Source organism: Sarcophilus harrisii, chromosome 2, assembly GCF_902635505.1.
Source record: "Sarcophilus harrisii chromosome 2, mSarHar1.11, whole genome shotgun sequence".
In the NCBI taxonomy this organism is placed as follows: Eukaryota; Metazoa; Chordata; class Mammalia; order Dasyuromorphia; family Dasyuridae; genus Sarcophilus; species Sarcophilus harrisii.
The window spans coordinates 494,912,985-495,034,880 of record NC_045427.1 but is presented as its reverse complement, the minus strand read 5'-3'; the positions used below and the strand labels follow the sequence as shown (position 1 = coordinate 495,034,880).

Genomic DNA, 121,896 nt, shown 5'->3' with positions numbered 1-121,896 from the left:
CTGGAAAACTTCCTGTGTTGGCAGTTCCCATGGAAAAAGCTTTCCCTTAAATGAAATTTACACTCTGCATTTCCCATGTTTGCTCCCAGTTTTGCTCTGTGAGGCCAAATAACAATTGAATTCACTTCTACAATGCATCCTCCCAAATTTTGTCTTCCCCAAGCTAAAATCCTTACTGATTCTGGTATGGAATAGCTTCAAATTACCTCATCATCCTGTTACTTGACTCTAGGAAACACTAGCTTTCAGTATCCTTCCTAAAATGCCATGCCCAGATGTGAAAACAGTATTCCTAAAGTGGCCTCATCAGAGGGCATATCATGACACTTCTGCTTTTTTTATGTGTCATGTTTCCTTCATTCACATCATTGGACTGGGATCCTGGCACCCCACTATTTTTTAACTGAATGACCCTAGGCCAGTCACCTTTACTTTTGAGGCCCTAGTTTCCTTATCTGTAAAATGAGTTGAATACTTTCCTTACCTACTTCATGGAATTGTAGGAAAGTGCCAGCAAGATATTTATGTGAAAGTCTTTTTGTGCAGTAGCTGGAAAGAGCTAGTTACAGTAAGGTGTTATTACTCAAAATAATAAAACGATATTTTTGAAAAACATTTTATAATTCAGATTTTTAAATTGCATTTCTCCCCCCTCTCACTGAATCAGGGAGGCACTCTGTAATCCTTTGCCTTTCGTGGTCTGGGAAATGTTCTTGTAACGTGCTTCGGTACTATCTGTACTCAGCTGTATAAAAGGGAAAGGGCCCTTTGTCTTTTATTTCTCCCCACCCACTCCCCAACGCTTTCCCCACCCTCCACTGAATAGCTGCTCAATTAAGTGTTGTTGAATGCTTGCTCACTAGCATCTCCACCAGAGGGCGGATGGGAGCAAGCTAGGACCGGCCATTCTTCCATTTAAAGATTGGTGGCTCCCCCCCAGCTCTCCGCCTAGCTATTGCACCGACTTACTGGGCAAGTGCAGATCTTTGTGGTTTGCAGCAACCTGAGGAGTTTCTATGGTGGAAGTAACACCAGTGCAGCTGTTTACCTGCCTTAATTCAGACCCAGCCCTGGCTCAAAGAAGAAGTACATTTTCTTCTAGTTATCTATGGCCGTATTCTAGACCAATCTCACTGTCTTCATTAATTTATTGAGGCTTAACTGCGCATGTTACTGTATAAACTGTGAGGGAGTATCTTGTCTTTCAGGTGCAGCTGCTATGTCACGGAATGGCTACAAAGTATGAAAATGCCTGTTCCTTTCCTCTGCTCAGATAATGTGTTTCTAAATCTTTAATCATGCCATTTTTAACTGTGCAAATTCTAGAACAGGACACAGGACTGCAGTGGGACAAGGGTGGAAGAGAGTAACCTGCAGTTAAGTTATTTATGAAGCCCACATGTTTGTGATTTTCTTAATTTCTTTTTATCGCCCCCTGAGGCAATTGGGTTTAAGTGACTTGCCCAGGATGACACAGGCTAGGAGGTGTTAAGTGTCTGAGGCCAAATTTGAACTCTGTTTTCCTGACTTTAGGGCTGGTGCTCTATCCACTGCATCACCTACTTGCCCCTTGTGATTTTTTAATAGTAAACAGCTATGGTAGTTGAAGTTTTTGCACTGGAATGCTATATTTCTCTTCCCACTCCCTCGTTTTTATTCTTGATGGTTTTCTATTAATTTTGAACTTTGCTCTTTCAAGTAAGTGGTCTGTGATACAGCTGATTCAGGAACATTTCCTCCCAAAGTAATGAGGTGTTCCCTGTATGTTAAAATGTAATTAATTTCATTTTTGTTGTCTTTTTTTGACATTTCTATTACTCCCCAAATCATCTTGAAGTATTCATATATATAAATATGTGACTTCTATACATTCAACAAACTTTTTGCATTTCTTATTCTTGAAACATTTTCTAACATTTTTTTCCTACCATTGTGCAATGCTCATGCTTGCATTGAAATCAATAAGTATGAAAGTACACGTTAATTTAATTGGGAGGTTCTTTTGGTAGTTTTGTAAGTATGCAAAATGTGGAACACCATGCTCTTAGAAGAACTGAAGTTGAGGATCACTCAAAGGACAATGTAAAAGTCAGTGAGTGGATGTGAGAAGGCTGCAATTTGTTATAAAGAATCGTCCAGGAGAGGCAGGGTAAAGGATGCCATCAGAGAAGTGTAGAAAATGTATGATAAAAAAGTTGAGCTTGTCATAGAGTGACTACAAAATGAAGGTGCTGGAAAATATGGTCCTGAGGTCCCTTCCAGCTGTAGCTTTCTGACAAAAAGGAGTAACAGATGGTCAGCTATTGTGTTTCACTGGAATTTTTACAATGTCAAAAGAACAAAAACCAGTTCTCCGTACATTGAGTGGACTCCTATATCAGAAGGCCACAGATTTACAAAGGATAGGCCAGAATATATGTGCTTTCATTTATAATACTGGACATTGATAAAATCAGAGAGCCATTGGATTATTGGGAGTGGGATTGTGTTCACTTTAAAAAACAACTATATATTGTATTGTTGACTTGGTTTCAGCATGACTCATAGAGCTTTTTGTTTTATTAATTCAGCCAGTGAGCTCTTATCTGATTCAGGACTATTCTTTTCACCACATCCTTCCTGTCCCAAATTCTCCCCTGAAAGGTTCTCTGCGAATTCCATTTTATTAATCGGATCTGGTCATATTATCTGGGTAGAAATCACCAATGACACCCACCTCAGCATCATCTGTAAATTTACTAAACTTATTTCCAGGAAGTTAATGGATGAAGATGCTAGAGATATTTATGCAAGAGAGAAGAGACGGGACATATAAACAAGAAGAGGTCACTCGAATCATAGATTTAGAGCTTGAGGGTACCTTGTTGGTTATCTTGTCCAACTCCCTTGCTTCAAATAGTCAAGAAAAGTGAAACCCAGAGAGGCTATGATTATATATGGGGAGTGTTGGAACTGTGATTTGAATTCAGGTCTTATGACTCCAAATCTTTCACTTTTTTCATTGACTCTAGGATTTCTCCATAGCACATGGAAGAGGACTGATTCATTGCAAGGGAAACCAAGACTTTGTTGAGTGTGAGGTTCTGAACACTTTTTTCTGTCTTGTGGTAGAGAATAATTTGAGATTGGTAAATTGGAGAAAGGTAGGACATCGGGTAAGAAGGTTGATAAAAGAGGAAGAAATCCTAGGAATATATATAGCTAGGAAATATTAAATGTTTGAGGCAGGATTTGAACTCAGGTCTTCCTGACTCAAGGGCTGGTGCTCTACCCACTGTGCCATCTAGCTGCCCCTGCTTTATGTTGCTAGTTGTCGAAGCCAAGAATTTAAAGTTAATAGCCCCAAGTTTGGGCTGACTGTGGATTCTACTTTGGAGATTTGGGAACCCCTCATTTTACTGAGATACCCAGAGAACTTAAGGAACTTATTTAAGGTCACACAGATAGCAAATAGCAGAGTAGGGATTCAAATTCCAAATCCAGCTCTCTTGCTGTATACCTTCTATGTTGGGAGAATGAAGATTGTACATTTCCCCCTCACCTCCTTCCTACTTGGGTTCCTCAATAGTAGTATGGAACACTACAAGTATATTGGTAGCAGTAGAAGTGATTCATGCAACCAGATAAGAACTTTTTGCAGGTGGGATTAGGAAAGATTTCAATGGGGATAGATTGAGGAGTTGGGGGGAGGATGAGCAAAGAACTGGTCCAGCAATGTTGAAAATAGTGAATACTACCTATGAGTATTGATAGTTAATGAAAGTTCTACAAATGTTATGCAAAATAAGTGATAATTATTGTTGAAACAACAGCCTAGAAAATAGATTTAATGGCCTATGGCCTGTTTTGTGGCTTCTGTAAAAGGTGTTAATCTAATCAAAGCTGCTTTTAGTTTTTGCAACTTTCTGTCTGTAGTTCCCCTGTTGAAAGGAGGTAGCTAGTACACCCTCTCTTATTCTATGTATATATCTTGCCCCCCATCCCTATCTTTGCAGATTGTTTAAAGATCACATTTTTCGTATTCTCCCCTCCAGTGCCTCTAACTCAGCCAATACCTCCCGGGGCAGGTCTTGATTGACTTGCTCCCTCAGGTAGCTTCGTATTTCCTGGACCTCCTGTTGCCAGAACTCTTTAGGCAATGAAAATAGCTCAGAGAAGTCCACAGACCCCAAGCCACTCAGATTCAGTGCCCCTTCCTTTGGCACTAGCCCCACTGGTGTTGTTTGGGCACTCTCCTCGCCCTCCAGCCTACGGCAGATCCAGTCCAGCACCCGAGAATTCTCCCCAAAGCCTGGCCATAAGAATCGACCTGCTGCATCCCGCCGGAACCAGTTGACATGGAAGATCCGGGGAAGCTGAACTCCCGGCCTCCCCTCCATGCTCAGCCAGTGCTCCAAATAACGCCCAAAGTTGTAGCCAAAGAAGGGCCGCATGGCAAATGGATCGTGCATAATGATCTTCCCTGGGAAAGTGGAATAGAGTCTTTGCTTGGAAGAGGAAAGGGTTGGGAGAGTTATGTAATAGATAAGATACTGGGATTCCCTCAGTGCATGATGAAGGAGCAGAATGGAGACAGCTTTCTTTTAGGGTCATTGGCTTGATGTGAAGTTAGATAGGGTCAGGGAATAAGAAGAGGCTTAAGGAAGCCTAAGGAATGGTTAGTGATTAGGGTCTGCCTAAAGAATCAAAGCCAGGAAGGGGGGGGGGGATGAATAGTGATGGGCAATGGGATTTACCTTTGTGTTCAGCTGCAGCAGTGGACTCAGAGCGCATGGCACTGCCCACAAAGACACCATGGCGCCAATTGAATGCTTCATATACTAGGGGTACTCCTGGGAAGCCAATTAAGCAGAATTTTAGACAGCCCTTTTCCCACCTTCAACTGATCCCCTCTGCCTATCATGTTCCTTCCAGTGCTCTATGGATCGACTGGGACCCCCATCTTCCTCTTAGTCTCTGAAGTAGGGGAGATGGGAAATCTGAAGAAGGGCTCCTTCCTTCAGTTGAAAGCTCAATTCCTATATAGAAGGAGGGAAAAGGCTCCCAGTGTAGAACTAGATCACTGACCCAGAAGGTAGGTAATTCAAACGTTGAGCCTGCACAGACCATACCTTTGGGTCGTCGTCCTCCAAAGATGATGGCATCTATGGGTACACCTTCAGAGGCCTCCCATGCAGGGTCTATGATGGGGCACTGGCGGGCCGGGGCACAGAATCGTGAGTTGGGATGTGCACAGGGCTCCTTGTCACCTGACACAGAAACAGACACTTTTACTTTGAATCCAACCCTGCAGGTACCTGGCTGTTTGTCCACGACTCTTTGGGTAGTCTTCCTGCAACTCAGGACAGGGTGATGGGTGCTTTCTCCAACTCTGGAGTTAGTCATACCCCAGAAAGAGTGTGTTGAGCTTTCTCCTTTGGTGCTTGGATTTACTGTTTGCATGATAAGGAAATGTGAGAGTACCTAGGATCCATCGAGGATTTGAGGTTTGTGATGTGACAGCTCCCCTTATAAACAAACTACTTGGATTAGAGTAAGCTGGTGTGTCATTAGGAGATTTTTTTGATCTTCTCTTCTCAGACCTGATTGGAGTATAAAAGTCAGTGCTGTGCTTAGCTTGTCGAATATACAATATGCAGATTATTATGCAGACAATATGCAGCACTTAGGCACACCTCAGAAAAATGTGTAGGGACTAAAGGTGGGGAGATGCTCCAATGGAAAACCAGCTAAGTGTAGAAATACTGTTTTTTTTTAACCTGAGAGTTACAGGTCAGATTTCTGGGCTAGGAGACACCTGATTAACATTATCTCCTCTGATTCTGACTGCTCATCCAGGGAGCAGGTGACCTGCCATTCTACCCTCTTTCATCCTCTCCTCTGTCAGTACCCTGTGATAGAATATATATTTGGCAACTGGCATTTGCCACAAGACTTCTTAGTTATATTGCTAGATCCAAATATGATGAAAGGTTTGGGAAACTGACCTATAGGGAAAGATTTAATTTTCTGGGTTTCCTCTACTGAATGGGAAGGATTGGGAGTGTGGTATGGAACTTAATGATGGTCTTTAAGAAGATGAAGGGTGATTACATAGAGGAGGGTGGCTGTGATAATGGACCCTTAAAGTATGAATACAGTCTGTAGAAACCACAAAGAGACCACCCTTTCATTATGTTCCTCTCTGCTCTGACCCCCACAAGAGTTGGTACTTATTAACTTCAGAGAGACAGAAACAGTTGAGGGAGGAGGCAGAAGAAGGACCCAAAGATGATAAAAGGATTGCAAAACTAGTTTATGGGGTAATACTGAGATTACTTAGCCTGAGGAAAAAGGTGAGGGGAGGTAGAGTAAGCTTAATAACAGTATTTATACAATGAAGCATGGTGCCAGGGTTAGGCTGCAGAAAGGAAGGACTGAGCACTAAGTAAGATGAATATTCCTTTCTTCCACAAGGAGACTTCAAGGAATAAGAAAAAAAAAGTTCTTGCTGGGTTGTAAGCACTGTTGGGGAGGGTCAGAATCTAGGTGTTTTAGAGGAAAAGGCTTTTGTGATACTGCGTTTTGGAGGAGGTTGGAATTCCAGGGATCTAGTGGGGGCAGGTAAGTGGTGCAGTGGAGTGCCCAGACCTGGAATCAGGAAAAGTATCTGTGTGACCCTGGGCAAGTCACTTAACCTTGTTTGCCTTATTTCCTCATCTGTAAAATGAGCTGTAGGAAGAAATGGCCAACCACTTCAGTATCTTTGCCAAGAAAAGATGGGATCACAGAATCAAGTAAGACCGAAATAACTAAAGAATGAACAACAAAGTAGAGTCTGAGGCAGGGGAAACATTTCCCTCCATTCACCATACTCTGAACCTTTGCCGTTTAACTGGGTCCTCTTTACTTACCAGGTTTCCAGGTCTTGCCCAACCAGGAAGTGACAGTGACCCCAGGGGGGAGGTTCTGATCAATGCCTTCCCAGTATACGCCACCATCACTAGTCTCTGCTACGTTGGTGAAGAGGGTATTGCTTTGGATTGTGGCCATAGCATTGGGATTTGTCATTGCCGATGTTCCAGGTGCCACACCAAAAAAGCCGTTTTCAGGGTTGATAGCTCGAAGGCGGCCTGAGGGAGAAGGGAGTCAGGAGAGTAGGTAGGAGAGTGGGAAGAGAAAAGGTGGAAGATGAGGCAAGACAAGTAGCTTCAGAACTCTATACCCTGCTGCCCTTCTTGGCCCAAAGCCAATGGTAACTGCAGGAGAAATGGCTCCTGAACAAAGAACAATTGCTCCTGGGCAACGCTGGGCACCTTGCTGTATGTAGGGCAGGGGTGATCCCTACCAGGATAGGAGGGAGGGCTGTTCTAGTTCTACAACAGCCAAGGAATGGCTAACTGGATGAATAGGAAAGAAAGCCTGTGTGTGTGTGTGTGCGTGATTGTGTATCTGTGTGAGTGTGTGTGTATGTGTGAGTGTGTGTATATCTGTGTGTGTGTTTGTGTATCTGTGTGAGTGTGTGTGTGAGAGAGAGAGAGTGTGTGTGTGTGTGTGTGTATGTGTGTGTAAGGTTCCTCACCATCACTGTCAAACTTCATCCAGGCAATGTCATCACCTACACATTCCACTTTCCAACCAGGCAGAGTAGGCCGCATCATAGCAAGATTAGTCTTGCCACAGGCGCTGGGGAAAGCAGCTGATATGTAGCGTTTCTTCCCAGCGGGGTTGGTGATACCCAGGATCTGAAGGAGAACAGGGGAAATATTCATATGCACACTGCTAACGTTATGGAAGTTCTGCAGAAGCAAGAAAGGGCTCTGTGTGTAGCAGTCTGTAGAACTAGAAGTGGTCCCTTATGAGTTAAAAGGGAAGAAGAGGGTCTGTTGATTAAATAGCTGCCCCTCCCTGCCACCTGGATTCTGGACAGGCAGGGAAACCTGGTCTGGGGACAGCCAAGAGCCCAGGGATCCTCCAACAAAGCAGTGTGAGCAATGGGAAGAGGGGTGGGGTAGCTTTAGTTGGGATGGGATGGGTACTTTTTTTGCCCACCCTCAGCAGCCAGTCCTCCTTGTCCCTGGGCCCTCCCTCACCAGCATGTGCTCAGCCAGCCAGCCCTCATCTCTGGCCAGGCGAGAAGCGATGCGAAGGGCGAAGCACTTCTTGCCCAGCAGGGAATTGCCGCCATAGCCACTGCCGAAAGAGATGATCTCCCGCTTGTCAGGTACATGGCCAATCAGGGTTTTCTCAGGGTTGCACGGCCACTGGTTCACCAGCTCCCCTGAGGACAATTGTTTATGGAGGCATTTGGCAAGGACATACAACTTCAAGGGGTTTGGGGAGAGGTCTTCCTTGAGGGGCATTCTCTCTTGGGCAGAGGAGGGAAGCTTAAGGGGGAGGTTCTCAAGAGGGTGGGCATTTGGGGACAATTTCAATTTCTTCTTTCAGTAGATAGTGTCTTAGGGTCTTCTTTCAGGATGGGAGTTGGGGTCAATTCTAGGGCTTGATTCTCACCTTCCAGGGGCAAAGGTCGGCCCACCGAGTGCAGACATTTGACAAACTCCTTATCCCCTAGGGCCTGAAGCACAGGCTTCCCAAGTCGGGTCATGATTCGCATGCTGGCTACCACATAGGGGGAATCAGTCAGTTGAATACCCACACGAGATAGGGGGGACCCCACGGGGCCCATGCTGAATGGAAGTACATACATAGTGCGGCCTGAGGAAGAAAAGCCAGGTCAGAAATCCTCTCTTCAACCTTTCCCATCTCCTGATTCATGTCTATGTCCCTTGCCCAGAGTTACCCCGCATGCAGCCAGGAAACCTCTCATCTAGAGCTTTCTGAAACTGGGCTGGTGACATCCAATTGCCCAGCTGTCCATGGACTCCATCAGCTGGGATGGGCACTGTGTCCTTCTGAGACTCTGTCACAATCACCGTCTTGCTTTCTACTCGGGCCACATCCTTGGGATCAGTTCGAGCCAGCCAACTGAGAAGGGGGTACCAGGAAAACAGTGGTCACTCAAGCCTGAGAATGCATCCCTTTCCTCTTCCTCCCATTTACTCAGGGTCTACAGTGTATGTCACAGACCCTGTTTTTCCTCTTCCCATAGGATTTTAATCACTCAGACCAGAGGTCCTCAGCCTTTTTTCTGTGTGCTAGACTCCTCTGGCAATCTGGTGAAGCCTATGGACCCATTCTCAATCTAATCTTTTTAAATGTATAAGATATACAGAATTACAAAAGAAACTTCTCCAACCAAGTTCTCAAAGCCCCTGAAATCTATCAGATTTATCCAAATCTGACTCCAAATTAAGGTTAGACTATGTTCCCAGGACTGACTGCTTTTATCCTAAGCAAAAAGTATGCAGGTTTGGTAATCTAAAATTCAAAGATGTTGATCTCCATCTTCTCCATTTCAACATAAAAAATGAAGATATTCTTCCAGCCCATGATAGTTTTCCTTCCAGGATTCCTCCCCTGTTATTCTCATTGGGTTGGTTCAGCTAAGACAGACCTGTATAAGTCCTTGGCTTGTCTCAGCACCTCAGATGTTTAGCCTCTGGGTCTATCCCTTACCAGCACTCACCAGTTGTCATACTTGGAGAGCTTTCGAACAAGGCCTTCACGTTCCAGCAGGGCCAGTATGGAATCATTCTCTGTCTCACTGCCATCGCAGATGTGGATGCCTTCTGGTTGGCACAGACGGGCACTTCGTTCCACAAAGTCCCTCACCTTAGCTGGAAGCTGACCCAAATCTCCACTGGTTATCCGAAATGCATGGTTGCCACGGCTTGGAGCATAGCCCCAGGGGCACAATCCATGCCAACCCAGCCTAGGAGAGAAGGAAAGGAGAGTGATGGCCACGGTGGACATTTGGTAGGAGATGGGGGGCAGGAACAAGCACATGAGAGTGCATTATATGAAAGAACACTGGGAAATGAATGTGGACCACTCATAGCATTTACACTCTTTCTGTTATTATTTGCTTGCATGTTTGTTTTTCTTCCCACGTTATTTTTAGCTTCTTTCTAAATCTGATTTTTCTTGTGTAGCAAGACAACTATATAAATATGTATACATATATTGTATTTAACATATACTTTAACATAGTTAACATGAATGGGACTACCTGCCATTTAGGGGAAGGTGTGAAGGGAAGCAGGGGGAAAGTTGGAACAGAAGTTTTTGCAAGGCTCAGTGTTGAAAAACTACCCATGCATATGTTTTGTCAATAAAAAAGCTATAATAAAAAATTAAAAATTAAAAAGTCAGAAGCTAGAATAGAAAATTAAAAAGTGAAACAAGTTTTGAAATAATAAAAGAGCATTGTTCTGAGAAAAGAAATGAGAGTGCACTGTAGCTTATCTGTACACGTTAGACTGCCAATAATGTATTTGTGATACCCAGAGGATGATTTGGAATGAGGGTAGGCTGTATGGGAGCTGTGTGCTACATGTAATGAAAGTAGCCCTGGATTTTCACCTTCATCATAAAGCAAAAGACTAGGTTTGAGTTTTTATTCTGCTCCTGAGTTTGTGGTAATGTGATTTTGAACCTTTAGCTATAAAATAGAGATGCTACTTGAACCACCTATCGGTAAGATTGTTGTAAGAATCAAATCTGATGAGAGAAAATGTGTCATAATGGACAGCCACTGGAGTCAGGAAGACCTTTGAAACATTGGTCATGTGACTCTGAGCAAGTCTTTAATCTCTCCTTGCCCAGGTAACTCTCAGACTGTAAGTTGGAGAGTAGCTGCCCATCCATACTGATTAAGAAAAGTTCCTACAAAGTTTTACAAACATGAATGTTGAAAATTATCTTTATGTGTATTTGAAAAAACAAAATACTATTAAAAATGCAAAAAACCCCACCAAATTGACCAGGGTTCATTGGTGCTGAATATTCTTTTTTGCATAATTAAGAATGATTCCTTGAAGCAGTAAGCTTTAGTCCTATAACACTCCCCAAATGTTAAATCTATATAAACTGCTTCAGGACTTTTAAGGTAATAAGTTTAAAATGTTGAAATAAGCTGGATGAGATTTAAATTTTATTTTCTAATTTAAAAGAAAAGATAGAGAAGACCTTTTTTTCCCTACTGTTTTGTTAATTTTTACTTTGAATTCAATTTTTTCCGTAGTGCTTTCATTTTTGATAATGATTTGTAAAAATTATGAGTTATTAAGAGTCTGTGTGCCTCTACCTTTGTTTTAAAATAGTAGATTTTTTAAAAAGTTTCTTAACCCGGTAAAATTACAAGTTCTCTCCCCCCCCACATCAAAAAAATTAAATAACATGATTCATAAAAGTATTGTGAAACATCTGAAATACTATGTAAATCTATTCTTACTACCATATTGTGTGCTCCTTGAGATCAGGGGACTGGTATATTGTTTCATCTTCATATCCCCAACATGTAACAAATCCATTTTTAATGGAATTAGAAACATATAGAGATAATCAATCTGGATAATAAGGAAGTTATGTGCAAATATCATGTGAAAATAGTCATGTGATTATCTGAGTATATTTGCTGTTGGGGACCTTTGGTTGTATGAGAATATTTAAGAGCATGTCCCCTTCTTTCCAATCACTAAGTTAAATAGACCCTCATTACTTCTTGTCTAAGAGCCTTCTCACAGGTCTCTCTAACTCCAGTTTCTCTCCTCTTTGATTCCAGTCCATATTACAACTAGCTGCCAAAACATTATTCCTAAGACATAGGTCTGACCACATCATTCCTCTCCCTATTCAGAAATCTCTAGAACTTCCCTCTTGGCTTAGGTCTGGACCTGGGCCTGGACTTCCAATTTCACTGGTACAGAGAATCCCTGTAAAGAATTCTTTTTACCCATGAAGGGCTGCACCTTCTCTGAAATTTATATATAGTCCCAGAGATGAGACAATGAGAGGGTTAAGTGACTATCCCAGAGCCACACAGCCAGTTTTTGTCTTCCTGGCACTTAAGCTGGAGCCACAGCCAACATTAGAAAAAAACAAACTCTTTAAATTGGCATTATTACCGTCCCCATAAGGTTCCAACCTATGATTCTAGCTTTATTTCACATCATTCTCCATGTTGAAGCCACAGGGGATTACTAGCTGTTATGTGCAATTGACTGGCCATCTCCAGACATTTCCACACTTCCCCTTGGATTTGCCCAAATAGTCCTACATACTGGGAATATACAGCTTACTTGTCTCTACCTTTTAGGGTCCTTCTCTTCCTTCTCAATGTCTCCAGATGAAAAGGAATCTCTTTTTCCTCACTTTTTCCTGGATCACTTTTTCTTAATCTTCTTTCCCCATTACACTTTACCTCATATTTATCTATTCCTTATCATCACAGCACACTGAGGGAGGAGACTGTAACTTTTATCTTTATATTTCATAGTACATATAAAAGTGCCTTGAATGTAATCGTGTGTGTTTAATATGTATTTGTTGAAAAAATGAGTCATATCTGGTCCGTGATATATAAATGTCAACTATTTTTATTATTTTTTATTATTACTATTATTATTAGCACAATCATAGAATATCAGAAGTTTAAGGATCACTTAATCTAACTTTTTTTACTTTAAAATGAAGACAATGAGGCCAGAAATTGATGGGGGTCACATAACTATTTTAGTGTCAGATTTGGAGTCCTTTATAAATGTCTCATTTTATCTTCATAGTTTGGGAGATAAGTACTTTTATTATCCCCATTTTATAAATGAGGAAACTGAATCAGACAGAAGTTAAGTGAATTACCTAGGCTCACACAGCTACCTTCTGAGGCTGAATTTAAATTTAGATGATTCAGTGGATAAAGTGCAAGGCCTGAAGTCAGAAAAATCTGAATTCATATCCAATCTCAGATACTTCCTAGCTGTGTGACCCTGGGTATATCACTAAATCCTGTTTGCCTCAGTTTCCTCACCAGGAAAATGAGCCAGAGAAGGAAATGGCAAACCACTCAGTACTTTTGCCAAAAAAATCCTAAATGGGGGCAGGATGAGTTGGATACACCTGAAATAGCAACAATATTTCCTGATTCCAAATCCAGCACTTTATCCACTACCTCACCTAACTGCTTTTCAGCATCTCATTAGGCCAGGCTGCTTGACATGTCACTAGCCAGAATGGTATTTAAGATTCCATTCTTATATTGGTAATTACCTAACATTAATGAATTTGTTTCTTTCTAAATATTATATATATTTTTCATGTTATATTTATTCTGCTTTCAAAGCTAAATTGTAACTTCTGCTAGTAGAGATAGAATTCTCAGTTCCTGTAGAATAGTATTTCTAGAATGGCACTCAGAAACTCAATAAACTACTTCTGACAAGCTGGGGGCTTCTGAAAGCTGTTTTTACAACAGGAAGATGATATTGGCCATTCCAGTCACTGCTACTAGCTTTAACAAAGGGGAAAGAAATTCTGCCATCTGGCAGACCTGAACTATTTACAAGGAGGACTGGGGGGAGAGGGTGTCTCAGCCCTATGTTGACAGACACCACCTCTTTTGCCCTGACCCTGTCCTTCCATATTCTGAGGGATTGGGGGGGAGGGAAAAAGGGGTGGCTTTGATTGGTCTGACCCAGGGAGGGGCAACTAAGAGAGAGCAAAGACCAAGAGAATGGAGCTATGACCCAGACCTAGAAAGGAGTCACCTAGCAGAACTTCCAAACACACATAACTGGCTTATATGAATCCACTTCCTCCCCCTTATCTGTCTGGAAGAGGGACCCTTTTACAGGGCTTCTGCAAATGACACCTGGAATGACCATTTGGAGACAACTAACAAACAGATTCTAGGAAAGCATCTGGCTTCCTGGTCCCCCTCCCCCTCCTCTCTGAAAAGGGTTTCAGAGGTAAGAGCAGGTTGGGGTGAGGAGGTAGGTTGGCCAGTGCTGCCAAAACTGCATCAAACCTAGAGAAACACAGTAATAAAGTAAGGAGACTCTAGGCTTCTGCTACCTTCTTTGAAAGGCGTCTTTTTTTTTTTTTTTTTCTGGATAGAAGTCTGGGAGGTAGCCTAAATACTGCTAATATCAATTGAATTAAAAACTTTCTTGTGGGTTGTGGCTTTATCTTAGAAAGTTTATGATGAAGCTCCCCTACTCTTCCCCCCCCCCCCAAACTTCCTTAAGAGGATTCTTTTCTCTTTACTCACAGGCGCTGGCTGAGGCAGTGTGTGAAGAGAGAAGGGACTAGGATAGGTCTTCCTGGGATAGGGACCAGGGACAGGCTAGTAGAGAGTAGGGTGTTGGCATCTGGGTCGAGGGAGACAGGGTGGATGAACAAGAGAGATTTACTTGGGCTAAGGGGAGGAAGCAGGCCCTAGAAATGCAACGGTCTTTGTTCCCCTCCCCCGCGTCACCCTTGCTTTCCGTGCCCTACTCCCAGAGGTCCCTACGTTGTGCCGGGCTCCTTGCCAGGCTCCGTTCCCAGGGAATCCGGAGAAATAGATGTTTACCTCCTACTTCCTTCAAAGGAGCCCTGCTCCTCACCTCCACATGGATTCTTTCTTACTACCTTCCTCTTTCACCCCCCAGAGCTCCCACTATTGGTCCTTCTCCCTTGCTGTCCCTCATAACTTGCCTCATAACTTCCAAGCTTATAAAAGAATTAAACCCAAGTAGGCGAGAAGAGCAGAGGCAAACACGTGAAGAGCGTGGGGAGAAAGGGAAGGAAGTTAGAACAGTCCGCGCTCCCCGAGAGGGAAGAAAAAGCCAGCATGTCAGGCAGGACAAGGAGGAGAAAGGAAGTTCATTGAATGGGACGCGGTGATCAGCAAGAAGGTAGACTGACCAAAGGGTAGAAAGAGGAGAGACAAGTTGGTTCGGGGACCCCAGAGACACGGATGCACAAATAGTTCGGGATAAAGGATGGGGGAGCTGAAGGCGCAGTGAGATGCCCGGGAGACAAAATGGGGGTGGGAGAGTGGCAGGGCACAGGCTCAAGTCCCAGTGCAGCCGCAGGGAAGAAGAGGGGGAAGAGGTAAACTGGGGAGAGGGAGGTGGCGGCCCCTGGTTAAGTTTCACTCACCGCAGACAGGGGCGATACAGAGAGGCCATGGGACCTGACCGGAGCCCGCGCAGAACACTAGGCCGGGGCTGCTGGGGGGCGGGGGGCCCGAGCCCAGGAGCAAAGTTGAAGGGGGGCGGGGGGCACGGGGGAAGCGACCGACGGCTGTCAGCGGTGGCGGGAGCCAGGACTAGGGCGGGAGCTGCTTAAGAAGGAGACAGGGAAGGCGGAGCTGGGGACGGAACCTGGGAGGGACAGCGGGAACCATTCTACCCCGTTACCTGGCTGGCACCCAGCTTCATCCCCCTAGGTCCACCCCATCCCCACCCCCAGTAGCGCCCTTCTGGCCGGGGCGTCCCCATCTCTCCAGGTCTCGGATCTTTCCCATTGGATGGTCGATTCCAGCTCCGGTTCCTCTGCCTGGACCCACCCCTTGACTCCAAACCCCGCCTCTCTCGGCATGATGTAATTCGGGGGACCTCTTGCTCTGGGTAGACAGCTACCGAAGATCTATGAGATTGGTGGAAAAGTCTTCAAAAATGAGCGTCCTGATCCCCAGGAAGACTTCCGGTGCTCAGAGAAAACGTCTCCTCAAAGATTCAGAGCTGAAAGCAACTCTGAGGATGATTTTATCCAACCCTTTATTTTGCATGGATGAAACTGAGGCACGGAGCAGTTTGGTAACTGGCCCACCATCATATAGGTTTTCCTTATTTGGTTCCCGGCCAGGAATCCGGCCTCGGTCCTCTGACTTCAAATTCACTGGTTTCTGCTATACAACGCTGAGGTGGTTGGGGTACAGCACCAAATAATAAGATTTATGTAGGCACCAAATGTTGGGGTTCAGTCATATGAAGAATTCACAATGGCCTTTCTTTTTGGCAAAAGGTAGGCTTATTTATGAGAAGACATTAAAGACAAGAGGAAGAGATACAATTGACGCCAAAAATGGTAAATATGAAATAGTGTTGGGAGAATAATAGGGTTACAAAGAAAAGTGGTTTTTAACAATTAACAATGGAAAAGACAAGTTCCTTAGTGGAACTCACAATTAACCAGGAGAAAAGGAATAATATTTCATGAGGTGGGATTATACCCTTTACTGGAAGGCTAAATCCATAGAGGTTTAGCACCCTAAAAGAGTTAGTTAGCTATAAGAAGGTGAAGGACACCCTGAGGCATAGGGGAGGGGAATGAGAAAGATATCACATGAGGCAGAAGGCTATAGCCTGCTTATCCAAAGGAGTTGAGCAAGGATGGCATGGGCCATATTGATTGTCTGTTCTTGGTTCTCTAAAAGGCCCAAAAAGATGTCACTGTTAGGTTGAGTTACTGTGAGTCAGACTGTGGCTGATCAAACCAATACAAGCTTAGGATACTCTACCATAGCTCAGAACAAATAGTCCCTATGAACATTTGGGATAAGCAGGCTCTAATTTTTGCACATCTCCAGTTTCCTCTGGGCTAATTCAATTCTGTTTTGCACATGGAGTATAGCATCTTTTTTGAGTGCATGCTGTGCTGGGCGGTCCTGTGTTGGTGTCTCCCCTGTCATACAATTGATTCCAAAGTTCTCAGGAGATAAATTGAGAATGTCTTTGTATCGCTTTTTCTGACCACCATGTGATCTCTTGCCCTGCGTGTCTTCATAAAATCATTTTTTGGGCAAGTCTACATTTGGGATTGGGATAATGTGGCCAGCCCAATGGAGTTGTGCTCTCTGCAGTAGAGTTGGAATGCTTGGCAGTTTAGTTCCAGAAAGGACCTCAGTGTCTGGTGTCTCATCTTGTCAGGTGATCTTCAGAGTCTTCCTAAGACAATATAAATGGAAGCGATTTAGTTTCTTGGCCTGGTGCTGGTACATTGTCCAGGTTTCAGAGGCATACAACAATGAGGTTAGCACAACGGCTCTGTAGACTTTGGTAGTCAGCCTAATACCTCTCCTTTCCCACACTTTCCTTTGGAGCCTTCCAAACACCGAGTTAACTCTAGCAATGCATGTGCAATCCCATTATCAACGTGGAGTCCTGGAAAGTATACTGCCAAGGCAAGAAAGCGAACCTCTCCACTGCATTTGCTGTTGCTGATGGTACCACATATGGATGGTACAATGCTGGCTGATGGAGGACCTATGTTTTCTTAATAGGCCAGAATTAGCATAAACAGCAGAGAATTGACTAATACTTTGTTGCATCTCAGCTTTGGAGGCTGCATTGAGTGCACAATTGCCTGGAAACAAAAAATCATTCACATGTAACACTTACTCTACTTTAATTTTGGCTTTTTCAGGTTGAAGAATTTACCATCAGTGCAGCAGCTGCCTTTGATTCCCTGTTCGTCCACATTGAAGGCATTTGATAACATGGCTGAAAACATCGTCCTAAAAAGCATGGGAGCAAGCACACAGACTCGTTTCACTCCATTGGTGACTGGGAAAACTCAAGAGCATTGCCTATTGTCCAGAACCCGGCAAGCATGCCATCAATGAAATTGATGTACTATACTGATGAACTTCTCTGGACGACTGAATTTTGGCTTAATTTTCCATAATTCTTTGTGACTGAAAGTATCAAAGGCCTTGGTCAAATTTACAAATGTTGTATACAAATCTCTGTGCTGTTGGAATTTTTCTTGGAGTTGTTGGACAGTAAACACCATAGGGATTTTCTTTGGTCCCTTCTGAAGCCACACTGATTCTCAGATAGATGACCTTTTTCTGGGTGTAGGGTCAGCCTACTAAAAAGGATTCTGGCAATGATCTTGCTAGCAATGACTAAGAGACAGGACAGTTTATAGGGGAAATTTAACCTCAGGGATTTGACATGACTTGGATTTCTGACAGAACATAGCAAGGTGGGGTCACTCACGATTTCCACAGAAGGGGGGACTATAAAGTTGAACTGATCTCCATCAGTGGCTTTCCCCTGCTTGTCTCAGATGGTAATTTTATCAATATTTCAATCTTTCTCTGCCATCCCCACCTTGTTACTCAGGATCTCATCACCACATTCTTTTCCTCAGGAGACCTGATTCCTTGAGCATCTGACTGTTGAGATTTTTAGAGTCCTAGTGCTTACTTCCATTCTCTTCCCAATCTGATTACCTACCTTTACAGGATTATTATACATTACATTTTTCACCCAGCTCTACATTCCAGGCAAAAATGACCCATTTGCTAATCTTCCTTCTATCTTCTGTGTCTCTGTCTTTGTACAGGCGTGGGAAGCCTTTTCCCCTCATGGATTTTTAGGGATTCTAGCTGCCTTTTAAAGCTTTGCTTAAGTGACAACTCTTGAGAACTTCTCTGATCTCCTCAGTTGCAAATTATCTCCTCCTAAGAAATAATTTTGAACATACTTGGTAAATGCTCTCTCCTGGGATCTTATCCTTCTCTCCTTGGTTTTTCTCATTTTTACTTGACTTGCTCCTTTCTGCCTTTACTGTTTATCATTCATCACCCATATCATGGCCCCATATTGTGGGTATCCCCCAAAGTTCTGACCTGGGTCCCCTCTTATTTTTCTCTTTACATACTCTCACTTGGTGACCATATCAATCTTCTTAGATTTTATTATCATCTTTATGCTAGTGAACCCCACATCTATACATTCAGCCTTTGTCTCTCTCCTCAGTTCTAGACCCACATCATTAACTGTCTCTTGAGTATTTCAAACTGGATATCCTAAGGGCACCTCAAATTTAACATGTCTAAGAGAGAGCTCATTATCTTTTTTTTCAACCAATTTGCATTTATTGAGAACATGATATATGCCAGGCTAAGTGTTGAAGATCCAAAGATTAAAACATTAAATATTTACTGTCCTCAAGGAGCTTACCATTTAGTGGGGAAACAATACGCAAACATATTAACTACATAGGAAATTCATTGGAAAAACCAGGAAGATCATTGGAACTGGGGAGATTAGAAAGTATCTTTTGTAGGAAGTAACATAATCTGATCTTGGAAAAAGCCTGGGATTCAAAAGGCCACTAGTGATGGTAGAACATCTTGGCCTGTGATCAGGCTTTGAAGTCGGGCTGGAATGTACTTTGTCATAGGCAGCAATTAAACTAACTTGGTCTAGATGGTAGAGTCTGGATCTTAGGTCTTGTTCCTCCAACTAGAACTCATTATCTTTCTCCCAAAATTCAATCTTCTTCCAAATTTCCCTAATTATTTTAAGGATACTACTATCCTTTTAGTTGCCTACATTTGCATCTATAGTGTCTTTCTTGAATCCTCACAAGTATTCACCAATTATATAGAATTGTTAGCAAATCTTTTCATTTCCTCCTTCATAAAATCTCTCATATTTGTTCCATTTTGTTTGCTACCTATTCACATAGTTCCTACTCTGGTTCAGACATTTATTATCTATTCCCTGGGTGGTGGTGGTTGTTGAGTCATTTAAGTGTGTCCTATTCTTTGTGACCCCATTTGGGATTTTCTTTTTGAAGATACTAGAGCAATTTGCCATTTCCTTTTACAGCTCATTTTACAGATGAGGAAACTGAGGCAATATAGTTAAGGATTGGCTAGGGTCACATAGCTAAGAAATGTCTGAGGCCAGATTTGAACTTAGGAAAATGAGTCTTCCTGACTCCACATCTGGCACTCTGTGCACTATCATGCCAATCAGCTGTCCTTTGGCTGGATTGTAGTCCCCTAATTAACTTCTCTGCCTCAAGTCTCCATTCCAATTCACACAGCTGCCAAAGTGATTTTCTTAAACAGAAGTCTGATAGCATCACTTTCCTGCTCAATAGATGTGAGTCCCTATTATCTCTTGAATTAAAAACAAACTCTTTGACATTTCTCCTACTGGACACCAATCTACTTTTCTATCCTTATTAGACATCACTGCTTTTAGTTGAACTGCCCTTGTTGTTTCTTATACACATTAATCCATTTACAATAACTAGGTTTTTTGCACTGGCTAGTCCAGCCTGTAATTCATTCCTTCTCTTCTATCTCTTAGAATCCTTAGTTTCATACTACTCACCTCAAAAGTCATCTTCTACATGAGACATTTTCTTATCTCTCTAGCTGCTGCTAGCACCTTCCCTCCCTTAAATTTTCTTTTTCATGTTGAGTGTGTGTGTGTGTGTGTGTGTGTGTGTGTATTGTCTGATAGAATGTTAGTACCTTGAAGACAGTGCTTATTTCATTTTTATTTTGGGGTATATATGAGTGTTCCTATACATATTTATATATACAAATTCACACTTCTCTAGACACATCTTGTTTTTCCCAGTAGAATGTAAGTTCCTTTGAATGTATCACAATGCCTGGCACTTAGTAAGCATTCAATAAATGCTTATTGAATTGAATTGCAGTGGAAAGAGCATTGGACTTAGCTTCAGGAGAAGCTAGATTAGAATCCTGACTCTTTACTAGCTTTTTAGAAAAAGACATTTGAACTTTTTGAACCTCAGTTTCATTTTCTGTAAATTTAGGGTAGTAATATCTATATTCTTTCACTCATAAAGTTGTTGTGAGGATTAAATCATGTATATAAAATAATTTATATACCTTAAAGCAGCAAAAAAGTCACATTATTATTATCACACTAATATCCAGCATTCGCCAGTAATTTCCAAAAAATAATTATTATGGCATTTTCTGTTATATCCAAAGAAGAATCAAAATCTGAAGCAACAAACTTCTATGTGATCCAAAGCATAATGAGTGAAAATGCTGTGTGATAATAAAGGAATTTTTCTTTTAACAATTATTTTTCTAATTATGTTTTTGTTTGTTGTCTTTACCATCTCCTCCTTTGAAAAGAAAAAAAAAGGAAACAAAACCCTTGTAACAAATATTCATAGTTAAAAAATCCACCAAATTTGTGAATTAGCCATATCAAAAATACATTTCTTGTATTTCTAAATACAATTAAAATGTATTTCTAGTTAACAGGAGGTAGGTACCATGTTTTATTATTAGTCCTTTGGAATCTTGGTTTGTCATTAAATCATAATAATTAAAGTTGTTTTATAATATTTTTGTTATTAAACACATTGTTCTTCTAATTCTACTTGTTTCACTCTATATTAGTTTATACTGGTCTTTCCATGTTTCTTTGAAATTGCCCTTTTGTAATTTTTTTTAATAATAGTTTTCCATTATATTTATATCCCATAATTTATTTGGCTATTCCCCAGTGGAAGGTCACTCCCTTAGTTTACAGTTGTTTGTCATCACAAAAAGAGATTCTGTAAACATTTTTGCATATATAGATATTTTTCTTCTTTCTTTCATCTTCTCTGGGGGTATGGATCTAATAGTAATGTTTCTGAGTCACAGTATGCATAAAGTGGTAACTCTGGGGGCATAGTTCCAACTTGTTTTTCAGAATGGCTAGATCACTGCTCCACCAACAGGACATTAATAAACTGTTTTCCCCAAGTTTCTCCAACATTTGTCATTTCCTCCTTTTGCCAACTTTGCCAGTCTAATGGGTTTGAAGTAGAACCTCAGACAATTTTTATCTGCATCTTTCTAATTATTAGTGATTTGTATTTTTCATAAGGTTTTTGATAGTTTGGATTTCTTGCTTTGAAGACTGCCTGTTCATATCCTTTGACATTTTATCAACAGGGGAAGTAAACATGGAATGTCAATACAGAAATCCTTTGAATACATAGGTATATTCTCTTCAGGATTTATAAAAGGAGATGAATAAGAATCACACAGAATGAGGAGGTAGAAATGAGCTGAGATTTGTATAAGTGAACAAATTAAATGACTTATGAGTGGATTGTCTTTAATCAGGATAACAGAGTAACAAATCAGCCGCGTAGGGGATGTTCCACTAGGAGACTCCCAGGAAATAATAATCTTGCTAGTTTTAGGAGAAAAGTGGGAGATGGGGGTCACATTAGATAATCAAGTCCTGGTCCAGAAATGTAGGCTGCTCTGGATAGTCTGAGCAAGGGAAACCCACTCAGTCTGCTTAATTTACCCTTTGTGATCTAATTAACTACAAATCTCAAGGAACAAGATGAGGACATTAATATCTGAGATCCAGCTCTAGCTAGATTCCTTTTACAAGATAAGATCTCGAGGGTAGGGGCTTAAACTATGGTTCAGCTTAGTCTAATTGAGAGCAAATATTTTTACCTCCTTGACTTTAATACACACACACACACACACACACACACACACACACACACACACACACACATATTTTTTGGCTAAGCAATCAGGGTCACACAGTTAGTAATTAAAGTCTTGAATTCAGGGCCAATGCTTAGCACTTAGCAGCCCCTGAGAATAACTATCTTAAGAGGAGGAATGCAAGAACATTATTAGAATTCTGACATTACTAGGATTGTTAAGAAAAATAACAGATAATAGATAATTTAATATTAACAAGATTTCTGTGAGTGAACTCACAGATTCATTGAAGTATAACTTCAGACATAGTTCATGTGGCTTAACTTCTCTCAATTCTGACTATCCATAAACGTCAGTCACGTTCCCTGCGTACACTGGGTGAAGTTCAGGCAGAATGGGGAATTACCTTCTAGTTCTACCGGTTTCTCTGAGCTTTGCCTCTCACTATTCTCCCTCCCCCCTTAAAAATATCTTATTTTAATATTATTTTTTCCCATCACAATCTCTTCCTTCCCCTTCACTCTGACCATAAAACAGAACACTTCCTTATAACAAACATGTTGAGTAACGAAAAAAAGGAATCAAAACACTGAGTCCCTCATTTTTTAGACTCCACCTCTTCTGGCTCTGTTCATCAGCTGCTACTCAGGACTCAAAGTACATTAGTCAGAAGGAAAATGGCCACCAGAGGGCAGGATGCTGTTGGACTAAAGAGCCCTCATCCTCTATCTCAGAGTCTCAGATCTCTGGACGATATTAGGACCAGCCAGCAAGAAGTTTGGAGTTTAGGAGCCTCTGTCTCACTATAGACCTAGGGTGAATGTCCAGAGGTTGGTCTCAGGCTCAGTTTGACTTCAAAATCTGGAACTTGGGACTGAAGAGCCAAGAATGAGAACCCCTATGTTGAAATCCTGGCTCTGAATCTCCTTCAAATTTCATAGACAGGGCTGTAATTACTTAGCATTTCAAGGCCCTCTACAACCTAGTCTCCCTATCTTTTTAGCTTTATTTCATGTTAAATGGAATGCAAAACATTTTTAAAAAACTTAATGTTTTATATAAATCAAAGTATTATTACTTGCAAATTATTATTCATAAATCAAAGTATTGTTATAGGGGGACTAGAATAGCACAGAGATTGAAATCTGGAAGACTCATCTTTCTGAGTTCAAACCTGTCCTTAGACAGGTGTGACCTTGGGCAAGTCACTGAACTCTGTCTGCCTCATTTTCCTCATCTGTAAAATGAGCCGGAAAAGGAAATGGCAAACCACTCCAATATCTTTGCCAAGAAAACCTCCAATGGCATCACAAAGAGTTGGACACGACTGAAAAATAACTGATCAACAATGATTATTATCCTCATATTTATGGTCTATGGTAATGATATTACTTCCTTCCATGGATTCTACATGGCAGCCACCATTTACTAGAATCTCAAACTTAATATGTCTAATATATAACTCATTATTACCCCCTTCCTCCAAACATACTCCTTTTCTAAATTTCTCTCATCTTGTTGAGGGTATCACCATTTTTCTTGTCACTCAGAGGGGTAACCTTGATTCTCTGTTTTCTCTCCCAGCCTATAACCAACTTGCTGACAAGTCTTTTAGATTCTACTTTTACAATATCTTTCGTTTCCATCCTCTTCCCTCCATGCACACAGCCTCTGTCCTTCACTTTAATATATGTCCTTATCACCTATCAGGGAGATTATTGTAATAGCCTTTTAATTCATCTCCTTCTTTCCAATCTCTTCCTTCTCCAGCCCATCCTCCACACAGCTGCTAAAATAATCTTTCTGAAGCACGAGTCACAAGTCTTCCCTGCCCCCCAAATCTTTTGCAACTCCAGGATAAAATATAAACTCAATCTGACATCTAAGATCTTCCATGATCTTCCTCCAATTTACCTTTCCAGAGATTTTTTTTTTTACGTTCCCAACATGCATGTATTATATGTTCTAGAAAAATAGGTTTACTTTTTAAGTTCCTAAACATGACTTTCAATCTCTTGACTCCCTGACCTCCCCACAGGCTTTGATCTCAGGCCTGGAATACTCTTTCTCCTCAAGTGTCTCTCAGGTGCCATTTATTAGAAATTTTTCTTAATATCGTGAGTTGTTCTTGTGTGCTCCCTCCTTACAATCCTCTGTATTTCTTTTTCTGTGAATATGTTTTATACCTACAGTAAAATATAAAGCTCTTGTAGGCAGGGAAAAAATGATCTTTATGTCCCTAGTGCTTATCATGGTGCCTTGCCTAAGACATCTAATTTTTCATTTTTTGGATTGTTTTGAATTGTCTCACTGCTACCTATCTCTCTGGCCCAGAAGTCTAACCTACTTTCCTAGGGTCATAGAATTTTAGGGTTGGAAAGAATCTTAGAGGTTTAGAGTCTAACTCCCTCTTTTTTCAGGTGAAAAATATGAGGGTCTCTTCTTTTTGTAGGGTTGAGGAAGGCAATTGGAGTTAAGTGGCTTGCCTGGGGTCACAAAGCTAGTAAATATCTGAGGTAAAATTTGAACTCAGGTCCTCTTGAGTATTAAAGGCAATACTGAGTTGATCTTAAGGCTCACCTAAAGAAGCTCTACTTGTAGCTTTGGTGAGAGAAATTTGTAGAAGGAGTAGAATTAAGGAAAGTAAGCACCTGAAGAGAAGGACAAAAGGAGGAGAAGATAGTTGACAATGTATATAAGAAAAGGTGAGTAAAACAAGTTGATAAAATAAATTGGTGAAACAATGAATAGGTTAGTTCTTTTTTAAAGCACAGAGACTTTTCTTTATTCTTTTTTTCAGCTCTAAATTCTTTCCTTTTTTTCCCTCATTTACCCATTTATCAAGAAGGCAAGAAAAACAAAACCCATTAAAATATGTAGTCATACAAAACAAAATTCCCCATTAGCCAGAAAAGCAGTAAGGAAGCAAGGAGGAAAAAGCAAAAAAGAGAAAAAAATATGCTTCAATATGCATTCTGAGTCCATCTGTTCTCTATCTAGAGGTAAATAGCATGTTTCATTATATTGTTGTTAATTTGTTTTTCATTTGTCTCATTTAAAAAAATTTTTTTTTACTGAAGCTGTTTTTTTCAAAATATATGCAAGGATAATTTTTACCACTGACCCTTGTAAAATCTTGTGTTCTAATCCCCCCTTCTCGTCTCATTCTTCATGACCCCATTTGTAGTTTTCTTGGTAAAGATATTGGAATAGTTTGCTATTTCTTTCTTCAGCTCATGATGAGGATGAGGAAACTGAGGTAAAGAACAATAAGTCTTTGTGAGTAAATGTTTGAGATTGTATTTGAACTCAGGAAGATTAGTCTTTTTTTACTTCAGGCCTTAGCACTTTATCTACTGTGCCACTCAATTTTGAGTCCTTTGGAATTACAGTGGATCAATGTGTTGATCAGAGTTACTAAATCTTTCAAAGATTATTTTTACAATATTATGATTACTGTGTAGATTGTTCTCATAGTTCTGCGCAATTCACTTTGCATCAGTTCATACAGGTTTTTCTGAAACCATCCCATTTATCCTTTGTTACAGCACAATAGTATTCTGATACAGTCATATAGCATAGCTTGTCCAGCCATTCTACAGATGATGGGGATCTCCTCAGTTTCCAGTTTTTCACTACCATGAAAGAGCTGCCACAAATGTTTTTGGACATATGGGTTTTTTTCCTATTTCTTTGATCTCTTTGGGATATTGATGCAGTTGTAGTATTTCTGGGTCAAAGAGTAAGTACTGTTTAATAGCTTTTTTGGGCATAGTTCCAAATTGCAAAATGATTGAATTATAGAGCTCTACCAAAAGTGCATTAATGCATCTGTTTTCCCATAATTTCTCCAGCATTCATCATTTTCCTTTTGTATCATTTTAGCTAATCTAATGTGTATGAGGTAGCACCTCAAGGCTGTTTTAATTTACATTTTTCTAATTATTAGTGATTTAAAGGAGGTTTTTTATGTGGTTATTTTCCTCCAAAAATTTGAAAAGAGAAAGGATGTGGGTTTTGACTATGACGTTGTTAGTGAGACAAAGGAAAGGAAATATTATGGTTGTCAAGTTATTAAGAGATAATAAAAAACTACCTTAACAAACTGCTTAAAAGTTGGTAAGAGTAGTTTCAGTGAGTTCTGAGAAAGGGAATCAAGAATGAAAAGACTGCTTTGCTGCAGTGAGGATCCACTTGAGGTTTTATGATACAATTTTATTGTGTGCACAATCAACACACTTGTGAAACATCTTCAGCTTTTTTTCAGTGGTTTGTGAGTAGGAACTGAGCAGGTGAATGGTGGGAATTAGCAAGACTGAGGTTTGGCAAGAAAATATAAGCAATAAGGCAAAGGGTCAAGATTCAAGGGCAGAAGCCAGTGTAAAGTCCAAATGGTTAATCATTGGGTGGAACCTGGAGAGGAAGGAAAGTGAATTCAGGGCAAGGGTAAGGACCAGAGAAAATACTTAAGATGGAGCCTATGAAGATCAAGAACAGGTATAGGAGGATGAAACATGGGGAGAAAATTATGTTCAAGTAGGCTTGTGTGAAAGTTTCTAACGAGGGAAAATTATGATGAATCTAGTGTGTGCCTATCTGTACGTGTGCCCGAAGTAGACTAAAGAAGTTGCTCAGTCATCTCCAACTCTTCATAAGGCCATTTGAGGTTTTCTTGGCAAAGGTAGTGGAGCAGTTTGTCATTTTCTTCTCCAGCTCATTTTACAGATGAGAAACTGAGGCAAACAGGGATAAGTGATTGTCCCAGGGTCCCACAGCTAATATCTGAGACCAGATATGAACTTAGGAAAATGAGTTTTCTTGACTCCAGATTCAGAAATCTATCTATTGCATCACTTAGCTGCCTAGACTGAAAGGAGTAGATTGTGATAATTAAGGAATAAGAGAGCTTGAGAGAGCTGTTGCATAGATATAAAAGTTCCCTAATAAAAAGGTAACAATTGGGGAGTAGAGGAAGATGGTGAGCCTTCTTTGAGGGAGAAGGGGAAATGACCTGGAGGCCATAGCAGAGTTTTGATTGGATGCATTTTGATTCATTGTACTTCCAAAAAAGAAAAGTTGCTGTGTGAAGAAGAAGGCAAAAGGAAGAGTCTGGATGTGATGGGAAGGGGCTGGAAGTGGGGAGAAGTATTTAGATTTCCCTTTCAGGAGCACTCTATGTAAAGGAAGGATTACTGGGAACGGAATGTGAAGTTGTTAGAGGGGAAACATGTTCCTAAAAAAAAGGAAGTGGATCAAAAGAATCTGGTTTGGTAGAAGTCACATTTGTCCTTTGTCACAAGGTTAGAAAGTCAGTCAAGGTTTTCTTTCTTTTTTTTCCTTCCATGAAGTCAGGGTTAAATAACTTGCCTAGGGTCACAGATGAGTTTGAGGGCTACCCCTTATCCTCCTCCTGGCTTAACCTGTCTGCTGAGAAGATTTTACCAGGGTATGGCCACCGTGGGAGCTGGATGACAGATAGACACCAAAAATGGAGCCCTGAAAAAGGCTCTGCAAACCCTCATACTAGAGCTGCTAGTCCTCCCTCAACACCTCTTCTAGAAAGTAGTAAAGTAAGTAAAAGAGCTATGTAGCTATCCACAAGTTAATAGGAGGTAACATTCAAGAAAAGAGCCTGTAGTAAAATTTACAGCCTCAGATGTCTCTATATCAATGCTCAAGAATTACTAGAATACTAGAATAACTAGAGGACCACTTTAGGCTTCCATGCCAGAGGAAAAACTTCCTCCCAATTACAGCTCCCCCCCACCAATGCAAGAAGTTGCCTTGGGAGACAATTGCTGATCTTTGTCATGGCTATCTTCAAGGAGGGGCTTGTTATATGATAGTGGAGATGCCTTATGACATCGAATGCATTTGAGAGTTGCTGAAATTCTAGTTCTAAAATTCTGATTCTGGGCTTCCGTGACTTGGTCAAGATTCTACAGTTAGTTAATGGCAGAAGCAGGATTAGACCTCAAGTCTAGATCATTATCACTTTGTAGTCTCTATTTTCCACACTGGTAATATAATTCCTGTGCTCTTCTGCCTAGCCTGGATAATTACCTCATTCTTTTTTTTTTTCCCTCTGCCCCTATCTCTCTATCTCACTCTCCTTTCTTCTCCTATTACCTTAACTCCTGTCTTTGTTTCATTCAATCTCCTCTTTCTCTGTCTCTTTTAATTTAGATTCCTTTGTGTTCATAGTAGACTCATATCCATTCTGATTTGGCACTACTTAGCTCCCTTAAACATTTTATATCTTTTTTTTTCTTTGTCTCATTATCCCCAGACTTGACCTTAATATCCTTTTCTCCCACTTCTCTTTCTGGTTCTTAGAGTAGTAAGGTTCAATCAATAAGTCAGTGAGTTACTGACAACTGTGCATTCGGTTGTTGGAACACCACTTTTATAACTTTCCTATCTCATGTTCCTGCTCCCCCAATCACGTCTCCTTTCTGCATCTTCAGCTCCATTTCCTTTCCCCAAGCCTGGTTCACCTCATACTTACCCCATACGCTCCTTTCCCTTGTTAAAGGTAACAGGTATGAAACCCTGAGCTGTTCAATCCTTCTGAGCTTATTTAGTATGGCTCCTTCAGTCCATTAGCAGCTTATCACTTCCCCCATCAACCTTCTACATCCCCTTTCATACTCCACAGTAAACAACAGGATCAGGGGCGACCTGACAGATGCTTGGTGTTAGAGCAATGTCTCGCTAGGCCAGGAAAATGGATTTGATTGATTAGAGAGCTTTCTTTTACTCTGAATTGTGCTCCTGGATCTTGGTATTGAGTATGCCCAATAAAGAGGTATCCACAAGTATGTTTTCTGTTTCCTGATTCCATGCCTCATGTAGAATGTTTATTTAAGGTCTTCACAGCAGAGGAAAAACAGAAATGGATTTGCAATCAGAAGATCTGGATTAAAATTTTGACTTTGTCCCTTACTCTCTATAATTTTGGGAAGTTAAATGGTATAATGAGTGGTTAGAGTATAGGGCATGGATAGAAGAAGACTCATCTTCCTGAGTTCAAATTTGGCCTCAGAATATTTATTAGCTGTATGACTCTGGGCAAATAATTTAATCCTGTTTGCCTATTTCCTCATCTCTAAAATGACTTGGAAGGAAATGGCGAATCACTCTAGTATCTTTGTGAACAATCCCCCAAATGGGGTCAAGAAGAGTCAGACATGACTGAAACAAATGAACAATAACAACCTATGGGATTGTATTAATCATCTTACTCTCTCAGCCTTCATTTTCTCATCTGTAAAACAAGGGGGTGAACTAAATGACCTCTGTCCCTTCCAGGTCTAAATCAATGACCTACAGTGTATAGAGACATGTCCTTGGGCTCCATGATTTGTAGTTAATTGGCTCATTCATGTTTTTGATCCTAGCAACCTCAGTGATCATGTGTGCCTAGCACGGTATCTTAAAGATTTAAATATTTGTTGAATTTGAGTTTGAATTCACCTGTATATTCTGAATGATACCATTAGAATTAGAGATAGAGAGAAGCAGTTAAAGAGAGTGATGGAAACGGGCTGAAAGAAAAAGAAGAATTAGGAAAAGCAACACAAGTTATAGGCAAACACAAAACTGGGCCCTATACAGCAGAAATCAAAGTGAAGGGACATAATCTCTTTTTTCCCCTCACCAAAAACATGTGTTGGATGGTATACAAAGTACCTATGCCTACAGGCTTCCAATGCTCAATATGTCTTAGGTTGTAGGCTGATGAACCCCAGGCACTATGTGGAGCCCAGACATTTCTCTGGGATTAGAAATAGAGTAGTATACATTACTGGTCTGGGGGTGGGGTGGAACTGGGGGTGGCAGGGAAAAGGTATCCAGGGGTCATTTGGTTGTAGTAAGAAAACATTAAGCCTGGTATTTCGAATTAGCACAGATTCATTTAAACAGTGCCTGACAAGTTTAAACAATTCCCTGGCTAATTCCTGGTGCCCCCTTGCCAATCTTTTACTTTGGGATGATAGCCCTAAGAGGTGTTATAGGATTAGTCAAAGAATGTAGGTCACCTCCCCCTTCCTCCAATCCTATCTAGCCTCTGGATAGGAAAGGAGGAATGTGACCATCTGGGAATGAGGAGAGGGGAATAAATAGGTAGATAGATAAAGAAGAGAAAAGGTGACAAGGAAACAGAAGTTCCAATTTTTCATCTTGATGGATGGTAGATCTCTAGGTCCCTTAGATAACCAAAAGGACTTCTCTATTTTATATACTGCCTCAAAATAAACAGGCTTTTTCACCTGCAGCCAGGTCATGAGGGGGCACTGAACACAGAGGAGACAGATTCTTCCTTTTCCTTCATAGAAGGCAGTGGTTACTTTTCTGATACGCTTTAAGGATTTGCTGTAAGAACTATCTTCACTGTTTAGCTATAGATGGATCAGTCAATTAAAAGGAAGAAAGATGAGAATTCCTGAAAACAGGAAGCAAAGCCAATGAGCTTGGTGGGTGCTGGTCAGGCAAAATTTGTCCTAAACTAAGTTACTGAGGTTAGAGCAGGTGTGTGTGTGTTTGTCGGACGAGAGAGGACGGCAGGATCCAGAAAGTTGGAAAAAATCATGAAAAAAGAGAGAAAAAGAAGAGGAAGAGAGAGTGCTGGGCTAAACTTTCTTGTTTTAAGGATTCTAGCAGCCCCCAGTACCTGGGGAATTAATTGGGTGATAGTAAAGGGAAGGTGAAAATTCTAGTGTTAGAGAGCTAGGGACTTGCTGGCTAGATGTGAGGGACTTTATCGTGGGGAAGGATGATACCCCCTAAAAACCTTCTCTAGATGACAGTTCACTCTTCATCCTCTCAGACTAGGGGGATATGCAAATGACTGTTGTGCATCATTGGTTGGAAGTAGGCGAGGAGGGGATGACCTCACTAGGCTGATTCTTTAAGAGCACTCACTCAACCAAGTTCTGCGTCCACAGCCCATCTATGCTGAACACTTGTGTCGCCAATTTTTGTTCAATGGGGCCATTTGTCTCTAGGAAAGTGGTGACTGCCTATCTATAACCTTGACTGCACATTCTCCAACAATTCCCAAAGTAAGTGTTTTCTGGGGCTGATTTAGACATGCCCCCTTTCCCTGTTTTGATCCTTTTCTGGACTTTTCTTCTTTCCTTCCTTTCTTTCCTCTTCCTTCTTGCCTCTAAATCTTCTTCTCTTCCTCTTTATTTCATTTCTGGGGCTATTCCTTAAGTCTACTTTGCATCTATCTCAGTGTTTCCCAGAGAAGATTGTCTGAAGGGCTCAAGAAATGGTCTGTGATCCACCTGTAAGGAGGTGGACAAGGAGAGTGAGAGACCTTACTTTTCTCCTCCTACTTCCTTTTTTTATTTCTCCCAACAACTCAGGTTTTTAGCATTTGGTGAAACTGAGCTGTGGAAAGGAGCTACTTAAGCCTGGAGCAGTAAGATAGAGCCAGACTAAGCACTAGATTCTAATCAATCCCTAGATATGAGGTTCTGTGCCATCTGCCTTTTCTGGAGCATGTGGGAGAACAGTGGATATCCTAGAAAAGGGCCAGTTAAAACAATTCAGCCCAAACATCATAAAATCGTAGCATTTTAGGACTGGAAAGATCTTTAGAATTTCTTTTGACTTCATTTTGCAAATGAGGAAATCGGGGAATGAAATGTTTTGGAGGAAGGATTCATTTGGCAATCCATACTATCTGGGCAAGTTGTGGAGTCCCCCTCAAAAGGCTAAATGAAATGAAAGGTCCATAATGAGCCATGATCTTCTCTAGAACTGGAACAGTTTTCTTCTTGGATGACTCCTTCATTCAGAAAGTTTCTCAACTCAAAGTTGAGACATTTTCTTGATTGTAAAACATACGTACAGTCACCATCTCCAACCTAAGTGTGGCATGTACATATATATGCATACATATATATTAAGAGCAAATTAAACTTTATTTGACTTTGAGAATTGGATGAGAATTTCAGAATATCTCGGGATAACTAAAAACTCTAGCATGTCACAAACTCAGGGCTGTGCACTGCTGCCATAGGAAAAAATTTGTTTCTTCCTAAAGTTGGTCCTTTAAGAGCCCAGGAGCAGGAGGAGAGCTGGTTATGAGCTGAAACTCTAGCCTTGTCCTCTTCTTTTTGGACCCTGCTGGAATATGTATTCCATCAGCATATGTTTCTTTTCTCTCTCTTTTTTTTAAAACCTGCACATGATTCTAACCTCTAAGCTGCTTGGGAGATTGGGCTGAGAATCATCAACTTAAAAAAAAAAGTTTCATTGATGACTTCTGTTTCTTACATCATAAGAGTTCTTCCAAATATCACTCCCTCTTATTTTCCCTCTCCCAGACAGCCCTCCCCCTATAACAAATAGTAATTTTAGAGGGGAAGAAAAAACATCTGATCAATATATTGGAAAAAAAATCCAAAAATGTGTACAGTGTAACACTTGTGGATCTTTTACTTCTGTGAAAGATGAGTAGGTTTCTTTCCTATATCTTAATTCTAGTACTGCTTGACCTTTATAATTTAAAAAAAATTTATATTTTGAAGTGTGGCTTTTCTTTCCATTTATATTGTTGTAGAATGAATTTTAAAACTAGAAAGAATTTTAGGAATTATTTAGATCAATACTCTCAGGAAACTAAGGCTTGGAAAAGTTGAGGATCTTGCCTAATTTGTCAAAAAGCTTATTGGTGACAGCGGTAGGACTAGAATCCAGCCTCTCAGGCTTCTTTCTACTCTGGTAATAAGCCTCAGGCCGACAGTCTTCAGGCCTCCTCCTTGACCCTCCTTGTTTCACCTCACCTCACCTTGTCTCCTCTTTTCCAGGTGGATCCTTCTCACCTGCCTTCAGGAATGGCACTGCCCCCTAGTCCCTTGGCTATGGAGTATGTCAATGATTTTGATCTGATGAAGTTTGAGGTAAAAAGGGAGCCCCCCGAGGGCCGATCTGGGCCTCCCGCAGCCTCACTGGGCTCAACCCCCTACAGTTCAGTGCCACCTTCACCCACCTTCAGTGATCCAGGTGTGGTGGGAACCACTGAGGGGGTCAGGCAGGGTCTGGAAGAGCTATTCTGGCTGGCTGCACTGCAACAACAACTGGGTACTGGGGAGGGACTGGGGTTGAGTCCTGATGAGGCTGTGGAGTTTCTGCAGGGACAGGGACCAGTCCCTGCTGAGGGACCTCTCTCCCACTACCCAGGAAGTACAGAAGAGATGGGTGGCCTGAATCCCCAGGTGAGATGGGACAGGATGTCGGTGACAGGGTGGGTGGGTCATTGCTGAGGTAAGAAAAAGGAGAGTAGGGCAGAAAGAGGAGAAAGTGGAGGTTGAATGGAGAGAGTGAAAAAGATTGAGTAAAGGCAAGGGAGAGAAGGGAAGAAAAGGGAACTAAACTAAAAAAAGAGAGAGAGCTTTCTGTCTCTCAAGGTATACAGAAAGGGAGAAAATGAATATTCTAGATTAAGGGTGGGGTAGAGAGAGGATTGAGGAATTAGGAATGAGAAGGGGCTCAAAGGTGAGCAATAGAATTAAGGGGAGGAGGGGAAGGGGAGGGAGGGAGTATCTGGAAAGAAAAATATATCCAAGAGATGGGGAAAAAACAAAGATTCATGTGTGGAGGCTAGAAGGTAATGGCTGGTGGAGGAGGCACGAGGTTGACCTAAGACTTTGCTTCCCTCCTCCCTACCCCTTTCCCAATCTTCTCTAGAAGGATTGGGGCTCATCCTATTAGTTATAGACACAAATGGGGGTGTCAAAGAGATTAAGATGTAATCTAAATCCTTCAGGGGTCATCAGAAGGTAGTTCTTTTTCCATGGACAGTGTGGAGGATCTAAATTGATCTGGTCCTTCTCCCACATTTCCATAGGATTATGACTTTAAGGGAGGATGGGGATTGGAGAGGGTGTGGGGTGCGTAGGTGGGTGTTGTCCCGGTTGCTAAGGGTAAGAAATATGGGACGGACTCAGTTCTCGGGAAGACTACCTAGGTAGGACTGGGGAGGGAAAGAGGGACTGGGCAGAGGTGAATGGAATTTGGGAGTATACGGGTGCAAGAAGGGTTGGGATGGAATTAGGGGACAGGTCCCCCTACTGTGTGTGGAGAGGGATTAAAGACGTGTCCAGTATGGGTCGGGGGGAGGGCTGGGTTGGATTGGTGGCTTCTGCTCCATAGCTTCGGGAGCGGTTTATGATAGTATAGCACACGGGATTATAGTGAAGAGCAGAGAACTTGTCCTTGGAGAGGCGGGGCGGACCCAGGAGCCTGACTCCTCTTCTTTCCCTCTCCAGCTCCAGGGGCTGGCAGAGCGGTTTTCGGATGCTGCCTTGGTGTCCATGTCGGTGCGTGAGCTAAACCGGCAGCTGCGGGGCTGCGGGCGGGATGAGGCTCTGCGGCTCAAGCAGAGACGCCGCACCCTGAAGAACCGCGGCTACGCCCAGGCCTGCCGCTCCAAGCGGCTGCAGCAGAGGCGCGGGCTGGAGGCGGAGCGGGCTCGCCTGGCCGCCCAGCTGGACGCCTTGCGAGCGGAGTTAGTGCGCCTGGCCCGGGAGCGTGACCTCTACAAAGCCCGCTGTGACAAGATGTCAGTCGGCGCCTCTGGCTCCGGTGCTAGCCTTGGCCTTGGCCCGGACCGATCCCCACGCCAGGGGGACCACAGTCAATTCTTCCTCTGAAGTCGGTCCCTTCCGGGACCACACACTGGAAAAGCGCACGAGGCTCCATGGCCTGAGTGGTTTCCTTACCCTAACAATCTGGTACCTCCCCTGGCCAGACGAGAACCCCTAGATGCATCACATAAGAGGAGGCTTCGGCTCGTTTTTGTTTGATTCAGAAAGTTTTCTTTAGAGGTCTTCCATTTAGGATTTCTGATCTCTCCCAAAAGAGAAGTGGGGGAACTGCAAGGATGAGTCTCCATCCTATTCCCTGGGAGGAATCCCAGATTCCTCCTCCCTTACTTTCCCCCTCTCCAGTTTCTAGACCATACATATAGACGGGATCCTAGAACACGGAATCCTTGGGTCTGCACGGACAAGAGGCAAAACTGATGGACTTCTTGGAAGAGAGCATAGGATAGGATTTCTAAGCATCAACACTGTATGTAGCATGTGACAGAGAGGGTATGCTCCTTCATTTGGGAGATATTTAGGGATCTTCTCTTTCCTCCACCTCATTTATCTGGGGTTCCGTTTTGCTTCTGATTTCTGGAATTTTTTAGATCAAGTCTGAGGGACTATAGCTTAGCTGTCACTTTAAAAAATTTCCCAACTAGAACACTAGATTGAATGGTTTCTCTCCCAGGAACCTCCCATACAAAGTTCAACAAAAATCCTTATGGGAAATGCTCCCCTCTCCACCTCTTGAACCAGGCAAACACCAGAGAGGCTCAGGAGATCAAGAGGTTGGGATCAGACAATTTTCCTAGCTCAAAAGATGGGCCAAGAGAAATTTACAGAGGGCAGTTCCCTCACCTCTAGCATTCTGACTCAGAACTCAGAAAGTAAGTTGGGCAGATCTGACCTTTAAATATACTTAGGTGAGTAAGGGAGGGCTTACATTAGTGAGGGGCTCTTGGAAATTTTGAGAATGTACTTTCCAGAGTCCCTCTTTTAGATCCCAACCTATCATGTGACTCAAACATCCTCAGGTAACCCTGCTTGCATCCTCCAGCATTTTTTAGACGAAACTCCTTTGGGGTTAGGGAGGAATGGGAAATAAATTTAAAATGAAGGTTGGGATGAGGATTTTTAATACTGTTGATCAAAAGCCAATACAATGAAAGATATTTCTATTCTTTGCACCTGCATCGAGTCTACCTTCTGTTTGTGTTGGGGAATAGGTCATGTGGTATATGTGGTGTGTGTGTGTGTGTGTGTGTGTGTGTGTGTTATTTGTGTTGAGGAATTGGAGAGACGCTAGGATGATCCCCACTCTCAGGTCCATGTAGTAGATCTCAGTTTCCGCTTAGGAACAACCCTTGTCTGTTCAAGGGCAGGAGAGGCATTTGGTCCAATCTGACCACCAGATGTGACAATGATCTGAATCACATCAGAGTCTGAGCATCCCTAGCAAGGCTATAGTTTTGGGCACTGGAATGGAGTGGGGACTTATATTTGTCTTTATTTTGGATGTTTTTTTAAGTGTCCCAGGAGCCTGGATCACTACTATAAGATTCAGAAAAAATGAGGAATATGAGAGGACAGAATGGATCAGTGCATACCCCAGAGAGCTTGTTACCTCACCAGTGTTTGCTTTAGGGACAGAACAGGGAGAGGCAAGAAGAGGCTCACATATGTCTCTTTTCCTTTCTCCCCCTCTCCATCTGTCCCTTTCTCTATCCCTGTGCTTTCCTCCCTCATACCCCTTCCTCTCTTTGTTTCTCTCCCCTTATATTTCTCTTTCTATGGCTTTCTCTATCTTTGTCTCCCCGTGTTTTTCTCTTGCAAGTTCATCTGTATTGCTTTCCCCCCTGCTTTCTCAGCCACATCTGTTGCACTCCATCTTTTCTAGCTAATGTATATTCAGAAGGGCTAATTACTTCCAGCTCTACTCTCAGCCATAGTATGGAGACTGTATTCTGATATTGAGGGGCGAAGATTTCTCCCACTCCTCCCTGCTTCTGTTTCTTCCTTCTTTTTTGTTTTGTCACCTTATCTCTGGGGTCATATGGTCTTGAGCTGAGAACAGAATCAAGGTCTACTCCCACCCTACTCTCTCTTAACACTGTCTGAAGCATCCCACTGGACACACACACCTATACCTAGATAATGACATCTATAACTTTTTTCCAAGAAGAGCTACATATAGCTCTTGTTTCCTGTACACCTTTGTGAAGGACAGACACAAAAAGACTTCCTTGTGCAACTCATACATACAAAGGCAAGTTCATCCATGCACATATCCCTATTTAATGACTCAAAATAAACTGATATGGAGACACATCTACGTCCGCTTGGACACAGTATAGAAACTAGACTTTGGATGTCATTTCACTGCTATTTTCATTTTAAGACACTTTAGTTCTCCTTTGTAAGCTTTCCCTAAGCCCCCTCCTCCTTTCTCTTTCCCTACTACCCTGCTCCACAGCTGTGTGGGGGCTGGGGATTTTGTCCCTGGGGAAGCTCAGCTGGGTTTCCCCCCTGGAGATAGCTCAGTGAAGAGATCAACCAACCCCTCTGACAGCCTCTCATTACCCTTTCTCTCCTAAAGTTAACCTCCATAGTTAACACTCCTCCTCTCCAACACTGCCTGCTCCCCCCACCCCACAATGAATACTTAGGACTAGGAGTCAAGAGCAAAGTGAGAGGTAGTAATTTCTCCACAGGTATAGGGTTGGAATAAGAATTGGAAAAGAATTAATTTAGGGACTAGAGATATAAGGAGGCCCTGAATAGAGCCCACAAGGCTAAGAATATATATATGTTCCTCTCTGATCTTGAGGGATTTTGATCTCTTTTGACTTGTAAATTGCTTCTCTCTTATCCATTCCTGCCCCGCTTCTTACCCTAACATTCTCTCCTCCAGCTTCTAGAAGATGAAGTAGTAAGGAGAGACAGAATGACTAATAATGGGTCACTTTATTAACAGAGACTTGGGAAACTGGGGGACACTCAAAAAAGGACTGAGAAGCAATAAAGTAGAGAATTAAAGGATAGAGACCTGAATCTGAGTGGGGTACAGAGCCCCACATCTCACTTGCAGGTCTCCTCGGGCACAGCTGATCCAAAAGGCAGAGGCACTGGTCACTCTAGTCACAGGGGACAGAACAGGCACCTGGAAGGAAACAGGGACAATCACAAACCTCCTTCCTTTTCTAGCCTGCATAGTACATTCTTGGCCCTGCCTTCCACCCAAGGTCTGATTATTTTGCTCCACTCCCAAGTTCTCTCTTTCAACATCTTGTTTGTAACTCACTGAGAGGTTGAAGGGGGTGTCCAGATTCTCTGGCTTCAGGGTCATGGACTTGGGGTGGTGGCCGGGGTGCAGGACCTTGGTGCCCCAGGAGCAATGCCTTGGCTGGCATAGTATTCAACCACCTGCTTGGGTACCTCAGCCAGGACACATTTAGCTAGAGCTGATGGGGGTGCCTGAGTAGATGTGAACAGGGAGAAGGAAGAGAAAAGCAAAGTGTGGAAAGATGGTCAATGGAGGTAAGGTGAAAAAGTGAGGAGGTTAGATACTCTGCACCTAATATCTGATGAATACATGTTGAATCTAAAGATGGAAGGGAGATATGAGATGGCATATGGGACTAGGGTGATATCCCATACAATCCCAGTAGGCATTGGAATCCTGTTCTAGGAGTGGAATAATCCAGGACAATTCAAGGGTGTTGGGGAGGGAAAACTGTGGTCTAAGGATAGAACTGAAATTGTAGGAAAAGAGATCTAGTTCAGAGTGGAATTGGTCCTGGAGAATTTAAGAGGTATTTGGATTGGGATGATAGAATTAGGGCTAAAGCTAGATTTTCTTGTCCAGGAAAGGACTGTTTTGGAGAAAGTAGGATTCAGGGAGGACAGGGGAAAAGATGATGTTCTTACATCTTTGAAGTCACGGAAGGGCACAAACTGAACAATGTCCCGAGCAGCAGGGACCCCACGAGGGCAGCGGAGAGGTCCATCATCACCATCCAGCATCCTCATATCAGAAAAATCAGCATTACCCACACCCACAATGATAATGGACATGGGTAGACGGGAGGCTCGAACAATGGCTGTCCTGGTCTCTGCCATGTCAGTGACTACTCCATCTGTCAGCACTAGCAGCACTGAATATTTCTGGGTAGAGAAGGAGTGATGATTTTCAGAACTATTCAGATGATATTCAGAAATATCTTCCTCTTCTACATTAGCTCCTAATGTTTCCTCCCCCAAACCTCCCAGTTCCATAACCTGCAGGATCTGTCTTATACTTCCCTGACCTTCCCTAAGGGGGAGAGGAGAATAGTTTATCTTAACTATTGTCCCCTCCCCAGATATCCATTCCCCTCCTTCTCACAGTGGCCTTTCCGCTGCTTTGCTCCTTTTGGGCTGGACCAGCCACGCGATTAATGATGGGAGCCACATTGGTAGGGCCATACAGCTGGATCTGGGGTAGACATCGGCGGTAGGAATCAATGACCCCAGAGATTTCTGTGAGTCACATGGACAGGGTAGAGAAAAAAGGGAGAAATAGGATAGAGAAAGAAAGAAGAGTTTTTCGAGAGCAAGGTTTGAGAGGCTGTGTTAGAGTCAGAAATTATTAAGTGGTGATAGCGGAGCATGTTTTTCCAGATAGTCAGATAGTATAGGGTTTTCCTTGCCTCAGGATGGAGCTCTGACATATGGACTGATATTCTTCCATATGGTAAAATAGATTGGAAGTAGGGGAAATTTGGGGCCATTCAGATGTGTAAGTTGAGTGTACTATGGCATGTGTGAATGTGTGTATGCATGCTGTGTTGGGAAGTTCTCAATGACAAACTCAGTCTTACCTTCACACTCAGCATTTTCAGGATCAAAGTTGATGGCAAAATCATGGGATACCTGTTGAAATGGTAGGCAATTAAGATGATGATAGTAATAATAATTATTATTAATAATAGTAATTGACATTTACATAGTAGTTTAACTTTTACAAAGTATTTTTTCCCCAAAATAACCCATGTGATTTAGGTGATAAAAGTCCCCATTTTACAAATTTAGATACTAGGACTTGGAAAGCTTAAATAATTTTCTTAAGGTCACAAAGCTGGAGCTGGAATTTGGATCTCTATCTCCCACTTGAAGCACAGTACTATTTTCACTATGCCATGCCATGCTTTTTTCTCTTATACCTCCCCACACCTTTCTTCATTTTTGGATACTGACCTCAAAGTTTGGGGGGATCCTAGCCCCAAAACCAAATGCTGGAAACCGCTTGTCACTGGGAGATGAGAAGGGGAGAAGAGGTGGGGAGAAGGTTCAGTCATCAAGGACTGATCTCCCCCCACCCCCTTCCTTGCTCATTCCCTATCCTTCTCTTACCTGTCATAGTCTTGGCAGATCCCTCCAACAGCCCGAAGGGCCTGAAGGTAGTGGTTGGGCTGTCGAGGGCTAAGGCAATGTAGAGACTGGCTGCTCCTTGGGTCTCCATTGGAGGCTGTGAAATCAATAGCCACCTAGGGGAAATCAAGGGAGGGATGTCTTCCTTTTACATTTACCCAATATGCAAGTTTTTATTATACACCTAGATCCTGAAGAGGGATCTTCCTACCCTCAGGGGACTTACTGTTTAGTTGATGAAGAAGCCAATCTTGAAATTTCAGAGGTCATTTAGTTTAATCCACTACAAAAATTTCCTGTATAACATCCCCGAGTTCATCTTAAAGATGTCCAGTAAAGGGTAATTCAAGACTTCTAGAAGTGACCCATTCTACTTTGGCACAACTTTGTTAGGAATTTTTCTCATCTATCTAATAAGAATTTGATTCTCTGTAATTTTTGCCTCATTCAGTTTTCTTTACTATATCCCAGTAGTTGGCCTTAGATTTACAATAGTGGTAGGGGACATTTTTTTTTCTGCCAAAGGCCTTCTGGATATTTATAACATTGTTAGTGAATCATACAACTTTATCAACTTACAGAATTCAAGCAGTAGGAGGTTGTTCTACCTAACTTTCAGCTCATCATGCAGATGATTTCATGGACTGGCCATTACCTACCCCTGATTTATAAACTCTCAAGATTTGGAAGAGACCCCAGAGATTATCTAGTCTTATTCTCACCTGAGCATGAGTATTCCCAGTCAGAGGAGAGGTATTTCTCTCCCTGGAGCCTATCTCCAGCTGGGACTTTTCCAGGTAATTTGGACTCATTTATGCAGGGATTTTGCATCTTTTGTTATATACTTTTTACTTTACACCAATTCTAATCCATTCTTTTTTCATTGTTCCTACCTCCTGGCATGTTGTTCAAGGTAAGACTCTGAGTGTGCTCAGCCTTCACTACCCTTCCCCAGAATCCCGAACAGTTGACCACTTATTTAGTGTCCCTTAGCTTTGCTTCTCCTAAAATTCCCAAACCCATCTAGTCCCACAATTCCCCTGTCTGGGTCCCCTCACCGTGAAGCTGATTTGGCAGCCACCCATAATGTAGTCCAGAAAAGTGTGCACCTTCTCCACCTAATAGGGCAGAATTAGAGACAGCCCCGTCAGGAAGGATAGAGGGGACTGGTTTGGGCTCATATAGGATGTGGGGAGAAGGTCTCAGGACAAGAGAAGAGCAGTTGATGCTGGGGCTCAGGGCTTACCGTGCATTGAATCAGTGTCACGGTCCCAGAGTTCTTGTAATTCTTCTTCTTGTCCCGGTACTTGGGATTGATGCATTCCCACTGCATCTGGGATCCCCAAATATCCCAAAGGCAGTGTCACATCCCATTGAAGTTACTAGCCTCCCTCCAGGTAGAATCTCATGGGGTGAGAATGTCCCCTAAGAATGGGACAGCTCACCCCATGAGATTCTAGGGTGAGCTGTCCCATTCTTAGTCCAGGTCCCAGGGTGAAACCCTTTGGAATGTTTATTCCCGTCCTTCCAAATCCTCTTTATGCATACCCCAGTGGCCTCTCAGTTATAGTGGAGGTTCTCAAGGAGGGTAAATGGAAGGACCTTAGGAGAGCTGTGAGGGGATCTTTAGGAAGGGTTGCTGGGGAATGGATTTTCTCACATCACCTCCTGCCCTGGCCCAGCAGTGCCCTCCTGCATCTCATGGAAGGTACTAGTGAATTCTCCGATGAAGTCATGCTTCCCATTTGAATCATAGTCGTAAATCATGAACTGGTGGGAGAGAGGCACAAAGGATTAGAGGTCAGTTAGAGCTGATCTGACTTCAGTGTTTGTGTGATAAGTTTTCAGGCATTGGGCTGTGAAAAACCTTCCTGAATGAAAAATATCACCATCCACCTCCCAGCTCAGTAACTCCTGATGGGACTAGACCTGTGATTTCATTGGTAGACAGAACTCCCAGGTGAGGAAATTCCCTCTACTGATTCAGGACAGCATCTTCTCTGCCAATTACTATCTCAGAGAGCTGCTTAGAGCACAGAAAGGTTAAATAGCTTGTTTGGAACTACTGATGGTCCTGAGGCAGCATCTGAACCTAGGTGATCCTGGCTCAGAGGCTCCATTTATTGCTCCAACCTGCCAGAAATCCTACAAAAAGAATTTCACACCACAGCACTCCCTCCCCATTAAAACGCAATTGCATGCAACCCTGATAGCTGTTATTCAAATTTTATCGTGAAAATGTTAGTCAATAAGCTTTTTCAGGAGAACTTTGATAAAGGAGAGAGAGAGAGATCATAAGAACTCCAGAGGTCTGTGATCAAGGACAAAGAAAATGTTTGGATAGGGAAGAGAGGGTATCCAAAGGCATACTTCACCTAATTCACAATTTTGCCTGTGAAAAGCCTTCTCTTAGGAGTGCGCGCTCTGTCTCTCTGTCTCTGTCTCTGTCTCTGTCTCTCTCTCTCTCTCTCTCTCTCTCTCTCTCTCTCTCTCTCTCTCCCCTCCCTCTACACACGTACACACACACTTTGACAGTGATGGTGGTAGAGGAGGTGTTGCTCCACCCCCTCTACCTGCCCTTACTTTGAGAGGTCGGTGAATATCACAGCTGCACAAAGAATGAAGGGACAGACGGAAGGGTTCCCAACTTGGACTCAGGTTATTCTTCACCACCTGTGGAGTCCAGGCCAGGGAAGTCAGGGTCAGTCTTTGTCTAGACCCCTTTCACCTCCCATCCTTCCCTGTTCTCTCTACAACCTCAGTTCTCCAGACAAGCTGATCACTCTGATCTCCATTGGTTTTGTAGATCTCCATGAAGGGATCTGACTTGCTGAACAGATCCTGGGGAAGCAGGAAAACAAGCTGATCTCCAGAGCCCCCATAAGAGCCAATATGGAGGTGGGCAGGAGATTAGTTACAAAAAAAAAGAGAGAATTAGACACAGGGTTGGAATCTTGCCTGTGTCTATGCAAGGAAAAATAAAGATTGGGAGTTAGGATACCAGAGTGTCCTGTGGGGCTGGAAGTACTGGGAGTTCTGACCTTGTTGTCCAGTTTCTGGGCTCGGAAGGTGAGTTGCACATAGTCATTGGTGCCAGATACCTCTTCTGCCACAATCTGAGTGTGTGAAGGTAGAGCTCATCAGAACATTTCAACTCCTGTGGTGGGGCCCTTAACCACACCACTCCCCATCACGCTTTTCTCTTCCCATAATTTTTTTTGGACATATTCTTGCCCAGTTGTAGAAATCCCTCCTCTGCTCTGCCCTAGGAAGGTTGCTACAGTTTGGAGCCCTTGTGGGTTTGGAAAGGCACTTTATGGGGTAGGGGATGATGCCTACCGTAATGGTGGATTTTCCAGCATTCTTTCCATTTTTCAACAGTAGTGGCTTGGTGACCTTGGTCTGAGAAACAATCTAGGGACAGGAGCAAAGACTTTACCCGTGAACTGTTCCCCCTGGGCCCTACTCACTCAAGGTCATGGTATTAAGGGAAGGGAGAGAAGAGCGATTCCAGGAAGAATGAAAGAGAGGGAAATGGGAAGGAAGGCACAGGTATGGAGAGAGGATGGGATGAGCAAGAAGGTGGCTGGGGCTCAGAAAATCATGGGTTTTGTGTGTTGGGATTAGGGTTACAGTTGGAGAATTTAGAGCTCATAATAGGTGGGTCTGGGGCATGGTAAGGGCTGTTTCTTGGGTTAATGGTGATGGCTCTGACCTGGCCCAGGGTACATTCAGCCGAGCCCAGGAAGGTGTCGTTTGTAGGGCTGGTGGCACCATCTTCAGCATCAAATACATGGAATTGGAGTGGCTGCTTCTCCTCAAAGAAATATTCTAGGGCCAGCACTCGGGAGAAGACTGGGTTGGAGCAAGATCGTATTACTTCTGTGTGTTCCATCTGGAGGTGAGGAAAGGTGAAAGGGACATAGTAGGGGAAAAGCACATAGCCCTCTGGCAAATGGCCCCTACACACTGGGGTTGCCCCATCAGAACCTATTCCAGTGTTAGAAATCCTGCCCCACTCTATGTTTCCTCCCATTCCTAAAAGGTTTTCTTTTTTCAGATCTCTCCTCTGCCTCTACCCTATATCTCAAAGTTCAAGGACTACATAGATCTCCCTACCTTTCTCCCCAGCTCTAGAAACATCATTTGTGTTTATTACATATCTTTATGAATATATCACACATCTTCCCTACTTCCCACATGGTCTCATAGTCCTCCCAGACTTTTAGGGTTATCATGTCATCCTGTGGGGTTATCACAAAATTCCTGGGATTTTTATATATCACATTTTTAATTTTTTTATTTATATATATATATTTTTTATATCACATTTTTTATTTTTTTATTTTATATATTTTATTTATATAATATATATTATATAATATATATAATAAAATGTGATGATTTTATATATCACATATCACATTGGGATTATATATAATATTATATATATGGGGATATATAACAAAATTTCTAGGGGGTGGGGGAAGTAGGGATTACAATAAAATCCTTTTTAAAAAGACACAACATTTTCTGATGCTATCATATCAGGCTTCTAGAACATTCTACATAATATAGATTTTTTTTTTTAAAAGCCAGTTGGGGCTATTACAAATCTTTCTGAGCCTTCACCAAATTCTCCCAATCCCCAGATTCTTTGGGGAGCACACAGTGTTTTTGTTTTTTTTTTAATCATACATTTTCTCAAATCCCAAAGCTCTCTTGGATTAAGGTTCTAAAGAACCCACCTGGATTTTTCACACAGTCCTTTGGGATTGTCATAGAGTTCTAAAAAAATTTCATATGGGTTTACTGAGGTCATCATGTCTACTTCCCCATCCCCAGCCCCTACCTCCCTCTAACCCTTCTGGGTTAACACAAAGGTTTCCATGGTTATTATAGTTTACTTGGGATTATCATACATATTCTAGAATTCCAGAAAAGCCAAATTATCCAGAGTTATTATATAATTTTTTTGACCATCCCAGCCAGTCTCTCTGAGATTATCATCAATCCTAGCCTTGTATACCTGATTACTTACCTCCACCCACTGTTCATCAGAGTAGAGCTTGAGCAAAACACAAGGATGAGGCTTGCTGAGGGTGTCACGGTCCAAAAGCCCATGGCAGGACACACGAAGCTCCACTCTGGATGCCCCTAAGGTCATAGCTGGGGGCTCAGGTATCCATTCCAGCTCAGATTCCGACATGGTCCTATGGGGAATGTGATCCAGTCAAATAGACAGGGACCTCATAGAGACATCTCAGATATTGGATGGGTCCATCCTTATTTCTTAACGAGCACTAGTCCCCTCAAAAGGGTTTTGAACATTACTGTATGTTCCTAATACGCTGGTACATAAAACCCTTTTGTGTGCCTAGAGTATATCCCTCATTTCTCCCCAATCTCCCCACATATAAAACTCCGAAGTAACTTGGCTGGTTGCTCGTCTGACTGAGGGAAGAGGCACTCTCATCTTCAGGAGAATGGAGTATAGATATCCTAGTTCTCAGCCATGACTGTCCCTCCCTTTTCTGATCTTGGAGAAGGGACATCTCTGCAAAATTCTTGAACTCAGTCTCCCACTCTTCCTCACCACCGCTTTCCTAGTGTCAAGGAGAAATGGAAAACTATCTCCCCATCCCTCCTGCTCCCCAAATTCTTACTCAAGTCAAGTAGCTGAGCCTCTTGTAAAATCGATGTGTTGACCACAACCTAGAGAGAGAGAAAGAGAGAGAGAGAGACAGAGAGGGAGAGAGACAGAGAGGGAGAGAGACAGAAACAGAGACAGAGAGAGACAAGGAGGGAGGGAGGGAGGAAAGAAGGAAGGGAGGGAGAGAGAGAAATAAAGAGAGAGAGGGAGGAAAGGAGAGAGAGAGAGAGAAGGAAGAAGGGAGGGAGGGGGAGAGAGTGAGAGAGAGGAAGGGAGGGAGGGAGAGAGAGAGAGGAGGACAACAGAGGATTTGATAAAAAACAAAAAACCCAACCCTTGTTCCCAGTTATCTCCAAGAGCTGAAACCATTTGGGTTTGTCTCCCTCTGGGTCTGGGTGTCCCTTGTTGGGGGGAGGGGAGTCCTGGCAGCTGTGGTGGATAGTGGGGTCATCGATTTCTCCTTTTTGATGCCTCAGCACCTTCTGATCATTTCCTGACTCTGAGCCAGAGGCTGCACTCAGCCTTGGCAGGAGTGAACTGGGGTGGGGTGTTCTGGGCTGGAGGCAGTGAATGGGCCACTGAGGTTTCTAGAGGGCTGTGAGCTGGGGAAGAAGGGAGGCAGGGGCATCAGGAGAGCTAGAGTCAGATGGCTAGAAAAAGAAGGAAGCTCAGCCCTTGGGTAAAGTTTGGGAAAGTGTCTGGTCAGTCTATGAGTTGGGGAGCTTTTCTCCACCCTTTGCCCCTGGACCTATTTCAGGGGAATAGAGAGTAGTGAGTTGGGGTCATATCCCCTCCCTATCACACACATTGGGAAAGCTCTCTCTGTATCTTTGGCAGGAGTTCCTACTATGACAAACTCTCTTTCTCCCCCCCCCCCCAAGATGTTCTCACACTTCCCAGCAGCCTTGGCACTGTCTCTTAGCGACAAGGTTTTGGGGGAGCCATGGTTCCCCTCCTCCCTGCCCACCAAGCTCTGTCTAGCTAAGCTTGGCTATCCAGCACTAATAGATGCCCAGTCTCGGACTCCAGCTCTCTCCTACCTCCCCAATTCTGGTGCCAAGCCCTTGGGTGGCTGTGGGTAGGTGAATGGTAGGGTCTGAGGAGGGGTGGGATTGGGGACTTAGGAAGTGCATGTTTTTTGTGTCTGTGTGTTTGTGCCTCAGGATAATGATGTCTGTGACACCCCCACTCCTTTGTGAGTCTCTACTAGAGTATCAGAGTGAGTGTTTTCAAGCTTCTTCTTGTGGGTGCACATGGCTTTGTGACTGCAGGACTATCTGTCCTTTTGGCTGTGTGTCTGGCTTCCATGAGCATAAATGGTTGTGTACTCCTTTTCTCTGTTATCCCCTTCTTGTAGCCCTGTGCCCATCTCCTTGACTGTGTTTCCCTCCCTGGGTGTGTGTGGGAGTGTCTGGGTGTGTTTCTGGGCTAAAGCACAGGGTGACCTGCACGCCCCATCTTCCCTTAGATCTTTTGTTCCCCAATCTGTGATTTCTTTTTTCTGAGGGGTCCCCAGACCTAACCTCCAGGTAGGGGACAAGGTGGGGGAGGAATGAGCAAGAGGAAATCAGGGATGGGCAACCTCCCTTTTAAAGGTTGGAAAGTGTTGTCATGGAGATTGGGTTAGGAATAGGGGGATTTATGGGGGTAGTGCTCACCTGTAGGGGTCTTGGATAATGGGGGGACCTCCCTTTCTCTCTCGCTTTGCTGCTCAGCTCGGCCAGCTCCCTCGCCGCTCCAGCCGCTGGCGCCGGCTGAAGCTCTAGCTCTGGCTCTGCTGCTATTTATGGGGCCTGGATGGGGACGGGGGGGGGGCCGCAGCACGGGCTCCCCCCGCACAGACAGGGAGGGGAGGGGCAGGGCCGCCGCCCAGGGAGCTGCAGTACTTAGGAAGGAGGGTGGGCTGGGGGTTGATGAGAGACCAGGGCTCCCATCAGTACGTTGACATGCATACTCCCCCTTACAGAAACACACACACACACACACACACACACACACACACCACACACACACACACACACGGAATCTCAGCTAAACATCTCATCACAGTGACATTTGCAGGGTACACACAGTGACACATACATAAAATGATAGTGAAATAAATACAGTGGCACTCAAGCTTACATACACCCTGACATACACAGTTACCCTCACTTAAACACAATGTAGCACAATGACAGTGATAGTTAAACCTATGGGAAAAGTACATATATACAGTGATATATAGACAAACCCGGGAAGAGATGATGACAGATATATTGTTACACAAGGAATCTCACATGTTCACATGGGACCATTTAAATTAATAATAAAGGAGAGATGCTCCAAAACATGAAATGTCTCCAAAATATTTCTTATGAAAATCCATACCCAGAAGACAGTAATAATAACTGACATTTATAGAATATTTGAAGGTTTACAAACTGTTTTCCACATTTTATTCCAATGTCCAACATGTAATTTTGATCGATCACATGGTTTCCCTTAGATGACACATCAGTTCACTTTTATGGATGAATTATGTTCCTCTGATCATTTTTATATGGGGTAACACATACAATTGCTCAAGGACCCATAATGATACAATCTGGAGAGTCAGAAAACCAAGGGCGAGGGTCACCCCCATGGGAATGAATGAACATCAGAGAACCCATAAACTAAATTTTTCCATTTCTCCCTTACTTCCACCAAATGGACTATATAGAATATAATTGCAGACATTGGGAAGACTGTAGTCCTAGGAGGTCCACTACTACCTCCCTTTCTCAAGGAAACTGTGGAAACATCAATGGATGCTGACACTCAAGAGAACACAGTCAAACCCCATGGTGAATGGAGTCATTTGTTATATCGCATGTGGGATGCAGAAAGCCTTTGGCATATGGAGAAAAAGAATTTGATAAGTTTGGGTTGATTGATTGATAAAGGACAAGCCTCTGCCAGATAAGCCCAATAGCTTTCAATAACAGTGCAGTGCTTGGCACATCGAAGTTATCATAATAAATGATTTTCTTTCATTCAGTAACACACAGTCCAGCACACTATACGGAAGAAAATAGCCTTTCCAGAGCCTTCTACACCATTTAGTACGAGAAAAACCTAGGATTAGAATCTAAAGGTAAAGATTATCAAGTCTAACCTACCATTTAACCAAAATGTAAACTGATATATACCCTCCATCAGAACTTATGCCTCAAATTACTGTCTTTTCTGTGGCACAGTGGAAAAGAACCATAGCTTTGGTGTTATAAGATGGAGGTTTGAAATTTAATGGCCATCTACTACCTATGAGACATTGGGGAAGTCTTCACATTTCTCTAAGCCTGTTTCCTCATCAAATGAAGGATGGGATTGGACTAAGAGGGTTTAGTTACTGGCCAAATCTACCATCCTCCCAAAACTTTATTTAAAAATATAAAACCCCTTCTTAGCTCTGTAGCAGGATGTAGCTCTGTTAGCCATCCCAACAGGTGGCAGTTGGGAGTAGGATAATAGCTTTGCCAGTCCCTGAAGCAGATTAGTCTGAATGTCCCATCTAACTCTAAATATATATTTCTCTGATGTTAAATGGTGTGGAGGGCCCCAGGATAGGTCAGCATTCAACATGGCAACTAATGGATAATATACAGAGCATGAGTGGCCCACTTGAGTGATCCATATCACCCAGGCAAATGCACAAAGACAGAGGGTCATGAAAGCACAATTTCCTCTGACCCAGCCCCTCTTCCATACATGGTCATGCCCCATATCCTTTCCCCACAAAGATGCCACAACTATGTGCCGAAGACCATACATTAGGCACAGCTTCTGCCCATCTGTCTTCCTTTGAATATGTCACATGCTTCACGGTTCTGGTTGTCATTGAACAGTCCTACTCCTTCCATTCTACCCCACCTCCGTTTTGGGGAGGGCATAGAGGCTGCATGATTCCTGCCTCTGTGGCTGGGGTATCACATAATGATGCTAATTCTTTTCCATTATCTCAAATTTCCTTCCCATTCTCTCCCTCCCCACTAGAAATTTTCCTCCTCATTTGAGAGGGGCTGTCTGATTTGCCATTTCTATTCCCAGCAGGGAGATGGTTGATTAGACCTGGGCAGCTGCAGAGCTGGGGGAACTGCTGGAGACTGGAGTGAGTGTGTCTGTGGGGTAGGGGGTAAGACAGCAGGGTAATGGGGGCAGTGGGTGGTAGAGAGATTCAGAGGCAGTTAGTCATTTTGGTTTCTTTATTCTGTACAATTTAAGAGAGATTCCCCTGGGGGGTAGAGGGACAAAGATCCACTCCCCCAACCCCTCCCAAGAGGAGGGAGAAAAAAATTCTCCTGCCCCCCCACCACCAGAGGAGGAGAGACAGAGACAATCCCCCTTACCACTAAGGAGATCTCTTCCCAACTCTCCCCTTTCCTCCCCTGGCCCCAAGGGGTCAGGCAGGAGGAGTCTGGAGATGAATGGGGGAAGGGGGCATCTGAGTCTCTGTTAGGCACATGGCTAGGGGGAGTATAGGGGGGGTGGGGAGAAGGTTCACTGAGGGTAGTATCAGTCTGTTCCAAGTTCACTGGTTCCTGCAAGAGAAAAACCACAGACAGGAAACATCATTATCTGGGGTGGAAGGAATAGCAAGAGGGAGAAGCTAGTTCAGCTGGCTGAGGAATAGGACCAGATCAGGGTAGAGAGCTAGAGGACTTGTGGAGTAATGGTGTATTCACATATCCCACTCACCCTCTCCCCCTGAGCCTGCAGGGTCTGGGGGTCTGCTCCGGTCAGGTTCCAGTTTGTCACAGGACTGTGCTCTTCGAGTCCGCTTGGGCTTCAAGGGGGCTGCTCTTCGTCCCACAGTGGGGAGTCCTGAAATAAAAGTTCAAATCTGAGGGGTACTGGGCTCATTCCCTGTGCTATTCAAGGCCCATTTGGTCTGGTGCCTCCTGCTAGAATCCAGCTGCTTCACAAGATGCAAGTCTAGAGCTCCCATTCCTCCTCTTGTAGATTTGTGGTGTCTGGAGCAAATGGAAAGGACCCTCTAAATACCCTAAATTGGAGTCAGCTCCCCAGATTTTTAAGATATCCCCTATTCTATCTTATAAACTCTCAATTGTCCCATTTACCTTGGGCCTCAGGTTCTTCTTGGTCTCGGTGAGAACCCAGCCTCTGCCGAGGCTTTGTGGCAGCTGGAATCTCAGCTTCTTCCCTGCCTCCTGTCTCCAGTGGAGGCCTCCGGCCCCGGGGCACAGCTACTGGCTTAGGGGGCCGAGGAGCTACAAGGAGATCCTGAAAAGAGAAATACCAGATCATATTAGCCCCATTCATTCCCAGGAGCTCCCCACAAGCTTTTGTCCCCCTCCAACCCTGTCCCTCTGCTCTTACCTTGGTGCTTCTGGTTGGAATCTCCCTCTCGGAGAGTAAGATTCCCTCCTGTCCCTCTCTTTCAGCAGGAGCTGGGCTGGGACTCTGTCTGCTGTTGTTGGGGGCACTTTCCTCAGCTGGGGTGTGTGTGGGGGAATAGGAAGCCGGTAGAATCTGTCAGTTCTCCCTCCTCCTTAGCCATCCATTTACTCCTGCTGCTTCCTCAAAGCCCACACTTGTTCCTTCCTATCAGGCATCACTCTCCAAACAGAGATGGTCTAAGGAGTTCAGCTTGCCAGCCCCCAGCCCCCAATTCCTTCTGTTTCCTCTTAGCATCATCTTGCTACTTGCCCTGCCTCCAAAGTCCCCTAATCCTGGGTTTCATCCTGCTTAAGAGTTGTGTGGAATATGCCGACTTGGGATGCAGAGGGAAGGAAGAGGCTTGGGCACATGCACACCTTCTCACTGGAACCACAGACTCTGGAACCTACCAGTGTCCAGCCAGGAAAAGGACATAGCCAGGGATCCCGGAACCTACCAGGAAAGAACCACGGACCCCAGAACTGCCAAGGAAGAGTCAGACCCTAGAAACAACTGGAAGTTCCTTTCAAGACTGGAGAGTACGGGGCTCACGTTAATTCCGTAGGGCACTCACCAGGCTGCTAGTTCTAGAACCATGTGAGCCAACCAGTTCAGTTCATTCCTGCTTCGGTGCAATTTATAGCCTTGCTGGCTATAACTGCTCTCCTCTCCCTCCCTTCTCCTGCCCTCCCTTCGTGGTTTTATGCTCCGTGGTAGAGTGGCTTTGGAGGCTGGCTGTAATGGCGGTGGTAGCTGCCAGCCTGAAGACAGACAGCCTGTTGTTGTCTGCATCCCCTCCTCTCTTCAGGCTGGGGAGGGGGCAGTTTCCTAGAGAGACCTGCCAGCTCTCTCTCAGAGGGTGTTTTCATCCTAAGATTATGTTTAGCTGGCTCCCAGTCTTAAGACAGATGATGTGGGTCAGGGAAGGAAAACAGACTCAGGGGCTTTCAAGAAATATGTGCAGGGGTTTTATTCTAGATGCTTAACTGGAAATGCTTTCAAAGGATCCGAGCCCTGGGATAGAGGCTATTACTCTAGGTGGAGCGCTGGGAATACAGCCCTAACAGACTTAGAAATAGTTTGGCCTTCTGATCTTGGTCTATTGTGTTTGTGGGAGAGAAAGAAGAGTAGCTAATAATAGTAAAAACAATGATGATGATGATAACTCGATTTTTTATAGCTTCCAAAATACTTTTCTTACAACTACTCTACATAGGTAGATAAGGCAAATATTATTATCCTCATTCTACCAATGACATAATTGAGATTTAATAAGATGAAGTCACTTGCCCAGTAACAGAAATACAATATAAAACAAACTTATATTCAATGCCCACTGTACTAGGCTCTGGGAAACACAATTTATATTAAGAGTAGCTTCGCCTTCAGGGGATTTCCAGTCTAGCAGAGGAATTGATAATCTCTGTTAGAGATAGGGCTTGAGCACATTTTGATTCAAAGTACATTATTTTTAGGTCTAGTCTAGGTGATTTCTAGTTTCCAAATCTATATATATGATTCTCTGAGCATCCAGCTCTCTGTGTCGCTGTAGGTGGTACAGTTCATGGGAGGTAGTAATGGTGTAATGGGAAACTCCAGAGAAGAGTATTTTGATGCAATAGATATAAAGCAAATATCTGGTAGTGATCAGTAGTTTTACCTCCACTGACACTATCTTTAGGAAGCCTTTGCAGATCTCCTGGAATTGTTTTGACTTTTCCCCTCAAATGGCACATAGCATTTAGTCTTGTCTCATTCTAATGTAACAATCATGTACTATTATGTATTTATTTGGTTTGTATCTTATCATTTTACTAGATTGTAAGCTCTTTGAGGATAAGCACCATATTTTTTCCTAAGCTTTGTATCTCCCTTATATCTAGCACACTATCCTGTACACAGTAAGCACTTAATAAATATATGCTATATTGTTTTAGTGTTTCATAGACCTTGTTGTCTCACACATAATAGGCCTTTAAATGTTTGTCGGGTTGGACTGATCCCTCTTTTACTTTGTTTTCCTTCATCATATTCATATATATGATGAAGGAAGGCAAAGTAAATATATGTATGATTTAGGAATGCAAAGTAAAAAAGGATCAATATAAGGATATATATATATATATATATTTATATCTCTATACACATAAATACTTAATGTATACTACAGGAAAAAAGCTCATTTAACAAATTTCCTGGGATAGGTGCATCATTTTCTTAGAGTGGAATTGTTAAAATGAATATATTTTTGGCAATCATATACTCTAACTCATAAGAGCTGAAGGTGAAATATGTTCAATTAAGTTATTAGTTAAACAGATAATTAAAAGAAGCACTTTGAACCTTGAAGGGGAAGGATAGAAGATGCCACCCACCATTCTCTCTTCTCTGATCTTCCTAACTGTTAATGTCCCACCTGCTCTTTTCTTCCCCAAATAGTATAGAATCATTAAACTTTGGAACTGGAAAGCTCATGAGATACCTTCTGTCTCAGATGAGAAATCTAAGGACCAGAGAAGTAGCCAATTGCCAAAGGTTTCACTGTTTGTAGCAGGGCCACAGTACCAAATGTGGACTCCTGATCCAGCCTTTTCTCAGTGTTACCTCCCTTACTGTCCCTATTTCTCAGCTCTTGTGAGGTTTGGGGAAAGTGGGCTAATGAAATGTTCTGAAGACAGATCAATGGTGTGTGGGCATTTCCTCACGGGAAGACCAAAGGCTGGACTTTGGCTTTCCTTTCTCCAATTCCAACAACAAATCATTCAATCAGGTGTTTTCTTCATAGAGTGATTGTTGCATGGATAAGGATGTAAGAAATTACTTGCTTTATGGGATTGCTTGTTGTACTTAATACATCATAATATGATTTCCAAAAGCATTATTAGTTTAAGTTACTCACAGGGCAACAGGTTTGTTCTACAAAATAAAGCAATGACTGTTCTACAAGATCCTCTTGGGAAAAAAGATCTTGATATCTTTGTGCATATAGTGTTTGGTATATGATCTAGTCTTTTTAATATGTTCATGCCTCGTCTCTCCAACTGGACTCCAAACTCTTTAAAGATGTGCCTTTTGTTGCCATCTATGTCTGTCCTCTGCTCACTCCCCAATCCAGCACAACCAGTGGTGCTGACTGACTTAAGGAAGCTGCCCATACCTATGTGCCATGTAGCCTCTGCTCGACGCATGGCGCTGAAACTCGGCTTGGTGCTCTGGGCAGGTGGAGGGGGCTTCCAGGACCCAGGCCCTGCAGGGGAAGGTGGTAGGGTCAGAAGAGGCTGGTTGGAGTGGAAGAGGAGAAGAAGGGCTGGGAACTGTTCTTTCACCTGCATCGTCAGAAGAGCGCCGTCTCTGCCAAGGTTGGACACCGGTGTCTAGGTCGGTGTCTGTGCCCTGAAATGAGAGCTGGGAGTCGGAGTAGTAACATGAAGTGGGAGAGCTTGAGGGTGAGCCCTCAGACTCTGTAGGGGGAAGAAGACGGATGACTCCTTCCTCCCAGCTCCTTATACCCGTCAGATTTTCTTACCTCTTGCTTTCCATCAAAACTCCAGCCCTTGGCTCGCCCCATCCCAGGAAGGGCAATTCCATGAACCCTTGTTGACTGCATCACTCCAGATACGGGGACTCCCTCCCCTGGCTCTGCTCCCTCCATGCCCTAGAATAAGACCCCAGCTTCATTAGAACAGCTCTGGGTGAGGAAGTTAGACCCTGCTGCCAAAACTAGTCCTGGAGTCAACAACTCCAACTTTCTCTGGAAAAGCTGTCCATCAACTCACTCAGAGATCTCTCTCCTCACTTGCCCTTTGCTCAGCCCTCTTTTTAGACAGTACTTGCATCAGGTCCTTAACTTTTACCCTTAAAGGGAGTTATTTATTTGTCCCCTTCCCGCTTTTACCCCAGGAATTCTTCCATTATTAACTTCTCAAATGGGCATATGGGGCAGGGGCAGGTTGGACTTTCTATCTTACCTGCTTTCTTCGGAAGGAGGGTCCCCGGCTCCCCCCCAACCCTGGGAGGGGGCCACTTTCCTCCTCGGGACTCCAGCAGGGGGTAGAATTATCGCCAAGACTTGGGGGATCTGGGGTGGGAGGGCTCTCCTCAGTTGGGGGTGGGGGAGGAGGTGGGGGCAGAAGGAGCCCAGGAGAGGGGGATCCTGGACCCCGCTCCCCCTTGAAGCTCCGGGGGCGACGGAAATGAAACAGGCCTCGTCGTCTCTTCTTCTGGAGTGGGGGCAGCGGGGCCTCTGCAGGACCTGGGCCTGGGCGAACTGTCCTCAAGGTCTGGGGATAGCTGGAGAGAGGGGACGGGCTATGAGTGGGGAGACTGAATGCCCAAACTCCCCACCATCTACACACCAGGAGCCTTGTCTCACAGATGCAACATTCACGTGGTACAATTTTTTAAAAAAAGTCTGCTTTTCTGTCTCCCTGAAAATCCTCATTGTTGGGAAATTCTTCCTTATATCAACCTCTTTTTAGGTAGTTTAGACCTCTTGTTTCTGGTCACTTAATGGAGATGAACTTCTCTGGAGAATAATCTCTCAGAGAACTGAAGCTTCCAGAGAAGTCTTTGCTTATCTTCAAGCTGATTCTTCTTCACAGGTTTGATTTCCCTCCGTTCTAATCTCTAAGATTCTCCTCTCAACTTTCTCCAAGTTTTTTAGGCCTTGTCCATGAAGCTGGCCTAGGCCTTTGCTAATGTTCTAACCAGTGCTGAAGATAATGGCTGGATGATGGCTTGGCTGGTGATCAGATATCACTGCCCTGCTCAGGAGCCCCCCAAACCCAAAGTGCCCCACAAATATGTGTTGTTAGAATTGTTATTAGGGGCCAACGGTACGCTTCACTGTCACATGCATGAGCTTTGGATCTGACTTCCTTCCTCATTCTCCCTGTGTCTGGCCAGTCCCTGTTAGACGGAATCTTTGTAGAGACTTTTTCTTTTAAGGTTATGAAAGTTTTCTAGGGAATGTGAATAGGGCTCCAGGGAATAAATAATGAAAGTAGGGAGAGGAGGAGAATAGGGCTGAAATATCCTAGAACTGTGGGCTCTGATGGGGAATAATTTTGAGAGAATTGTATGGAATTGGTCCCGCAAGAATCTAAGGAGGGCTTTCTTAGACTCAGTTCCATAGCATTTTTTAAAACCAATCCTTAAAACTTCTACTATCAAAGATCTTTTATTTCTAACCTATACATTTTTAAAATGGCTTCGCCCTCCCTGACTCCTTCTCCCACACATCTGTTTCCTTCCTTCTTCTCGGCCCTAGCCCCTGCCAATGAACTTCTGAGAGCTTCTGTGTAGGAGCTGCAGAGAATTTGAATACTTCATTTCTGTATACATAATGAGTTCTGCTTGAGACTATAATTCCTGGAATTCACAGAAAGATTTTTAGAACTTTTAGAAATCAGTCCCAAATGTCCCGGTTACATATGGTAGGGTTTGGGTTGTGGGAAGACCCTCAAATGGGGTGAGGACAGGGGGCACCTCTGAGGGAGTGGGCAGAGCTGGCTGGGGGTGTGAGTCTGGCAGCTTAACCCTTCCCACATGAGTGGCACACCTGGAACTTTCATCCATGACCCTTCGACTAAAGAAATCCTCCAGCCCCTCGTCCAGCCGAGTGGCTGTCCCATTCTCTTGTCGAGTACCGGGTCCTGGTGCCTGCTGGAAAAGTGACCATCATCTTAGCCTGAACCAGAGTTCCTGCCTTCTGGCGCACAAGGGGACTTCCTGATTAGACTCAGGCCATTGTTCTTTCTTGGGCACCTAAGGCACCAGGAAGCTTGATCTATGCTCCCCCACCCCCGCCCCCTCTGTGGGACTTAGGACCAGTAGCATTAAAGCTGTGACCCCGGAGATCACACAGTAGGAAGTAGCTAAGCCAGGATTTGAAGTCAGGGAACCCTCTGATTCCAAACCCAATGCTCTTTCTATTGTATCAGGCTGCTTGTTGCCTTTTGCCTCAAGTGAGGGAAGCTGCTTTCCTCACTAATTGCTTGCAATAGTTTTCCATCTTTGGGTCTTTCTGACTCATCTCTATCTCTGTTAAGTACAATTAAGATTTTCTGCTCTGGTTATTCACAGGCCTCAAATAAGGAGGCTGGGGGCTCCGGAATTTGGGGCCTTAAAACCAGAACACTTAGGTCTGGAGTTACTGAGTTACTAAAGACTGCCATGTTCCCCTGAAAGGCCCCCAGGGACTCACGCTGGGCCTGCCAGGCCCTGGGGGGGTGGTCCTGGGGGGCCTGGGCCGTCCTTGTGTCTGATGCCTCAGTTTGTAGCCATGGGTGGGCAGTTCTGACAGGCCCTCCCAGGAGCCACTGGGGGTGGGTTGATTGCCCCCTAGGGCTGAGAACCAGCCTGGGGGTACCCCCAGCCCCCCAAGCTGGCCCTCCATGTCCTGCGGACTCCCACCTGTGGGAATAGCTGTGTTAGAAAGGCTAGGGGCTAGGGAGTCGGGTTGGATGGTTAGGTTGAAAGGAAGAAATTGGGACTTAATAGAAGAAGGAGATTCAAAGAAAAGGAAGCAGGGAAAGAGGTAATATTGAGAAAAGGGGATGGGGTGATGGAAGTGGGAAGGGAAGTAAATCAGGGGTGAGAGTGACTCACTGATGAAAGCAGACACAGGCCGGATCTTGCGGCAACGTTTCTGTTTTTTGATAGCCATGGTATCCTGAGGGGAAGGGCAGGGTTAGAGCACTAAGGTCCTTCAGAATCCTCATCCAGAGCCCCCCACTCTACCCAGTAACAAAAGTGTGGCCTTATCACCGCTCCTCCCATTTCCCCACTCCCTACCGAGCCGAAGAGCAGGGGGCAGAAGGATGGGAAATCAGGGAGGCTTTAGGTAGAAGTCTGGATAAGACAGGGACATGAGATGAAGTTAGAACTGGTGGGATGGAATGGAGAGCAGAATCCAGGGAAGGAGGGGAAGCTACTGAGGTGAAATGAGACAAAGCTGGTGGGGCTTAAGAGGCTGGGAGAGACAAGTCCACGTCAGGGATACACAGGGTTCTGTGGGAGCCTCACGATGTTGGTCCCGAGCTCATCATCTGTATTCTCATCGTGGTCATGGCCCCGGCCCCGGCCCCGGGCCTGGGAGGACAGCTCTTGCCCTGGGCCTCCTCCACCCGGCTGCTCTGAGAGGGTCCTTAACTGGGCTAGGTGACGGGCCTGAGAAGGATAAAGATGGGGGGCAGAGGGCTGACCCCCTCATCCAGGGGAAGCTCCTTGAATCCCATTCTTTTCTGAATGTCAATCTCAAGGAACCAGTCCCTAGACAAGATACTTGAGGAGAAAATGCTGCCAGGTAGCGAGAAGGGGGGGCCGTAGTCAATGGGACATTGTGAGGGTAGGGACACAGCCAGGGCCAGGCCAGGGATAGGTTTTAGTCTAGGTCGGCATGCCTAGGTGTCTCCCAGGACACCGATCCTCACCAGACTCTTATGGGAATGGTACAGCTCCTGCAGGATCTCATCCACAATCGAGTTGGTCAAGTAGGTGACGACTGAGAGCTTCACCTCACTGTGGACACACTTGGGGAGATCAGCGCAGCCACCCACGGCCCCTCCCTTGGGGCCTCACTCCCCCCAGAGCCCATGAAAAGACAAAGGTGGTTGCAGATGCCAAGATAGAAATAGGTCCCTGGCTCTACAGACCCAGCACTCAAATTTCTAGGCCTGTTTTATTAGAATTTATGTTCAGCTCTATGTAGGAACATTAAAATTAGTTAATGATTTATTATTCTAATGGAGATTTTACTCATTCATTATTCATTGTTGAGAACAGTCCAGGGTCCCCTCTCCCCTAAGTACTCTAGTTTGATTTTTCAAGCTGGCCAAGTTTGTCTCTCTTACTCAGCCACCCGTCCTCTCCCCAAGCCCCCCAGTCCTGAAGACGCTTACTCCAGTTTATTCTGAATGTCCTGCCCTGCCTGCTCTAGCAGGGCCCCACGGATGAAGTTCCTGGGCACAGTGACCCGCTCCGCCACGCTGCTCAGCATCTTGTTGTGGCCTTCGGCCACTCGCATTGCCACCGGGCACAGCTCCTGGGTCAGGCTGACCATTGATTCCAGGATCACCTGGGGTGGAGACAGCAGGGCCGGAGTCCACAAAGTGGAAATGGAGGCTCAGGCAGGTTATAACTCATCTGTGGGTACCCATCTAGTATCCCCAGCAGAGGTGGTCCTTGGGCTCAGTAGCTCAGTATTTTCTTTACTACACAATACTGTGATACTAGGCTAGAGAGAAAGTGGGGGATAGAAGGCAGAGAGAGGGAGAGAAAGGGAGTGAAAAGGAAGGGAGAGGGGGACAGGGAGACTGAAAGGGAGGGAGAGGGAGAGAGAGGGAAAGAAAGGAGAAAGAGGGAAAGAAAGTGGAGAGAGAAAGGGAGAGAGAGGGAAAGAGACAGAGAGAAAAAGAGAGAGAAAGAAAGAGGGGGGAGAGAGGGAAAGGAGGAAGAAAGAGAAAGGGGGAGAAGGGAAGAAAAAGGGAGAAAGAAAAGGGAGAGAAAAAAAGGGAAAGAGGGAAGCAGGGGGAGAGAGGCTAAGAGAGAGAAGAGAGAGAGAGAAGAGAGAGAGAGAGAAGAGAAGAGAAGAGAAGAGAAGAGAAGAGAAGAGAAGAGAAGAGAAGAGAAGAGAAGAGAAGAGAAGAAAGGGAAAGAGAGAGGGAGGAAGAGGGAGATAAAGACACAGAGAGAAGCAGAACATATGGAGAAAGGAGGAGGGAGGGAGAAAGGAAGGAGGGGAAGGAAGAGAGAGTGATGAAGACAGAGACAGAGAGAGATGGAAAGGAAGGATACACTGGAAAAATACATTTGGAATCAAAGTACCTGGATTCAAATCTTGGCTCTATTATTTATTACCCAAGTGACCACAGGCAAATCACTCAATCTCAGCAACTTTTCTGAGAGATGGGGTGGGACTTCTGAGCTCCCTCCCCATTCTAAATCTATGAACTTACTGTTAGCCTCTTTTTTTCCTCCCCTTCACCCACATTAGGAGAACATGTGAAACTGAAACCCAAAATGGTGTGTTGGGAGCCTGAGATGCCCAGAAAGAGTCTCAAGTGCTGGGGTACCACATTGCTATTGTTGCTATTGTTATCCTGGCCCTTCTGGTTCAATGATGGCATCCTCCTAGACCATCTCTCTGTCTCCCTCTCTCTCCCTTTTCTCTCATTCTCCTTTTTCTCTCTCCCTTCCTTTCCCTCTCTTTCTCTCCCTCCCTTTCTCTCTAGTATGAGTGAGATGAGCATGACAGGTTTGCTCTGAACTTGGGTTTTGGTCCCTCAGGACTTACCTGCAGCTCCTTGTCCACAGCCTTGGACACCTCACTGGCCACTGACTCCAGTCTTTGCCGGACAGGCCCATCGCTGGCTAGCACATGGCCCAACTCGTAAAGGCTTGGGAAGAGCTAGGGTGAGGGGAGTGCGGTTAAGAGGCCAGCCTCGCTTTGTTCACTCAGCAGAGCTGGGGGCTCGAAGGGGAGCACCACTGATAGGCGCTGTTGGGGGCTGGGTGGAGGGAAGGCCTAGAGCTCCCGGCTGCAGGTGTTTCCCTGGGGTTTGCTTTGTCTGTCCATCTCTGGTAACGGCTGGGGGCAGAGGAGCACTGGTGGTTGGGAGTCAGGGTTGTGGGAAAGGGGTGCTATCGTTTGGGGTTTGCTCCAGTTGGCAAAGGCCCGGTGGGCTGCTCACCGCTCGGGAGTTCTTGGCGTCTTTGATGAGGTCTCTGGCGTAGAGAAGCTCATCTTGTACTGGCTCCAGGGGGCACAAGCGCAGGGCCCGGACCTCCTCCTGGACTCGCCCACAGAGCCGCTGTAGCATCTGGACAGGAGGAGGCAGTGAGCCTCGAGCTTCCCACCTCCAGCTCAATGGAAGCTGAACCCCATTTGGGGAGATGACTCAAGAGACTGGAAGTTCCCTTTGTCCTTCCACTTGCAGGACTATGATATAACTTGAGGGGATTTTTAAATGGCTACTCCACGGAGCTCAGGAGAGCCAGAAGGTCTCTGTGTATTTTAATGTATGCTCCCCTTTTCCTGCCCACTCCCACGTGTGTTTCCCCTCACACTCTGGGCCCCAAATCCCAGAGAGAAGCATTTACTTGCTCAGCACTGCTGGTGACAAGGCCCTGCTGCAGTCTGAAAGCCTGTTCCTGTGGACAGGTCTGCGAGTGATTATTCCGGACAAGGCACCATTGGATCTAGAGATGTTGGGGTGGGAGGAAGGCCCGAGGGTCAGGGGTGGGCCCCTGGCCCCCCTGCACCTGCCCTTCCCTGCTCCAGCTCCACGCTCCCGGGCCCTGCCCCGGAATCCCACCCTCCCAGGCCCCACCTTCTGCCAGACATCCTCGGTGCGCTCTGGGGCATTACGGTACGCCTGGGAGATGTCGCTCACAGGGAAGGACATGAAGCGAAGGGTGTGGTTGCTGTGGGAAGGGACAGGAGGGAAACACCATATGAGATGTGACCTAGAACCCAATCCTGCTCCAAGTTTCACACTCTTGACCCTTTTTCTATCTGCTCATCTGGTGGGAGGCCTTGCCCATCAAAGTGTCCTGCCTTTATTCCCACCCCCAAATACCCAAGGAGCCGTGCAGAAGGGAGCAGGAAAAAGATTGCTGGAGGAGGGGGCTTGGACCTGGCCAACGTGTGGATTGGGACATGCTCACCTCTCCAGGGCCCTTGCAATGTCAAGAAAGCCCAGGGCTGAAGTATTATTCCGGTCCCACAAGATAGTCCTGGGGTAGGAGATAGGGGGAGGAGGAAGTGGTAAACCAGGTTTGTCATTCCTATTTCTGGGGACCTATTTGGGGGGGGTACCTGGCTTCTGGAGGGTGGTGAGAGAGAAGCTGTAGATATTAGATAATTCACCATTCCTGACTAATAGATTCTCTAAGGGTTGGGGAAAAGGGTTCTTTTGGCTGCCCCAGACATGAGGTCTCTCAGAATTTGGGGTCCTTGGGGTATAAGTTTGTGTGCGGACCAAGCCTTGAAAAGAAGGGTGGCTAAGGTATCAGGAGCCTCAAAGAGGAGGGAATTCGGGCCTTCACCGGAGGGAAGAGTTGATCTGCAGGGCCTTGGACAGCATCTTCGCTCCAATGTCCTCCATGCCGTTGCCACTCAGATCCACCTTGGCCAGACAGGTGTTGCTGCCCAGGGCATTGATGAGAATGCTGGTCCGAAGCTTCAGCCTTGAGTCAGCCACTGACAATGACTGCAGGGACTGGGTTTTTTTTTGGGGGGGGAAGGAGGGAGATTTGGCATCAGATTATCCGTCTCTCCCATCTCATTCCACTTCAGTCCTCCCTGCCTCTGTCCTCTGCATCATCCTTTAGGCCCCTGTTACTCACACAATCCTCTTCCTGAATCAGCTGCACAAGTTTGTGAAGGATTTCCTCCAAGGTCCTGGGGAGCAATGAGGGCTCAAATGGTAAAAAGTGGAAGGAGAAAATGCAAAAGGGACAGAGAAGGAAGACATCATGCCCTTTGGGGTGGGATAGAAAGGCAGCAAATCTATAAACATGGGGTTATTACCTCCCCTATTCATATCACAAGGTTATTAAGAGGAATAAATGAGATTTTTGTGTTAATACTTTGCACACTACAAAACACTATGCAAATATATAGCATTATTCTTGTCATATGGAGGCTAAAGAGGTATAAAAGAAGATGAGAAAGTGAAAAAAATCTATTGGAGATCAAACTGGAATGGGGTAGATCTTTGGGGGAGATGTCTGGGTCTCAGGCTGGAAGCAGGCAGGGGTTTTTGGAGAAATGAAGGGAAGGGAGGAGTTACTTACTTAGCCTTGACATTGAAATTCTTGCCCAAGAATAGGTGCTTGAGGGACTTGTTCTTGCCAAGTGCGGGCACTAACGTTAGGAGATCAGAGTCGAACCCTGGGCCAGAATACAAGGGAAGGACTGGCTCGCCAGTTCCTGTGGAACTATGGCAGTCCATTCCCTCTCAGACTTCCCTGTGCCTCTCTGCCTGCTGCCTACCCCTCCCCTGGCCCGGGTGAGCCCCCGCCCTTTCTCACCGTTGTCAGACAAGTCCAAACTTCCCACAGCACTCACTGCCCCAAGCTGCTCCTGGAGGACCTGAGCTCCTGCTGACCGAAGCTGCAGGGGAACAAGCAGGGGGGATGGAGAAGGCACAGGGACCTGGGCCATGGGACCCTGACTTGCCAGGGGGTCAGTCCAGCCCTGCTTCACCTGGCACAAGCTGCAAGTCACCAAGGGCTGCCGGGAAAAGAAGCACTCCTACCCCCTCAGCCTACTCCCCAAGGTCTCCTTCCTTCTCCAGGCTTTGAGCTAACACTGGCCTTAAGAGTCCCATAGCTGAACACCCCAAACCACGGCCATCTCTGCCCCCTGGTGGGGACCTGGCACTCTCAGACCTTCAGCTTGAGAGACGGGAGAAAAGTTAGTAAAGGGTGTAGGAGAAGCCGAAGGGTAATGGGTGCAGGCGTGGAAGGCTGTAATGGGTACAGGGTTAGCCAGGGGGCCACGGGACAGACCAACGGAAGCTGGGGGAGATCGAGCTGAGCACAGTCTCTGGATCAATAAATGTGGCTGCCTGACTGATAGAGAGTGAGACAGAAGTGGGGCAGTGAGGTGGGCCCCAGCCCTGAAACTAGCAGGACCCGAGTTCAAATCCTGCCTCAGACACTTAACACTTCCTGGCTATCTAACCCTGGGCAAGTCCCTTAACTCCCAACAGCCTCAGGGAAAAAAAAAGAACGAGACAGAAGGAGGGGAATGAAAGTCTCCTGAATCACAACACAGGGTCAGACATTTAGAGCTGGAAGGGACCTTAAAACTCAGTCAGTCCCCATACCTTTTTTTTTTTTAAACAGATGGGGAAACTGAGGGACAGAGAAGTCTAGTATTAGTCTGATGTCACAGAGTAAGTAAGCAGTGGAGCCTGTAGGGAGTCTAGTTGTTCTGGCTTTAAATCTCCAACTAGGATAGACGGGGGTTCTAGGCCAGAGGAAAGGGGGAGGCCAGAGCGGGCATTTGGGTCTCTCACCTCACAGCTGCTCAGGTCAAGATGAAGATCACTGAGGTGGCTATTGAGAGAAAGGCCCTGGAGGAGTGCCCTGTGAGCAAGGAAAGGATTGTCGGGGCGGGCAGGGGTGCAGCTGCCAGCACCCGATCTTTCTGGGCCCAAATTCCCTCCTGCCTCCAGCCACCTGACAACCACCCCCAACCTGAGTGCCTCCAGGGGCAGGCGCGTCGCTGACAGGTTGACGTGGCTCAGGGTGTAAGCGCTGCTGAAAAACTGCTTGAAGGCTGGCGGAGCCTCTCGGCCCTTCCTGCTGGGGAAGGAAAGGAACAAGCATTTATTAAGCCCCTACTACATGCCACGTGCTGCTCTAAGCTCTTTACAAATATCATCTAGTTGGATCTTCAGAATAATCATAAATAAGTGCTATTTTGAGGAAACTGAGGCAAGCAGAGGGGATGACAAGAGGACAGACTTAGGAACAGAGGCACGAATGGGGGTGTGATCTGGGGCACTTCTCCCCTATACCCACATTCTTACTAGCTTGCTCCCCAAAGAACCATTTCCCCCTATTAGACCCCCACAACTTGACCCTGCCTTGTTCCCTATGACACCTGTGGGAGCAGCTGTTTCGAGCCAGGTTGAGGTAGGTTAAGTGAGAGCAGCAGCCATGGAGAAGGGCACCCAGCAGCTATGAGAGAGAGAGAGAGAGAGAGAGAGAGAGAGAGAGAGAGAGAGAGAGAGAGAGAGAGAGAGACCGACCCAGTATATAACGTTCCTGGTTTTTGCTTTGAATTTCCCCAATACACCCTCGCCTCTTTTCCCTCAAATCACCATATCCCTTGACCTCTCAGTTTATCTTGGGAGTGCTTGTACCCACTGAAATGAACCTAGCTTTAAACCACTCATTTCACCCTGTTCCCCATTGAATCTACCGGCATTCACACTGTGGGTTCTACCTCAGACAGAAGGCAACAGACTTAGACATGGAAGGGACCTTCCAGATCACCTAGTCCAAGTCCCTTAATTTACAGATAAGGAGACTGAAGGCTAGAGAGGTCAAAATGACTTGTCTAAAGTCAGATGGATAGCAGCGCTGGGATCGGGCCATCTATGTGATAATTTCCACTGCCTTATCCTTCTAATTGGGCTAAATTCCAGCCTTCTCCTGCATTTCATTATGGCTTGTGCCCCTTTCCCTGCTCCCCAATCTCCTCATTCCAGAAGTAGGGAGTATGAGGACAACACGTCCTGGCCCTGGTCCCTTCTCGGACTGTGTCCCCTTCCCTGGCCCATCTTCAGGCTCGGCTCCCCGTCTTTCCCCTGTTCCTTCTTGGCTTGTCCTTCTCACCAAGTCAATAGCACAGTCAGTCCCAGACAGATCCACGTGGACCAGGGCATTAGGCTGAGCCAGGAAACTGTACAGGACCTGGGGCAAGAGCAGAGGAGAAAAGGTGGCAGAAGTGGGGGACAGAGGGTCCCTGTTTCCGAGGGACCACAGCATGGAGGAAGGTGAGCCTCTGCAGTCTGGCCAGATCTCTGGGGGGGATGGAGACATGTTCCTAGAGGGTCTGACTCTGGTGGAAGGGCCAGGATTCAGGTTCCAGCTCTGACACTAGTTCTGTGATGCTGAGCAAACTAATTAACCCTGCTGGGCCTGTGTCCTCATCTGTAAAATGGGTGTAATAACTATTTGTACTACCCACCTGATAGAACTGCTGTGAAGTAGGTACTTTTGTAAACCTAAAAAGTGTCATGTCAACGTGAGTAATTATTATGAAAACGGAGAAGTATGTGGGGGGGTGCGGCTGGACCTTCACTCACATTGGCTTCATCAGTGGCGAGCAGCCCTGGGTTCTTGCTCAGGTCCAGGTGGCGCAGGGAACTGGCAAAGGCCGGGTTGGCACCAAAGGTCTGGCCCAGCGCTAGGAGCCCTGGGCACGTGGGACAGTACGCCAGGTCAGTGCCCACAGAGCCCAGAGCTGTCTCCTTCCTTCCCCCTGCCCCGTTCCTCTCTACGCTTCCTGAGCGGGCATTATCTTCATGCCATCTCTCTGGCCCTGGCATGGCGATGTGGCCAGGTATCCCTAACCTTTAAGCAAAGAGCGGGAGTTTAGCCCTCTGTAAGGGCGGCTTGAGGGGGAAGCCGGTCTCTGGGGGCTCAGAGGACTGCCCCCCCTTCCCCCTCAGCCCTATGGGACCCTCAGGGTCATACCTCGAGGGGAGATGGCAGTCTTGGACAGGCACAATTTGGTGAGGCCTGTGGGGAAGCAGAGGAGCTGCTGGCTTAGACTGAGAAGACCTAGGAGAGCAGACAAAGGACCATAGAGAAACAGAACTCAGGGTGGAGCTGGGCTCAGCTGGAGTCAGAACTACAATCTGGGCCAGGCCCATCCGACTCAGTGATTCTGAAGGAGACCCAGCTGGGGAACTCTCACCTTTGTCCTCAATGGGGTTGTGGGACAGAGTCAGGGCATGTAGCACACAGCTCCCGTTCTCCCCGAACACCCCAGCCAGTTTCTGGGCAAAGTCCCTGTGGGGAAAAAGGGAGGCAGGTTTTGTCTGTGCTGGGACCTCTTGGGGCCCTGCCTGCTCCCCCTCGCTGTCCCCTTTACGGTCCTGGCTCCTAACCTTCCTGATGACCTTGCTGCCTCTGGGGGCAAACTCACACCCTGCTCTTACCCCCTGAGGATGAGGAGTCCCAGGAGGACCCTATCTTAGAGAGTCCCGGGAAGGAGCAGGGAGAGCGGAGGCCCCTGGAGGCTGCGCTCCATACCTCACGTGCCAATAGGAAACCCAACCAGGAGGCTTTGAGGCTGGGACAGAGCCCCTCAGCTGGGCATTAATTGCATGCAAATCACATACAAGCCAAAGTGTGGGAGGGATAGCACTGGGCGGGAGTGTATCTGAGTTCCAGGGTTAGCTCTGTGGCTACAGGTCAGCCTTCTTGGGCCTAAGTTTGTTCATCTATTAAATGGGGGCAGGGTGGGGGCACCACGGTCCCAAGTGAGCTTTAGGGCCTTCCAGCTCTAGGTCCCGTGATTCCCCAGCGAGAGCTCTGGGACTCACGTCTTGAGGCCAGCATTGTCCAGCACCAGCTCTTCTAGGCTCCCCGACTTGCTCAGGGTGTGTAGCACCTGTTCCAGAACCTCTGAGCCCTGGAAGAGGGAGGAGGGGGTGAGGGCCTGTGAGTGACCCTGCTTCCCCTTCCTGCCCCACAGGCCGGCCCTGCTGGTGCCTACCAGGCGTAGATCCTTGCAGTGGAGTTTGGTAAACCACTGGTTGTAAGCTAGGGCTGCCACCATCAATGCCAGGTCCCTAGAGGGGAGACGGACAGACAGGCTGGGGAAGGGGGCAGGGGGCTGGCTGGGGAAGGCAGGAGATGCGGAAAGCCCAGATGAGGTGGCAGGCAGGAGGTGGAAATGTTGAGGTCAAGCTGGAATAGTACTCTGAGTTTCTAGGAAGGGACACATGGGAGAAGTAGCCAAGCTCAAGGAGGAAGGTGGCTGCTGGATGTAGAGATGGGGGCTGGCCATTCTCGCCCCCTGCTGCCCCACCTGCTTACCGGCTCTCCAGGTGGCTGAAGTCCAAAAGATTGAACTCACGGTTGTCCTCTGCATGGTAGATCGTGTCCACATCCTAAGGAAACAAATCCTGACTTTCTCTGGACCCCTATCTCAGCCTCCCTGATAGGGGACCCCCAATCCCACAGATACCCCAGCTCTCCTCGCATCTGAAAACCAGCACAGCCCCTTACCCACTGCACCTCCTCCCGGCAGTGCAGTCCGTTGTAGTCACACAGAGCGGCGTAGGTCTCAGAGAAGCCCCCTTCAGGGAGTAGGGAGGTTTGTTGGATCCAGGAGAGAAGCAAGTGCCAGGGGTCAGGGTCGAGGAAGGAAGCAATGGGAAATAACGGGAAGGACAATGAATTTGAAATACCCACTTCTGAAAACAGACAGCTAGTCTCAAAGCTAGAAAGATCCAGCTGTCAGTTCTGCCTCTGACACATGCTGCTGTGTGGGTTCTGGGTAACCGATGGACTCTAAAGGGGTCAGGTGAGTTCCAATCCTCAGCCTACTATCTAGGCAGGAAAATAATTAATCTATTCTACATGTGGGGGTCTCAGTCCTCTCATCTCTAAAATGAGATCATTTCATTACATAACTTCTAAGATCCCCTTCAGTTCTAAAATTTTACGAAAGGCCGGGGCTTTTAGTTCATCGCCTCATATCTCTAACTATGATGACTTGAGGAGCTTGTGAATTTTGATAAGCTTCGGTTTGTCGTTAATATAATATTTACATCATGTTAAATATCGTTATTAAATATTTAAGCATCCCTCACAGGATTCTTGATAATGACAACAGCTGATACTGATGGTTTGCCAAGCACTCTACATATATTATTCTCATGGCAACAAGTTTGCTTTTGTATAGAACTATGGTTTCATTGGTATAGTTAGTTCCTAGCAGTGATTATTCTGCAACCCCTTGGGAAGACTGTCTACAATAGGTGTGTTCACATCCTTTCTTCCCACTCTCTTCTTAATTCTCTGTTGTCTGGCTTCCGACCTCATCATTCAACCAAAACAACTCTTTCCAAAGTTAGCAATGCTCTCCTAATTGCCAAAGATTGCATTCTGAGCTATTGCCAATTGTCCTGACGTGTCTTGCTACTGGATTCTAGATGATTCTGGAGGAGAGAGCGAGGCTGATGATGAAACTCTGCCTCTCTGAAATTCATTTTACTCACAAGTCAAGACATCCCTCTCATGTTACTGGTGCACTCCAAGAATGAAGAATGAACAACAGCAACAATTGACAAACCAATGGCCTTTTCTCCATCCTCATTCTTCTTTATCTTTGGGTACCTCTGACACAGTGACCACCCTTTTCTCCTTAGTACTCTTCTCTCTAGGTTTTTGGGGCAACGCTCCCTCGTGGTTCTCCTGCTACCCTTTTGACTACTCCTCAATTTCTCTGCTGGAACCTCAATCAAGTCATGCCCATTAACTATGGATGTCCCACAGAGCTCTGAACTGAGCCTTCTCTTCTTCCTCTATGCTATTTCAGTTGGTGATCTCATTAGCTCATTCAAATTTATTATCACTTCTATGCTGTTGATTTTCAAATCTACCTATCCAGCCCAAACCTCTCTGTTGAACTGCAATCTCTCATTTCCACCCACATATTAAAAATCTGCATGTCCAGTGGACATCTTAAACTCAACATGTCCAAAACTGAACTCATTCTCCTTATTTACCCTTAATCCCTCCCCTCTTTCCAACTTTACTTGTTACACTGAAGGCACCATCATCCTCTCAGGTCTCAAGACTGACCTCAACTCCTCACTATTTCTCTCTTTCCTTTCTCCTTCCATATTCAATCTGTTGTCAAGGTCTCCTTTGCATCATCTCTCAAATACAACTCATTCTTTCTTTTGATACTGCCACCCATCCTGGTATAGGCTCTTATCACCTCACACCTGGAATAGTGCAATAACCTGTTAGTGGGTCAGCCTGCCTCAAGCCTCTCCCCATTTCAGTCTACCTTCCATTCAGCTGTCAAAGTGATTTACCTAAAGAATAGGTCTGCATGTCACTCCAATCTCCCCCAACTGAATAAACTCCAGTGGCTCCCTGTCATTTCCAGGATCAAATACAAAATACTGTTTAGCATTCATATCCTGCTCCCATTTCCAGTCTTTCCAAACCTTATACTCCACCACATACTCTTCAATACAGTGACACTGACCTCCTTGACATTCCTAAATCAAGAAAGTCCTTCCTTGAGGCATTTTCACTAACTGTCCCCTGTATTTCAAAAACCTGTAACTCTCTCCCTCCCCATCTCCACTTCCTGAACTCCCTGATTTCTTTCAAAACCAAATTTCCAAAATCCTACCTTCTATAGAAAACCTCACCAGATCTCTCTTAATTCTAGTGCCTTCCTTGTTAATTATTGTCTATTTGTCCTGAATAAAACTTTTTATATGTATTTTTCTCCCCATAAGATTGTGAGCTCCTTGAGGCCAGAAACTGTCTTTTGCCTTTTTTGTGTGTCCCCAATACTTAGTACAGTACTTGCTTCTTAATAAATGCTTATTAACTGAATGACATATAGTCTTGGAGGCATGTCGTAATCTGAGGGACCAGGAGACTTATCCATGATTATACATCCAGTATTTCTCAGAAGCAAGACTTAAACCTAGGTCTTCTTAAAACTAAGGATGACTCTATCCATTTTGTCACAATACCTTTCAAGAAATAGGTACTATACTTATTATGATTCTAATAGTTTAGATGAGGAAATTGAAGTTTATATAGGATAAGTAATTTGCCTTGAGTCTCAAAGTTAATACATGTCAGAGTCAGGAATCTAACCTCCTAAGTCTCATAAGTCCAATACTCTTTTCCATTATATCCATAGAATATAAGCTCTTTGAGGACAGGTACTAACTGATTTTTTGTCTTTCTATCCTCAGTATTTAGGGCAGTGTAAGCACTTAACAAATGTTTGTTAGGTGAGTGGTATAAAAACCACTTGTAAGAAAATAATTTTGTAAAATACTCTATAATAATAAGATAAAATTATCAACTGTCAAACCCTCAAGAGTAGTGATCAGGTCTCCATCTTTTTATGTCTGGCATGTAGCAGACTGCATGCTGATGGTGGGATCACCTTGCTGCTTGGAACATGCTTATATGGGTAAGATCAGGGACAAAGTTCAGTTTAGGGTCAGTATTTCCTTGTTTAGGGATGGGTAGGAAGGGAAAGTATGTCTCATTCTCACCACAGACACTGTGGGTGGTAGATGTGGAGGTTTCAGAGTTGGGGGATGTGTCCCGGGGCCCCTCAGGGGTCTCAGGGTTTCCACGCCGGATCAAACACCTGGAGAAATAATGTGCCCTCCTGAATGGGGTGGAGTGAGGTTTCTTTAGTTCTTTACAAACCCCAGCTCCAGAATCCCTATTAGAAAACAGGTAGAAGCAGTGTCCTGGAAAGGATGAAATTCCCCATTCCCCCTCTCTCCCTGTGATACAAATCTCTCAGCTTTGTCACAAGAGCATGGGGGCCTTCTTAAACCTGTGACTCACCCCGGGCCAGGGCAGACCTTGGCTAGTGCTGTGCTCACATGCCTGGTCACCTGCTCCACACTCTCTGGTGAAGGCAATCGCATGCTCACAGTGCCACGTTCTGTCTCCACCAGGATCTGGGGAGGGAGATATGGCCCTCAAATACAACTCGAAACTTGGTCACTCCACTTGTTACCTCAGTATCTTTCAAATCAAACTTAAATTCCACAATTTGGATTTTAAAGCCCTTCATAACCTGGCCAGTCTTTTTCTATCATACTCCCTTTCACATACTATATAAACCCAACATCCCATCTTCTGATTCCTTTTCACTGGCTGATTCCCCACACATGTAATGCTTTCCCTCTTCCCTGGCTTCCTTCAAAGTTCAGGTCAAATTCCACTTTCTGTAAGATGATGCTCCCAGTCTGACAGGACTTTTCCTCTGAGATTACATGCACTTTGTATGCCCATGGTGATTTGCATGTTGTCTCCCCTCCATTAAACTGTGGATTCTTCAAAGACAGGAACTACATTTTTGCCTTTCTTTGTATTCCCAGTACTTAGCACCGTGCCTGGCACACAACAGATGTTTAATAAGTGCTTGTTGTCTTTCGGAATACTGAAGATAACCAATACACCTTTATACTTTCACAGCCCCAGGGAGCTTGGTTCTTTGCTTTTACCTGGTTCTGGTTGAGAGTGCTAAAGGTTCGGATCTCAAGGACATTGAAAGAGCTTTCCACCTGGGACAAAGGGGAAGGCCAGATGAAGTTCAGTTCAGGCTAGTCTAGGAAAGCTTTGGGGTTTGACCCTACTCCCCCCAGTTCACTGAACTCACCTTAGCTGGGACTTTTAGAGGGAAGAGATGGAGTCGCCAAGCAGTTAGAGCCTAGGGTGGAGAGAAGAAAGGATTAACTTATATCTATGTTCTTCCCTGAGTTCTGGTCTCCCTCACTCTTCATGAATTCCCCTCACTTCCATTATTATTATTATTTGAATTAATTTTTTCTTTTAATCTTTGCCCATGAAGTTCAGATAGAAACACTTCTGGGCAAGTTGATATCATGTTGCTATTATTTAATATTTAATGTTCTGTGGAATATTGCACAAATGGATAAAATAACTACTTTTTGTTACTGAATAAAAGTACTGTAATATAAATCAATCTTCAGTAGGCTTACAGAAAGCATCCTTGAGACAAGTCCAGTAGCAGAGAAAATGATGGAGATTGTTAAATGTAAGTTTAGTTTTCCTGCTCTTAGGCCCTGTTCCTTTCCACCCTGGCCCCTCTCCTGCCAGTCTTGTCCTCTCACCAATACCCGGTCTTCATACTTCTTGGGTTTAGTCTCCAGTTTCACCCGATGCTGTTGATGCACGGCCCCTCGGCTCAGGCACCGCCGGATGCTTTCTGTGGTAGTGGGGAGACACAGTCAGAATGCCGCTTGGAGTAGCACACCCTTTACCCTATGGAAGCCCCCCCCCCCACCTCAGAAAAGAGAAAAACAAGATATCCCAGAGATGTGTATATGCGTAAGAGAGAGGGAGATAGTGAGGCTATGTCACCGTGTGTGGGTGTGTGTGTCTGTGCACTTCTGAGGGTGTGAAGCTTTTTCCAACCTGTGTTAAACAGCATTCATTGCATACAACAATGAGTCAATGTTACTCTGTGTGTATGAGGGCGTAGTGTGTCCCTCGGACTGGTTTAGTATGAGGATATAGGCATTGCTTCACATTTGTGTTAACACCAGTGTATGTTAACTGAAGGTGTCAGCGTGACTGCCTGACAGTGGGTGGTGGGTATGAATATGTGCTAGGGAAATATTGTGGAGAGATAAAAACCAGGAAATCAGTTTGAGTTATTCCATATAAGAAGACATAGAGTAAGGTAGTGCCCGTGTGAGTGTACATTCAAGTCCCATATCTTTCAATTCTCAAAAATATACAGTGTGTGTGTGTGTGTGTGTGTGTGTGTGTGTGTGTTCCTTCGGCTTCCTGTTTGGATTATCCTTCAATGTTTTGTCAACGGTTATATGTGACCCTGATTGGATCTCCTAGCACATGTCTTATCCTTGGGCTAGTGATCCGGAGGATTGAGGGATGGGTTTAAAGATTGCTCTTCATTCTGCGTGCAATCTAGGAAAGCATATTAACAAGGAAGGGCTTCAGGTTGGGGGAAGGGCCGGGGGAACAGGAAATTGGTGGTGGGCACTGTGGGTGCCTGGGAAGTAGAATTTAACTCCAGAACCTCGTTTCTTCTCCGCTTTCCCTTCTACGACCCACTCCACGCCGACACTGCCCCCACCCATCAGGTCCCAGGGGCTCTAGCAGAGTCCGGGGTGGGGCAGGAGAAAGGATGCAGAAGCAGGCGCAGCAGTCAGGACCAGGGGCAGCTCCCTAAGACTTGTTTGGGCTGACCAGGCCCGGGGCAGCTGAGAAGGGGGAATCGAAAAGCTAGAAAATCCCGGGGATGGACCAAGGGATCGGTCAACAACCAGGAGCTTTGGTTGGGCCCAATAAGGGAACGAAAGGAGCTGCACCTGTCACGGAGGGGCGGGGCGGGGCTGGGAGACCCGGGGACAGGGAGGTACAGACTGGGGTGAAACGCCGGTCGGTCGGTCGGGTTGGAGCGAAGATGGGGGGGAGAGCCAGGATGCGCTAGACACAGCAATGCACTGGGATTGCAATGCACGGAGAAGCGCGATGCATGAAGCAGTGGGCTGCACCAGAACTGAGATGCATGGAAGAGAGGGATGCACGCGGGAGGGGATGCACCCAGGGATATACTGGGGAGAGAAATGCACCGGAACGGGGATGCTCCAGGACGGGGCTTTTCCTGAGCCCGCAGCGCCCGCCCTCGTACCTTGCAGCTCGCGGGTGAGCTCCGCGCTGGGCTTGGCCATGGCGGCTGCTGCTGCTGCAGAGGAGCCGCCGCTGCCGCCGCCGCCGCCGCTGCCGCCGCCGCCGCCGCCGCCGCCGCTGCCCGGGAGCCGCGGCACATGCTAGACTCGGCTCCGGCAGGGCCCCGGCAGCTAGCGCTGCAGCAGCGGCTGAGCTTCGCTCCCAGTCAGGGGCGGCTGCGCGAGCAGAACGGTCCTCCTCTCTCCTCCCCGCCTCCCCCGATGCCGGGTCTCCCTCCCAGCCCCACGAGGAGCCGGATGAAGCATGCGCACAGGCTCTTCTCTCAGCTAGCTGCCCCGAGTCCCGGCGCGTGCCTCGCTTCCGCCGGGCTCTTTAATACAATGCCCAGAGCTCGCCGTGCTTGAGGTCGGCTGCAGACCTCCGACCTTGCACCGCCCACCGTCTGCTGCTAGCCTTCTGTCCCTACCCCTCCCTCTTCTGGGCTGCAAGCTCAACACTCTTTTTTTCTTTTGTTCTTCGGGCCTGGACTGTCTCTGTTTCTTCTCAGGTCATTCTCCTTCCTGTGCCCCTCCCCCCAGGCTGACGCCACGGGTGGGCCACCCCTCCATCTCAGCCCACCGTGACCCACGTGGGTGCCTTGAGGCCGGGCTAGACTCAGGTTTCTCCTGGAACCTGCAAAGCTCTCTCTCTTCGCCGGAATTGGGGTGGGCAGTGGGATCTGTGGGAGGGGGTTTGTCTTCCCTTCTTCCTCTCGCGTAGGCACATCAGACATATCCTCACCTTTGTGTGCCTGCTAAGAGTAGCGCCCCGGGAAATCCCCGCGGCACCCTCCTTTTCCCTGGCTCTCAGCCTAGCACCTCCACCACCTTAGCATCACACTTGCCTGGGAGGGAGCCCCGACTACGGAGGTGTAATATACTGCGGGTGGGAGGCTCTCTTGAGTCCAGTATAGCCTTACATTCTGTCCAGGGGGGGAAAAAAGCTGCCATTCTTTCCCTTTATTCTCCAAATGACAAATCAACCAGATAAAAACTCAACAGGATCATTTGCATATTATTTGCAAGTTAATTTTATTTTTAATGGAACAGAAATCAGAGATTTGTCCCTTCCCCCAATTATTCCCCAGGCATTTCCCTCCTATCTCCAGTGTTTCTAAATCTCTTTTCAGTTCCCTGGCCTGGTCCTACTCTCAATACTCAATCCTCCTTTCTTCTAACTGGATTTAGTTTGGTAAAAAGTAGATTTGATGTAGAAAAGTGAATATTTCAGTTCTATCTTTGATCTTAACGCCTGTTCCAGGACAGATTTTCTTAGGATGGCGTTTATTGCCTATGTGGCAAACAGAGAAATTATTAGCTGCTTATTTATGAGTCGATTTTGTTTTCAAATCCAGGGAAATCAATGATGGACGAAGTTGGAAGAGATGAGTGTCCAATCTTCAGCCTTCTCTTCATTATAGATAGCTGCTAGGGTGTTTTCATCTGATCAAAGATGGGAAGGGGCTCCTCCAGCCACTACTATTGTTTCTCCCGTGATGTAGCTAGCATCTGGTGAACACAGGAAAGACACAATGCCTGCACATTCATGAGGCTCCCCCAGCCTGGGAAACAATAATGATCATCATCACAATAAGAATCATTATAGTTCACATATTAGCACACCTTACCTAATCTTACTGGATCCTCACAATAATCCTTAGAAGAGAATAGATGAAATGGATACAATCAATTGGCTTGGGTGCCTTGACCCAAATATTTCTAGTCAACTGCCCAAAGCAAGTAATATTTGTTTGTTAACAGGTGGCAAATATACTTTTAGGTACCAGCCTCCTGTCTTTGCTCCCTAATCTGTATCTGAAGGGTTTTGTAACTAAGTTTCTTTAAGAGATACAATGCTTCTACTATTTGTTGAAGGCAATGTGATATGTGTAGACATGTAGTTTGGAAGTTTAGGTTCAAAACCAACCTCTGACCTTTAACACTAAGAGATAATCTCTGTTTGCTTCTAGCAACTCCCTAGGATTTATATACTAAATTATATGGACAGGTGGCCATCTTCTTTGGTGGAAAGAAGGAATATTGATGAAATAACATATCTTTCATATGTTTATGAAATAATAATAGTTCTACTAAAGTATATTCCTCATCCTGATGACCCCTCATGAGTTCTTTAAAAGGAATACAAACTCCAGGAGGTCTTAACAAACTGGAATAGGATTCAAGTACAGATTAGGTGACAGACGGTACATCTGTCCTCTGAGAACCAGTCTAGCTAAATTCAGACTCATTAACAGATTGGCCCCAAAGTGATGAATATTTTGGTCACAGCAACTCTCAAAGACCACCTCCTATGTCACAAAGGAATTGCAAAAGGCATTACTGGAAGGTAAAACCAGACTGATAAAATCATAAGCTGTTGAGGAATTATAGGAGTAATATCATAAAATGATGTGGATTTTGTTAAGACTCTTAAGGATGGAAACTCCCTCTACTAATGAAGACTAGCGTCCTTTATTATAACTCTGTAATTTATAAACACATGGAAAATTGCTTAGCTAATTGAAAGGTTACAGTTCTTGCTCAGAGGCAAGCCAGTCAATATGGTATAGAGATGGCATTTGAACCCACATTTTTTTGACTCTAAGGCCGACATTTTATTTTTATATATCACTGCCTTGCTGTTATAAAATGATGGTAATGAATTACAAGTATACCCTGCTTTAAGGAAACTCAATATAAAAAAAGGCTAAATTTTTGTTGTTTAGTCTTTTTTCATTCATTTCTGCCTCATGACCCTATTTGGGATTTTTTTTTTAACTTGTCCAGCTCATTTTTACAGATGAGGAAACTGAGGTAAAAAGGGTTAAGTGAGTTGCTCAGGGTCACACAGCTAGTAAGTATCTGAGGCCAAATTTGAACTCATTGAAGATGAGTCTTCCTGACTCCAGGCCCAGCACTCTATCCCCTGTGTTACCTACCTGCCTCTGTAAATAAGGGGTGGTGATGATTATTTTTATTACAAAGACTCCTTCCCTTCACTAAAGATCACGCTGAGAGCTTCCTTTAAATACTCTCGAAATGTATTTTGATTTACCTCAAGTTAGTTTATAGGCAGTTTTTTTCAGAAACCCAATTATTGTTTAGAGTCTGACACACCAAAAAGCATCATCATTACTGTTTATCTACTCCCCAAATATTTCATTCCATATTCATTCAACAAACATTTCTTAACTGCTTATTATACGTCAAGTTTTGTAGAAGGTGAGAAAAAAAGCCAAGATACATGAGATATGATTCTTGTTTTCAAGGATTTTACAATCTAGTGAGAGAGAGAGAGAATAAGCTATATATACATATATATATATATGTATGTGTGTGTGTATGTATGTATGTGTATATATATATATATATATATATATACAGAACATAGCTAAATATAATAAAATTGGAATAAATCACGACATAATGGAAATAATCATGACAAAGTATGTGTTCAAGATTTACTAAAACACCTACTCCATGTTTGTTTGTAATGGCCTAAAATCCTTTAAATGTTTGTGTATAAGTGACACATTAATGATGTGTTCTGCTGTAGGGGGATGGTATCACCACTTTCTTGATAGGTTGTGATACATCTGGGTTATCTAGATAACTAGCCCCTTGCAATACTTCTCCTTCCTCACCCATCTACTCCCTTACCTGGTTATATTCAGGATATTCTTCATTTGGGCCTCATCATCTTTATCTTTCCAGAACTGTTGGGAAAAGGGAGACATTGACATGACACTGAGGAAAAGGAGTGGCTTTGGTTTTTACCAAACTGATTTAGAATTAGAAACCAGGTATAATATCATCTCATCCTTTTCCTCTCCTTTCCTACGTATTCCCCTAGGCTTCTTATGCTCTTTTATTTTATATTCCTCTCTTTTGATCAGTTTCTAGCTAGTCATTCCATTGGAGATAAGAAGAGTTATTATATGTGTCATCCCTGAAGGGGACATAAAAGAGATGGGACTGGAGGCTTTGATCTCTGTTTTCATCCCGTATATCACAAAAGAGAGATGGAGGAGGGATGATATAGCAAGGGTGTATCAGGAAGTCCAAGGTATTAGATAAGATATTAGAGAACTTAAGAAATAGATTTGGCTTTCCTGCCCCCATTCTCATAAGAAGATCTCTTTGGAAAAGAGGAAGAACTTCAGTAGGGATTCTAGTGGGTGGTTCCTGAACCCCCTTCCCTTTCTATTTTACCCATCCTTACCAGAGAGCTGAAATTGGTCTTGATGAGACCTGGTGCCAGGCAGTTCACCCGAATGCCCATTGGTTGCAACTCAAAAGCAAAATTCTTGGTGAGTGCCAGCAGGGCTGTTTTGCTGACATTATAGGGACCCAGACACTGGAAGGATGGAAAGGAAAAATGTGAGTTTTTTCCCCTAGTTTCTATTCATTTCTGAGTTTTTTGAGTGAAGGGACGGATGAAATCCTTAAACCCTCTTTTAACACATTATAAAATCACTGAGACTTGCTGGGATAGGACTCATGACTGAAATAAGGTGCTGGTGGATCTTATCTTATCCAAAAGGACCAGGATAGATAAAAGGGGTAGTGGAGATGGTAAAATATTGGACATAAGAAGTTATAGGAGTGGCATTTTGGGAAACTGGTGGAAGAGGTCAGAAATTTCAAGGATTTTCAGATTTCCTCCACGGACAGAAAATCACAAAATGAAAAAAAAATTAATGGAGAACAGTCAAAACAAAGTGGCAGAACAGTTGTCCTCTGAAGATTACTTTAGAGGACCTCTGAAAAGACAACACTTCTAGGGGCTGAGATTTGACTTGAGGGAAGTATAGACACTTCCAGGACAACTGCATTGTATCAACACACGCCTGGAGGGTAGCTCTGTAAGGAATCAGACTAGTTTTTAAGAAATTTCACCTCAACTTACCTCACTCATGGCCTCATGGAATTTCACCCAACAAGAAATTAAGGAGGTGATAGCATTTTAGAAAAGCTAGATGTGATTGACCTCTAGGGAAAATTAAATATGAATAGAAAGAAATATAACTTTTTTTTAGTGAAATGTGGTATCTACAAAAAAGACTATATATCAGGAAATTAAAAAACTCACATTCAAAAGCAGAAAGGCAGGAATATTAGATGCATCCTTTTTTAGATCATAATTTAATAAAAATTACATGTAATAACAGGCCATGGAAAGATAAGATTAAAATTAATATACATTAATGTATAATCTATATATTATAGATTTTATATCTCTAAATGCTTATATGGTTGAAATTGAGAAAAATGGGCATGGAATTTTAAAAGTTAGAAAAAAAATAAATTAAAAATCCCCAAATAAACACCAAATTAGAAATTCCAAATATCAAAAGAGTGATTAATAAAACTGAAAATAAGAAAACCATTGAATCAATAAATAAAATTAAGAAATGGTTTTATGGAAAAAACCCCAAATAGATAAACCTTTGATGAATTTGATTAAAAAAAGGAAGAAGAAAACCAAATTACCAGTATCAAAAATGAAAAGAGAAAATTAAGTCACTAATTAGGAACTATTTTGCCCAACTGCATACCAATAAATCTGAAAATCTAAGTGAAATGAATGAATATTTACAAAAATATTAATTGCCCAGATTTACAAGAGAAAATAAAATACATTTCAGTACTACACAAACTATTTGGAAAAATAGGCAAAGGAGGAGTCCTACCACATTCTTTTTATGACCAAAAAATGATGATGCCTATATGAGAAAGAGCCAAAATAGACAAAGAAAGGTATAGACAAATTTCCCTCATGAATATTGATGTAAAAAATTGAATAAAATATTAGCAAAGAGATTATAACAATTTATTACCAGGATCATACACTATGACCAGATGGGATTTATACCAGGAATTCAGGGCTGGTCCAATATTAGGAAAAATATTAGCATAATTGACTATATCCATAACAAAACTAACAGAAACCATATGATTATCTCAATAGATAGAGAAAGAGCTTTTGACAAAATACATTTATTCCTATTCAAATCACTAGAGAGCATAGGAATAAATAGGATTTTCTTTAAAATGATAAATAATATCTATTTAAAACCATCAACAAGCATTATCTGTAATGGGGAAAAGCTAGAAGCCTTCCCAATGATAGCAGGGTGAAATTAGGTTGCCCATTATCACCTCTATTATTCAATATTGTACTAGAAAGGTTAGCTTTAGTAGTAAGAGAAGAAAAAAGAAATTGAAGGAATTAGAATAGGCAATGAAGAAACAAAACTATTACTCTTTGCAGATGACATAATGATATACTTAAAAAATCAACTGAAAAATTTCTTGAATTAAGAACTTTATTTAATAAAGTTGCATTATGTAACATAAACCTATAAATCACATAAATCATTAGCATTTATATATATATATTTCTATATATTACCAACAAAACTCAGTAGCAAGAGATAGAAAGAGAAATTCCATTTAAAATAATTGTAGACAATATAAAATATTTGGGAGTCTACTTGCTAAGACAAACCTAAGAATTATATGAACCCAATTACAAAATACTTCATACAAATAAAATCAGCTAATATAACAAAAATAACAATTCCACCTACATTAATTTACTTATTAAGTTCCATATCAATCAACCCACCAAAATTATTGTATTGAGCTAGAAAAACTAAAAATAAAATTAATCTGGAAAAGCAAAAGATCAAGAATATGGAAGGAATTAATGAAAAAATGCAAAGGAAGGTGGCCTGGCCATATCAGATCTCAAACTATATTATAAAACAGTAATCATCACAACTATTTGGTACTGGCTAAGAAATAGCGTAGTAGATCTAGGAACAGATTAGGTACTTAAGACAGTAGTAAAAGTGACTATAGTAATTTATCACTTGATAAATCTAAAAACTCCAACTTCTGGGATAAGAATTCACTTATTTAAAAAATTGCTGGGAAAGCTATAAAATAGTTTGGCAGGAACTAGGAATAAACCAATATCTCACATCATATACTAAAATAAGGTGAAAATGGGTACATGATTTAGACATAAAAGGTGATACCATAAGCACATTAATAGAGGAAGGAGTAGTTATCTGTCAGATCTATGGAGAAAGGAGAAATTTATAATCAAACAAGAGATAGAGAACTTATGAAAAGTAAAATGGATAGTTTTGATTACTTTAAATTAATTGGTTTAACACAAAACCAACTCAATCAAGATTAGAAGGAAAGCAAAGGAGATGGAAAACAATTTTTAAAATTTTACAGCAAATGTTTTCAATTCTCAAATATATAGAGAATGGAGTAAAACTTATAAGAATACAAATCATTCTCAACTCATCAATGGTCACAGGATATGAACAGGTGGTTTTCAAATAAAGAAATTAAAACTATTTATAATCATTTTAGATTTTTATATGCTCTAAACCACTATTGATTAGAGAAATGCAAATTAAAACAACTCTGAGTTACCACCTCACACCTATTAGATTGGTTAATATGACAGAAAAGAAAAATGATAAATGTTGAAGAAGATACAGGAAAATTGGGACACTAATTATAAGGCAGTCATTAAGGTTAAACTGTTTTCTTTACATACATAAATATGTATGCATATATGTAAATGCATATAAATGAAAATCTTATCAGTATTCTTAAAACTATCATCATTCCTAAAGTAATTTGAAAGAAGGTTTGGGGCTAAGTGGTGCGATGAAGTGATTCCATAAAACAAAACTGGATAGGAGGAAGTAAAGAAAAACAATTATATTATAAAAATGGGACGTGAAAGAAAGGGCTTAAACAGAGAAAGCAAGTGGGGGAGAAGGGCAGGTGATAATGGAAGTTATTCTCACTTTGGTTGAAGAGGAAACGATGTGTACATCTGGAAGATTATAGAAGTGTTCTGAACATATACAGAGTGAGAAAATTGGGAGAAAAGGTTGGCGAAGAAACTGGAAAGAAGAAGAAAAAGAAGAAGAAGAGGTGTGTAAATTGTTATTTGGATGGAGGTGAGAAGATGGAGGAACTTTTGGAGGAATGTGGGGATTGAAACTAGGGGATAGGGGAGAGAAGATGGGGAGACTCTTAGAAGAATATGTGAAGTGAGAGGTGAGAATTTGAAGAAGAAGATAAGGTAACAGAGAAAGAGTAAAAAGAGAAGCTGAAAAAGAAAATGGTAAAAAATAAGATGTAGAGAAATTCACATATAGTAATTGTAGCTTGAATGTGAATGGGATGTTTATAACTTCCTTTGTGGTGGCAAAGAATTGGAAGTTTTAGGGATCTCCATTAATTGAGGAAAGTTGTGATAAATGATTATGATGGAATACTATAAGAAATGTTGAGCTTAATGTTCTTAGAAAGGCATGGAAAGATTTGTACAAAATGATGAAGAGGAAATTGAACAGAGTGTTTTATGAATGACTGGATCAACTATGTCATTTTAACTATTATGAATACACAAATTAAAAACCAAGGACATATGAAGATAGACATTATTTGTGTCCAGAGAAAGAAATGATAAATAGAAGTATGTATAGAATAATTTTATGTGTATATACATACATACACACACATACATATATATATATATATATATATATATATATATATATATATACCTATTTGTTCTAATGGTAATCATTTTTGGGGGGAGGGGAAGGAAGAAAGAAAAGAAAAAATAAATTTATATGATAACTTTGTTGTATATTTGTTATATGTGGTAGATTTGCAGTTTCATGTGTAATCATCTTTTTTATTGTGCTGTTATAAAAATGCTTGTTTTGTTCTGTGAATTGAAAATAAGATAAATTTTAAAAAATAAAAATGAAACTGGAAAGAAAGAAGTAAGAAGAAGGAGGAGAAGGAGGAGGAGGAGGAGGAGGAGGAGAAAGAGGAGAAGGAGAAGAAGGAGAAAAAGGAGGAGAAAGAGGAGAAGGAGGAAGAGAAGGAGGAGGAGGAAGAAGAGAAGGAGGAGAAGGAGAAGGAAAAGGAGAAGGAGAAGAAAGATGATGATGATAATAGGCAGCTAGGTGGCATAAAGAGAGTTGTTCTTGGAGCCAGAAAGATCCAAATTAAAGTCTTGAATCTAACTCATAATGGCACTGGAACTGTGACTAAGTTCCTCTTAGCACTCTAGACAACTCTAAAAGACTAGAAGTTGAAGAGAATGCAATGATTTGCATTGGGAGGGAGTTTCTTCATCTGGGCATTTCCTATACCAAATAAAATTACAGGTCCAGATAAGGAAATCCAAGAAGGGAAGGGAGGGAAGGAGTATTCTGGTGAAAATCAACAGAGGCAGAAACAGAAATGATAGTGTTGGCACCTGGACAGAAGAATAAATAGATGAGAAACTTGGGAAACACAACACCAGCTTGACACAGAGGCATGGTATAGTATGGATGATGGATTTCAATTACTTGGGACATCTGCCAAGTATTTGGAAGCTCTTTCTCTACCCAAAGAAGAGAAACTTCTAATTTGGAGGAAGCAATGAATGGAACTGCTATCCTAAAATTTATTTTTGCCAACAAGAAGGAACTGATTGCTAAGTGATAGGAACTTTGTGGGGAAGTGATTGCTTCATTTTTATAGTTGTGATGAAAAAAAATGTAAAAGTTAGGTATTACATGGCTTATTTCTTGAACTTTTGAATAGTAAGAGTCTAAAACTGTTAAGGGAATGATTAGTAGGATCATATTTTATAGGAGAAGATAGCTGAGGAAGAATAGAAAATGTAGAAATTCTGAAGATACAAAAATAACCCAATTTCTCTAAGAAGAAGAGATGGGATAGTTGTCTAAGAAGACCAATGTGAATGCATAGGGAACTCCCTAACTAATTTGGATTTTTTAAAAAAAAGGTATGTAAAGAAAATGAAAGCTAGGAAAGATAATGTAGGATAAATGCAAAAGTAAGGTATATCCTTGTTAGAAGAGTAAAAGAGGCACTTAAAGCATAACGTGAACTTAGTCTGATGAGAAAAACTAAGAACAAGGAAAAAGGTGTTTTTTGAAAAAAAAAATTTCATTGGTGAAAAAATGACCAAAGAAGGGGGATGATGTTAGCAGTTGGAGAAAAGGTAAAACTGCTCAATTTTTTAATGTATTGTTTGTTTTTATTATGAAGTAGTCTTTGGGTTAAGAAGTACAGAACAGAAATAGCTAATAGGGAATTGAAACCTAAGATAAGTGTGAACAGTGGAAGAAATGTTCAAGTTTTCTTCTTTGAAATCTTTGGTAATTTCAGTCTCCACTTGTTCACATTTTCTTATTATCTTCCCTCTGATGATGGTTTCCTTGACTGATCAGGAGAAAGACTTTCAGATACAAAGGAAAGGAAATTTGAATAGCAAGACCATTCTTCACCTACTAGAAAAATCAGGAGGGAACTGAATATATTCCAAACAGTGATGAAGCTTAGGATATAGCCCAGGGTAACCTATCTAACGAATATGAGCTTAATCATAAATGAAAGAAGATGAATATTAAATAATAAAGAGACATTTGAAACATTTTAGAAAGGAAACCAGAACTGAAGGGATTATTTCCTACTTGAATACCTCAGATAACAGAAATTCAGGAGGAATGAATGAATTCAATGGCCAAGAACAGTAACAGCATGATGGCAGAGACTAATGAGAGACTTTTTTCTAAACATACACAAGGAGCTGGAATGAAGGAAGGAGTCTGATGGCTACCACAGTGAAGAGAGCATTATGGACAGAACCTAGTGACATCCTACCTACAACTAAATAAAGCATTTTTGTAACAATACAATATGGAAAGATCCATGAAAGGGGAGGAGGGTAACAGGAGGACAGAAAAGATTGTGTGTGCACCTGGGTCAAAATGAAGGCTGGCCATGAAGGAAAGTGACCCCTGGAGTCTCAGTAAGAGAAGAGTGGATAAGGATCAAAAGGATCCTTTGGTGTGGGAAGAAGTTGTGGGGACAAATGCTTCTATGAGTGAATAGAGAGGTTCCGTTAAAGGAGATGGGACCTTGTGCTGGGTGTGATCAGGAAGATTTGGTGCTTGAAAAGTCTCCTCCTACTATTTTGAGAAGAAGGCAATTGGAAATCTTGGGGGCAACTGGCACCTATGGGAATGGAAGGGCATGGATCTAACAGGGAGATTTTAAGGTAAATGAAGGAGGGGGGAGGATAAGTGGAGAGAGTAGAGATAAATGGTGGCTTGCCCTAACATGGGGCAGTATCCTTTCTGATACTTGCAAGAATTGGTATTGTTGAGATTATTGAAGCCAGTTCCAATGATCTTGTGATGAAGAGAGCCATCTACACCAAGAGAGAGGACTGTGGGAACTAAGTGTGGATCACAACATTCCGTTCTCACTCTTTTTGTTGTTGTTTATTTGCATTTTATTTTCTTTTTCATTTTTTCCCCTTTTGATCTGATTTTTCTTGTGTAGCAAAATAATTGTATAAATATGTATTCATACATTAGATTTAACATATATATATATATATTTTTTTTTTTAACATGTTTAACATATATTGTATTATTTGCCATCTAGTGGAGGAGGTGGGCAAGAGGGGGAAAATTTGGAACGCAAGGTTTTGCAAGGGTCAGTGTTGAAAAGTTATCCATGCATATGTTTTGAAAATAAAAAGCTTTAATAATAAAAAAGAATTGGCATTGTTCTGGGAGTAAGGCACAATAGAAAAGGAAAATCTAGGGAATAAGCTCTACAAAGCAGTGGCAGAAACTGGCTAGAGGGGAAATCCTAGAATATATACCTTAGATGTTTTGATTTCATGAAGAATGGAGAGAATGCAGAAAAACAAGATAATTATTGGGGTCATGAACCAGAGAATGAATATCTAGAGAAGACAGAAAGATAGGCTAGATAATGAAGAGAGTGGGAGAAATTAATTCTGGAAAGGGGTGCAAAAATAATCTCATGAATAGAATTAATTGAAGGGGAGAAGAAGAAGGGAGAATTGACTAAATGAGAAGAAAGGTAGTGGGAAGAACTATATAACTATATAAAAGCAGGAAATAAAAAAAAACTAATAAGTAAAACCCTAAAGGGAAAGAGGTAACAAATAAAAGGAGGGGATCAGGGATGAGAGCTAGTTGGAATAGACCCACCTTAAAAAGAGATAAAGGTAAAGTAATTGAAGGAAGATAGTACTATGTTTATAGCAAAAAGAAGTTAAAACTTGAGCCCCTCTATCCTCACAATATTAGAAAGATAGACGGAGTGGCTGCAGCTATGGAGAGCCTTCTAGGATTCAGGAATAATAAGAGGAATAAGACTGAACAACAGGGCTAGAAGCACCAAGGCAAAAAGAGATTCCTAGGGGAACCCTGAACCAACTCTGGGAACAGAAACAGGTGCTAAGCGGCAACTCTATTGCCTATTATTCAGTTGCAGAATGGAGTAGAGCAATTGCAACCAGAAAGAAAGAATTCAAATAATGAAGAATTGTAGTCCACGTCAGTCATCACTATAAAGAAACTTGGAGCTTGGAATATGATATTCCAGAAGAAAAGGTTCTAGTATTACTGCCAAGAATAACTTATTCAACAAAATTTAGTATACCCCCCTAAAGGGGAAAAAGGATATTTAATGAAATAAAAAAGATTTTTAAAGCATTCCTGATAAAAAAGTAAACCTGAGAAGAGAAACTGACTTTAAACAGAGGTCTTAAGAGAAGCACAAAAAAGTAAACATGAGGGAGAAATCATAAAGGAATTAATAAGGTTAAACTGTTTATATTCTTATAAGACGTTTGCAATTTTAGTTATATATAAACCCCACAGGATTTTATCATCGTTGTGGATCTTAGGAGTCTAATTATACAGAAGGCCTGGGTGTAATTCTTTTAATTTTTAGATGATCTCAAAAGAATAATAGAAGGGTGGGAAAGAGGAATGCATTGGGAGAAGAGGGGGAGGAAGAGGAAGAATGGGGAAAATAGCCTAAATTGAGGGATAAAAGAGAATTTATATAGTGAATTTCACTCTCATCTGAACTGGTTTAAGGAGGGAAGAATAAATATAAGCACATAGCTGGGAAAGAAAATTCATCTTAGCCTAATAATGGGGAGAGTATAGATGAATGATGGCTTTTAGGGAAAAGAGATTAAGAGAAGGAAGTGAGAAGAAGAGGGAAAGTAGATTATTAGAGGCAGTGGTCAGAAGCAAAACAGACTCTTGAGGAGAGGGCAAGGTAAAAAAAAAGAGATGGATAAGTATAAGAAAATAGAATGGAGGGAAATACACAGTTATCAATCAACTATAAATTTCAATGGGATAAACATCCATAAAATGGAAGAGGATAGCAGAATGGATTAAAAACCAGCACCCAATAATATATTGCTTACAAGAAACACTTGAAACTAAGATATACAGAATTAAAATAAGAGGCTGGGCATAATCCATTATGTTTCATATAAAGTAAAATCAAAAGCAAGCATCATATGTAAAGGGATACACTAGAATCTCTCTCAGTCATTACAGGAGTGAAGCAAGAATGCTCACTCTCCCTACTATTTTTTCAAATAGTTCCAGAAATGCTAGTATCATAAGACAAAAGAAAGAAATCAGTGCTATTAATTTTGGTAAAGAATAGATACAACTATCCTTATTTTCTGAAGAGATGAAAATATACTAATTGAGACAATTAATAGCTTCAGCAAAATTGTGGTGTACAAAACAAATTCCCCAAATCAACAGCATTTCTATAAAATAATGACAAAACTTTAAAAAATAGTAAGAAATACAAATCAACCCTGAGGTTTTACTTTATACTCTGCCAATTAGCAAAAATTATAAAAAATGGCAATACTCAATAGAGGAGTTTTAACATAATAAAAATACTAATACATCATTGGCAGAACTATGAAATGGTACAATAATTTTGCAAAGTAATTTGGAATTATGTAAATAAAATAATGAAAATGTCCATACCCTTTGTACAGAAACTCTATTAACTGGCTTATAAGTAAGGAGATGTGACTTACCTGGAAGGGCATGTAGGCAGCAATGGAAGACACAATCACCACTGAGCCACCTCTGGAATAGACAATGAGACTATTATTGCATTCTCATATTACCCCTAACCTTATTTGTCTTTCCTCTCAAATACTTGAGGGATATCCTTCACTCAATCCCAGTCCAACTCCCCCCACACAGGTTCCCTTTGACTCCTCCTGTACCCGCGTTTCTCCATCTCTGGCACCACTAGGTTCATCAGCAGGGCTGTGGACTTCAAGTTAACATCCAGGATCTGGAAATGAGGAGAGGAAAATCAATTATTGGGAAGACAGCGTGAAGAAAGACAGAATGAGAAGTCATTGAATTGGGGTGAGGGCCAGCTAAGCAAACGTATAGCCTTGTTCCTCCTATCTCCTGAGACAAGGTGAGGGCTGAACTCACCATGAAGGTCTGGGTTTGATTAGAATAGATCCGATCTCTAAGGCTACCATGGAATCTACCTGGTATCTCTGGGGCCCTTCTGATTGGGAATGTCATACAATTAGTAGAATGTAAGCCTCCTGAGGGAAGAGATGGCTTTCTTTGTCTGTCCCCAATGCCTATCATGGAGCCTTGTGCACTTTAGACATGCTTGTTTATAGGTTCTTAGACTTGAAGCTAGAAGGGATTCCAGAAGCCATCTAGTCCAGCCCCTTCATTTTAGAGATGGAGAAGAGAGTTTAAACGACTGGTCCAATGTCACCTAGGTAGTAAGTGAAAGGCCTGGGACTTGAACTCCAAATTCAGCATTCTTTCTACTGTATCATGCTATAAGAATGAATGGAGGTGAACTCCTTGGGGGCTCACTCCATACAGGAGAACTGAACCTCTCAGGGATGGTCTCATCTGATCTTGTACATGTGTCTGAGGTTTTTCTTGCACCTATATGTTCTTTGGGAAGGGGAAATGGGATATTTGTGTTTTTCTGGCCATATTTTCTGGAAAGTAGGATTATGAGAAACATCGTGAAGGGGAATTGGGATAATAGGTCCTAACAAATGTTTCTGTTCTACTAATTTAAAACAAAATATGCAATAGTCAGGATAGTGTTGAAATGTTGAATTTGCAATCTAATCTCAGCTTTCCCACTTAATACTGGATTAATCTTGAGGGCACCACTAAAATTTCTCTAGACCTCAGTTTCTTCATCTGTAAAATGAAGGGGTTGGATTAGATGATCTCAAAATTCCTATCCAGCTCTATGTCTGTGATTGTATGAAAATCTGGCACAACTGCTTAGCTCCCAAACTAATTTCAAAACTGTCTTGAGCAGGTGTTGCATATTAAATTAGTAACCTTATCTCAAAGAAGATTATAACTAAGTTCATGTTCATGAAAAAAACAAAATTCCATGCTTATGAAACACCAGTGTTTTCTTTTAACTTACTTCAACTACAGTGAGAGAAAATCACTGAAAGAGCAAGAAGCAAAACTACAGGGAGATTGTGAACAATTTAGTATTCCTAATTCTGGTGGGAATGTCAATTCTACTAAACAAACAGAAATATTTTAATTAAGAACCTTGTAATTGCAGAAAAGTAGGCACGTGGAATTTATCACAGAAATATTATTGAAATTATATGCATTAGTATAATATGCAAATATTGCTAGCACAGAGGATTGCACATATATATGTGTGTGTTTTCCTTGAATATACTAAACTTCCTAAGTGCAAAAACAGTTTCTTTCCTTTTTTCTTCATTCTATCTATTTATTTTACAAATGGTATAATTCTAAAGTGATACAAATTGGAACATCTTACCAGACATGATAATTATTTCACAAATTATCAAAAAGCATGTTAATTTCTGGCAACTGAAGGGGAGAACTGTGGGTCTCTTTGTTGAATGGCACATTATATGTTGTCATTATATAATCCTCTGAATGAGGCATTTGGGGTATTTCATAGTATGTTGGGCTTCGAGCTTGAAGCATCTGGATTCAAATCTACCTTCTTACACTTACTACCTATGTGATTCTGAGCAAATCTCTTAGCCTATCTCTCAGGTACATTCTTAGAACTTATCTTTTAAATCAACCCTGCATTTATGGAAGGATTCCCTACATGGGGAATCTCCTACTCTGATGAAATACACAGTTCTTTTATTTTGTAACATCTCTCATACATGTCTCTGAGGGGTGTGGACCACCTGGGTTGACTACAGAAGGATGTTAAGATCAAACTGGGGGAGGTAGGCCCAGAAGAGGGACAGACAAATGGAAAGGGGAGAAATTGAGGAATAATATGAAGGATGAGTATAATACAAGATCATGCAGAGGTACTGGGGTCTTTCAGGATAATGTTTGGTCTCTTGAGCTTTAGATGAGTTATTTCTTCTGAAGAGAATTAAAATTTTCTTCGATAAAACCGACCATTTCTAAGGCTCACCTCTTTGGTGCTTTACCCCTTTCTTACCTTGTCCCAAATCTCCTTACTGACATCCACCAGCTTACCAAAGAAGGGGTTGACAGCAGCATTAGAGACCAGAATATCAATACCTCCATAGCGTTCTATAGCCTGGAAAAAGAAATATGGTCAGAGTCAGTAATAAGGGTAAAGTCAGTGATAATCATTTGGAAACTCCCTTCACCAATGGAGATCAGCTATTCATCATCCAATTATTATTGTATCAATGAATTATATTTGATAACCAGAGGTTATATGACTTTTTCATGGTCATATAACCAGTATGTATTAGAGAACTAAAGCACAGGTATTCCTAATTCCATGGCCAGTCCTCTATCCATTGTACTGTAGCACCTCACTTTAAATACTTTTCTTAGTTTTTGTGAAATTACAAAAAAGTAATTAATAATTATCACATTTTTTTTTATTTAATAGCCTTTTATTTACAGGATTTATACATGGGTAACTTTACAGCATTAACAATTGCCAAACCTCTTGTTCCAATTTTTCACCTCTTACCCCCCACCCCTCCCTAGATGGCAGGATGACCAGTAGATGTTAAATATATTAAAATATAACTTAGATACACAATAAGTATACATGACCAAAACATTATTTTGCTGTACAAAAAGAATCAGACTCTGAATTATTGTACAATTAGCTTGTGAAGGAAATCAAAAATGCATGTGTGCATAAATATAGGGATTGGGATTTAATGTAATGGTTTTTAGTCATCTCCCAGAGTTATTTTTCTGGGCATAGCTAGCTCAGTTCATTACTGCTCCATTAGAAATGATTTGGTTGATCTCGTTGCTGAGGATGGCCTGATCCATCAGAACTGGTCATCATCTAGTATTGTTGTTGAAGTATATAATGATCCCCTGGTCCTGCTCATTTCACTCAGCATCAGTTCATGTAAGTCTCTCCAGGCCTTTCTGAAATCATCCTGTTGGTCATTTCTTACAGAACAGTAATATTCCATAATTTTCATATACCACAATTTATTCAGCCATTCTCCAACTGATGGACATCCATTCAGTTTCCAGTTTCTAGCCACTACAAAAAGGGCTGCCGCAAACATTCGTGCACATACAGGTCCCTTTCCCTTCTTTATAATCTCTTTGGGATATAATCCCAGTAGTAACACTGCTGGAATTATCACATTTTTTTTGCTTCTCCTTTGCCTCCTTGACATTTTCTGTATTTCATTTAGCATCTTGGCATTCTAGAGTCCAGAGGATGTTTGGTTGTTCAGTGAAGCATTGATTAACCAACAAATGGCCTTTGGGATTTTAGCCCAGTGTAGTTGACACAAGACTTTCCTTTGATAAGAACTTGGGGTGACCAAGACTATATGGGAACTGAGCTAGAGCATATTCGCTCTAGAGACCAAGGCAGTACACAATAGGTAATTGCACTGGCAGTAAGAAGATCTTAGATCTTAGACACATGAGCTGTGTGATTTCTAGCAAGACAGTTAACATTTCTGTACTTCAGTTTCCTCATTTATAAAACTGAGAAGCTGTATTTGATGGTCTCTGAGGTCCTTTCCATCTCTAAATTTATGATCCCTATTAAATTTAGCTCAGTTCAAAATTATGTAGCATTGTAAAATATAGCAATTAATAACTGCTATTTTCTGGTTTTGCTAAAAATTTATCTTTTATAGAAAAAAGTATATATTAATGAAAGCATACAGATTTATTCTTAATAAGCCATTCAGATGGGAAATTTAACTCTTTAGACAGTTTGCCACTAGCCACTTGTTGGCAGTTACATAAACATAGTACTCAGAAAACAAAAACCACTGGAGGACTAGCCTTGAGAACACAAATCTATAAAGTGATAGCAAATGTCAGAAATAATATTTTGTGTTGAAGATTTCTCTTCAACTTTCCCTTTGAACAATTACAGCTCTTATAGACCATACCCCCAAATTTAGCACTTAATTATATAATGTAGTTTTTGCAATTATTTTAGAATAGTCTCCTCCATGCAAGTAGGGTCATGTACTATTCTTTATAGCCTAATAGTACCTGGGAGGTAGGAGGGGGGGAAGGGAGGAAATAAGCATTTATATAGTATCTGCTATATGTTAGGTAGGCACTGTGCTAAGTGCTTTACAAATATTATTTCATTTACAACCACCTTGCAAGGTAGGGGGCATTATTATTTCCATCTTACAGTTCAGGAAACTGAGGTATATACATACAGCTAGTAACTATCTGAGGCCAAAAATGAATTCAGGTCTTCTTGATGCTAAGCCCAGTGCTTTGTCTGTGTGCTGCCTTGCTGCCTGCAACAGTGTCTAGAACAGTGCTAAGTAACAAAAAAGTACGCAAAGAGGTAAAGTTCCTTGAGGCAGGAATAATTTTTACTTTTTTTTTGTATCCCAAGAATACAGTAAAGTACTGAATAATTGTTTGTAGATTGGTTGGTTGATCTAGGCTAGGACTACAGATAAGGTTAAGATTATCAGGCAGAACCAGATAAGATATTTTTTGTAGGCAAAGATCATTATGGTAAAAGGAGCAGGCCCTGGGGGATTTTCTTAAATTGTGATAGGAAGTAGTATACAAATTGTAGTCTGTCACCATACATACACAAACCTTTAGTGGCTTCTCAATGTCCTCAGAATCAAATACCAACACTTTTGGCATGTATTTGCAAAAGTGTTCTCTGACTAGTATACTAGCTGGTATTTCCTTTCATTTCATTTTATCCCCTTAATCTTTCTACAGCCAAAGTTGACTTTCTTTGGGCTCCACATATTTGGTTCTTCATCTCACACCTTTGCCCAAATGGTTCATATCTGTGACATTTTTTCCATTCTATCAAACTGTATTTCTTTCATTCCTTTAAATAATAATCCAAGTTTCTCCTCCAAGAATCCTATCATTAGCTGCATTGTCTTTCTAATTTGTTGGGTGCTACATTTTACTCTAAGGAAGAAATGTTCTCTGAGAAGAGAGATGAAAGAGGGTATCCTTCCAGATGTCCCATATTCTATCCCATAACTGGATGGTTTTCCAACTGTAGTTGGAAATCATGGGTTTTTTCTTCTGCAAACCCTTTTCAACAATAACAACAAAACACAGAGTGTCTATGGCATTTTAATATACTTGTCATATATTCTGTAATTATTTACTGTTCAAGGTTTTGTTAAAAATTTTTAGCACAAATCCCTTAGATCACATTTATGAACCTTTCATGGGAATCACTTGTCTAATTACCAAACACCAAATCTGATACTGGCTTAGATACCTCATTCTAGAGACTCAAAGTAGGACAGTATTATAAAGGGTCCTGGGGTCTACCCCTTTGCTAACATGACATGTTATGGCAGAATATAAACAGTCAAAGTGCAATAGGTCTTTTCTCCTTTGGAAAATAAATCTATGTTGGGGGTGGAAGGAAGAGGAGGAGCTACCCTCTTTTGATTTCTGTGACTAAAGATTCTAATTTCTAACTTGGGAGATCTTTTTTTTTGTTTGTTTTTTTAAAGATATGTATTTTTATTTTTAATTTATGAAATAAAATAAACATTTCCACACCACAAAAAAATAAAAAAGATGATTGCACATAAAACTGCAAGTCTATTATATATACAATTTGCTATTCCTTTTAAATATATAATCAAACAAAAAGTAGGTTGTGTCAATTATATTGAAATAGTTCTCAAAATATTTTTTAAAAAGCCAACACAGAAAATTTGCCTATTTCCTCACCTACCTTCTACCTCACAGGAATCAGGTAACTGCTCCAAAGCAGATCTAAAGTCTGGATTCTCTGGGTTAGGACAAGTCATCCTGAAGATGTTCCCTGCATTTACTACATGGTATACAGTAAGCTAGGAAGCTAGGTGGCTCAGTGGAGAGAGTGCTAGGCCTGGAGTTAGGAGCTAGGTCTATGAGGCCTTTGGATACTTTTTGACTAATTGATGAAAAACAAGTATACTTTCACATGAAAGGACTTTAAGCTAATCATTAGTTCTTATACCTTGTGTCATACATAGGACAGTAATACTTAAGTTGAACTTAAAAGGATCCTCTCTCCCTCCTGTGGGCCTTGTGTTCCTGCTGCTCACCGTGGCTACCAGTCGTTTGCGATCCTCTGCCTTTGCCACATGGCATACGGTACCCGTCACACTCAGTCCCTCCTTCTGGAGCTCTGCCACAGCTCGATCCACATTATGCTGCTTTCGGCTGCTTACGATAACATGGGCCCCATCTTGGGCCAGACGCCGGGCAATAGCAAAACCGATCCTGGGGAAAGAGATAGGAAGATGCTATTGAAGATCCAACCCAAGCTAACCAAGTCTCTTGGCTTTGTCCCAACACGAGCTTGAGATAAGAACTAGAAGTATATTTCATTGGATCCTTCACAGAGACTGGACTTATAGTCTATAGAAGGCTAGAAGGATTAAAGAGAAAGGCAGTAAGTTGAGGGTAGAGCATTGCCTAATGATGAGATTTTTGGTGTGATTTGATGAAATGACACATAGACCTCTTTTCCTCCAAATATTTTCTGAGCCAATCTGAAGTGTCATTCATTTTTGGAGTTAAGTCCTGCCCTTCAGGAATCCCTTTATTTCTACATCAGGGATTCTTAAACAGGGTCCCTGGACTGTCTAAATCATCCATGGATAGATTACAGGAAATCTGTGAACCTGATGGGGGAAAAAGAGGTAAAAAAAGGAAAAAGTACACCTTTATTTCTAACCTAGAACTAAAATTGAGGATTTCTCTTAATTATTTGAAAAGTATAATTTTGAGAAGGGGTCCATGGGCTTTGCCAGACTGCCAAAGGATCCATGACACAAAAAATGCTAAGAATCCCTTTCTATACAGAATACAGACTTTATATGTCATTTCTCTATTTCTATTGAAAGGTACTTATATGGGAATGGAGAATGGAGGACTGAGCTCAGTAGCTGAAGATGTGGTACACAGCTTTCAGGCTAAATCTGTGACATCTATCATCACCATCTAGATTGCTTTTTAGATGGTCTCTGAGCATACTTAGAATTTGTGGAAGATCCACACAGATATTTAGAAAACATCCCATCCATAAAGGATCACAAGTCCCTCTCACAGCGGTTTCATAACATAAACATAAAAATTCATAGAAGGAAAGTAGAAGGAACTCTGCGCCACAACAGACAAGTCACCACTTATGGGAACTCCACTTGGCATTTCATGATCTCGTGTACTGACCAACAAATAGCATCAAAGGCTGGCCAATTAGACAGATGTATATATATCTTCACTTTTCTCAGACTCCTCTCAATAACCTCATAGTGCTTACTTTATTCATTAAATCCCCAATTGTAAATGTAGTCAGCTTTCAACTAAACTCTGATGTTGATGTGGGAGAGCAAATTTGCTAGATAAGAATTACCAGGGGACTGGACTGGTTTCTCAAAGGAAAGCGCTTTATTGTTGTAAAAGCAGAATAGTACCAAGCAGCATCAGGGGACTGGTTGACTGAAGGAGGTAAATTGGATGGATATTTATAGGAAAAGACAATGGCTATGTCCTCCCAGAAGAATGTTGACTCTTTAGCCACTGCTTAGACTCTCTAAAAGGGGGGTGTTTACGTTTTAATCATTGGTCAAAATTTGTCAAAAACAAAAAATGGAAACATATAGAATGACCCAAGCTCTCCACATCCTGTTTACCAGGACTCAAGCTCCTTATACCTGGATGAGTGGGTAATCTCATCCTGTTTTATCACAACCAAAGCTCCCTGCACTTGTCCTGCAGGACAACAGCATCTTGTTTTATTGTCTCCTGCAATTAGCTACTGACAAGGGCCCTGCTAGGGCCCATTCCAATGTTATCCACAGCCCTAGGAGGATAGAAGTTGCATTTGATAGTTTGGGAACATAAAGTGCTGAAGGGAGGAGAGCAGCCCTCTCCCTAAATTGGAGCATAACAATAGGGGAACTCGGGTCACTAAGACAGGAAGGGGGAGGAGAGAGTGGTAAAGAAGGGTAAGTATCCTACACCAGGGTTAGGCAAAGTAGGTGACTTTTGATGTTACAATGTGGGACTGTTTTAAATATTAATTAAAACCAATTAATAAGTTATATGATATCAATAAAACATTACATTGAGATTAATAAAATACAATATGTAATCAATAAATGTATTATTAATAATAATACATATGCACATATTTTAAATTTGTTATTAGAGGAAAGGCTTGTTGTTTCTGGGGGATAGTACCATGCAGGTTGTACAATTTTCAAACCTTGCCTAGGGTATTTGAATTTCTTGACTTGGCTCTTTCAGAGCAACACAGATGTGGGTGTTGGCACTAGTTAGTTATTTTAAGGAGATAAATTATTTACTTATCCTAGAGGTAGTAAGAAAGGACAGATGTGGAGAGGCTATGATAATAAAATAGTAATTAGCATTTTATATAGCATCTTAAGGTTTGCAATAATTCTATGTTATCACTTCACAACAGTCTTGTGAGATAGGTATTATTACCCATTTTACAAATAGGAAAAGTGAGGTTGACAGAAATTAAATACTTTACCCATAGTCACACACTTAGTACCTCAGGCAGTTTTTGAATTCAGATTTTGCTAATTTCAATTCCAACACTACTATATCACCTAGCTACCTATAAGTTTGAAGTATCAAGAGAGTAATGGAAAGAGGCAGCATGAAAAAAATTGAGTCCAAGGATAGAATCTGGTTCACAGAGTTTGCAGTGGGGTTATGTGTATGGGACAGGCTAATTATCAACATTCAACAAACATTTGTTAAAGTGTAGTAAATCCCTACACAGCGCTAGGTGGTGAAGATACCAAGAGGAAAGTGAGACAGGACATACTTACTCTCACCGAGTAGAAGGAAAAGATGTGTGAAAACAGGAGAGGTCTTTGGCCGAAGATTGAAAGTCTATTTAGTTGAGTGACGGTTAATTAGGTAAAAGGGCAAAAGAGGAGGAGGGGAAGCTCAGAATCTCTATCCTCCGACAGGCAGCCGGGGCACAGCGGAACCAGGACGGGATCCAGACTCCGGCGAGCCCTGAATTCCAGTCCTACTACATTCATTTAATAACATTGTTATTACTTTCACTTAATAACATCCCTCCTTCAGCCTGGTAAATTACGCCCTTCTATAAACCACAACTTATAAGAAAGAGCCTGCAGACAGTGGTCCACTGTCTGCAGGCTCTCTCTTATAAGGAGGATGTAGCTCTTCCGGTCTTGGGTTTCCAGGGACTTGCTGGGCAGACACTCACCCCTCCGTAGAGGCCGTCACCAGGGCTACTTTGTCCTGAAACAGCCGCGGATTGCTGCTGGAAGTTGCAGCAGCCGTGTAGCTCATGTTGACAGATTTCAGCTTCTGAAAGCAGGTAGTCTGCAAGAGAGTTCGGAGCATGCCTCAACAAGCAAAGGTTTGAAAACTCTAGCTGGGCTGGCCTACTTTGTTTTGGGTCCCACCCCCACTTCCCAGGCTTCAAAGTTAAAATAGTAGTGCGGGGGGGGGGGGGGAGAGGGGGAAGGGGACAGGGGAGCCTGCACTTACCCGGAAGGGCATGGAAATGGGGTGGGCCGTGGGCGGCCTCTGCTGGCACACTGCGAAACTAGTTGGATCCTTACTACCTCTTGGCTGGAGGGAAAGTCTTTGGGTCCCACCCCATCCTGACTCTGCAGATTCCCTCCGTTCACAGCTCTGCTCTGGAATAGGCGTTTCTCCATTCATTCCAATCCAATCCAATCCATTTCATTTTTAAAAGCATTTATTAGGAGCCTACTAAGTACCAGATGTTGAGGATAGAAAGAAAAAAAAATGATATAATTTTTATCCTCAAGGAGTTTACCTTCACTCCACTGGGGGTGGGGTGGAGTTAGTGATGGAGGTAAGGGAGAGATGACAAAAATTCTTTAGGAATATGTGGAGATGGGAGAGGAATATGTTGAGAAAGGGAAAAAGAATCAGGGAAGATGTTACACTGAGGAGAAGGAATCTGATCTGAGTCCTAAGAGAAGATTAGGAAGGAGTGAATTACAAAGCACGAAAGACTGACTGTCCCAAAGCAGATTTACTTAATTATGTACTCTCATGCCTTTCTGAGAAAAGCTCTGGGGAAAGGGAGGGGCTCACAAGCCTTCACAGCATGAATGTCGAAGTTCCCAGGGAATGTGAGTGGCTGCCACCTTGGGCTGAGGGGGACAAAGACAAAGATTTTGTTTTGTTGCTTCGGATGGCAAGATGATGGTTTTTGTTAGGTATAGGCGTTTGACATTGATTTATTTCAAATAACATGTGTCTGTATTAATCAAATCAAAAGTGGGGACATGGGCAAATTTCCCTAGATGGCTTTTGGAGGTGAGGCCTGGGAGCTACCACAAAACTATCTCAGTCACAGATTGGGGTGGAAGGACCCCTGGAGACAACAGCATTTGAAGTAGCAGATTGTAGTGAAGTCTGCCATGTCCTCTTTCCCTGACTTCTTTGCTCCTTTGCTCATGTCTCCACTTATCCTCACAGGCAGCTGGAGGGGGGAATATAGTCCTGTTGCCATGGTAATTGGAGCATAAGAATGAAAGTACTGAATCATAAGCCCTTATTTCTCTCCAGCACCTGCCCTCAGAGGCTTGACCAAGACCTCATGTACTTTCATAGCACATCATTCACCCACAGATGTGCATGGGTTAAGGGTTGGGTGCACCTGACTATACCTCGGAATGAACTTTACACTGGCACTTTCCCATGTTGGAAAAGTGCCCTTGGACAGGTTAACTGCTTTGGAGTTTATTTATTTATAAAATGAGAGAATTGAATGACATGATCTCTAAAGCCAGTTGAGGGATAGCCCAATGACAATGTTTGCCCTGGCTGGCACACGAGAGAGTGTATACTTATTTATTTACATCCTCCCCTTTTGATAGAAGGAAAATAGACTCTAGAACCAGAAACTAGGTTGAACCCCGTATCTGAAAATCCTAATGATTCCTTCAATTCACCATTCATTTCAATTCAATTCAATGATCATTATTAAGTGCCTACTATGTGCCAGGCATTATAATAGGGCCTGGGCTTAGAAAACCCCAAATGATTTCCGCCTTCAAAGAGCTTACAATCTATTGGTGATATATGGAAAGTAACCTGAGAGCAAAGGGAGCATTAACAGTGGGATGTGAGGTCAAAGGGTAGGAGAAGGAGGAATGGAAAAAACTTTATGTAGAAGGTGGCAAAGGCCTAGAAGGGAGCTTGAGGATCCAAAAAGTAGAGGCAAAGAGAGCTGCTGTTTGACAATTTCTTATCCTGACTCACCCAGAAACTGATCCTTGGATACTTTTCTCATCTGTAAAATTGCCTTCTGTATTCTGCTCAGTTGTAAATTCTACGATAGGATTTGAATCTGCCTTTTCATAAAGTGGAGCTGAGATTCTCTCCCTATTGGATGCTGAGAGAATTCATTTGCTTATGATACCTTAGTGAAAATTCATTGATCAATAACAAATCATCTTAATAAGTTTAACTGATAGTCGTCATCTTCCCTAATACATGAGAGCTGAAAAAAGAACTCAGGAGGATCTCCTGGGAACCTGAAGGTAGCAAATGATATACTAAAATAGTATAAAATGAATGTCTGTTCTTCCCTAGTTCTGCAGTTACAGCTACTCTCCAACTTTGATTTTGGATACTTACCTATTTACCCCGACCCCCCTTTTTTTCTTTTCTTTTTCATAAAAGAAATCCTATAGGTTTTGTTAATTTAAGACTGTTGGGGAGGGATGGCCAAGAAAGAACAGCTCAGTTATCTATTACTGGGGATACTTGAGCAAAGCAGTGAGTTCATGAAAGGGCTTAGTGTTTGTAGGAGGCTGGGAACCTAAGCCTTCAGACCCTAGATCAGGAAGAGAACACTAGTCTTGATTCTGGCTCTGTTACATCTTAGCTATGTGTCATTAGGAGGTTACTTTATCTCTCAGTTTCCCCATTTAAATTCAATTTCCCCAATAAATTTCCCTAATAAAAATTCAAGTATATGGTCTTTCTAAAAGGTCCTTTTCAGACTTGTTATTTCAGGGTCTAAAGTCCTTTCCATTTCTAAATCCTTTTGATTCCCTTTCAATATATCCAAATCCAGACTAGAGATGGGGCTAGGAAACCTGGATCCAGAGGTCCTTACTTGGGAAAGCAGGATGCCTGAGAACAGCCTTTGGAGGGGGGGAGACCAACTGGGTTGATCAGAAGATCATGCTTCCTTTGTAGAGTATGGGAATGTAGTTTCAGTCTACCTATTCCTGGAGGGCAGGCCTGGGGACAGATTGGACTGGGTAATCTTCCTGGGGGGTGGGGAAACCTTGTTAGGGCTTCTTTTTCTGCTTCCTCATTTCATTTAGGATCCAATTCTGGTAATGGCACTGGCATAAACACTGGGAAACCTGACTAGGACACAATGTTCCATACCCCAAGATCCAAGGCCCTGCAGGGCTCCATTGTAAACCAACATGTCTTTACAGTCACCCTGGCAGGAATCCTTCCTATATTTCTTGTCCTCAGGACAGATCATACCTGGAGTGATGATAGCTCTTCAGTAAATCTTTGCATTTTTCCTCAGATGTGATACCGATCACACATGGGAGGGCTGGGATATTTGACAAAACGAATGGAAATGGTATCCCAGCCAGACACCAGGCAGGTTGTCCCAGGCTTGATACAGTAAATTTAATTATGATTAAATAAGAAAATTGAGATGCCTTTCAGTCTGGGATTACTTAGAATTATTTTTACAATTATCTGCCTATTGAATGAGGTGGACTTTGGGGGTCAGATTTGCTGGCTTCTCCAGGCAGAGAAGAGTATCGTGAGCTCATGGTTGTGGGTTTTGGAGTTGTGCTTGGTGTTTCATCCTGACCAATTGCTACAAGGGTTCTGGTGCTGAAGATTGTTTCCCCAAGATCACTCAAAGGTTCCAGTGGGGTTAGGGAGCTGTTATGAGGATCCACTGATTGGACCACCACACAAAGTGGAAAATTTTGATAGATGAACAGTTTAGTTTGCCAGGACTGGGAGTGGAGAATACTAATGATCTTTTCTTCATTTCTCCTGATGCCAGCTGGGACGGTAACTCACAGAAGAAGCAGTATTAAAATCAGGGGGAACATGACTGAAGGGATGTTGGGGGTGGTATGGAGGTCAGAGGCAGAGATGGTATCCCAAACAGAAACTATGGTCTGGATCCTAGAGGGAGGGACAAGAAGGCAGGACTAGCAGGTTATAGGTTGGGAGCCAGGGGTCCCCTGAGAGAGGGTGTTTCTTAGAGAAGAGCTGATCCAAGAGGGAGGGTTTTTTCCTCTTGTCTCTCTTTGAGAAGTTCCCGCTGATTTTTATCTCAGGTGGAGGCAGCCCTGGCCCCTGAGACCAGAGAGTGCTTTCATTGTCCAGTCCTCGAGTTAATCCCCTAGCCATATGGCAGAAGAGTAGGGGTGACTTCTTTTATGTCACAGGAAAGCTGACTCCCAGACTAGGGCTCCTTAGGAGGAGGCTCATGAATTATTCATAAAGAAGGCCTGGGTGGAGCCTCAGGTCCAGAGCTAATGTATAATTGGGAACATCTCCCAGTCTTTCCTATCCTAATGATGGGTGGGGGGAAGGGAAAAGTAAGAGCTGTCCCAGGAGGTGTGTGGGGAGGGGACTTGGCTCAGTGGGGAAAAGATACTGCTCATATTTCCTTTCTTCCAATATTTCCCACTTTTCCCACTCCAATATCACCTTCAGAAATGTACTGTCAGACTCAGAAACAAGAGATGGTTGGAACTTGTATAGGTAGGAGGCTGAGGAGATGGGGTCCTAGAGGAAGACAAGAAGTTTTCTGGGAAGATTGAGGGCCGAACTTGGACTTTTGGAATCTCTTTGGCTTTTTTGTATACCTACCTGAAGAGAATCACAATTTGTGACAAGGGAACTTACCGGTCTCTCTCAGGGGAAGTTTGGTGCTCTGCCATTCTGGCATCTCATTTGCTTTTTACTATACATTTCCAGTTGTTGCCTCTGTTGCCTTGAGTAAACTGGGGACTCAGTCCTAGCATTCATTTCTTTTTTTCCCTTCTACTTCCTCTCCACACACTCCAGACCACAAGAGTGTATTTTAAGGAGCTATTCACAACCCCTTAAAAAGAACATACAAATTCATGAGTGATATGGCAGGCGAAGGTTATTAGAAATCTGTGTAAGATAATTCTAACTAATCCCAGACTGAAAGCATGTCACTTTTCTTATTTAATCATAATTCTTAATTAGAGTTCCCCAGGGCTAGGCTGGAAAGTATGTGCACATTCTTAGAGGAAGAATGCTGACTTCTTTCTCAGAATATTCTCATGCCTGATTTTTAAATTCAACCACCTGGGTTCTGCACAGTACTTGGTTATTTCACTTCCTCTTCTTTTCTGTTACCAAGGGGAAAAGAAGGACATGAAAAATAGGTTAATTAACCTCATCACTTCAAAAAAAATCAGGGTTCAACTCAACTCACATATCCTGTCAGAGTACACAATATATATGTCCCCTTCTTTAGCTATGCTAAAGCAGCAAAGGCTTCTGGGAAAAACTGGCAGAGAGCCTAACCAACATCAGATGGCCCCACAATGTCTGAGCAGGGTTGATATTTGCCTCCCATCACTATTTTTCATGGGAACCTCCAGGGAATTGTTTTATAAGCACATAAGAGTAATGGGGGAGGGGAGAATGGGAGACTCCCTTCTTGCCTTTATTCCTTTATAAATTGGTTTCCTCTTTTAATTACCTGGATGGATTATTTCTTTTGGGGATTATTCTGATGATTTTTTTTCCCCATCCCAGGCAGTTTCCTTTCTATTGTCTAACATTTGCCTATAATGCTTTCCCAGGCTATTTGCAGCTGCTGAGTTTCTTACTAAAAGATCTGTGATTTGGTTTTTGATGGGAATTTCCACTGGCAGTATTCTGATCTGTGACTTAGTGGAGTAATCCAAGAAAAGTTATCTGAGGTCCACAGATGTTGTGACTTGTCTAGGTTCAAATAGGTAAGTGTCCAAGGCAAGATTTGACTTGATTTTCTGGGTTCAAAATTCAGCCAGGGGATAATAACAGCAATAGCCACTTTCATTTAGGGATTGTTTCTGGGAGGTATGTGGTACAGTAGATAAAGTAAAAAAACTGAGTCAAGAAAATCTGAGTTCAAATCCTGCCTCAAATACTTACTAATTGTGTAACTTTGGGCAAAATACCACTGTTTCCTCAGTTTTTTCAACTGTAAAATGAACTGGAGAAGAAAATGGCAAACCACTCCACTATCTTTGCCAAGAAAACCCCAAATGATATCTCAAAGAGATGGGCATGACTGAACAACAATAACAATTTATAATTTTAATAATTTATAAAACATTTAATAACTGCCTACTATGTGCACAGTACTATGGTAAGCACTGACAATGATACAATATTGAAACAAGAGATCTTATTCTCATGGTTCTTATACTTTAGTAGAGAAAAGATACAAGCAGATAATTTTAAGGCATGAATTAAAAATGTATAAAACACATTTTATTAGAGAATATACCAAATTAGTTTCATTTTTAAAAAAGTGAACATTTTTCTTATACTTAATTATAAAGGATATTATTGATTCATCAAATTAAGGAAATTAATCCTTAATGAAACAACTTTTTAAAATTCATAATTAAATTTTACTCAGAAAATACAAATTTTGTGAAGGGCTTCTTTAAGAATAATCCTTTTTACATGTACACTAATACTGTATTTAATTTACACTTTAACATATTTAACATGTATTGGTCAACCTGCCATCTGGGGGAGTAAGTGGAGGGAAGGAGGGGAAAAATTGGAACAAAAGCTTTAGCAATTATCAATGCTTAGAATTACCCATGCATATAACTTGTAAATAAAAAGCTATAATAATAAAAAAAAGAAGAATCCTTTTTATTTACTACTATATCTACATAATCAAATTTTGGCTTCAAATTCTTTCCCCGTGCCCACTCACTGAGAAGGTAAGACATATGATACCCATTATACGTATGAAATTATGTAAAAATTTCTACATTAGCTATATTTAAAAAACAAAGAAACAAGAAAAAATTAAGAGGGAAAATGCTTCTATTTGCAGTGAGAGTTCATCAATTCTCTCGCTGGATATGGGCAGTATTTTTCATCATGTGTCCTTTGGAATTGTATTAACTAGAATAGTGTCTTGATAGTTGATTTTTGTTATAATATTGTGGTTACTGTGCTCTACATACTCCTACTTGTGCTGACTGCACTTTCCATCAGCTCATCTACGTCTTCCCAGATTTTTTTGAAATCATCTCCCTCATTCTTTCTTATAGCTCAATAATATTTCATCATAATCCTATCCCACAACTTGTCCAGCCATTCCTCAACTGATGAGCATTCTCCTAGTTTTAAGTTCTTTGCCACCACAAAATATTTTTGTGCATGGAATGCACAAATGTTCTATTTCCTTTGATCTCTTTGGCATACAGACCTAGTAGTGCTTTGCTGGGTTAGAGGGTATATCATGTGGTCAGAGTTCCAAATTGTTCTCCAGCATGGTTGGATTAGTTCACAATTCCAGCAACAGTGCTTTAGTAGTCCTGTTTTTCCACATCCTATCCACTATTTTTCATTTTCCTTTTATGTCATGTGAGCCAATTTGTAGAGTAACTTTTTCAGTCTTATCTTCTTGGTTGAAAAAAACAACTTCCCAGGAAGTAGCTAGGTGGTACAGTGAGTAGAGCACTGGACTAGAAGTCAGGAGGACCTGAGATCAGATTTAATCTCTGAAACTTGACACTTAATAGTGTGACCCTAAGCAAGTCATACCCAATTGCCTTATGAAAATAGACAAACAAACAAACAAAAAACTTCCCAAATGAGACTTGTTCCCTTAGCCTTGAATTTTGATATGAAAGATTGGGAATATAGTTTAAGGACTGGTAATTAGGCCTTTAAAAATTTAAACATTTTTTGTTTTCCTTATTTATATCAACCAGAGCTCCAAATGCACGTATCACCTGCAGATTTAGAGAAACACCAAGTGGACAGAGAAATGAAAGGTGAAAAAAAGTAACTAAATTATCCTTAGCTGACTTAGTTGGTTTCAACTTTCTGGAGTCTCCAGGAAGGAGTGAACAGGTTCTGAATGGGACTCTTGGGAGGAGTAAGGAGGAGGGCAGGCAGCCTGCCTGACCCTAAAAGGAACTGGATTCCATTGGGCAGAAAAGATAAAGGGAAATATATGGAAGAGTATTTGTACAACAGTCCTGGATTGCCTGGACCAACCTACTAACTAAACAGGTATCCTTTTCTAATATATTTTCTTTAACTTTTTTTATTCTTTTGAATTTGGTTGATTGATTCTTGATATCTCATAGAACATCAGCTTCTACTTGCTCAACTTTAATTTAACTTTTATTTTTTTATTATAGCTTTTTATTTACAAGATATATGCATGGATAATTTTTTCAGCACTGACAATTGCAAAACCTTTTGTTCCAATTTTCCCCTCCTTCATCCCACCCCTTCCCCCAGATGGCAGATTGACCAATACATGTTAAATATGTTAAAGTATAAGTTAAATACAATATACATATACATGTCCATACAGTTATTTTGCTGTACAAAAAGAATCAGACTTTGAAATAGTGTACAATTAACCTGTGAAGGAAGTAAAAAATGCAGATGGACAAAAATAGAGGTATCAGGAATTCTATGTAGTGGGATAGTCATCTCCCAGAGTTCTTTCACTGGGTGTAGCTGGTTCAATTCATTACTGCTCTATCGGAACTAATTTGGTTCATCTCATTGTTGAAGAGGGCCACATCCATCAGAATTGGTCATCATATAGTATTGTTGTTGAAGTATATAATGATCTCCTGTTCCTGCTCATTTCACTCAGTATCAGTTCATGTAAGTCTCTTCAGGCCTTTCTGAAATCATCCTGCTGGTCATTTCTTTTTCTTTTTTTTAAATTTATTTAATAGCCTTTTATTTACAGGTTATATGTATGGGTAACTTTACAGCATTAACAATTGCCAAACCTCTTGTTCCAATTTTTCACCTCTTACCCCACCCCTTCCCCAGATGGCAGGATGACCAGTAGATGTTAAATATGTTAAAATATAAATTAGATACACAATAAGTATACATGACCAAACCGTTATTTTGCTGTACAAAAAGAATCAGACTCTGAAATATTGTACAATTAGCTTGTGAAGGAAATAAAAAAATGCAGGTGGGCATAAATATAGGGATTGGGAATTCAATGTAATGGTTTTTAGTCATCACCCAGAGTTCTTTCTCTGGGCGTAGCTGGTTCAGTTCATTACTGCTCCATTGGAATTGATTTGGTTGATCTCATTGCTGAGGATGGCCAGGTCTATCAGAACTGGTCATCATATAGTATTGTTGTTGAAGTATATAATGATCTCCTGGTCTTGCTCATTTCACTCAGCATCAGTTCGTGTAAGTCTCTCCAGGCCTTTCTGAAATCATCCTGTTGGTCATTTCTTACAGAACAATAATATTCCATAATATTCATATACCACAATTTATTCAGCCATTCTCCAACTGATGGGCATCCACTAAGTTTCCAGTTTCTAGCCACTACAAAAAGGGCTGCCACAAACATTTGTGCACATACAGGTCCCTTTCCCTTCTTTATGCTCTCTTTGGGATATGAACCCAGTAGTAACACTGCTGGATCAAAGGGTATGCACAATTTGATAACTTTTTGGGCATTAATTTAACTTTTAAGGAATTGTTTTCCTTAATTATATTTTGTGCTTCCTTTCCCACTTGGCCAATTTTACTTTTTTTAAAAATTAAAGCTTTTTATTTTCAAAACATATGCATGGATAACTCTTAACATTCACCATTGCAAAACCTTGTGTTCCATTTTTTCCCTTTGTTCCTCCCACTCCCTCCTCCCCACAGCAAGTAATCCAACATATGTTAAATATGTGCAATTCTTCTATACATATTTTCACAATTATCATGCTGCACAAGAATAATCAGATCAAAAGGGGAAAAAATGAGAAAGAAAACAAAATGTAAGTAAACAAAACAAAAAAGAGTGAAAATGCTATGTTGTGATCCACACTCAGTTCCCACGGTCCTCTCTTTGAGTGCAGATGGTTCTCTTCATCACAAGACCATTAGAACTTAGCTGAATCATCTCATTGTTGAAAAGAGCCATGTCCATGAGAATTGATCATTGTATAATCTTGCTGTTGCCATGTATAATGATCTCCTGGTTTTGCTCATTTCACTTAGCATCAGTTCATGTAAGTCTCTCCAGGCCTCTCTGAAACCATCCTGCTGGTCATTTCTTACAGAACAATAATATTCCATAATATTCATATACCATAACTTATTCAGCCATTCTCCAACTGATGGACATCTACTGCGTTTCTTGTTTCTTGTTACTACAAAAAGGGCTGCCACAAGCATTTTTGCACATGTGGGTCCCTTTCCCTTCTTTATGATCTCTTTGGGATATAAGCCCAGGTTAAACACTGCTAGATCAAAGGATATGCACAGTTTGAAAGCCCTTTGGGCATAGGTCCAAATTGCTCTCCAGAATGATTGAATTAGTTCACAACTCCACCGACAATGTATCTGAGAGATATGTAGTGGTGCCTCAAAGTTGTCTTAATCTTCATTTCTCTGATCAATAATAATTTAGAGCACCTTTTTCATATGACTAGAATTGGTTTCAATTTCTTCATCTGAAAATTGTTTGTTCATATCCTCTGACCATTTATCAATTGGAGAATGGTTTGATTTCTTACACATTTGACTCAATTCTCTATATATTTTAGAAATGAGACCTTTATCAGAACCCTTGAATGTAATTTTTTTCCCCAGTTTATTGCTTCCCTTTTAATCTTGTCTGCATTGGTTTTGTTTGTATAAAACCTTTTTAACTTAATATAATCAAAATTATCCATTTTATATTTATCAGAGCCTTTTAGAAGTCACAGAGGGAAAGTGAACGGGAAGGAGATAAGAGTAGTAGGTTTATAACTAGCATGAATCCCCAGAGAAGGGGAGAGTTGCCCCTGACCATGGCAGCCCATATCTTGGGCAGCCCAAGAGGATAATAGAACTGCAGGCACAGTAATGTTTGCCTTGGCTTATCCATACCCTAGACAGAGGCCAGAGAATCATAAAACAAAATATTACATGAATTCTGAGGGGAAAAGTTGCCAAGAAGAGGTAGTATGAGTGGACTGAGAAGTTTTGATGGAAGAAGTTACATTTTGACTTTATATGTAAAATATGGGTAGAAATTCAGTAGGTGAAGAGAAAAGAAGGGCATTTTTGATAGAAATAGTAGTATGGAGCATGTTCTGGGTTGAATGGGCAGGGAGTAGTTCATTTTGTCTAAAGAAGTGTGTATATGATAATAATATAAGGTGCCAGATTATAGAGTCTTCAATACCAACCAAAGAAATTTGGATTTTTCTTGGTTGGCAAAATGGAGCAACAGAAGATTTTGGAGCAGAGGAGTGACATGACAGAATTACTATCTAAGATATGTTTTGCTGGTGGCCTTAAAAATAGTGATGGTGGGTAAGTAATTAGGGATGGGAATGGGGAAATTTATTAGAAGACAGATGGCCATAGATACTTTTATTGCCAGTGTTACTGTAGAATGATTACTTGGTATGCAGGGTGCTCTCTCTCTCTCTCTCTGATTTTCTGTCTCTCTCTGACTTTCTCCCTTTCCTTTCCTCTCTCCCTCCCTCTTTCTCTCTGTCTCTCTGTCATTCTCTCTTTCTGTTTCTCACTTTCTGTCTCTATCTTTCCCTTGCTGTCTCTCACTCTCTCTTTCTGTCTCTGTCTCTGTCTCTTTGTCTGTCTCTTTCTCTGTATGTGTCTCTTTGTCTTTGTCTCCATCTCTTTTAGTCTCTCTGTCTTTCTGTCTCTGTTATAAAATTACAGATGCTGAGCTGATTTTGTAAGGGATTTAAAAATTTCTTGCCCATGGGATAATATAGTTCTGGGCATCCAGTTCCCTGCATAATATCGCTTTGGTGAAAATAGATTCAAACAGAAACTATCTCAGAATTCATTAGTTATCAATGATATCTTTTGTACTTGGTTTACCTGGGAGAAAGAATTTTCTCCCTAATGTAGCATGCAAATGGTCTGGGCCAAGGTCATTAGATCTCTGAAAGCTTGCTTCTCTGATTCTTCCCACTGAGGAGTTGCTATTACTGGACAGAACAATCAGAACTTTGAGATATCAGAAAGACAACATGAGCCAAGAGTGAAGGTTGATGAGATAAGTAAGCAATGGGACAGGTCATATCCCTTTCTTCCTGCATACGTTCTAAGTGAAGAAACAATTACCTATTACTGCTCAATTCATCTGAGTTGTGTTCCCATTCCTCCTTCCCAAGAAGGGTGGTGGTGGTGGCAAGTTAAAATGAGAAGTTGACTGCATAAGCAATGGACTTCTTCCTATCCAATGAATGGTTCCCTCCTTTTTATTGTTTCTAATATCTCAATGACTATCACTCTTAGCTCTCAACAGTCTCTCTGCATTTCCATTTGCTCTGTTTAGTAACAGCAGCCCACCAAAGTCTTAGAAGGAGGACTCAGGGCAGGAGGCTTATAGATACCATTTGCAGCACTTGGCCCTGCACACTCATGTAACAAAAGGCGAAAAACAAGCCTTTTTCTGATTTCTCTTTCTCATAATTCTCAAAAAGTATAGTCCTGGAGAGTCAAATTTAAAAGATACCATCAACCATCTGCTTTAGTCTTTTATCTCTGTAGCAGTGCTATATGCATTGGGAGTCCAGGAAACCATGGCTACAACTATGATAATGTAAATGAAAACAATACTAAAATGGATTTAGTTTTAATGACTAATCTAGGTTACCTGAGGATAGAGCATGAGACCCTTCCATCTTGGTAAAGGAGTAGGGAATGATGAAGGTGGGAATGTCATATGTGCTATATCCACTAGTTTGTCTTAATTGTTTTTCTTAGTTACGAGAGGGTTCAATGAAAGGGTTGGAATTAGGAAATGATTATGGCATAAAAGCAAAAATCATAAAAAAACTCCTCAAAAAACAACCAAGCAACTACCACCCAAACCCACAAATTGAATGACTATGAGTTTGGAGGCTGTTGCTTCTAATTTTACCCTACCACCTTTTCTCATTAACAGTCTCTTCCTCTGCACCTAGTTCTCCTTGCACAACATGGCCATTAGAATAATTCTGCCTTTGGAATAGATCTATATCTGTTTTTAGCTTTGAAAATGTAGTCTAAAATACAATTCTTCCTGCTATATTACTTATAGTTTATATTGAACACAAGAGTCCTGGGGTAACTTCACTTTCCTTCTTTCTCACTCAGATGAAATAATATTTGAAATAAAATAGTACAGTATTTGGCACCTAACAGGTACTATATAAATGCTTATTCCTTTTTTCCTTCTCCTCTGTCACATATCTCCTACTTTTTTAAGAATACAGCATTGAGTTGCTAATTCCTAGTAATAAATAGAACCATGGCCCCTAAGACTAAGGGAGAGCTCATTAGCTGCATATCCTTGTAATGAATGTGTTTGAGAAACTTTCTAGTCTCAGGGCTAAGAAAAAATGATATACAATATGGGTTTTTTAAAAAAAGCATTGGAATGATTTTAGCTTGTGTTTATATAGGCTTTATAGACTAATTTCTGTATGTGGTAGCAGCTATCTCATGAAGTATTCTGAATTACCAATCCTGATTCTAGTCAGTCATGCGATAACTTTTGGGGCCACTTTTAGCCATGTATAATTCAAGGCGAAATGGCTTGTACTTTGAGTGAATGGCACATAAAGAATATGTTTTATTTAATCAAGCCCAAACTTGAGTTTAAACTACCCTTTTTGTATGTCATTTTTCTGATTTTAGACAGATGAATACTTGTCATGAGATAGACATATCAAGATTTGTGAGTTTGTGAAGTCCAGGGGTCACACTGGTAACAGCGAAATGTCAGTGAGGGAGAAATTATCTGAAACTATTAAGTACCAATTCTAGTAACTTTTCTTGGATCTCACCTCCAATTTAGTTTGTACAAATATTACAAATAAATAATTGTTTGCAGGTGGTCTCCTTCATTTAAATGTGAGCTCTTTGAAGCAAGGGATTTTTTTTTCCCTTTCTTTGTATTTCTGTGTATAGGGCTTTGTATCTCTCGTTATATTTCTGTGTATAGGGCTTAGCACTTAGGTTAGCACAGAGTAAGTGCTTAATAAATGTTTGCTGACTTGACCACTACAATGGAATTAGAGAGCATGGCTACCAATAAGTGAATTGGGCCCCAGTTGACAGAAGACATATACTAGGAGTTGTTTGGACAGCGGAGAGTTGAGGTGAAATATAGTAGCAATCCTGTAAGTTACTTTATGTTTTGATAAGGTCTATGTATCATCCACCTAGAAGATTGTAACAGTAGTTATAAATTAAGGTACTTAATCCTGTTTAAGTTGTTTTGCAAATATTGTAAATCTTTCATATTGAACATTTCTTTCATGTATAGAAATGAATTATTTCTCCTATACCTGATTCATACTGTAGATTGAGTACTTCTTTAATCCCTCTTTTTTGGAGAAAGCCTAAATATAAGCCGCGGCCTAAGCTCTAAGTAAAATTGTCCCCAAGTTGCTGAGCTGGCTATTAATGAACTGAAAAATGTAAAAAAGGGAATCTTACCCTTCTCAGTACAAGCAGACTCCTCAGTATCGATCTATGTTCAAACTACAGGTTAGATACAAACTAGGAACTGAATTGTTATTCCAGACCCTTTCAGGCCCGGGACAGGCTTGTCCTATGTTGGAACCAGATGCCGAGAGCTGATTGTTAAATTTTCACTGTGAGAATTTATACCTCAGCAATTAGCAAATGATGCAAATCAGGGCTTTATTTATAGTTTTGTTGTTTAAACTTAAAAGAAGTGATGGAAAAATGCAGATAAAAATAAAACTGGGTGGTTCAGTTTTTGCTTTTTATTCTTCAGGGGCCCAGCAGTTAAATATTTATTTGTTTGTTTATTTATCAGCACACCCCTTTGTCCAGGACCAATTTCTCAAAGCAAATTATAGGCATAAGGCATAGAGTATTGCACTTGGAGTCAGAAAGATTTAAGTTACTTTGCTAGCCTCAGTTTCCTTATCTATGAAATGGGGATAATAATATCTGTGGTAGTGAACACCAATGAAAACTGGTTTGACGTACAGCCTTGATCACAGCCCTCTCCCCCATTTAAGTTACTTTCTGGAAATGGTACTTCTGAGGTTGTTTTCTGCTTCCCTGTTCCTCATTTTTATCTCCCTGTTCCATATTCTTCTTTCATTAGATAATTCAGAAAAGTCTTCATTTTACTGGTCCTATAGACAATAGTCTTTCATATTGTTTCCCTATCTCAAATGATATATAAAGATGAGTTCTGAGGGACTCTGGACTTCTGCCTGGAGCATGGTTACAACCCCACAACTTCTCCACCTGTGTTCTTCCCACATTGAGAGCATGGCCAACACTGAGACTGTCCATGCTAGACATTTTTCCTTGCAACTAGCTATAAAGTTTGTTAAAACTATCCTAGTTTTGCTCTTCACCCGAACTTTCCTGAACCATAGTTACTTATCCCATAAAGTTGTTGTGTGTCCAAGTGAGAGAGTATGTAAAACACTTTGCAAATTTTATATGAAATATCGGAAGCCATATGGGGTATTGTATAAAATGTTGACCTTTGAATCTAACATTTACTAGTTTAATACATATTTGTAGATTGATAGTTTATGTAAGTCCAAACAGATACCTTATCATTTATATTCCTTAGCCAACTTCCTAGACTCAAGCTATCCTTTGATGGAGGATGATCTCTCCCAAACTCCAAAGATCTCATTGATGCTATTATCTCTTCAAACAATGCAGATCAGATATATTCTGTAAGTGTTTAACAAAAATGTACTTTTAGTTTAATCAATTTATGAATATTTCCTCCATTACTTTTCTAACTTTAGATAACCAACAAATCATAAATCATCTCTAATTTTTTTTTGTATTTTCCATTTCTGAGGTCTAAACATTCACCTTGAAAATGTAATAATTGGCTTTTCTGAGTTGGTTTAAGCTGACTATAATAGAACATGTCAAGACTCATCTGCATCTATCTCTCTTATAAAATGTTTTCTCATAAATCTAGTCCTCTATGCTGCAGAATCCCAGGATTTGAGGGTTGGAAGGTAGTTCAGGGATCATTTAGTCCAATCTATACATAAAAGGAATCTGTCAACTATCTTTTTGAAGTCCCTCAAGGAATCCATCATTTAATGAGGCAGTTTGTTTCATTTTTGACCAGCTGCAATTGTTGGGAAGTTTTCCCTTACTTCAAGCCTTAATTTACCTCTTTGGTAATTTCATCTATTTTTCCTGGTTTCTACTGAGATCTGAAATCTGATACTAATTCTGTCCAACTTCCCTTCAAATACTTGAAGACAGCTATCATTTCCTCCTTGACCCATATCTTTTCTCTCTCCACCTCCCATATTTTTTTTTCCTTTAGGCAAGACATTCCCAGTTCCTTCAACTAATCCGTATATGATATGATCCCAAGATCCTTCACTGTCCTGGTTTTCTTTTTCTGAATGGATTTTAGCTTATCAAAGTCTTTCTTAAACTGTGGTGCCTAAGAAGAAGTGAGCACAGTTCTTTAGATGATGTCTGATGAGGAAAGAATACAGTAGAATTAATATCTCTCACATGGTAGAACCTATCACCTTCTTAATGTAGCCTAATACCCCATTAATATTTTTGGTTGCTATATCACACTGCTAACTCATATTGACCATGTAGTCTTCCAAGTCCCTCAATTTAGTATGTAAATGCCAGTTATCATCAGTAACTCCATTTTATAGATGAGAAAACAAAAGTCTGGGTTCACTGGGCACCAAGATGTCTTTCTCATTCCCATGTTACCCCTTTAGGCTGATTCAGCAAGAATCTCAGTTGAAGAAGGAGGATATTTTTAGTTAGGAGGATCAGTAATGAAGCTTTTACCTTGATTCTTTTGAAGGGAAATTTTAGAGAGACATTATTCTGGGAGAATTCTCTTCAGCTTCAATAGGAAAACATATCATAGGTACCTAGAACAATATACATAGATCATATGTTCTGGCCCCCATAGAGGCTGCACTTATTTTTTCCATTCTCACCAAAATAATCTCTGAATCGGGCCTATAATTAAGTTCTGACATGTATGACATTTCTTTTCCTGCCTTTGTGCGTTTTGTAAGTTTTCCAATTCCTGGAATGCTCTCTTTCCTTACCTGTCTACCTTTTATAATCTCTAATTTCCTTCAAACTATAGTTTAAGTTTTGTGCTGCAATTTATAGTAGGCTTTTCCTGAATCATCCATTGTTAATGTCCTATCCAGTTATTCTGTATACTTATACACTTATCTGTGTATATGTTGTTTCTTCCTAGTTAGAATATAAGATCTTTGAGGGCCAGGACTGATGTTTGCTTTTTGTTTTTGTCTTGACGTTTCTGGTACTGAGGCCTGACGCATAAGCCCTCTAAAATGTTTGTTAAATTATATTGAATTTTTTGTTGGTAAAAATTGAGTTGTACTTAATTTGCCAAATGTGACTGTGACTGGAAGTGAGGGAGATCCAGGCTCTCCCTACTTTCATAAATCTTACAGTCTTGCTGGGCATGTAAAACATGGAACAATTATGAAGCAGTTGAATCCCACCATGTGGAACCTTGACTCTAAGGCCAGAAGGAATTCAGGGAAGTAAAATCAGTTCAGTTTGGAATAAATGAAGAAAGCATCATTGTGAGAAAGTAAAGGCTTTGACTGGGTCTTACATTGGGGAAGGGTGTATTAGAGAAACACCTGGAACAATGATACAATGTGGTCTATATCTTTCATTGGTCTCAGGATATATGATAGTACTTAATATACAGAAGTCATTTATTAAATACTTAGGAACAAGAGCTGGAATGGACCTTCAAAACTCCCTAGTCCAATCTCTTCCTTTTATAGGTGAGAAAACCAAGATCCAAGGAGGTTGTTTCCTAACTAAGATCCAAGGAAGCTGTTTCCTGATATTGAGCCAGTATTCCTTCTACTGAACTAGGTTGTCTCTTTACATTGATGAAACAATTAATCAAAATAGTTGGATTTTTCTCAGCCACTGAGTAGGGATGCCCTATTGGACTTTTTCTGTTTTGAATGCACAAGAGGGCAGGAAAAAATCCTGCGTGTTTTGTTATGTTCATTATAAAATTCAGCTTCCTTTGGGAAGGCTATTGTTCAGTAGTAAAAGTTGAACCCTATTGGATCTGGAATGAAATGATCTATATTTTAATATCCAGCTCGCCCAATTTTTAGTTCTGTGACTCTGGGCAAGCCACTTCATCTTTTATGGTGCTCAATTTGGAGCCAGAGGACCTGACATTGATCCTGACTCTGCTCTTCAGGGATGCTGGCTCTTTGGAGCTCACCTATAAAATGATGGAGTTGGACTATGAGATGACTTCAAGGCTCTTTCCTAATTCCAAACTATAGTCCCCCTTGAGTGTCAATGCTCTCATCTATAAAATTTGGATAATAATACAATACTTTCCCCTTATTATTATTCTAGAAATCCAGGTCAGTCAGTTTGACAGGGACAGGAAGTTTCTCCTAGAACAGGGGTTTTTAACCTTTTTTGTTTTATGGATTCCTCCTCAGAATAATGTTTTAAAATGTATAAAATTAAATATATGGGATTACAAGGAAACCAAATATATTGAAATAAAGATTTAATTTTTCTCCATTCAAATTCAAGGATCTCCTAGAATCTTTTCACACAGATCCCTTATGAATCTGTAGACCCCAGGTTAAGAACCCTCTGATTGTCCAAAGTATTTTCAACCTTTATCTATCATATATTAGATTGGTAAAAGATCTAGAATAAGCATTTAGTTAGGCCTGAAATCCCCAATACTACAGCTCTATTCTCTCCCAGTGGTCCCCACGGATCAACTGTCTAACTTTGTTTAGTGACAAAATGTACACTCTAATGTGCTTAGCATGTAATGATAATTGGAGCTAAGTGTACAGGTGTCTTATCCCGCTACTAGACTGTTAGTTTCATGAAGGCAGAGACTGTGATTTGTCTAAATTCTTCTACTGCTCTTCACAGTGGTATGCACATAAAAGATATTTAACAAATGATTATTGAATGAATGAATGCTGAGCCTCCTTGTTGTTTGTTGCAAATATGAGTCTTTCCTTCCCTTGGCTGGGTGTGGAGTGGGGTGTCATGACACTATATGGCCACCAGAGGGAGCAGGGGCTAGCATCAAGGTCTATATTTCTGAGGGCTAGTGGCTCCTTGATGTTGCCATGGGGACAAGCTGACCACAGCATCTCCTTTCATGTCCTATTCCTCAGACCCCTCCTTGCATCAGAGTCACTGGTATAGCTATCTTTGCTGTTCTAAGGAAGACTGGGAGAAAAAGATCCATCTGTGGAATGTCTGGGATATTCTTGGAGGATATTGTTTCCCATTTCCCATTTACTCCCTTATTATCATGTTAACTGGTCCTTTTGATTTTAGTTTAACTGGGATGAACCATTTACATGGTGAATATACTAAAAGGTTGTGAATTGACAGCTTTTCTGATGGTCTAGCTCTGGACACATAGTAGTAATAACGAGAAGAAAATTATTTTAACTTCAGTTTTTCAAGCACTTGTAATTTCATAGGTTCAGGTAGACCTCTACAGTGCTATGGATGGTCTGGAAGAGTAGCCCTGGCTTAAGGATTCATCAATTTGTAATTAAGTAAGAGGACAAACTTTTCTGAATTGAGGTAGTTGGGTTCTCAGATGGCACTCACACAATCCATTGCATATCTGGTATTTGAAGTCTTTGCATCTTCATGGGTCATGGTTTTGCTCTCCAACCACAATGATAACAATAGTAGCAGCAGCAAGAAGAAACATTTATTACAGAGACAGGTGGTGAAGTGGATAGAATGCTGTACCTGAGGCAGGAACTCCTGAGTTCAAATCTAACCTCAAAAACTTGCTAGTGATCCTGAGCAAATCACTTTCAGTTTTCTCAACTTTAAAATTATAGCACCTATTTTTCAGGGCTTTTATGAGGATAAAGTGAGATAACATTGGTAAAGTGCTTAAGACAATGCTTGGCTCATTGTAGGTGCTTAATAAATGTTATTTTCTTCCCTTCCTCTTCTTAGAAAAGATGGCTATTGGAAAGAGGCCTGACTTTGTCAGAAGACATGGACCTAGGAGGAATTGTTTAGACAGTACAGAGTTGAGGTGAAGGTAAAAGATCAATACAGTACTGTTAAGGGACAGGTCAATTCTACAAGTGCCCCCACAGCTATGGATCATAGCATCTGAAGGAGTTGCAAGGCAGCCTTTGTTGACACAGGTGTTGTGGACTGGGAATGAGATAAATTGGAGGCAGAGGGAAGAGGAAAGAGATCAGAGAACAGCAATGCCTCTCAGTCTCTTTGTATCATTCTCTCACAAGAGGAGATCCATTCTGCAGGTCTAGGTTGGATCTCCAGCAGCCATTGTCAGGTGGCTCCTGTGTATCCCAACACAGTAGTCCAAAAGAATTTTCATACTATTTGTCTCCCCTCCTGAGAGAATAAAATATAATTATTAAGTTGTTGCGTTAGGTTTTACATTTCTTTTTGCTTATAGTCAGCATTTCTTTTGTGTGAAAGAAATCAATAGTTGTTTCTATTCTTGATTTAGATACTTTTATACTTACTTCCCTTTTGGAGAGAACTGAGACATAAGGCAAAAGATGAACTTTAAATGATTTTTCTTGCGACTTCAAGGTATGATATATAAAGATCCAAATTATGGAAGAAAAATAATAATTTCTCTTTAGGGATTAGGATCTCCTAGAAGTGAACCCAATTAATGCCTGATTGGGTCAAGAGCTGAGAGGCATCCCTTTGTTGAGATGGAAAAAAGAGATGGTGAGAAAAAATCAGCTTGACAAAGCAATCATGGATGACAATATTTGCATAATCCCATGCCCATATTTTCTCACCTCTCTACAAGCAGAAATGGGGTATGTTTCCACCTTTTTGCCTCTGGGATCAAAGTTTGTGATTCAAATTTATGTGTTCAGATGCATTTGGGGGTTGTTTTTGTTTACATTGTTGAGGTCTGCATAGTGTTCTTTTTAATTTTACTTTCTTCACTAAGCATTGTTTCTTTATAATCCTTGGTGTTTCTCTGAATTCCTCATATTTGTAATTTCTTGAAAACACTTGTTATAATGAAAATCTTTAGAAACATTTTGTTTTATATATATATTATATATATATAAAATCTCAATTTGCTTAGTTATTATCCAATTGATGAACACTTACTAAATTTCCAGTTTGGGGATTTTTTTTCTTTTTGTTACCATAAGGAATACTTTTATCAATATTTTGTTATATATCAGGTCTTTTTTATGCCACTGAAATAGTATAAATATATAAATATTATAGTTGGATCAAAGGATATGAGAAATTCAAAAACCTTTGCCTAATTCCAAATTATTTTCCAGTAAGGTTGGATTTATTTTCTATTTCCACTAACAATGTACAGTTATTTCAGCATTGTTTTCAGATTTTGTCATCTTTGTCAATTTTTTAGATATGGTATAAAACATCAGATTTATTTTAATTCTTAATTGAATTATTAGATATATCTAGGATATTCTTTCATATACTTGTTTATAGTTTGTTTTTCTGATTTGGAGAATTATTTTGTTCATATCTTTTGACTATACATTAAAGAATGACTCTTGGTCTCATGTACTTTTAAAATCTCTAGTGTTCTTTAAGTAAACTATCCTATCATTTGTTTAAAGTGATAATTTCTTTATCTTGTTTTATCACAATAGCTAGCATTCTGACACTACATCAAATAAAAGTGGTAATAATGTCTATCCTTGATTTATCCTTGCTTACTGAAAAGATCTCTAGTATTGTAATGCTGGAGAAACTGAGTCAAGATAGAGATTAGAGAGTTCTTAACATTTTATTTGAGAGGGAGAGATTGTGCTGGAAGCATGTTGCTTCCCGGGCTGATGTCTCAAAGTATCCAGTAGGAAATGTGAGTTTCCCATGAAATACATATACATGTGGCTCTTAAACTATCAGAGTAAAAAGTCAGGGGTGAAGTCTGAGCACTGAGAGTGGGAACCGATTATCAATCTGGTTCTAACAGGGTGAGGATAGGATCATAAAGTCTGATAAATTGAGATTAAGAAGAACAATACAGAATGGGGGGAGGCACCAGACATTTTGATAAACTGGGAAGATGTGGAGTCATGATATCTAAGATAGAAGGTCTTTTTTCTTATCTGGATTAAATTTAGGAGGGAGGAGTGGTGTTGCAACCTAGGGGATTGAGGTAGAACAATTCAAGGAACTGAGGCAGAACAATTCAGGGAAACTGAGGCAGGATAATTAAAAGGGAATTGTGGCACAACAGCATCACCCTCTCTTGTAGATAAGACTGTCTTTTAGCATTTGAATAGCTACTATGTATCATGTTAAGGAGAGGTTCATTTATTTGTATTTTTAGTGTTTTTTTAAATAGATTATATTTTATTAATAGCTTTTTTTTGCACCTATTGATATAATCATATAATTTTTATTGTTTTTATTATTACTATGGTTAATTATGCTTCTTAATATTGAACCAACCTTGAATTCCTATCATAAATCATATCTGGTTATAGTGTATAAGCTTTTTGCCATGTTATTGTAGTCTTGACCAATTTATTCAATATTTTTGTATCTATATTTATATAGATATTGGTATATAGTTTTATTTTTCTGCTTTCTTTTCCCCTGGTTTGGGTATCAAGACAATATTTGGCTTACAGAAGGAATTTGATAGGATCCTTTTTTTCCTCTTTCTTTCCTCCACTGAACAATATTAGAGTTAATCTTTCAATGTTTGATAGAATTCACTTGTAAATCCAACAGGCTTTGGGGATTTTTGGGGGGTTCACTTATAGCTTTTTAAATTTTACTGTTAAAGACTGAGTTAATCAAATTGTCTTTTTTCATTCTGTTAATCTGAGTATTTTGCAAGTTAGCAAATATCCATCAATTTCATTTATTAGTTTTGTTGGCATGTATTTGAGCAGAATAATATCAAATAATCATTTTAAATTACTTTTTACTTTTGTGAATTTAATTTTTTCATTGCTTTTTGGGAGGGGGTAAAAGTATTTAGTGATATAAATTTCCTTTAATAACTGTTTTGGCTATACCTCAAAAGTATATTGTCTAATATAATTTTTTTTGATAGAATGAGCTATTGTATCTTTGATTTATTCTTTCACTCACACCTAATTCAGCATTATATTATTTAATTTTTATTTAAGTCTAAATCCTGTCTTCAAATTCCTTTTATTTGTTATAATTTTTATTGTATCATGGTCAATAAATGCTCTATTTAATATTTCTACTTTTCTGTCTTTAAGAATTTTTATGCCCTAGAACGAAAGTTGACAAATCATACTCTAAAGACCAAATCCAGTCCATTTTCTATTTTTGTATGGCTCATGAACTAAGAATTTTACATTTTAAAATAAAGTTTTGTTATATTTTGAAATGTAAAATAACTATGTTTGTCTGAGTGGCTATGTTAAGACAGGTGTTGGGCCAGATTTGACTTTCAGGCCAAAGTTTGCTAACTATCCTAGAGCAGTCAGTTTTTGCAAAGGCGGCAGGAAAAGCTGAAAGATAAGTTTACTTTTCTGATTCCCATTTAGTAATTGATAGCTACCTATATATCTAACTTTTCAAAAATTCTATTCAGCTCCTTACCTACTTATTTATATTTTCTTATTGTTTCCCTTACATTTAATAAAATCATCAACTATTATATTTTTGCTGTCTATTTTTTTCTGTAGTTCAATTGGCTTTCTTTTAAGTAATTAGATAACTTGCTATTTGGTGAACATATATTAAATAATGATATTTCATTATCTATGGTGCAGAATGTAGTTCTTTTGTTTATATCTTTAAATATCTATTTTTATTCTTGCCTGAGATCATGATTGCCACTTGGCTGATTTGGTTTCACCTGAGCTATGATAAATTCTTCTTCAATCTCTAATTTTACCTTTGTGTTTCTTAATGTTTCAAGTATTTCTTGTAAATGCAAATTGTTTGATTCTGCTTTTTAAACCATTCTGGTATTCTTCTCTGTTTT

At 41.8% G+C, this 121,896-nt stretch overlaps 5 protein-coding genes and 1 long non-coding RNA gene across 12 annotated transcripts; 2 read left to right on the top strand and 4 right to left on the bottom strand.

Moving 5' to 3' along the window:
• Positions 1-2,573: 2,573 nt before the first annotated feature.
• On the bottom strand, positions 2,574-15,053 carry PCK2 (phosphoenolpyruvate carboxykinase 2, mitochondrial). Its single transcript, XM_003755849.4, has 10 exons — positions 15,025-15,053; positions 9,569-9,814; positions 8,783-8,967; positions 8,494-8,697; positions 8,073-8,260; positions 7,562-7,724; positions 6,894-7,112; positions 5,112-5,249; positions 4,737-4,832; positions 2,574-4,462 (listed from the first exon to the last, which is right to left on the bottom strand). The coding sequence occupies exons 1-10, from the start codon at positions 15,051-15,053 to the stop codon at positions 4,008-4,010; spliced, it is 1,923 nt and encodes a 640-aa protein (XP_003755897.1). The 3' UTR covers positions 2,574-4,007.
• A 54-nt stretch (positions 15,054-15,107) lies between these two features.
• Positions 15,108-18,957, top strand: LOC116421815. The gene is made up of 2 exons (XR_004232352.1): positions 15,108-15,954; positions 17,293-18,957. It is a non-coding gene; the product is annotated as an uncharacterized LOC116421815 (long non-coding RNA).
• A 13,995-nt stretch (positions 18,958-32,952) lies between these two features.
• Positions 32,953-35,913, top strand: NRL (neural retina leucine zipper). The gene is made up of 2 exons (XM_031955084.1): positions 32,953-33,354; positions 34,408-35,913. The coding sequence occupies exons 1-2, from the start codon at positions 32,974-32,976 to the stop codon at positions 34,789-34,791; spliced, it is 765 nt and encodes a 254-aa protein (XP_031810944.1). The 5' UTR covers positions 32,953-32,973; the 3' UTR covers positions 34,792-35,913.
• Positions 35,914-37,673: 1,760 nt separating this feature from the next.
• Positions 37,674-47,572, bottom strand: CPNE6 (copine 6). Its single transcript, XM_023499519.2, has 18 exons — positions 47,449-47,572; positions 45,804-45,852; positions 45,179-45,350; positions 43,853-44,032; positions 43,477-43,551; positions 43,179-43,253; positions 42,895-42,978; positions 42,721-42,810; positions 41,803-41,907; positions 41,384-41,470; positions 41,196-41,255; positions 40,120-40,253; positions 39,964-40,018; positions 39,588-39,639; positions 39,113-39,246; positions 38,656-38,892; positions 38,030-38,202; positions 37,674-37,888 (listed from the first exon to the last, which is right to left on the bottom strand). The coding sequence occupies exons 3-17, from the start codon at positions 45,344-45,346 to the stop codon at positions 38,071-38,073; spliced, it is 1,668 nt and encodes a 555-aa protein (XP_023355287.1). The 5' UTR covers positions 45,347-45,350; positions 45,804-45,852; positions 47,449-47,572; the 3' UTR covers positions 37,674-37,888; positions 38,030-38,070.
• A 2,320-nt stretch (positions 47,573-49,892) lies between these two features.
• Positions 49,893-74,221, bottom strand: CARMIL3 (capping protein regulator and myosin 1 linker 3). Of its 6 annotated transcripts, none has more exons than XM_031955079.1 (40): positions 74,154-74,221; positions 72,607-72,701; positions 72,132-72,182; positions 71,977-72,036; positions 71,312-71,427; positions 71,008-71,105; positions 67,973-68,043; positions 67,781-67,854; positions 67,458-67,533; positions 67,285-67,373; positions 66,654-66,748; positions 66,431-66,517; positions 66,040-66,149; positions 65,567-65,644; positions 64,830-64,906; positions 64,421-64,528; positions 64,240-64,309; positions 63,248-63,329; positions 63,011-63,107; positions 62,561-62,615; positions 62,261-62,433; positions 61,880-61,948; positions 61,543-61,636; positions 61,313-61,411; positions 60,904-61,032; positions 60,507-60,620; positions 59,113-59,288; positions 58,645-58,732; positions 58,238-58,381; positions 57,821-57,884; positions 57,417-57,625; positions 56,772-56,872; positions 55,180-55,501; positions 54,738-54,866; positions 54,538-54,616; positions 54,369-54,458; positions 51,152-51,267; positions 50,893-51,055; positions 50,510-50,635; positions 49,893-50,352 (listed from the first exon to the last, which is right to left on the bottom strand). In XM_031955079.1, exons 1-40 carry the CDS (start codon positions 74,191-74,193, stop codon positions 50,327-50,329), a joined length of 4,140 nt encoding a protein of 1,379 aa, XP_031810939.1. In that variant the 5' UTR covers positions 74,194-74,221; the 3' UTR covers positions 49,893-50,326. The 6 variants fall into 6 exon arrangements, with proteins under 6 accessions (XP_031810939.1, XP_031810942.1, XP_031810937.1 ...); XM_031955082.1 differs by having other exon boundaries at positions 54,538-54,604; positions 64,421-64,525; XM_031955077.1 differs by having other exon boundaries at positions 49,894-50,352; positions 56,772-56,875.
• Positions 74,222-75,197: 976 nt separating this feature from the next.
• On the bottom strand, positions 75,198-98,225 carry LOC100913817 (dehydrogenase/reductase SDR family member 4). 2 transcript variants are annotated; one of them, XM_031955075.1, is made up of 9 exons: positions 98,136-98,225; positions 97,849-97,967; positions 94,676-94,853; positions 90,598-90,699; positions 88,364-88,434; positions 88,169-88,220; positions 78,413-78,547; positions 77,851-77,906; positions 75,198-75,752 (listed from the first exon to the last, which is right to left on the bottom strand). In XM_031955075.1, the coding sequence occupies exons 1-9, from the start codon at positions 98,145-98,147 to the stop codon at positions 75,638-75,640; spliced, it is 840 nt and encodes a 279-aa protein (XP_031810935.1). In that variant the 5' UTR covers positions 98,148-98,225; the 3' UTR covers positions 75,198-75,637. The 2 variants fall into 2 exon arrangements, with proteins under 2 accessions (XP_031810935.1, XP_031810936.1); XM_031955076.1 differs by lacking the exon at positions 98,136-98,225 and having other exon boundaries at positions 97,849-98,091.
• Between the last annotated feature and the right edge of the window lie 23,671 nt (positions 98,226-121,896).

What these genes read in the sequence shown, in the direction of transcription:
- CARMIL3 (XM_031955077.1), bottom strand. Translation starts at nt 74,193, where the DNA reads ATGGCCAAGCCCAGCGCGGAGCTCACCCGCGAGCTGCAAG. An exon ending in TTGACCTGAGCAGCTGTGAG is followed by an intron (nt 63,330 to 64,239) that starts GTGAGAGACCCA and finishes GTTCCCCTGCAG; the next exon opens with CTTCGGTCAGCAGGAGCTCA. An exon ending in GTCATGGATGAAAGTTCCAG is followed by an intron (nt 55,502 to 56,771) that starts GTGTGCCACTCA and finishes CCCTCTCTCCAG; the next exon opens with CTATCCCCAGACCTTGAGGA.
- NRL (XM_031955084.1), top strand. Translation starts at nt 32,974, where the DNA reads ATGGCACTGCCCCCTAGTCCCTTGGCTATGGAGTATGTCAATGATTTT. An exon ending in TGGGTGGCCTGAATCCCCAG is followed by an intron (nt 33,355 to 34,407) that starts GTGAGATGGGAC and finishes TTCCCTCTCCAG; the next exon opens with CTCCAGGGGCTGGCAGAGCG.
- PCK2 (XM_003755849.4), bottom strand. Translation starts at nt 15,053, where the DNA reads ATGGCCTCTCTGTATCGCCCCTGTCTGCG. An exon ending in CCGACCTTTGCCCCTGGAAG is followed by an intron (nt 8,261 to 8,493) that starts GTGAGAATCAAG and finishes AATTGTCCTCAG; the next exon opens with GGGAGCTGGTGAACCAGTGG. An exon ending in GGGCAAGACCTGGAAACCTG is followed by an intron (nt 5,250 to 6,893) that starts GTAAGTAAAGAG and finishes TTTCTGTGTCAG; the next exon opens with GTGACAAGGAGCCCTGTGCA.
- CPNE6 (XM_023499519.2), bottom strand. Translation starts at nt 45,346, where the DNA reads ATGTCGGAATCTGAGCTGGAATGGATACCTGAGCCCCCAGCTATGACC. An exon ending in CTGAATGTACCCTGGGCCAG is followed by an intron (nt 43,552 to 43,852) that starts GTCAGAGCCATC and finishes TCCTGTCCCTAG; the next exon opens with ATTGTTTCTCAGACCAAGGT. An exon ending in AGCTTGTCTGGAGAACTGAG is followed by an intron (nt 42,811 to 42,894) that starts GTTGTAGAGAGA and finishes TGGACTCCACAG; the next exon opens with GTGGTGAAGAATAACCTGAG.
- LOC100913817 (XM_031955076.1), bottom strand. Translation starts at nt 97,988, where the DNA reads ATGCTCCGAACTCTCTTGCAGACTACCTGCTTTCAGAAGCTGAAATCT. An exon ending in GCAAACGACTGGTAGCCACG is followed by an intron (nt 90,700 to 94,675) that starts GTGAGCAGCAGG and finishes TTCTTTTTCCAG; the next exon opens with GCTATAGAACGCTATGGAGG. An exon ending in GTAAGGAGATTTGGGACAAG is followed by an intron (nt 88,435 to 90,597) that starts GTAAGAAAGGGG and finishes CCTCATTTCCAG; the next exon opens with ATCCTGGATGTTAACTTGAA.